The 142,374-nt window shown below is 41.3% G+C and overlaps 9 protein-coding genes across 35 annotated transcripts in view; 8 read left to right on the forward strand and 1 right to left on the reverse strand.

Annotated features, from left to right (window-relative positions):
- The window catches only part of susd5 (sushi domain containing 5), a 10,825-nt gene extending 6,302 nt beyond the window's left edge, over positions 1-4,523 (forward strand). Inside the window, 3 exon segments of the mRNA XM_029443281.1 lie at positions 845-1,033; positions 2,472-3,369; positions 3,371-4,523. Of these exon segments, the coding sequence (XP_029299141.1) occupies positions 845-1,033; positions 2,472-3,369; positions 3,371-4,523 (2,240 nt within the window).
- A 4,917-nt stretch (positions 4,524-9,440) lies between these two features.
- On the reverse strand, positions 9,441-15,156 carry crtap (cartilage associated protein). 2 transcript variants are annotated; one of them, XM_029442517.1, is made up of 8 exons: positions 14,988-15,156; positions 14,302-14,906; positions 13,113-13,262; positions 12,066-12,237; positions 11,734-11,862; positions 11,501-11,646; positions 10,377-10,460; positions 9,441-9,837 (listed from the first exon to the last, which is right to left on the reverse strand). In XM_029442517.1, exons 2-8 carry the CDS (start codon positions 14,761-14,763, stop codon positions 9,760-9,762), a joined length of 1,221 nt encoding a protein of 406 aa, XP_029298377.1. In that variant the 5' UTR covers positions 14,764-14,906; positions 14,988-15,156; the 3' UTR covers positions 9,441-9,759. The 2 variants fall into 2 exon arrangements, with proteins under 2 accessions (XP_029298377.1, XP_029298376.1); XM_029442516.1 differs by having other exon boundaries at positions 14,302-15,156.
- Positions 15,157-15,721: 565 nt separating this feature from the next.
- On the forward strand, positions 15,722-29,069 carry fkbp9 (FKBP prolyl isomerase 9). Its single transcript, XM_029442945.1, has 10 exons — positions 15,722-16,056; positions 17,203-17,348; positions 21,132-21,321; positions 21,413-21,558; positions 22,635-22,824; positions 23,388-23,533; positions 23,648-23,837; positions 26,815-26,960; positions 27,611-27,774; positions 27,891-29,069. Exons 1-10 carry the CDS (start codon positions 15,854-15,856, stop codon positions 28,068-28,070), a joined length of 1,701 nt encoding a protein of 566 aa, XP_029298805.1. The 5' UTR covers positions 15,722-15,853; the 3' UTR covers positions 28,071-29,069.
- Positions 29,070-43,933: 14,864 nt separating this feature from the next.
- LOC115016032 (uncharacterized) lies at positions 43,934-54,101 on the forward strand. Its single transcript, XM_029443700.1, has 23 exons — positions 43,934-43,984; positions 44,137-44,194; positions 44,545-44,601; positions 44,697-44,845; positions 45,273-45,374; positions 45,487-45,535; positions 45,625-45,705; positions 45,960-46,580; positions 46,671-46,718; positions 46,942-47,078; positions 47,405-47,506; positions 47,617-47,674; positions 47,812-47,960; positions 48,126-48,783; positions 49,000-49,128; positions 49,349-49,459; positions 49,694-49,999; positions 50,538-50,600; positions 50,704-50,837; positions 50,926-51,057; positions 51,233-51,290; positions 51,378-51,452; positions 52,274-54,101. The coding sequence occupies exons 1-23, from the start codon at positions 43,934-43,936 to the stop codon at positions 53,578-53,580; spliced, it is 4,635 nt and encodes a 1,544-aa protein (XP_029299560.1). The 3' UTR covers positions 53,581-54,101.
- Positions 54,102-58,837: 4,736 nt separating this feature from the next.
- Positions 58,838-66,426, forward strand: LOC115015315 (uncharacterized). 3 transcript variants are annotated; one of them, XM_029442490.1, is made up of 13 exons: positions 58,838-59,027; positions 61,177-61,223; positions 61,311-61,388; positions 61,672-61,814; positions 61,904-62,026; positions 62,111-62,168; positions 62,300-62,563; positions 62,849-62,985; positions 63,113-63,229; positions 63,385-63,442; positions 64,242-64,307; positions 64,433-64,548; positions 64,661-64,981. In XM_029442490.1, the coding sequence occupies exons 2-13, from the start codon at positions 61,199-61,201 to the stop codon at positions 64,829-64,831; spliced, it is 1,356 nt and encodes a 451-aa protein (XP_029298350.1). In that variant the 5' UTR covers positions 58,838-59,027; positions 61,177-61,198; the 3' UTR covers positions 64,832-64,981. The 3 variants fall into 3 exon arrangements, with proteins under 3 accessions (XP_029298350.1, XP_029298348.1, XP_029298349.1); XM_029442488.1 differs by having other exon boundaries at positions 58,843-59,027; positions 64,433-66,426; XM_029442489.1 differs by lacking the exon at positions 61,311-61,388 and having other exon boundaries at positions 58,843-59,027; positions 64,433-66,426.
- A 142-nt stretch (positions 66,427-66,568) lies between these two features.
- LOC115015316 (regulation of nuclear pre-mRNA domain-containing protein 1A-like) lies at positions 66,569-76,338 on the forward strand. Of its 3 annotated transcripts, none has more exons than XM_029442491.1 (7): positions 66,569-67,266; positions 69,440-69,590; positions 70,362-70,468; positions 71,401-71,495; positions 71,730-71,856; positions 73,024-73,199; positions 75,331-76,338. In XM_029442491.1, exons 1-7 carry the CDS (start codon positions 67,116-67,118, stop codon positions 75,427-75,429), a joined length of 906 nt encoding a protein of 301 aa, XP_029298351.1. In that variant the 5' UTR covers positions 66,569-67,115; the 3' UTR covers positions 75,430-76,338. The 3 variants fall into 3 exon arrangements, with proteins under 3 accessions (XP_029298351.1, XP_029298353.1, XP_029298352.1); XM_029442493.1 differs by having other exon boundaries at positions 69,440-69,569; positions 75,331-76,335; XM_029442492.1 differs by lacking the exon at positions 75,331-76,338 and adding an exon at positions 74,076-74,786.
- A 583-nt stretch (positions 76,339-76,921) lies between these two features.
- On the forward strand, positions 76,922-85,933 carry LOC115015314 (uncharacterized). Of its 2 annotated transcripts, XM_029442486.1 has the most exons (13): positions 76,922-77,173; positions 77,526-77,594; positions 79,453-79,477; positions 81,568-81,654; positions 81,737-81,879; positions 82,008-82,127; positions 82,246-82,282; positions 83,125-84,058; positions 84,180-84,288; positions 84,644-84,709; positions 84,816-84,917; positions 85,031-85,280; positions 85,556-85,933. In XM_029442486.1, exons 1-13 carry the CDS (start codon positions 77,120-77,122, stop codon positions 85,777-85,779), a joined length of 2,220 nt encoding a protein of 739 aa, XP_029298346.1. In that variant the 5' UTR covers positions 76,922-77,119; the 3' UTR covers positions 85,780-85,933. The 2 variants fall into 2 exon arrangements, with proteins under 2 accessions (XP_029298346.1, XP_029298347.1); XM_029442487.1 differs by lacking the exon at positions 79,453-79,477 and having other exon boundaries at positions 77,145-77,173.
- A 368-nt stretch (positions 85,934-86,301) lies between these two features.
- Positions 86,302-107,798, forward strand: nfyc (nuclear transcription factor Y, gamma). Of its 20 annotated transcripts, none has more exons than XM_029443008.1 (12): positions 86,302-86,439; positions 97,545-97,654; positions 97,827-97,898; positions 98,969-99,082; positions 101,062-101,157; positions 101,999-102,175; positions 103,481-103,522; positions 104,631-104,699; positions 105,150-105,302; positions 105,656-105,760; positions 105,865-105,921; positions 106,426-107,798. In XM_029443008.1, the coding sequence occupies exons 2-12, from the start codon at positions 97,556-97,558 to the stop codon at positions 106,543-106,545; spliced, it is 1,104 nt and encodes a 367-aa protein (XP_029298868.1). In that variant the 5' UTR covers positions 86,302-86,439; positions 97,545-97,555; the 3' UTR covers positions 106,546-107,798. The 20 variants fall into 20 exon arrangements, with proteins under 20 accessions (XP_029298868.1, XP_029298879.1, XP_029298888.1 ...); XM_029443019.1 differs by having other exon boundaries at positions 97,830-97,898; XM_029443009.1 differs by having other exon boundaries at positions 86,415-86,507.
- Positions 107,799-114,807: 7,009 nt separating this feature from the next.
- kcnq4 (potassium voltage-gated channel subfamily Q member 4) overlaps positions 114,808-142,374 on the forward strand; it is a 45,159-nt gene continuing 17,592 nt past the window's right edge. For both annotated transcript variants that reach the window (XM_029443416.1, XM_029443417.1), the window contains exons 1-4: positions 114,808-115,112; positions 140,203-140,293; positions 141,622-141,748; positions 141,937-142,112. In XM_029443416.1, the coding sequence (XP_029299276.1) occupies positions 114,808-115,112; positions 140,203-140,293; positions 141,622-141,748; positions 141,937-142,112 (699 nt within the window). The remainder of the gene's footprint in view (positions 115,113-140,202; positions 140,294-141,621; positions 141,749-141,936; positions 142,113-142,374) is intronic.

A 142,374-nucleotide genomic window follows, 5' to 3' on the forward strand; every position in this document is an offset into this window, starting at 1 on the left:
ATAATTCTGTTAACTATAAGTGCCTTATACTTTTCAGGCCTTACTCTACATGAACCTGCATAGTTTCTGTCAAAGCCCGACCCGAGCCTGAAACCACGGCATCAGTTTTGGGCCTGAGCCCCAAATTTAAACTGTTAAATAAAATAAATATAGATGTATTAAGATTTATTCAAGCTAAAGTCAACTCAAGTCTTTTCAATGCGGTCACAGACATTTGTGACCCAATCTGTGACATGTGCATTCTCCTACCAAATGCCCAGCCCAAAAGCTGTCATATCACAAACTATAAGGTCTCAATCATATCGCAAAAATATCTTTCCCAGTGGTCATGATATTCTACATTTACTTTAAAGATAATAAACAATAATGCATTATTACTATAACATAACAATTATAAACAGCTTTTATTTTGAAGAGTATATCAAAATAAAATAACTGAAAACTTAAAGAAGCAGCATTTTTGAGTCAATCAACATGTTATTATTTGTTGAATAAGCTGTGTTGCCTGTGTATAATTACCATAACAATTAGACCACAGTCAAGACAATACATAGCCTTTATCTCTTCCCGGTGGCATTGTTCGTGGTTTTGTTTGTCAAAATGACATCCACATTTCCCACAAAGCCCTTGCAGACTGTCCCTTGAGTCATTCTAATCTCTTTCTGTTTACAAATGGGATAGTAATGCTGTAAAGCTGGATAATAATAATGAGTCATGTCTCATTAACCACACCGTGTAAAACTGAATGGGGATTGCATCATAGCTATCTAATAGTTTGTTTAACTACTCAAAACATTTATATTCCACTTTGAATGTTTTTTATCTCTGTGTTTGTTGTTGACAGGTGTGCCATGCGGTGACCCTCCTTCCTTTCCGAACGCCCGTCTTCAGGAGCACTCTGGGTATGAGATGGGAGATGAGTTGCTGTACACGTGCATGCCAGGTTATGTAATGCCCAGTGGACACAGTGCCTTCAGCCTGCTGTGCGACAGCTGTGGAGAGTGGTATGGACTAGTGGAGATATGTGTCAAAGGTAAGAAGTTGTTTAAACTGTTTATGTTAGAGAAAGTGGACTTTTTTATTCGTCCTCTTCAAAGCTTTGAGCTTTGACACCGACGGGCAGGAGACCACTCTGAGTTGGACCTCCTCACTTCTTGCTTGTTAGCTCCCAATGTTATTAGGTGATATGGGCTTGATTCTCGGCTTTTTTGGAAAACAGAGTCTCAGTTGTGAGTAGGTAATGGCTGCTGTGGCACCTCAGTGTGACATGCCATAGTGTGTCCTGGTTCATAACAGAGGGAGAAGAGGGCAAGAGTTGGCTATGAAAGCAAAATGCCAGGCCTGTGTCCATGGTTAGCTAACAGAGTCGTTGTCATGTTTGTGCGCTACAGCTGTGGTTTTTGAGCTGTCCCAAGATAGTATTGTCACAATACTGGAATTTCTAACTTCAATACAATACCTTGAAAAATATTGATATTCGATACCATTTTCAATACCACGGGCAAAGATTGAAACAACATTGAGGGCATAACATAGACTTAAGCGTCTGAGTTTCTAGAAAAGCGCTATACAAATCTAATGTATTATTATTATTACATTTTCGATTTTTATTAAAAGGTAAATAAAACAAGGCTAGTAGCAGAGAACAGCAGAATTACTGTTGTAAACATAAACAATAATTACAACTTTTTTCATTAATAAAAACAATATTGTACTTGATGTGGTGCACATGTTCAAAAGTCTCTGAGATTGTCACACATTCAAAAGGCAATAACATGAACAAATGAGTTTTAAAAAATCCAATGGAGGTAATTGAATTCTTATATGCTATGTGGTCACTGCAGCGGTGTGTGGCTGCTGGCTGTAGATCCATAGTGATGTCAAACGATTCCTTTAAGCCAGGGGTTGGGAACCTATGGCTCGCGAGCCATATATAGCTCGCAGACAATTTTGAGCTCTTTTTCGAGAAGGGCGGGGCTTCTCTCCCGACACAAACACACGTGCACACACACCTACAGTCAGAGACAGAGCGGAGGAAAGGAGAGGAGTAAACAAAAGAAAATATCCACACCCGTCGCACGGACCTCGGACAGTATGGCTCACAAGGAAATACATTTACAAATATTTGGCTTTTATGGCTCTCCCAGTCAAAAAGGTTCCCGACCCCGTCAGTAAAAGTTTGGGAAACACTGCTTTAAATTACTTCCACATTGTCAAAATCCAAAGGTTGTCTTTTAATGCAAATGCTTCTTTGATGTTTGTCTAATCTAATCTAAATAATGATGAATTGGATGCAGGCACATCTGGCTGTAGATGTTTTGAATGTTTAAATTTCTTTTTTAATTCTGTAATTTGTTCTTTGTTTTCATTTTAAATTGATAAATTGTGTTATTTTTGCTGCTGACAGTCTTGGCCAGGACAGAAGCTTTGTCACCTGATCAAGTAAATGTGTTCTCATTGTGTTTCTGCAGATGAGACTGAAAGTCCCGTGGACTACGAGGACAAGTTTCCAGATTCCTATGGAGAGGCAGAGCACCACAACGAGAGACCCGAGGAGGCTCACGGTGAGGTGTACGAGGAGGTGCATGGAGCTGCTTACCCTGAGGGAGAAAGGCGTCAGGTGCAGCAAGAGACGAGCTTCAGTGTCGACATAAAGGAGGAGCATCAAGACCAACATGGAGGGCATGCAGTGGAAGGAGAGGTGATCAGTAAAACATTTGAAGGAGTTGTAGAAGGAGGCGAAAAAGAGGAGGAGTCGGCTGTTGAGGACTTCACAGTCCATCCGGGGTTGGAGCAGGAGAAGAGCGAGGTGGTCAGGACTGATGCAGCTGCAGCCACAGAAGGACCTGTCTCTCTTCTCTCCCAAAAACACCTCTTTTGGTTCCCCTCTGAAGCCTTCCAGGACGAGGGACATCCCGTCTCCACCAATCCAGTCGCACAGATTACACAGAGAGCCTCAGGCGCCCAATCAGAGGAGAGTAAAGAGCATGACAGCCAAGAAACGCATCACCACCAGCGTCCACTTGATGTTGATGACCGTAATCACGAGCAAGACAGCTACGATGATCGTGACACAGGTGATCACGATGACGGCAACCACGACGACCTGGATGCCCATGACGACAATGAGCAAGATAGCCGTGAGAGTCACCAGGACGAAGATGACCAAGATGATCATGTGAAGCATTACATTCCAGCACAGCATGATGATCTGGACAGACGGGACCGCCCCGAAAATCACGACAATCGCGATGACCATTATGACATGGGTGAACACGAAGAGGACCGAGATCACGTTCGCTATGGCAGCCAGGAGTATGACGATACTTACAATGAACATGAAAGCTATGAAGAACACGATGATGTGACCGGAAGATGAGCGAGAGAATCCTGATGGCTCTAAAGAACATCCTGACCGTGATGACCGTGAGGAGCATTATGACCTGGAGGAGGATAACAACCGTTACCACGATGATCACAAAGATGATGATCATAAAGACGATGATCATAAAGAAGAAGATCATAAAGACGATGATCATGAACACGATGGTCATGATCACGATGGTCATGACCACGAAGATCATGAACACGATGATCATGAACACAATGGTCATGAACACAAAGATCATGAACATGATGGTCATGAACACGAAGATCATGAACACGATGATCATGAACACGATGACCATGACAGCTATGATGATCATGATAGCCACAGGGATGACAATGACGATCATCAGCGTATAATCTTTTCTATAGCAATGGACAAACATCAGAACGTCACAGCAGAAGAAGAGGCCGCCACAGATGACACGTGGCTGGATGGCTACCCTGTTGTTCCAGAAGAAACAGAAAAAGGTGACTCCACAACAGAAAGGTCGAGACAGGAGGATACAGCAAAGGACACAGTGGTCAGGACAACAGACAGACCCAATGAGGTGGAAGTTCGTAGACCCGTCCCTTACACCAGCTTACCAGAGGTGCCTGAGTCTCCTACCACAGATCCGGCCTTAGCTCAAGGAGGAATGGAGGAGATGTGGCCGGGCTTTATCCCCACTGCTGCTCCGTCACAGCCCTCAGACTCGCCTTCATACTCCGACACCCTGGACTACGACACACAACAGGGAGCTCCCACTCACTCCTGGCAGGATGACCTCTCTGAGCAACCCTTCCTAGATCACGGCCCAGTTCCACCGATGCACGACGGCGACAACGGATTGACGGAAGAGCACACCGTACACAACCTGCCTGGTGAAACCGGCGAGAGGGGTGAGGTAGAGGGAGAGATGGGGGAGGCGATCTGCACAGGCGAGAACTGCCCTCCCCGTCCTCCGAGCTCCTCCAGCCGAGGTCCCACGGTGGCAGCCATAATCGTGGCAGTGTGTGTGGTCGCCGCGGCGGTCATCGTCGGGGTGTGGTATTACCGACGGCAACAGCAGAAGAGCTCAGTGTACGAGATGAACGGGAAGGGCCAAAGTCAGAGCAGACAGGCCCAACAGATAGAGATGCAGCAAAAAGTGTAAAAGTGAGGGATGACTGAGGGCAGAGACATTTGGGAGGGATGGGAAGATTCAGATGAATTTGAGAGGAAAACAGAGCCCCTCATCTTTCTAGAAACTACTGCGTAATTGAAGATTTTGGATAAGTTTTAACAGATGAGCCCTGTTTTTGAAGAGCAAAACGTCACCTATGTGTTAAATTGTGTAAAACAGTAAGAACTGATGTTTAACACAGTTAAACCTGAGTGAAGCAAGATGGTTTTGAAGGATTTTTACCCATCTTTGTTGTTCCTACACACTATTTCCAAAGCTCTGGCATCTACCTGGACAGGTGGGGGGGACTGGACTCAACTCCAGGAACTGAAAAAGGATATTATAAGGCAATAACCATGTAGGAAAACCACAAGAAGGCATGCCTGCCTGCCTGCCTGAATATATGAACTGAGACTTCAACCTCCAAAGCTCTTGGACATTGTGGTTAAAGATTCTCTGTGTTACCTTTTTGTTGACTTCATTGATGTTTATTGTTGATTTCGCTGCATTGTTTTGATTCCCAATCTTTTTCTGTTTGTCCGAGTATTGTGTTGGTAAAAAAATTGTATTCCACTTGTTACTCCACGACAAGGTCAGAACACGTCAGATCATCGCAGCAGATTTGGGCAGGTAGTCCCAAATGAGCAACCAGGCTTCTGTCAAACCAGCAAGAACAAAAAAAAAAAGGATGACGATGATGGTAAGACCAAATGAGAAGGTTGAATGAGTGGTATGGAAGATGAAACATTTTAAGATCTTCCTGCCTCTGTTGGTTTTGACAGTCGGCTGCTGAGAGATAAAGAGCGGGTGTCCACCCAGACTGCAGACTCAGCCCCCCCCCCCCTCTGTGTGTGTGTGTGTGTGTGTGTGGTGTGCGTGTGCGTGTGCGTGTGTGTGTCTCAGGTCCGTGCAATCCGCCGGTCAGCGGTACATCGTGTTTGCTGACGCCATTCAGACCAACCAGAGATCAAACATTGTGGTGCTGCCATGGCAACAGAGAGAAACTAAGATCACAACCCCCAAATGTTTTAGTTCAAGCATGCCTTAAGGACATAACAACTTGGATGTCTAGCAACTTTTTTATGTTAAACACAGACAAAACTGAAGTTATTATACTTGGCCCTAAACGCCTCCGAAACGCATTTTCTAATGACATAGAAGCTCTGGATGGCATTAACTTGGCCTCCAGTACCACTGTAAGGAATCTTGGCGTCATCTTTGATCAAGATCTGTCGTTTAACTCCCACATAAAACAAATCTCAAGGACTGCCTTCTTTCTACGTAACATTGCAAAAATAAGACACATCCTGTCTCAAAATGATGCCGAAAAACTAGTCCATGCATTTGTTACTTCAAAGCTGGATTACTGCAACTCATTGTTATCAGGTTGTCCCAAAAAGTTGCTTAAGACTCTTCAGTTGATCCAAAATGCAGCGGCACGTGTATTGACAAGAATAAGGAAACGGGATCATATTACTCCTGTATTAGCTGCACTGCACTGGCTCCCGGTAAAATACAGAATAGAATTCAAAATCCTTCTCCTGACTTACAAATCAATTAATGGTGAGGCTGCAGCATATCTTAAAGATCTCATAGTACCTTATAAACCAACTAGAGCATTACGCTCCCAGACTGCAGGGTTACTTGTGGTTCCTAGAGTCTCTAAGAGTACAATGGGAGCCAGAGCCTTCAGCTATCAAGCTCCTCTCCAGTGGAACCAGCTTCCAGTTTGTGTTCGGGAGGCAGACACACTCTCCACATTTAAGAGTAGGCTAAAGACTTTCCTTTTTGATAAAGCTTATAGTTAGGGCTGGCTCAGGTTTGCCCTGGATCAGCCCCTAGTTATGCTGCTATAGGCTTAGACTGCCGGGGGACACCTCCCTGCTCTCTTCCTTCTCTTCCTCTCTCCTCCCCTCCCTCTCTTCTTCTCCCTCTCTATCTGTATGCATTTATGTAAATGTTGTTACTAACTCACCACCCCGGAGTGTCTGTCTCTCATGTGGCAGGTTGCCACTGATAAAGTTTACGTCAGGATCATGAATCGTGACAGCGCCTGCTGACCTGGTCCTGCTGGACACCGGGAAGCCTTATTGACATTTTCCTGGATTCATCCATACTTTCTATTTCTTTTTTTCCAACACAACATCATTTCTGTCAAATGTTGTATTTGTACTATGTTGTTTATCCTGTACACACGACATCTATTGCACGTCTGTCCGTCCTGGGAGAGGGATCCCTCCTCAGTTGCTCTCCCTGAGGTTTCTTCCATTTTTCCCCCTTTAATTATGGGGTTTCTTTTAGGAAGTTTTTCCTTGTGCGATGCGAGGGTCTAAGGACAGAGGATGTCGTAACCTGTACAGTCTGTAAAGCACACTGAGACAAATGTATAATTTGTGATATTGGGCTATACAAATAAATTTGATTTGATTTGATTTGATTTTAACTTAAAGGACCAGTGTGTAGGATTTAGTGGCATCAAGCAGTGAGGTTGCAGATTGCAACCAACTGAATACCCCTCCGTTCACACCTCCCTTTCCAAGCGTGAGGCCCTCTCTAGAGCGTGTTTGGTTTGTCTGTTTTTTAGTACGAATTATACTTCCATACTTGTTTTCTGTTATCTTGGTCCTGATAAAATACAGAATGAAAGGTTTGAGAGGGTTATCTGGACTGTTTTTTTAACCCTAATTTAATTTTAAATATTGGGGAATTCAGCAAATTTTGCTTGTTTAGAAATGTACAATGTTTATAAATTTAGTTTATTGTCCAGTCCTAGTTTAAAAAGCATTTTACAGTGACTATACCTACATGATTTGGTGATATTTGTCATTGATGTTTTTTGTACTGTGCCAAATACTTGAGAGTAAAGGTCAATAGGTAAATTAGAAAAGCTAATAAAAAGGTGCAAATGTAAATACATTCAAATAGCCACAAGAGAGTTTAAACTCAGATGTTAAAGTTTGTAATTCTGTTGATGTATAAAGACTGCAAAGATGGTTTGTATGGCAATAACTTAAATAGAAAGGGTTTTACTTCTTTTTGCCTTGACAAGGCACTTTTGGTGTAATCAGTCATGAATGATCATTTAATTCGTTTTTGTCTGCAACTTCACATAGAGTGTTTTTATAATGGTGTTATTTAGTAACATCTTCAGTTAGAAAATGATTTGTTGGATTTGAACGGGTTAAGTGAATAATAAAAGTCTTTCACAAAACCTTTTCATTTCTGTATTGTGTCTGAAACTGAATTGATTGATTAATGTCCTAAAGTGGTGAGGGCACGGGGAATAAAGTACCTGCTGTCTGTATGTTTCTGTAAATATGAATCTCTTACTGTAATAACTCTCTACATGCAGCATTTGACTTATGTTTCTTCTCCAAGACACTTAAACACAGAAACAATTAGACATAATATCTTCCTGTCTTTCACTTTACTTAAAATCTTCTCTACTATAGAAGTTTTTATTGGACTTTAATAGTTGTAAACCACAGAAGACAATCCACAAATGTGTACCATGATCCTCAAATCTAAAAAAATAGTTTGTGGAAAGTGAAATGTTTGTGGATCATAGTACTCATTTGTGCATTTTCTTCTACTATTAAAGTCCAATAAAAACTTTCATACTCTACTGCCCCTTACCTCACAGAGATAAAGCTGTTCAAACACACGTACTGTACTCGCGATAGCATTAATAGTAGATTATCAGGCAATGAGCTGTCTGGTCACACACTTTGCCACATGATCCATGAAGACTGACTCTAGTCAACAAGAATGGTAATAAACAGAGATTAAATTTGGGTTCGGGATCACATGAGTTATGTGCAAAGTCATGAGGAATATGAAAGAACGCAACATTGGTGACTCATTCACATGATGCTCATATTTCTCCGTGTCTGTTTCTTCTTCATCTCAAACAGCCTGATGTGTGTGATGTCAGGATACAATGTGTACTGTATGTGTTCTCTAAGTCACAATAAACTCCTAAACATGTGGTTTTAACTATTGTTGTCTATTTTTTTAAAGGTCGTGGTGTATATTTAAAATTGCATGGTCCATTGTTTACCCTGCTTTTTGTACGCGTGTAAAAGTGACTGACTTTGTCATATTAACGTGTGACATTGACCTTTAACCTTCACTCCTGACAATCAGCCTTTTATCCTAACTTTTAACCAAGCCATCTCTACCCGCCATTACCGCCCATTTCTTTGTGATGTGTTCCAAAATTGTTTTCAAAAAAGCAGAGAGGTATGTTTAAAGAGAGAAGGACAGATGAAAGGTAATCATCGGCGAGGGAGAAGAAGAGGTAATAAACGAAACAGGCAAATACAGGCAGGAGAGGAATGAGAACGCAGAGTCAGAGGGAGATACAGTAATACAGCGAGAATGTTCCCCTGTGGGTTTTTAACATCATTGTGTGACAAACTGCACAGAGACTCAATGTTCAAACATTATTAAACAACTCAGTGTTTTCTCTGGATGCCTCTCTGCTCGGCAGAGCCCAGGGTTTCTTCGGAAGGACCCTCACAAACATCCTGCTGTGTTGGGGCTCCTGTCAAAAATCAATGGATTGAAACAGAGTGTAATTCAATAGATCAATTAATTAATAATTTGTCAAACAAAAATACAAAGAAATTCCTATTTCAGCTTCTCAGCTGTGATGATGTACTGCTTTCTTTTTCCTTGTGTGATAGTAAATTGGTCATTTTTGGGTTCTGGATGGTTGGTTGGACAGATAAAGCCTGAAGATATGAACTTGTGCTTTAGGAAATTGCGAGGAGTATATTTCACTATGTTCCTGACATTTCATAGACCAAACAATTAACGTATTAGTTGAAAAAGTGAGTTAAAGTTGCACCCTGAGACTAAAAGGATGTTATTCACAACAGGCCACATCCTCACAACAAGCAACAGTGGTGTTTGACAAGTTTTATTATCATTTCATTGTAAAAAATGACCATTTCTGACAGACAACATACATGATTCACAGTGGAGGAACGGATCCATAAAACAGCGATGGAACAGCGAAAATATTTCTATCTCGAAATTATCATCATTGTCTTTAAATCATGTAGCCACTGCGCTGTATGTCCATACCACTGAACTGGATGTTTAGTGCACAACATAAAATATTCAGGATGTGGATCTGCAGGTAAAAACACAGTGACCAATCAGAGCCTCTTGTAAAAAGAAAATAAATACAAACTGCGGGGTTGTTGTTTTATTTTGTGTTTCAGTCTTTTGGCGGAGTTTCCAATTTGGGTAATTCATCACCGTCCAGGAACTCATCTATAAACTCCAGCACCTCCCCCTGCAGACACACACACACACACACACACACACACACACACACACACACACACACACACACACTTAGGACACCTCAGGACGGTCTATTTAAAGAGCATTAGCATAAATCCTCCCACTCATACCTGGCATTACTAAAGAGATCACAGTGAAGGACTGAATGGTGTTCAACACACACAGCATGTAATCCTAGTTTATGTTTGGTTGTCCAAATGTCCTTGTGCTGCATCATAATAAACTTAAAGAAATGACAGTGTCATGCTGCCACCCCATGGCCGCCTGCCATACTGCAGCCTGATAAACAGGGTCCACATTGTACTGCAGGGCGTCATGTGACCAGACTGAAGAATCCAGGGTTTTTCCATAAATTACACAAGGACAGAGACTAATCCAGACTGTAACTGATTTCATGGGAATTACGCAGGTCTATTTGTAAAAGGGTAAACTGTAACTTGTGTTCCTTTCAGTTGACCAAAGATAACTTCCGGTCCTGATGTGATGCACTAACACACAAAAATATGCAGCTAAACAAAAGGCTCTCACCTCATCGTCGCTCATCAGGCGCTGTCTGGAGAACTCCAACATCTCTAGCTGCATGGTGGTCTGATTGTGGTACCGCAGTGCCTCCTGGAGCACACACACAGGAGCACAGCAGGGAAAATGTGTGTTATAGTGAACCAAAGACACAAAACAGAGAAAGACGGCAGAGAACGAGTGCTAAATTCATTTAATTTCATGGCCCACATAGACCCAATCAGCTGCTAAATGTGTTTTTATGGGCCTATAGTGGTCAAGATTTCTTTTTCTCTGAAGCAAGACTTGAAACGGATAAAAGGCTACCCTGGTTCTGGCCAAGAAGTAGGAACATAACCCCAGTAACACCACGACTTGTCGTTTTCACAGAGTTTTGTACAGATTAAACAAATACTTAGTGAGCTTTAGAGACACATTTTAACAGGCTTTACATTTACTAGTAAAAACATGAGCGTGGCTAAGAGAGTCTATAGGTTACCTTTTACTTGCTTTCTTGCCATGAGTTACTGTAAATAGGAAGACGGTTGATACAACTTACATGTCTGACCCTTGGATGTAAGGCTACAGCCAGCAGCAAGTCAACTTATCATAAAGACTGGGAACAACAAGCCTGACTATGTCCGAAAGTAACAAAATCTTCCTGCCAGCACCCAAAAGCCAAAAGAGATAATGAGACAATGGGCCCCGGGACCCAGACATGAAACTGGCCCCACCACCCTCTCCTACATAGGAGCAAGTCACACAGACTTTGTAGCCTCATTGTGTTGTATGTTTGAGTCTCTTTGTAGTCGTTACGCATCTCCCTGTGCTCCTTTTGTGCCACTTTATAATTGTTTTGGACATTTTATTGGACATCTTTGTGGTCTTTTGTGTCCCTTTGTAGTCGCTTTATGTTTCTATGTGGTCATTTTGAGCCTCTTCCTGGCTGGTTCATCTCTCTTTGAGTGACATTTTGTTGGTGAAGGCTCTTACACTATGGGGCCCGAGGCCTGTACCCGATAGGCCTCTTTAGTGATCCAATCATGCAGAAAACTCACTAATTAACATGTTGTATGTTGTTTGTTTGATCTGTATCCAACACACTAGGGACAGGAACTGGGTGCATAAGACTAGTAGCCAATCATATGTCTCACTGATCTGGGGATGAAGTCCTCTTCTGTTAGAGACCACTGGCTTTTGTGGTACTGGTAATATGCCACGTTATTCTTCATAACTTCATCTTTGGGGTCAAAGAGCACGTAGCTGGCTGCACATGGTACCGCATTCTTCAGGTCATTCACTGAAAACACAACAATTAAAAGAGCTTAATCCAGGGATTATGATCCAGTCATAACACATAGACCTTAGGAAACCACATGCTACTCACATTTGTAATAGGCGAATTGTAAGTAGTGGTACATGGTGGCCACAAAATTATCGACAACGAAACCCCCAACGACAGGAGTCAGGTCACTTTCACACCTCACTTTCCTGTCAAGCACCTCTATGTAGTGATCTGTAGAGGAAAGATTCAAAATAATGTGATGGGATTAAAAGATTAAATTTAGCCAAAACAGGAAACATGTTGGAAAAAGGGTTAATGAAGAAGAAGACAGCTGCAAAAGGGGACATTTATCTGGGAAACAAAAGAGAAATGCAGTGATAGATTGACAGGGCGGGAGGAACAGAGGCAGAACCAGGCTCTGCAGGTGAACTGACCAGCTATGGAGGGGAAGAAGTCTTTGAAGTCTTTGACGTCTCTGGGGCCCTCGGATGCAGCCACACACTCGTCGTAGACCTTGAAGAAGTCCCGCATAGCCAGCTCCATGTCTGACACCGAAGTACGGAAGTTTTCTCCATTATACGCCCGGACTGAACGCACAAACAGTGTCTGCAATAACACACACACACACACACACACACACACACACACACACACACACACACACACACACAGGAAATAAGGATTTTGGATTACTGAAGCATTCCACAAGGTTAAAAATAACTTTCTTATTAAAAATCAATTATATTTTTAATGGTATAAATGCATAAAATTATCTGTATGTCAATCGTGAGTAGAGCTGCAAAGACAAGAACAATTTAATTAAATCGCCAACAATTTTGATAATCGATTAATCGGTTTAAGTAATTTTTAAGACATGATTCTTTCTAGTTTATTTACTCTATGACAGTCAACTGGATATCTTTCACTTGTGGACAAAACAAGACATTTGAAGACGTCATCTCTGGCTTTGGGAAACACTGATCAACAATAAATCAAATAATCGAGAAACTAATCAACAGATTTATCAACAGTTTTGTTGTCCTTGTTATATTAGCTCTATTTCTGTGCAAGTATTCTGAGAGTAGCAAGTTCCTTTAATGTGCACACACCTACTTGGCTAATAAAGCTGATCCCGATTATGAAAATAATAATTGTGAGCAACAATAGGGGCAACATTCTACATTTAGGACTCCTTAAGAGATACATGTTGATTTTCATTTAGCAAACCCCCAAATAATTTACGCATTGATTTCATAATTACCAAATGTAACACGTTCTGGTTTATTTGTCATTCCTGCTGGGACCACTACAGCCCCGTCAACGACCACTCAAGGCCTGTGTGTGTGTGTGTGTGCGTATATGTATGGTGGTGACTATTTACATGCACACAGCCTTTCTATGTTTACTTCTCATTCTGATTATGTGTGTGTTTGACTGCACTTTCTCCATTAGGGCTCCCGTACTTGGGATTTGTATTATACCTCATAGGATTTCGACTCCAGGTCTTTGAGGTGCTCGTCGGCTCCCGGCAGACTCTTATAGTAGGCCATGTTCCTCTGCATCATCTCATCATCTGGGTGTTTCAGCAGGAAGGTGTGGGCAGCGGACACCGCCTTGGGCAGGTTGTCAGACTGGGAGAAATACAGACATTGTAAAACAGATATTTTTGCTGTGCTAATCAGTAGACGAAATACTAGATATGCAATGCTGACACTACACCGTGGTACAAAATGTAGAGCACGTTAGTAAGAGTAGTTAACAGGGACCTCATAACTTAATAAAATAGGCAATAAATAATTCCTGAATAACTTGTGAACTATATTTTAGTTCAATGTTAATTATCAGGTCAAATCAACTCATTTAAAAAGTATTCAGGTTTTAGGATAAGATAAAAAGTATTGATCCCACACCGGGGAAATTCACTTGTTACAGCAGATCAAGAGTCATAAAAGCAAAGGATAAATCTATAATACAAATGAAATGAAATACAAATAAAATATTATAGTTATAGACACTATATGCAACTTTCATCCTATATCACTTTTCCTTTTCATTTGTCCCTCCTTTGTTTATAATGTATGTGCAAATTACACACAAACCATCAAAACCTCATAAACCTTAACGTAATTTCCAACCTTTGACTGTAAATAAACTGTGATTTATAATCTAACCCTAAATCAAAACTAACTGGTATTTAGGTAGCATGTGGTATTTTAGCTTTTACCTTGTGTCCTATGTCTGTTGCCCTTGTATATTTTATTTGACTGTGAAGCACTTAGTGACCGGTGTCTGTTAAAGGTGCTTTATAAATAAACTTTGCTTGCTCGCTATCAAGTTCCCTTGCAGATGCGATGACCAGTAAAATGTATTTATTAGTGTTTATTTTACTTCTTAATAGGAAGGGCAAGAAAATACAGGCGTTCACAGGTAAAAGTTCGGGACCTCCCCCTCTTTCAGAGCAGACCCCCCTGTGTATCCGTGGCACGTAGGTGACGTCAGAACGCATTTCAGGGGAATAAAACACTGTCAGTGACGTTAAAATAGAAACTGTGCATGCACTGAAAACCACCATCACTTTATATTGAGTACCATCACATGGTAAACAAACATAACAACAAGTCCAGGGATTGGAGCCCCTTTGCCCCCAACATATTTAACATAGTTGCTTACTTTAAAGTAGGCGTACTGCAGGTATTTGTACGGCTCTCTCCTTTCAAATTCGTCTATGGTGTCCCGGCTGGGCATGGTCTGCCTGAATGCGGGTAACCCATGTTTGCAGCGCTTCAGGCACTGCGCCCTCTTCATAACGTTACCAAACGCCCGCAACTCTGGGAACTCCGCAAACTTCTGCTCGTCGTCCAGCCTGATGGAGCTGCAGTTGAGGTTGCAGAAGGCCTCGCTGTCTCGCAGCAGCCGGTACAGCCGCAGAGACACCTCTATGTACTCCACCGTCTCCTTCCACTTCTCTCCGGTGTACTGGTCCAGCGCGTATTTGTAAGCCGACTCCAGGGGCATCAGCTCGTGCCTGGGGAAACTCCTGAAGCTGTATTGTTCGTACTGAGAGTTCACCACAGAGGTGAAAAATGCGATTACAAGCGCCGAGAATAGTTGGGAAGAAGTGGAGGGTGCCATTTTTAAGTTTGGTAGCCTAAATGCTGGGCTAGGATGAACCTGGAGAGGGTGCGTGGGTCTCTAGGACCGCCTCAAGTTCCACCACGTATCCGGACAAAGCCTCCCCACCCCCGGGCGCAGGGCTGCTGGAGCTGCTCCTCCCACTAAAACACAAAAGTAAATCACTGCTGTTGTGTCCTTTTACATTACAAGTATAAACCTGGCAGAGAGTAGAACTTTTATACCATCGGGAGGGAGACATTCCTGTACTTTTCAGATAAAGTGCAACATGATTTCGCCATTAATTTTATATTTCATAACTGGAAAGGAACAATTCAATAAAATACAGCTCCTTGAAGTTTAAACTTGTTTCCTCTCGGTCACTAATTAAACCCCTGGTGAGAGTGGAGTGCCCCTCCCACTGCCACGTAGAGACATTCCTCTCTGCTCTGCCCCCATTTAAAGGCCTGAACCCACCAACACAACTAGATCAATGCAGGCTAACATCATCTAACGGCAAACTTTATGTTCTGTTCATTATTACAAATGTGACTGCAATTACAGAGGTGTGTCCAGATTTGTGCATTACTATGGATATGGGGGGATATGTCTGTGTGTGTAGAGACCCCTACGTTACCACGTTGACACATATCAGAAACTGCACTGCGCAAGAGCAATACGTGGTGCCCAAAAACTATCCCATTCAATCCCGAAATGCATCAAGTCAGCCAGAAAGAAGCAAGATGTGACAGGAAATATAGCAGTGCAATTACAAAGTAAAAGCACAATTGTCTGTCTAAATGTTGTTTGTATTTATTTGTGTCTCACACTGACACCTGTTTATATATTTTACAGCCCTTTAAACGTGTGTTTTATTAACAAAACATGGTTTTAAGGTCATCAGCCGATGTTTTACTTTTAAAGTTTAACCGGATGTTGAGCAGTCTTATCCGGCTTGACACGTGATGAATCCTGAGCTGGGACCGGGGGCAGGACTTCTGTCCAAATCGAAGTAGAGGAAGGCAAAGTACCGGGGAACACTGAGGCAGCACACGCACACAGGCCGTACCCGCAGTTATCTCCATCGTCTGAGAGTTCGTCAGCAGTAAAAATGATCCAGTGGGTGCAGGGCATGCTCTTTTTGTCGGTTCTGGTGGCGTTCGCCGCCTGCGACGCTCCTCCGGTACCGTTAGACGACATCTTCATTGAGAAAACTTTCGTGCCAGAGCAGTGTGGGCGCGCAGTCAAAGTAGGGGATTATGTCAGGTATCACTACAATGGCATGTTTCCGGACGGCAAAAAGTTCGACTCGAGGTGAGTATCAGACAAAGAATGAATGTATTCTCACTTTTAGCTTCACTGTGCAGAGCAGAGCGGGGTGCACTGTGCGAACAGCGTGCGCGATGCGTAAAAGTGCGCGTTGAGTGGTTCGCCCTGTGAGCCACGCAGGCAGGCTGGCTGAACTCTGGGTCCATGTATGATTAATCCAAGGACTCAAATTTTTTTTGTCAAATGGACAAGGATTACACTGAAGGCCCCAATTTGATGAGATGGAGAGTTTTTGCCACCAGATGAATATATTAATAGATCAATATTATCCTGCTTGATCACACTGGATCCATTGAAACCTGTGGATTAAGTGTTTATGTTTAATGTTGAACCTGTTTCACCTCTGAAGGTCCCTGGACTCCACTTTGGTAACCTCTGAGCTGGTCAACAGTAATAACAGTGTACCATGCAAAATGGTCAACTGACCAGGGTCCCTGGGCCCCTAAGGGCCCACAAAAGCTGCAGATCCAATTGTGTTTTGGTCTTTAACTTAATTGCACATTTCTTTTATAGCAGGGAACATGTACAAAAATACATTCATCTAAAAAAGAGAAAAAATATGCTTTGTGCCAGATGTAACTAACTAATTTCCACCTGTAGTGCCTGGGCAGGTGAAAGGAAACAATAAAACACAAAGTGCAATTAATGAGTTTGGATAACTAAAGTAGCCCTGCAATATCAGATAATTGTGTGGACTTGTCTTGTAGAGGGGCCCTGCACTCACATATTTTCCTAAATAGATTTAAACCTTACACATTATAATCCCCCCGTACACCTGTATGATATATCTCAGTATCACAGGATGGTGAAATTTAAATCTCACATCTTGAATAACTCAAGTCCAGGCACAAAATGACAAGTTGTAAGAGTTTTGCCTAAGTGAGTTTTCTTCCGAATGAGTTGTCAAATCAAGATGGATAATTTAGTTGTTCATCCCAAATACTTTTTCCACAACAAATGTCAACGTGGTCACTGGTAAAGAAACAAACAACCTTTAGCCAGGGCTCAGAGGGAACTGTGTTTGTTTTAGGATACAAGTTAGTTTGTAGTTGCAGGAAGGCACCGAATGAATGTATTGCAGTCATTAATGTTCTCACAGGTCTATTAACGTTATGTGTTTATGTGTTTCAGTTATGACCGTGGCAGCACCTACAACGTGTTTGTTGGAAAGAAGCAGCTGATCGCAGGGATGGATAAAGCACTGGTGGGGATGTGTGTCAACGAGAGAAGCCTGGTCAAGATACCACCTCACCTCGCATACGGCAAACAGGGATACGGTGTGTTTTAAACTTCCTGTCATATTAGCACATCCCTGTCCTGGCTGATTCATTGTGAATCAAGCAGGACAAAATATAAAATGTACTCCACCAAGTTTGAGGACGTGCCAGTTTATTCCTCTGGGGAGTTATTATAAATACACAAAAGTGAGAGCACAGCTGGCACTGCTCATCATAACAATGAGAGGATTCGGTCGGGCATTGGCAGAAGCATACGGGACAAAATTTACGGTCTTTGCAGAAATTAGCACACTTTGTTGTAGTCAGCCGAAGCAGAGAGGAAATGAGCTGATCCCGAGGCGTCCATGTTGAATGATGTCAGAGAGACATCACAAACCAGGAAGCAGGTCAGAGGAGGCTGCTTTGGGTCATGATCTTCAGCTGCTAGTAAATGATGCTAGAGCATCCGCAGCAGGCAGAAAAGCCTTCTATGTGTACATATATATATATATATATATATATATATATATATATATATATATATATATATATATATATATATATATATATACTGTATATATAATCATAAATAAATTGGGGCCATTGTGCACCGTAGTGTCACAAAAAGGTTGATCTATTTGCATGTGATTGTAGTGATGAAATGCTTTACATGTAGAGACGGGTACGTCAGTGTACGTATTTCTGTGTGTGCATGAAATAGTTAGATAATGGGAGACAGAGGGGGGCATGTGTGAACATGTAAAGGCTGCATCCTCTACAATGAGCCCCTATCAGAAGGAACATCTGAGTGAGAGAGAAGAACATTGAGGGGAGGTGAGACTTTGGGGGCGGTAGAGATAGATTTGAACTGGAAAAAAGCCTGCCAGCTCATTAGTAGTAAATATTTAATGGCTGCCTCCCGCCAGTGGTGGGTAGAGTAAACAAAAGCAATACTTAAGTAAAAGTATTGTTACTTTATAATGAACTAAATTAAATGAATAAAATTAAAATAAATAGTGAGTATGACAAATGTGCACGTTAAAGTGCCATATCCAACCAGAAAAATGACAAAATGTACATATATTTTATCACAAATGTACTCTTATAAGTACAAATTTAAGAAAAGGATTACTCGAGTACATCTAACAGTAAGTTTAACACGTTACTCCCCTCCATTGCCTCCCACACAGATCAATCTTTGCAGCTCTGCTTATTATGTACACGTGTTAGGTTTTCTAATATATTTTAGATAATCTTAAAATTGGACTGTTTTTAAGGCAAAACAACTAAAGGAAATAATGTCTTTTCAAATCAAATCAAATGTATTTGTATAGCAGCATAACTAGGGGCTGATCCAGGGCAAACCTGAGCCAGCCCTAACTATAAGCTTTATCAAAAAGGAAAGTCTTTAGCCTACTCTTAAATGTGGAGAGTGTGTCTGCCTCCCGAACACAAACTGGAAGCTGGTTCCACTGGAGAGGAGCTTGATAGCTGAAGGCTCTGGCTCCCATTGTACTCTTAGAGACTCTAGGAACCACAAGTAACCCTGCAGTCTGGGAGCGTAATGCTCTAGTTGGTTTATAAGGTACTATGAGATCTTTAAGATATGCTGCAGCCTGACCATTAATTGCTTTGTAAGTCAGGAGAAGGATTTTGAATTCTATTCTGTATTTTACCGGGAGCCAGTGCAGTGCAGCTAATACAGGAGTAATATGATCCCGTTTCCTTGTTCTTGTCAATACACGTGCCGCTGCATTTTGGATCAACTGAAGAATCCTAAGTGACTTTTTGGGACAAGCTGATAACAATGAGTTGCAGTAATCCAGCCTTGAAGTAACAAATGCATGGATTTTTCTGCATCATTTTGAGACAGGATGCGTCTTATTTGTGCAATGTTACGTAGATGAAAGAAGGCAGTCCTTGATATTTGTTTTATGTGGGAGTTAAAAGACAGATCCTGATCAAAGATGACGCCAAGATTCCTTACAGTGGTGCTGGAGGCCAAGTTAATGCCATCCAGAGCTTCTATGTCAGGCGTATTCAACTAAAATTCTAAGAGGTCCAGTTAGAGCAAAGGTCCGGAACATCATAATGTCTAACTTGCGTTTTGAATTAGTGTGATATATATTGAAGCAGCCTAGTAGCTGTATCAACGTCTGCACGTAATAAACAACTGACTGTCAAATCTAATAAAGAAAGTACAATTTAAAAACATTTAGAACAATATTTATTGTCACTTAACATTGAACTATACAGATATATATATATATATATATATATATATATATATATATATATATATATATATATATATATATATTACTGTAGATATGTATAATGTTCTTCTCGGGCTGCATTTAAAAATAAAATTGAGAATATAAATAAAATAGCTTTTGGAAAATTGTGCATCTTAAAATAAAATGCTTAATTTTAGAAAAATAAAAAAGTGTAGCAGCAGCTTGAGTTTCCCTTTTTCTTTAATGGTTTCACATCTTGATTTAACTCTCAACCAATGTTAAAATAAATCAGTCTCAACACATCTTAACAATTGAACAGTTTAACCCAGGCTAGCACATCCTGGGTTAAACTTTTCTCCGTGGCTGATGATGATAATATTGCCCAAAGGAAGCATATATAAGGTGAATAGAATCGGTCCAAGTACAGAACCCTGCGGGACTCCAAGACTGACTTTGGCTGTCATGGAGGATTTATCGTTAACACATACAAATTGAGATCGCTCAGATAAATAGGACTTGAACCAGCTTAGTGCGGTTCCTTTTATGCCAACACAATGTTCCAGTCTCTGTAGTAGAATGTCCTGATCAACAGTGTCGAAAGCAGCACTGAGGTCTAACAAGACAAGAACAGAGACAAGTCCTTTGTCCGATGCCAATAGAAGGTCATTGGTAACTTTCACCAGTGCCGTCTCTGGGCTATGATGAACTCTAAATCCAGATTGAAAAACCTCAAATAAACTATTATTATGTAAAAAGTCACACAACTGTTTTGCGACTGCGTTCTTAAGGATTTTAGCGAGAAAGGGAAGGTTAGATATCGGCCTATAGTTGGCTAAAACCTCTGGATCAAGACTAGGCTTTTTAAGAAGTGGTTTTATTACAGCTTCTTTAAAGGATTGTGGTACGTAGCCAGATAATAGAGACAGGTTGATCATATTTAATAACGAGGTGTTAATTAAGGGTAAAACTTCTTTAAACAGTTTAGTTGGAATTGGGTCTAAAAGACAGGTTGATGGTTTAGACGATGAGATTGTTGAAGTTAGTTGGTTAAGGTTGATTGGAGTAAAACAGTCTAGATATATTTCAGGAGTTACAGATGTTTTTGAAATAGAAACCTGGGGTTGTTATTACTTTCTTCTATTAAGGAAGAGTAATAAGCTGCTCTGGCATTACGGAGAGCCTTCTTATACGTTTTAAGATGATCTAACCAGACTAAACGAGATTCTTCCAATTTAGTGGAACGCCATTTACTTTCAAGATTTCTCGACTTTTGTTTTAGTTTGTGGATTTGTAAATTAAGCCATGGAGCTTTCTTTTTCTGTTTGTCATACCCAACACTATAATTAATCATTTGATTTGGACCATTTGGTTGAATTCAGTTTGATGAACATTTTTAAATAAAACCACAAGTGGTTTAGTAGTAAGCTCAGGTTAAAGTCACACAAATGTGCTAATTTTGTAGTATAACTTGCTAACTTTCAGAACTTGAAACTCTCCAAAAGTTAGTGCATTTGAGATGAGTTCTTTTTTTATTTTTTATTCTTATTTAAGTTCAAAATACTGTATATATGCCCACATTTCAAAATTGTTTTTCTCTCCTCCTCAGGTGAAACCATCCCTCCTGACTCCATCCTCCATTTTGACGTCCTGCTGCTCGACGTGTGGAACCCAGAGGACGGCGTCCAGAGCAACACCTACCACACGCCCTCCAACTGCTCCAGGAAGGTGGAGGTGTCTGACTACGTCCGCTACCACTACAATGGCACCCTCCTGGACGGGACGCTCTTTGATTCCAGGTTTGTTCTGTGAAATAATCCCTCCGTTCACATAGAAATGCACACACACACACATATATATGTAACTTCTCTCCTCCACCCTTCGCTGTAGCCACACCCGTATGCGCACCTATGACACTTACGTTGGGATTGGGTGGCTGATCGCCGGTATGGATCAAGGCCTTCTGGGAATGTGTGTTGGAGAGAAACGCATCATTACTATGCCACCGTCACTTGGATATGGAGAGAATGGAGATGGTGAGTATTGAGAATTTCTTTATTATTTTTTGTTTCTGTCTGATTTGTTTTCTGATTTTCCATGACACCATTGTATCATATAACCAAGGTAAATAGGAAACAAACAAACACAATAAAAGGATAAAACGACACAACGTCAATACAAATAAAAAAAAGAAGTTTACAAATATTATATAAAAAATAATAATAATTACTTTACATTCCTGTGAGTGACCTTTGAGAATATGAAGAGATTGATAATTACAGTGAAAATTAAAAAGTGCTGTAGTTGTACACGTGAAGCATAAGGTGGCAGTACATCAAACATCTCATCTTGTTTCTCGTCCTCAGTCAGAGATGCATAAATAAAATATACTTTTTTGTATTTTCCATCCAGATACACTTTCACTTTTTTTAATTTGAGTGAAAGGAAGTTTAATTCCTCAAGTCTAATTGCTTTAATGCTCAACTGCTAATAACAGCAATGAAATCAGAAAGTGGCTAGCTGTTTCCCTTTGTTTCCAGCCTTTGTGCTAAGCTAAGCTAACTGCTGCTGGCTGTAGCTTCATGTTTACAGACATAAGATTGAGATCCTCTCATCTGTCTCTCCCACAGAATGAGAATAAACGTCTCACAAAATATCAAAGTATTCCTTCCTTTTTTCTGTTCATTCTTTTTTCCTACAATATCTTTTATAAATATTTTCAAAATGACCTCCAACAATAAAGAAGGAAACAATAAAAAATCATAATTGAAAAAAAAAAGAGCAAAATATAATTACATCCAGTATGAGGGAGAGTATTAATTTAACCTACTTTAAAATTAAGCATTTTCTTTAATAGCAAATATAACAGTAACCATAAATAAACAGTATAAACAACATTTTCTTTGCTGCTTCTCAGAAGGTTCCCATACGTTCATGTCAACATCACATTTTCATTATTACTGAACCGACCCTGGGAATAAAAGTTTGAAAAAAACATAATTTAAAGATTAGAAGAAGAATGAGGAAGAATGTTTCTGTAGTTCCTCAATCCTGTTCCCATGCCTGCCTCCCTTGTTGTCTTAAACCTTTCTTCTTCTTCTTCTCTCTCCAGGTAGCGACATCCCAGGACAGGCGTCTCTGGTGTTTGACGTCATACTTCTGGACCTCCACAACCCCAGAGATGGGATCACAGTGACCAATCAGGTGGTGCCCGAGTCCTGCACAAGGAAGTCCGTCGCAGGAGACTTTGTACGCTACCACTACAATGGCAGCCTCCTCGATGGAACATTTTTTGATTCCAGGTATGTGTCAGTGTTTAATATCCATCATGTTAACCACACAGAAAGGCTCATTGTAAATCTTATTATACATAAAAAGGGATTGAATAATAACATAAAATAAAAAATGAATAAATACCAAATAAAATAAAAATAAAGGAGAAATAAATAGAAATATTAAAACCCACAAGTGATCACTTTCCTTAAGGCACTATTGCTTACATGCAAATTATTCATAAAGTAAATTGTAGAAGGGCCTCTCTCTGGAGCGAGAAGTTAATGTTTAATGTATGTTGTTCAAGTGGCCTCAAGGTGGCAGCATCTCTCTGTGCACTTATTAAGAGGTGAATCCATACTTAAAAACCCCTGTTTTGTATATATGTGAGACTCATTCTGTGTCCTGTAGTCACCTCGTTTAGGTGTTATTCAGTTGTGCGCTGCCTAAAACCTCTGTATACTTTATTTGATTAACTCATTATATACTGTGGGGGAAAAAACAACCGTATATTTAGTTCCCATATTGCCTGTGATTTCTCTCTCTATTGGGCAGTGCAATAATACTTTTGTTAATATTTTCTCTTCCACAGCTACTCTCGTAATCGTACATATGACACCTATGTGGGTCGCGGCTACGTGATTGCCGGCATGGACGAGGGTCTGATTGGAGTCTGTATTGGAGAGAAGCGCACCGTCATCATCCCCCCACATCTCGGCTATGGAGAGGAGGGTACAGGTGTGTGTGTAATGCTCTGATAGCTTTATCTGTGTCACAAACATGTTCCCTCACTATTTATACTCCTTTGAGTGCAGCTTTTGAGATTAGATTCCGTTGCCATGTCTCTCTCAGGCTCGAAGATCCCTGGTTCAGCTGTGCTGGTGTTTGACATTGACATCATCGACTTCCACAATCCGTCAGACAACGCTGTGATCATCACCATTCACAAACCAGAAGAGTGTGATAAGCAAACCAAGAAGGGAGACTTTGTCAAATATCACTACAACGCATCTCTGATGGACGGCACGTCCATCGACTCCACGTAAGTAAAACCTCTGTGAGACACTTTAAGGCCTCCTGGGAAAGCATGTAATCTTGTATCCATACCTAGTGGCAAGGCAGAGTCTGCGAGCATGCAACGAGAGGAGTATAGGAGCAGGTTTAAAGGCCCCGAGGATAAACGGTGTCAAAAGTGATAGATGTACCTGGCAAATTAAAAATGTCTAAAGTTTGAGGAGCCAGGCTCAAGAGAGCCAAGGGGGGCATTCATCGAAGGCACCACATTTAGTACGACACAAACTTCCGCTGTGGATTTTCAAAAATAAAATACAGTAACACTATGGTTGCAGGTCCAATTTTAACAGGGATTTAACAATAAACACAAGTTAATTATTAAATGTAGCATAAATTTACCTTACAAAACACAGCAGATTTGCCTCATTCCCGATATCAGTCGACTCGTCCAGTTGCAGTGTGAAAAACTGGCTTTGGCGTAAACGTGTGATCAGCTGATCTTTCACATTTTTAGCCATGGCTGTTATTCGCCGCTGGACAGTGTCATTGGAGAGGGGGACCCTGTTAATTTTGTCACTTGCTTTCTCCCCAAACAATAAATTAGTCATGATCTTGGCAGCTGGTTTGACTCAATTCTCACCTATCGAATGAGGTTTTCCTGTTAGATGAGAAGGGATACCCTGTATGATGCCTCTGTAGCCTTCGCAGTTTCCCCCAGTGAAAGAAACTGTGATGGCGCCTTCGTCATTTGTTTCTTGAGTTCATCACGTTTTCTCTCAAAACACTTAAAGGTTTCCCAATGTAATCTTTGTGTTCGCTCTCAAAATGTCGCTTGAGCCCGGCGGGTTTCATAGCCTCGTTCGCCAACGACTCGTAGCACAAAACACAGTGTGGATCTAAGATCTACACATAGCTGCGTAACTAGGCTACATCTATGCTACACTCTATACTAGTAATTTTTAAACAGTTTGAGAAACACTTTGAACTTATAATAAATTAATTTCAAACGTGACATTTTACCAATATACTCCGGGTTAGGGTTAGGGTTAGGGCTAACCCTAACCCTAACCCTAACCCGTGGACCACTCTTTGAGAAAGACTGCCATAAAGGGATCCTGGGGAACAGCTGGCCACAAGAGTAAGATCATATCTCATGTTTGTAATAAAGGGGGGCGATCTTCCCCATTTTTTCACATTACATTACAGTTCATTTAGCTGACGCTTTTGTCCAAAGCAACTTAAAATAAGTGCAAACAATCATGAGGACACAACTCCGAACAGCAGGACTCTTGCAAGTGCAATAGCTTCAAATAGGTGAAATCATTTAAGTGCAGAACAATAGCTTCAAATAAGCCAAACTAATTTAGTGCTACATACAGAAAAAAAGATTGAAAAATAAAGGTGTGAAGACTGATGACCTGATATCAATGGTGAGCTTGTTCCATCATTTTGGAGCCAGGATAGCAAACAGGCAGGTTTTATTTGAGGGGAATCTGGTGTGGTGGAAATTCTGTTAACAAAGATGATCAAATAATCAAAAGATACAAAGTTTGTCTTTGAGTATTTTATTTTAAAGAAGGCAGCACGAAGGTCTGTCCAGCAATGATACTGTGTGAAGAGTGTGGAAAAAACACTGTTGAGACGATAGTAAATCAGTCGAACACAGCCCCACCATCTCCTTACTAATTTACTGCTTCCCCATAAACACCTACCACATAAAACAAAGGGTCAAACCGTCACCCTGTACCATGTGTTAAAAGAGGACAGGGGAAAGACAAAAACAGTAAAGGAATTTAAGCAATGCAGCATTTTTCCATTACACCACTCGCAGTGAGGGAGTAGCGAGCCGCTTGACCGATGCAGGGCGTAGAGAGCGGGCTGTGGTGTGACCATGGCCTGGATGTAGGAGGGGAAGGATCCATTCACAGCATTGTAGGCGAGCACCAGAGTCTTGAAGCAGATTAGGGCAGCTACTGGTAGCCAGTGAAGGGAGCGGAGGAGCGGTGTAGTGCGGGAGAACTTGGATTAAAGACCTGTCAGGCTGCTGCATTTAGGATGATCTGTAGAGGTCGGATGGCACGTGGGGGGTTGCAATAGTCAAGGTGTGAGATGACAAGAGCCTGGACCAGAACCTGCATCGTCAGGATGGAGTGATTCTTGTAATAAAAGCGAGCACCAGACAATATTTCTTCAGTCTGTTCTCGAGGCAGACTCGGGTTTTGTTCTCTGTTTTTGAGGAATGAAACTCTATTGCATCGGACTGTTTGTCTCCCGTGAACTCTTTATTGGGCCCAGAATTGGACTTCTTCATCTCCGACAGGGTCCACTGGAACCAGCAGCTTCTATAGGAGTCAGTTTCTTACTGCTGTATACAATCTCTCCTATTTCAAGTCCAACCACACTGCATTTTTGCGTCTTTTAAAACAACTTATGCACTTTGTTAAACATCACAACGTCATTAGTGTAGTAACTATCTGCAGTGTGGTGAAGGGGTCTAACACTCTGGTATGTCTTGCAGTCCTGCACAGGGTGAGATAAGAGTGCTAAGAGATTTATGTTAATTTCTTCCTCATGTGCCCTCTACTCAGCTGTAAGTCTTTTACGCTTAACTGCACATTCACTTCCTCTGTAGGTGCACTCTGTCTTTATTATTAGCGCACCATACAGCTCTATCTGATTTGCATCACAATGTTGAGTTAAGTACACTGTATTGCCATTCCAACAAAAGTTGCTTGGAAATTGCAGAATACAATCATCATAGAAATTAAAACAAATTAAAATTCACAAACGGTCATGTCCTTGAAGCCAGATTCAAGCCAAGCTTTGGTTTCTAACCCACTGAAATGAAAATCTTCACTTCTTACATTTTCACACAGCAAACCTTAAAATTGAGTTAAAAAAAAAGGTGTAAGAGATTATATGATATGTGTGCGTGTTTAAGGATAATGACTAAAAATAGAGTTTTTTGTGTGTCTCTGTTTCATTCGGACTCAATTGTGTTTCAGGCATAATTATGGCAAGACGTACAACATCGTCCTGGGAGCCAACCAGGTAGTCCCAGGGATGGAGGACGGACTTATGGAGATGTGTGTGGGAGAGAAAAGGCACCTTGTTATTCCGCCTCACCTGGGCTACGGGGAGAGAGGAGTCAGTAAGTCACATACACACACACACACAACCACACCTTCAGTAATAACGGAGAATATATGCGTTGAAGTAAGGTTCAGATTTTCATGCATGTACCAAATGAGGCTAGCTGTTTCCAGTCTTTATGCTAAGCTAAGCCAAGAGAGTGGCGTTGATCTTCTCATCGAACTCTCAGTGAGTAAGCATATTTATAAAAGAAGCCAACTTTTCATTTAACAAACAACCCGTCACAGTTAATTGCAACGTCATAATTTGTGATGTCGTCATATTTTTACTCATTTAAGCGCTTTAAAAGGTTTTTGTTTTTACAAATTCTTGGATTCACATCTAGATTTGGATCTGCATGACTCAATCCTCGGCCCAAATTTCATTGGAATCTGTTAGCAAAATGTTGAGATATCATGCTTAACTAATTAACAAACAGGCCAGAAACCCTAACCTCTTTAGTGGAGGTAACAATTTAATATTCATAATATATGTGTATAGTTAAAGCACAAACAGCAGAGGTGTTGGTGATGAGTTTCTTCTGCTGGTGACTAGAACTAACTTATCCTTTCCTTCAGCCACACTGAGTCTAAGCTCCACCACTAATGTGTGTGTGTGTGTCTGTGTGTGTCTGTGTGTATGTGTGTGTGTGTGTGTGTGTGTGTGTAGCTGACGAAGTTCCAGGGAGCGCTGTGCTGGTGTTTGACATCGAGCTGGTAGAGATGGAGGAAGGACTTCCTGAAGGCTACATGTTCATCTGGAACGATGACGTGTCACCCGACCTCTTCACTGAGATGGACAAAGACAAGAACGCGGAGGTGGAGCCCTCTGAGGTATGTGATGATAACCTGCTGTTACTGTAATATTTAAAACATCTGAGACATTTTCCCCTTTTTACAGTCCGTGTCGCCTCAATTTACCCTCTTCGACCCCTCCCCTGTTTCCACAGTTCACTGACTACATCATGCAGCAGGTGAACGAGGGTAAAGGCCGCCTGGCTCCCGGCTTCGATCCTCATCGCATCATCGACAACATGTTCTCCAACCAGGACCGCGATGGAGACGGAAAGATCACAGAGGCAGAGTTTAAACTTAAAGCAGATGAAGCCGGTCCTCATGACGAGCTATGACGGGACTGAGAGTTAAAACTCAGACCAGGGTGTAGGCTGAAGGGTCAGACAGCGGGGTTGTAATCAATATGTGGGTGGTAGAGTAGAAAAAGATGGGGCTGTACGTGTAAAGTAAGCAAGTGTGAAGCGAGAAATGTGCTGAAAGAATTTTTTTATTTTGAAGATTTAGATGATGTTCAGTGCCAAATGAGTCTGAGAAGAAAGGGGAGCGTTTAGGAATGATAAGGAAACGCCTCACAGGTCCATGATGACAGTGAATTACTTTTTTTACCTCCTCTCCCATCAAGTTCTTGTCTTGTTTTATGTGACATTTATTTTTTTATTTTTGAAGGGTACAAAAGCACTTGTGTGTGTGAAAGAACAAACCAAGGCGTCCCTCCACGACATTGAACACTCCTTCGTGACTTTTATTATTGTTATTATTTTGTGGTTGTGAGTGCGTTTTTTTTTTATCAGCTTGTCTCTTAAAATATCTTGCTTATGTCTTCCAGGAGCAACGAGTCGGACATCACTCACTGTAATATACTGTGATGGAGGGAAGTTACAACTCATTTATTGATAAAAAAAAACAATAAGTGAGGATTTTAAATTAAAATAACATTTTATATACATGTTTACAGCTGACACCTTTCACTGTTTTACCTTTTAAATGTCGGTAAGCCTTCTGTTTTTTCTGCTGTTAAACTCAAAATAATACTGAAAGTTGCAAAATCAACTAAAGGTCAAATAGTTGATCCATCATCCAAATGTCAACACCTGGTTGCAATTTAAGTGTGTGTGTGTGTGTGTGTGTGTGTGTGTGTGTGTGTGTGTGTGTGTGTGTGTGTGTGTGTGTGTGTGTGTGTGTGTGTGTGAGAGAGAGAGAGAGAGAGAGAAATAGAGAGAAAAGTGTGTGAATATTGTTGTTGTTTTACTTTTTCATTCAGGAGAATACTGAGGCTTGTAGATGACAATGTCAACACAAAGTTTTATTTGATTAAATGACCTGACTTAAATATATACCTAGATTGTGTCTGTCCTTTTGTACTTTTTTTTTTTTAAACTTTACTTTTATTGCATCAACTTAACTACTCTACTGATTTAGCATTTCACTCCTATAACATTCTCACAAAGACTAACAACAGACAGTAAAATAAATAAAAGATAAACTAAAGGGGAAGGTGTTCTTTCTTTTGGAAACACTTTACAACCTCAACATTTACAAAAGCATGTCAATAGAGATGGAAACACATGTACACAAAACAGTATACACAGTGAAATGTGATATTATAATTGAGCTTGAAACTGCTCCTGATACCATTCTGTGTTATCTCTATCATAAAACAAGGTCATGTGAGGGGAGGTGATCCAGGGTTTCCAGAGCATGAAAGCAGACAGTATGCCTTTGTGTTCAATGTTCTCTGTGTTTAGCCGTCCCCAGTACACTTCCGCCTGTGGATCGCCTGCAGCTTTCAACAGGTACTGTCCGGTACTGCTGCTCTGTGAGCAAGGTAAGGTACATCCGTTTGGTAATGTGACGACCAGACCGTCTGGGCTACACAGAATTGTGGCGCCTAGTTTGATCAAAATGTCTCGGCCCAAAAGGTTCACAGGGACGGTTGAGGAATAGACGTACGAATGGGTTATGGTCTGATCACCCAATGACGTCTGTAAGGGCTTGGTGTATGGCAATGTTTGTTGTTCCCCAGAGAAACCCATAACTGTGGTGGTGCGTGGTGATAGTAAATCTGCCTTTACTTGGTTGAGTGTTGAGCAGGTAGCCCCTGTGTCAACCAGGAAAGGTAACGGTTCGTTGTTGACCTGCATTGAGAGCATCGGATCTGCCGTGATGATGCTGCCGGAGTCTCTCTGTGGGGTGTTTCATTGAGGACCCCAGGAGCTCCAGGGGTCTTCCTCCATCATGGGGAACTGCCCACTCGGTCCTCTGCCTGGGGCTGGTGGTCCCTGCGTGCGGTTGTGGAAACCCCTGCCTCTTCCCATTGGTGGTCGGGGTGCTGCCTGGGGGCAGAATCTAGCCCAATGACCGAGGGCTCCACACGTGAAACATCCTTCCCCGTCTGGCCTACCACGCCCTGTTCCCCCTCTAGCACCCCTTACTCGGAACCCCCCTCTTCCTCCATTCTGACCTCCCCCATAAGGACGATTTGGTTGAGGATGTGGCCATGGGCCGTCGTCATAGGGCCCTGGCCTGGGTGCAAATGGCGCTAGGATAGCAAATGGTGCTATGTGGTATAGATCGGGGCCGCCACCCCCTGCGGCCATCATTACCCTTGCAGCAGCTGGTTGTTTCTTTTTGTCAGTAGCCTTTTGTCGTGCCTCTCCTATTTGTAATTTCCTATTTCCAACCCGAGTTCTTTGGGATGCCTCAACTTCCCGGGCTTGCCTCTCCTGGCTCCGCTACCCCGTCGGGTAATGGTGGGGTCAGCCACGACCTAGGACACAATTTTCTGTCTTCACACACTTAAAAACCCTTCTAGTTTTTCTCTTTTCTCTTCACAAATTTAGTCAGATTTTTGCGCTTCCGTACACAGAGTTCAAAATTAATTTGGAGATACCCAATTGCAGAATTTAGTTTGTAATAGGTTTCTGCTGACCTCTGTTTTGTGAGTCGACTCTGATCACTTTGTTGTCCACGCTCCATCTGTTTGTTCAAATATGGAAGTCTTCTCGCATCCCGGACGAGCCCCCAAATTGTTGAAGTTAGATACTTAACTTCGCCGAGTAAGTTGATACGAGAATAATGACTGCTGAGAAGAGAATAGATTTATCAAGTACTTTATTAGCACAAAGATCTTTGGAGATCACACCACAGAGTATATCTGTTCAAGCCAAGCGCTGATGAGATCTGGGGTACACTTGTTCAGTCTCTGCTATTTAAGCTGCAGTTCAGGGGTGGACATTCAAGGCAAGGCAGGCTGTATCCTTTACTGTGGTTAAAAACTGTGGGTCTCGACGCCTACAGTTTTCCATGCCGTTAGGGTGTTCACCTGTGATTGTGTATATCTATCTATATCTCATCTTCCATATGGTTTGTTATTCTTCTGTCTGTGTCAGTTGATCTAGATGTCACAGCTTGCTTTCTCTTAAATGTCACACCTCGTTCAAGGTTCCACCTGCTTCCTCTTGAATGTCACACATAGTTCATGACAGCCTTTACCCTATTATGTACCGTTTATGTATTGTATAATTAAACCTACTCAATTTATAACAGCATCATTATTTCCACAGTTGTGATTAAACGACAGGTCACGAGTTTACACAATCGTTATTTTCCGAACAGGATGTGCCCATAGGCAGCAGCTTGCCACAGTCACAGGATATGCACATGCACTTTGCATCGCTGGCCTCAGATGCAGCAGAACATGAGTCAAGCATAAACCTGTTTCCTTCACAAGACATCTTTATTTTAAAACCATGAAATGGAAACTCTTAAAACAATGACATCTCAAAGGCTTAAAATTTATGGAGAAAGTATACAAGTTGCAAATAAAAACCCTTTTATTCACATTCCTTTCGATGCAATCCACTATGAGCGGTCTCTCTAGAACAAGTTGTCCTCCTTTCTTTAAGGTACTTCCACTCATACACTGTTTAATCAATCAGAAAAAATAATGCTTAAAATGCGACTATGAGTCCCAAAGCTATGAACTCTGATTAGGTTTAAACAAGTACATCTGTATATCAGCACTTCAGCAACAGGTTGATTAAGTTATTAACTTAAGTAATCAATATAAGTAACCCAAGTTGATTAACTTGTTGAAAACATAAGAATTTGAAATCAGTAACACCTGAGTAAAAATGTGTTGTGCACATAGAAGTGTATTTCATTCCATGTGAGTGACACACACAGTCTACGATAGTGTCGAAAAAAGTCCTTTCTCCGGGCCAGAAGTGAAGTCTGGACCTTTTCCTCGAACACTTTAAATCTAATAAGCTGTTGAAGTTCTGGTAGTCTTAAAGTTATAACAGATTCAAAATAAGTTCACTGGAGAAAAACAAAGTCAGCAGGCTGTTAAACACTAAATTCTAACGTTCTGTGCTTTCCTTTATATAATGTTGTCCAACCCTTTGTGACGGTACTGAGGCCAAAAGGTCATTCTTTTCCCACTGTCTTATTTCCCCCAGTCAACATTTTATAATACATCAAAGGACAGTTTTCCCCATTCCCTTTTGATCCAACACCCGTGTCCAAATGACATGATCCAGGCTTATCTAGCCTGTGTGAGGGGTACTCACAGGGTTACCTGCAAAGTCTAGTGTCATGTGCCCCCCTCTACAGCCGCAACACCCCTCCCTTATCTCCTCTTTGGTATTTGCTAAAGGACTCATAAATCAACATTTCTGGGTTAATTGGGGATCTTACTTTTTCCCTTTATTTGTCCCACGACGGGGAAATGTACGTTGTTACAGCAAAAGAGCAAGAGAGTAAAGTGGCGAGTACACAATTAAATAGAATAAAATACAGTAACAGTAATATAAGTACAGTCATTGATAAACATTTGTAAGAGTGAATATTGCACTTGACAGTGGTAATTGAACACAGTGTTGGAATAGTCTGTTCTTGGTGTGGTGGTCTACCAGGGGCCGTGGTGATGGTACAGTCTGACCGCTGCAGGAAGAAAGGACCTACGGTATCTCTGCGTGAGACACCGCGGGTGAAGCAGCCCATCACTGAAGGAGCTGCACACTGCGGACAAAGTGTCCTGGAGGGGGTGGGACATGTTGTCCAATAGAGAGGACAGCTTGGCAGTCATTCTCCTGTCTCCCACCACCTCCACAGTGTCCAGCACCGGCACCCCAGGACAGAGCTGGCCTTCTGAACCAGTCTGTTCGGTCGCTTCCTGTCAGCAGCCGAGATGCTGCCCCTTGCACTCCAAAAGACCTCAGTCTCCTTAGCAGATAAAGCTGCTCTGTCCCTTCTTGAACAGAGCAGCAGAATTATCTGACCAGTCCAGTTTATTGTTCAGGTGAACGCCCAGGTACTTATAAGATTTTACAATCTCAATGTGCGTTCCCAGGACGTTCACTGGTGTTGGGGGGGGGGGGGGGGGGGGGGTGATTGATGGTGCCTCCTGAAGTCCACCACCAGCTCCCTGGTCTTCCCTGCGTTGAGCAGGAGGTGGTTCCTCTGGCACCAGAGGGCAAAGTCCTGTGTCAGCGCTCTGTACTCCTCGTCATCCCCATCAGAGATATGAGGTCGACAATAGCAGAGTCATCAGAGAACTTCTGCAAGTGACACTTTGCTTTGTTGTGGGTGAAGTCTGCAGTGTTATGTATATGTGTGCATGTTCAGCACCTTCAAACCACAACTTGCTGTGCGGACATAAACCAGATTGAGTATTTTGAATATCACACTTTATTGATAATTACATATTATTGTCACATATGCTAGATACAAAGTACTTGATGGATGAATATTTACTATAACAATCATCATCCACTTCTCTCTAAAACACCCTCTCTTGCAATTTACTTAACCATTTGCAACCATTCAGTCACAACAAGTCGATGGTGGACCCAAGTGCAGCACACAGGAAACCAAGGATAATTGGTAATGACTTTTATTGGTAGTCAGGAGCAGGTTATAGCAGAGTAAACAGATCCATAGCGGGATGATAATAATCCACAAGGACAAACCAATAGGTAGCAGGCAAGGGGCAACTCGGGGCTGGCCAGAGGATCTGGAAACAGGCAAGGCAGGTTGAAGGAATCCGGTCTAGGTTGGGAAACAGGCGAGGCAGACAGGTCCAACACAGGTTTGGTCAGGAAACAGGCAAAGCAGGCAGGTCAGAGGCAGGTCAGAGGCAGGCAGGGTCGGCAACGTGAGATTTGTTTAGGGCAGAGCGCTGGAAAGACTTGCATGATGCGGAGTACAATCGGGCAGTGAAGTGAAGGCCAGAGCAGCCTTAAATACTAACTAGTCTTAATTGCTTGGAGCAGGGAGAGTCAGGTGAGCTGCAGAGGAGGTGTGGCTAGCAGGTGAGTGAGGTGAGTGGCACCCTACTAGGCAAGCAAGCCTTAAAGGAACGGAAACTGTGACACATTCGCCTTCCAACTTCAATCTCCACTATACTACCACTGCACACTTCATGACCTACATACATAATGTACAATATTCCACAAATAAAAATGTATTGTCCTAACGTAACCCATCCTAGAATTAGGAGCAGTGGGTAGGAGGGGCCCAGAAGGTGGACGAGTACCAGTCCACACTCCGTACTTGGTCCGTTCGGAGACTTGAACCTTTAAAGTCAAAGACATAGTAGCAAGAAATACTCTGTTACAAGTAAAAGTCAGGCATCCAAAAAGTACAAAAGTGTTAGCATCAAAATATACTTACGGTACAAAAAGTAAGTAAGTGTTGAGGAAATGCATCATGTAGTCTTCTCCTTATATTCTATATCTATGAAGTTGTTTGGCCTTACAGTCATTGTCAGACAATCAGCAGGGGGATGTTGTCAGTAATTAACATGTGTGATATCTCTAGGCCTTTTGTTCCCATTTGGTAGACAGAAATGTGTATTACCTGATCCTGCCCCTGCAATTCTATAAATGACTTGTGCTTCTACAAACTCAGGGTCAGAAACTTGTAGCACACCAGCTGCAGGTTAACTATCCTTACAGCTGAAATTGATTTAATTATGTTAAACACTTCTGACTCTTCATTAAATAACACCAACGCTCTAACTTCTATATTTGTTCATTTTTGAATTACCACCACATTAAGTACTCATTATGCAAAATGGCCCAGAATGTTTGTTGTACATCACACATAATTTATGAATTTAAATTGTTTTATATTCTGCAGGATATAGCTTGTGAATTTTCCCCTGAGGATCAATAAATTCTTATCTTAATTTATAATAATGCATCATCTTTTATTTGTTTGTCTGCAAAGTTAGAAGTACAATATGTATATCTGAAATGTAGTTGAGTAGAAGCTTAAAGTAGCATACAATGGGAAAACTCAAGTAAAATAGCAAAGTAAAATTGTGTTTAAGTACTTGGCTAGGATGAAGGATTACCGGGGTGACCCTAAAATGAGCCGGAAACACGAGTTGAGAGGAGTGATCGTTGGAGGGAGGGGTCACACGAACCACACAGCTGCAGTTTTCGGCTGCGTCCTCAACACGCTAAACACGAACACAGGGCATCAGAGACAAAGACAAACAAACACACTTTTCCCCCCCCCGTTTAATTCCATCATGGATTCAAGGTTGACAGCAATGTTGTACTTCTCCAAATAACAAACTTAATATTAATTCCCCCCCTGGAGAAAAGTGACATTAGTTTTGCTGTCGGTGGCTGTAACTTCTGATCATGGACCACACCAGATTCGGCTGCCAGGTAGGCTATGTGTTTATACGCCTCAGTCTTGTTTTGCGGCTGTAAGGGGACTAACTATAACAGTGATATCAGTGAGTTAGCAGCAACATGTCAAACTGTTCCTGTGTGTGTTGTGCAGGAGTGTAGCGTCGTCAATATATTAGTCATGTTAACCAGGTCCATGTTACCTGGCCTTAATCAATTCAACCCTCCCGTTTTTCTCCCGTTTAAATATTTCCCCGTAATTATCCCGTATTTTTAACCTTTAAAAAAAAAAAGCCTCTGATAGAGCAGATGGCAGTATTATACAGGATAAACAGGAACAATAACACAGAAGAAGACTAACTGTGCAAAAGTAACTGTTACATTTATAGCGGCTCAGAGAGGTACATAAAACCAGTGAGGCAGAGTACTGTCTGCCTCACTGGTTTTATGTCACATGTGTGTGTGGTCACAAAACTATTAAATCCCTTGGGGAGCTGCGTTAGCATAAATGATGGTTGTTTCTGTTAATATACCCTATTTAGCGCTGTCATTTACTCAAGCAATGTAACCAAGCAAATTAATTTGAACACAACAATACAGAGATAATTTCACTACTAATAACATGTACGAGTGCTTGGGTGATATTTACCTGAAAGAATAAATGGAATACTATTGGTTGGCTGGTCTTTAGTGGCGGTAGGCCAATAGAGTTTATTCTTCAAAAACAGAGACAAGCCGGTCCCAGGGCCAGACTAAAGACTGTTGTTTGCTTTTTATACCTAAAATAGTCCGTCCTTATTGGTGGAAAATGGGGTAGGACACCCCTTACAAAACTTTCTTGTTAGCATTTTATATATGCCACACGTGTGATATAATCTCATCCTCATTGCCAGGTTGTTGGGACATCAGCATCTTTGAAGTCTTTTTTTTATGTTAGGCCAGACCTGCTCACATCCCTGGCGCTTGGTCATGTAGTATTGCACTTCCTTAAAGTGATTTAAAAATATTCAGAACCAGAGCAGTAATGCCAAAAATAACACACCTCTACCCTTAAAGTGAGGACTAGAACAATTGTCCCTTTTTCCATTTCATGTTGCTGATTCAACTTTTTATTTGTTTTTTGTTCTTGTAGGTCTGCCTCGCCACATTTTACAAGGTGTACGATTTGAAGACGCATATGCAATCAACTGCACATCTACAGGTGGGTGTTAAACTTCATGTTCACTTAACCTGCTTATTCTCAGAAATAGCAATAGCTCTTATTTAGTGTTTGCATACTTTGGATTTGTTTACACAGACACAGAGGAGAAGCACTTCTCCAGACTTTACCCGTGTATGATAATACTTACCACGACTTCACCACATTCATTAGTTAGTTAGTGCGTTTAATGCCCGGCACAACCGATTCAGACGTACGTGTTGTCTAGATCGTTTCATTACGAAAAGGGCTTTACGTTATATTTCAATGCATTTTAAAGCTTACAAGCATGTGAGCATTTTATTATAATAATTTCACACTAGAAAGGGAAAAGAGTGCAAACCACCCGACTACAAAATGTAATGGTGCGCTGATGATTACTTCAAAGTGTTTATCTGTCTCATGAACAACAGATAAGACCTGTCCTGTGTTTGACTCAGGGTAGTTTAAGTAATCCTGCAGTCCCTATATTCCTGTTTTTATGCATTAATAATCCACCTCTGCATGTTTGTTTTGTTCTTTACCAACAGAAAACCAAAGACATCTTCAAGAAAGGTAATACTTACTTACTTACTTTTTTACTTTCATGGTACATTTCATTTCTGGTGTTGAGAACACTTGGTATTTCAACCAGATGGTTGCAGCTGTACAAGGAGTAAACATCTAGCTTTTATAGTATCTCTGTGAATCGATGATTACAAGTAATATAAAATGAATCAGTTTGAAGTTACAATAACGTGTGAGGTCTCCTGTAGGTTTAATCTTCTCGTGTCACCTGCTTGAGAAAACGTGTTTCTCAGATTTTGTGTCCAGTTGATTTAATCCTTCTTTTCTTACTTGTTTACTTCTTTTTAGATCTTTCCAAGGGTAATGGTAAGCTTGATTTTTTTCTCCTTTCTGTTTCTTTTGGCGCTTGTAAAGAAATTGTTAGCATCCTTGATGCCGAGCCGACATGTTAAATGAATTATTTTATTTCTTGGTTAATATTGAGACGTGCATTGTTTACATCCACATTAGCCCTATCGATGGGTTCCAGCTAAATAACTGGTTTTGTTAAGCTACAATGCTAACAATTCTCATACTGAACCTTTTATCTTTCTGTATTATATTTTATTGGCAAAGGGATTTTGAATTTAAATTGCTATCAAACCCCAACCATTGACTGGAAGAAAGTTTACCACAACACAGTTATTAAAACATTTGACTGTCATATTACCAATGTGCATGACTCTACCTGTTTATTTAAAGTTTTAAATGTAAGCATCCTGGGCTTCCCTGAGTGGTACAAGCGTAATCATCTTTTCTTCCTTTTGTTATCTATACTCTACAGGCATCTTTCCCCCCATTGAGTTGCTCAGTCCTCAAGCTAAACTGGAACTCAAACTACCCGTCCTAGGTTAGTAAAATGTATTTAAGTTGGTTATTAGTTTAACTTATTCTCTCCTGGTCTTTACTGTCACTAAGTTAGAATGATTGATGGCAATATGATGATTTATATGGCACATGATTGATATGGCAATAAAATGTCAGTTCAACATTGTTTTTAGTCTAACTCAATCTTGAGGTTTTTTTTTAATTAATGCAGAAACATGATTATATTGCATTCTACCGTAGAGCAATTTAACAAAACACTAGAAATCTATGCTGACACAGGATTGTATAGCTTATCATTATAGCTGAAGGAGAAAAAATGACATTATGATTGGTGTTTTATAAGTGTATAATTTGTAGCCTTAAGAATGGTGTCAGTCAGGCATCAGAGGGTCATGGACTCGTAGGATCGTTCTCATTAAAACAAATATGAACCTGTGACACGATGTGTAGTTCTGCTGAAGATGAACAGAGAGTGTTTTGAAGTAATTGTTCTATTTTTAAATGTGTTTTCTTCCAGCCTTGTCTCTGTGTTTCAGTCAAGAGTTAAAAGGATTGTTTTACCTGTGCCATGTCTGTGAGGAAAAGTGTCCATCACAAAGGATCCTATGGCACCTCTCTTCTACCGACCATGGCAAAAACTACTTTGTAAGTGCGGAATCATCATAAAAATGAACCAATGTTTAAAACTTGGAAGCACAACATTTATTTGTATTTTTTGTATTTTAGAACTACACAAACCCCAACTCGCTGAGTTTCTCCTGGATCCCCAGCAAGAATACAAGAGACCATTTGAGGCCTGAGGTCACAAAGAAAGCACAAGGAACCGGAGAACTACAGGTTTGTACCTGGAATCACAACATCAAATGTACATTGGAATGTTAAAGCAGCTTTATTCAATCATTTCCTGTCAACAATGGATCACATCAGGGGGGGATTTCTTGAGTGACTCGACTACTAAAAATGATCGATATAAGCTTAGTTTTGAATATTTGTGTTGGTTAGATGTTGTCGTGGATATTTATCGCTCACAACATGAAAGCATGAAACCGAGAGGAATCAATGAAACACAGATATAGTTGATTAATTATTATTTCGTTGCACAACAAACAACAATAATGGGAACACTACCTGCTTCCAAGCATACAATCGTGTAGAGTCCCTCAGACAAAGAGAATCTAAACATTATATAGGAGTCCTGAATGAACGCACAAACCTTGTAACATACATTGAACCACATTCCATTGCCCCAGAATCATGGCACAAAGGTAATCTATTCCAGATGTGAAGGTCACTTTCTCATTTTTCTTTGAGGGGTCTCCTTAACTCCCTTAGAGCATGGATCTCATGTCATGTCAAAACATCTCCTGTTATGCACATATGGTATGGATCATACATAGGGCCCCTAATGTGAACTTAATGAATAAGACATGGTTCATTATAGATTATTTTAACAATGTCAAGCCTTTTTTTAGCATGTTCATGTGTTTTCACCACATTTTCTCTTTGCAGCTGTTGGATTTACCTGGACATCTGTTGATAAAGTTGGACACATATACCTACTCTGAAGGTATATATGATTGTAAGATTTCTCTCTGTAATATTTCAGAATTTGATCCGATTGTATGTTAATGAAGTTCATCTGATCCCACTCCCCAGTGACTTGCGCTCTCGGTGAATATGACAAGCTTTCCAAGCTGCTCGAAGGTGTGTGCACATTCTTTCTCAAGACTCCATTAGCTGTTCTGGAGCTTGACATCAGATGATCCATGTTTCAGTGCAAATTTGAGCATCTAGAATTCAATGAAACCTGGACTAACTCTACCTGTTGATGAAAATCATGTGATATGATCCAAAGCTCCACAACAGCTACTAATGAACTAATGTGGCGAGACTCTCAATATACTGTATATCTGCATATGTTATATTTACTTCTATTATGCTTCATTGCTGCAATCTCTTCCCCCCCTCTAGTTGTCAAGCCAAAGAGGATGATGCTACAAACATACCAAAGGGACAGCAGCAGGGAACATCCACTTCTTGGTCAGCAAATGTCTCACAAAATACTTTGCAAAATTCTGCTGGTAATTTATTTAATGGAAGAAGACCGTTTCCATAAAGCTAGGGTATGCAGATAAAAAAACAAAAACAAACAGATAGAATTAAGATACAGCCCTCATCCTGCAGCTCTTGCCTCTCTGTCCTAAGCCCCTCCCACCAGACGTGCACAGGCTTATTCACACGCTTCAAACAGTAACCTGTACACATACTACTCATTTAATTTCTAACATAATCCCCATCGTGATTGTGATCGTTATATAGCCGCAATTCTATGAGAATTCCCGTCCTGTTTTCTTTGCAAACTTGTGGGCCTGTAAAGCCCTTTGAGATGACATACTGTCATCAAGGCTCTTGCTAGTTAAAACGTGTCAATATCGGCTCACCGTATCCATGAGCTCACAACTGCTGCTTCGCTGCCGCGGTTAGGAGAAGGCTCAACTATTAGCAATGTTTTCCCATCAGTTCTGAAAAGCTTTACCAATATTGTTTTATTGCGTTTATTATGAGACTCTCTTTTTGATGAGTCCGTCTTCTGTTTGCTTTGCGATGTAGGCCGTTTTTAACGATGCTGGAATAGCAACTTTCCTTGCAGGATATTCTGCTATTGAATCAGACTTTCACCATCTGATGGGAAGAGCACAGGCTTCTGCTTTCGTAGATAAGATACAAGTAACTGTCCTGTGAGCCACAGTATCCTGTCACAGAGTAGATTTTCCTTTTAAAACTTGAAAATGGAGCCAAAAGGAGGAGCGGAAGTCTAGTCTTCTCATACAACTTGAATTACAATTACACAAGTATGTAAAGCATGAATAAAACAAGACAAAAAGTGGAACACTTATTGGATTTGTTGAATGCATGTACCCTCGTCCCATCCGGCAGGCGTTACAGAAGCCTCCGCTCTCGCACCACCTGGCTCAGGAAGAGCTTCTTCCCTGAGGCAGTGACTCTGCTGAACTCTTCTTCATCATTCCATTAGCATCATTGCACACACACCTGCACTGTTATCTGCACAGACTGAACCTATTATACTGTTCAATTTAGTTACTTTACATATAACCAAATGTATATGCTGTTCATACCATTACTGTTTGCACATGCAACCTGCATTTGCACATATTACATATTTATAGTAGTTTATTGAACCACTCAATGCACTTTCTGTATATAACATAGCACATTTTTGCACTTCTGGTTGGATACTAACTGCATTTCATTTGGCTTGTACCTTTTGACCCCCCCCCCACCACCTTTTTGTTTTTGAACTTCTTCTCCTTTTCTGTCTTCTCTGATCATGGTCTTGTAGGCATGCAGCACCTCGTTGAATGCATTTGTGTCGGGCCGACAGAGAAGAGATACTACCTCTGCACGCTCTGCAAGCTAACTTTGGCTACCAACGCAATCATCCAACATGTCCTGAGCTTTGACCACATCTTTTGTTACTTTGTAAGTAGCTATGAAATTTAAAGAGAATACCCATGAAACAAATGTTGCCACACGACCCTGAGAAGTTGTCTAATCGGGCAAAGTGGCGTGACGAGCCATGTTTGTGCGGGGGCCATGAAACATTTATCATATTTAGAAGGATATTACAGGGAATATCTATAAGGGCAGGTTTCGCAAATAAGATTGTAAAGAGAGGGAAAGATGGAGCCTGTGTCATTTACTAGAAGCTGCTAGAAACTAGAACTGATGGGTAAGTGTTTGAAGTTTTGGATAAGTAAAGGTATGGTCTCTAACATATTGTATACAAGATATTTTTAACCCATCAGTGCTTTATGTGCTGAGTGTTTGCATGTCATTTCCACCTCACGCTCCAGGATATCGGAAACACTGAAGCAGATCAGCATTAGATTTAAACGGCTACACCGAAGCAGTTTGGTATTCGTGTAATTCACATCAGTTTTGATCTGTGCAGAGAGCGTGGCACCCGTCAACTCTGCTGTCGAAGGAATCCTACAGGTTTTACACCAAATCCTTTGCCTCCATGATGCTTGATTTTGCAAAGCAGGCAGAGGAAATCCACAGTACTGCAAACAATGACATGAAGGTAACGTAGTTAACAAAGCGGTGCAGGTTTCTCAAACTGATGCTTTTGTTCGTATTAATGTGTAACATTATGACTTTCTGTTGCAGCAAGTTAGTCTGGAGCCTGCCAAATTCACATCAGTGAATTTCACTTGTTATAGAGAAGGTTGGTATTTATATTTTTTCATCTTTCAGTGCCACCCTTAATGATGTTTTACTAACTGAGCCTGTGGTGGCTTGTAGCTTTTAAGGAACTGGAATCCATCAGGAAGGAAAACCAGGAGAGCAGCTTGATGACAATCGTCAAACAAGGGAACAAGCTGGGTATGTATTATGGGGATGATTTATTCATCACTTCTTTCACGACTACTATTGAAAGTGTTTTTAAAACACTCAATTATTTTGTTTTTCTTTGTAGGGGACGGTTCTTTATCCTACAAACTACACTGTCAAGTGAGAAAATATCACATTTATACATTTCATTACAATAGCCTGCATATTATTACTCTACCTAATACTAGTTATATTGTGGGGAACATTAAGAACAAAAGTTTGTTTAACCATTCTTTGGTTCCTCTCTTTTTGGCAGAACTGCAGTTGGAGCTCTGAGAACATGTTTCTGTATTGCACACATGTGTCGACGAGGAAACACAAACTGGTACGTTAACATTGTCCAAGCTTCCTACGGAAAGTCTTATGCTACGAAATATGACCGTACGTACTTTAATATCTGTCCCTAATGTTCTTCTCCAGATGGTGACGAAATTATTTGGTGGGTGTACCATTCACTTTTCTCTCATTTCTCATATTATTGTGTATTGTTAAACTCATTTTAAATAAGATATGCTTATTTCCTCCTTTCTTACAGGTGCTGATTGTAATGGCCTAACAGGTAACATTTCTATATTTAGATCTAAATCTGTCAGTAATTTAAATAATAATAATAAAAGTATATTATTTATTTTTCACACTGAGTTTTGCATCTGAACATGACTCATGAATTTAGCTTCAGCAAATTTTCCTTTTTTAAAATTTTTACAGTGACAATTTCCAAAAATTGGCGTCCATCTTGGAAAATCATTTAAAAAGAATTTCTGTGTTTTAGGCCACAAAGTTCTAGATAATGTTAACATTGGTGCTACTTTTAAATGATAAATGATTTTGATGTTTATTAAGCTTATTCTCTTAACCCTCTTTCCTTTTTTCAACATCAGATTGGAATCCCAATCTGGGTTTATACAGAGAACACAAAGAGAGCTTGCAGCGAAAGAAACTCCTTATTGGTGAGCGGTCCCACTTGTTAATATTGTGTTTTTGTGAGGTGTTAAAAATATATCATTTCTTATTTTGTTTTGTTTTGTTTAGGTGCTTCCCTGGTTGTGATGTTCGTCAGCAGTCACGTTCAGAACGAAGCTTTTTACATATGCTTTGCTTGTGAGGATTCTTTCTCCGAGTCGTCTCTCAGACAACACTTTGACTCCACAAAACATCTCGTACACACGTTGGTGAGCTTCAAGTTATTTACGTGGTTTGTGTTCATTATAGTGGCGCCAGTGCAGCTTGTGTGTGTGTGTGAAGCAGTACCACTTAAGTGTGTGAGGAATTCCAGATGCCACATGTATTTAAGCCTTAGCTATATTTGTTGTAGTTTTATAGTGAACCTCTTTCAAAATGTTTTTGTCATTGTTACATTATCATTGCACGGTAATGCTGTTCAGAACAGAGACATAATGAGTCTTGCAGGGCGCAGAAACCCAGGAATATACAGCAGGCTTCCCTAGGGATATACCTTGATTTATAATAACAAGCTTTTGTCTTAAATTCTTAGCTGTACCAGAATCCCTGGCGGCTTACTTTTGGGTGGGAGAATCGTCTTGATGTGAATGTTTTGAGATCAATGGCATTGGAAGAGGAGAAGGAAAGGAAATCCAATGAGAGGACGGTGAAGGTAAAACGCTAAGAACTTGTGTGCAAAACACAATTCTGTCTAAAAGGCAACAACTAACCACAGTAAAGCTTTGAAATGTAGTTGGTTTCCTGCAATCAACTAAATCATTTTCTTTAGTCATGACTAATTGAGAATTGTTTTTCTTCTCTCAGGTTCTTGATTTGCCAAACTGGATGTTTCAGAACCTCGTCCAACTTAGTTACCGAAAAGGTATGAATTGTCCTTATACATGAAACTGTTCAGAGAGAGCTTGGGAGACAAACTCACTTTGTCTTTCCTCTCTGCACCAAAGTCAAAATTGTGACCAGTGACGTGTGCTCTGTGAGATGGTTTGAACTGGTCATTTTTGCTCATGTCGACTCGAACAACATGAAGCAGTTTGAAATAGTTTGGTTGTCTCATTCTGGATTTTTGTCTGCAGTGATGGAGAACCTTGATCTACATCACACACTGTCTTAAAGCGTGGCGGTGAGTGATGCAATCCTTTTCTTAGCCTTAAATAAGATCAATTGAATTGATTTATTTTCATCCGACTCACGCTTGTTTGTCTGTCCTTGCAGTTCCAGAGCGTGAAACGTACAGCAAACTCAAACAAAATGAGAGATTTCCTCTGCTCGGTGAGTACCATCGGAGAGAGAGGGAAAAAAAGTCTTGCCAGAAATAAGAAACGCGATTTGGGTGTTTTTGACTTTTCTTTGCCTCGTCGTTGCAGGGAGTCGATTCCTGGTCATGCACAGCAAGTCTGACCGAAACACTAAGCACGTAGAAATGGGATTCCTGTGTTTGCTCTGTCAGAGGACGTTGTCGGGCGAAGAATGTCACGCTCATGTGTTCAGTCGGGAACATGTTGCAAGATTTCTGGTGAGCGTTTTTCTTGCACTGCGTTATATTTCTATTAATGCCGACTGTTATGCTCTCATCGTCGCTCGGTACTTCTTGTCATCATTTCGGGTGTTGTGCAAAGGCTGCTGTTAAAGCGGTTAACATCAACACAGTTGGTCATGTCAGATACTTGGTCATAAAAATACAGATACTGAGTGTTTAGTACAGCAGGGGACAGGAGTGTGAACTGCAGCTGAACTTATGGATCAATCAAAGAACATTCCTCAGTTGATTGATCAGCACTTCTGTCTTTACTGTTGCCCCCCATTTGTGTAAACAAAAGAAGGACTTACCTAAACTACCTCCTGACTTCCTGACTAAAACTTGGCTCCTTGCAAGAATACTAATTAAAACTCTTATTTAATTTGGATCCTGACTTCGTGTGTGTGTGTGTGTGTGTGTGTAGGACCGTTTCCACCCCGGCTCCCTGACTTCGAGCACTGATGCAGAGACTTTAATGGACTTGGCAAAACAGGCGGGGCGTGTTCACACCATATCACATATCCAGGTATTCTTTATCAGAAATTGAGTTTCTGTACCATCTTCATGTCTCATCTCTTCTAGTCAGGCATTTATTCTTTTGCATTCATGCAATTATTCCATATTTTCTGCCTTCAAAGGTAATAAAGTTAGACATGCCCATCTGGGAGCCATACTCCTACTCTACTGGTGAGCATTTCTAATGCAATAAATGTTCCACATTGTCATCTGTAATTGTGGATTGGTTTCTTGACTCATTTTATACTCTTTTGTTCCAGCAATAACCATCCTGACATCTGCAAAGTGGAGAGTTGGAAAAGCAGAGCTTGAACCCACAATTATTCCTAAACAAAAGCTGGGTAAGTCATGGCAATGTGCTATGTGCAATATGACCCCTGGTACTGGTACGGTTATGGAAACATACATTTCTGGAGTAATGAGGCTTGTGAGGTGGGAACCTATTATGAGAGTAAATTCTTATTCACACATTTCTACATGTATTTCTATATTCTTCATTTTTGACAGCTCATTTTTAGTTTTTGTATTATTGCTTGCATGTCGATGATTATAATTGAATGCTTTTTTTTTTTGTTGCGTCATGTGTGTTTATTAGTCCCCAGAGAAACTCTGAAAGATGTCAACAAGAACCATGTGAGAGACAACAGCCAGAAAAACGTCAGGGTGATGGAGGGCTGTGAGAACACGACGAGTCAAAAGACCACAGACACCAGTGAGACGAGCCCGAAAAGGATTTCTGAAGAAGTTGGTGCTAAAGTCACCGATACACGTTGTTTACAAAAGGGTGACGAGAAGGAAACTCCTACACCAAGTGAAAAAGGATTGGAGAAGAGAGGAGAGGTGTCTTCAAGAAGTTCAGAAGAGATGAAGAAAGCAGTTAGTGAGACATGCCAGGCAATAAAGATGAAGAAGATGGACGAGCCTGCAGCGAGTGAGATGCCACAAAGCTGCAAGAACACGGACAAAGAGGCTGGAACGCCGATTGGAAAAGAGAAGAGCAAAAGTGTCAAAGATGTCCTGAACCAGAAGAGGATAATCTCCTGTCCTGTTGAGGATGTAAAGCAAGAAATAAGCCATAAAATGGAGCCGCTCGCCTCCAGAGAAGACGCAGCTCGTGAAGAATCCCAAAACCTGCCAAGTAGCGGACAAAAGCAGGGGACCCCGACAGACGAGGGAGAAAGCGGCAAACCAATTCACGAGACGGAGAAGGGCAAAGGTATGTAAATACTATATTTTAGTGTTTCTATGAAAATACCTCAGTCTGTGGTTGTTACAGCATCTTCTAATGTGAACCGCCAACAAGCAGATCTGTTGTGGCAGTATCTCAAGAGGAAGACTCGAGAGCCCGTGGTTGGTCAGTGCCTTTTTTTTTACTATTTTTATCTCTAAACATGAAAGTATTAAATGTTGGATTATTAGTTTTAAAAAGGATGAATTGGCGTTTTAATTTAAAAAAATGCACTTTTAGTTAGCGTACTTTTGATTCCTCATAACATTACTGTCCACATTTACCTGAGCATTAAATAAGAGGGAAGGTTTCTAACACAATATTAAGAGTGAACAAATGTATCTTCTAGGCTTAAGTGCACTTCTTGAATGCCAATGTGATGAGCGTGACCCCGTCTACCTGTGCGAGTGCTGCTCCCTGAAGATCCCAGAGAAGGACGTCATCAGCCATGTTACCGGAGTTGAACACCAGAAGATATATCTGGGGGTGAGTACATGTTAAAGGATTGGTTTGAATTTCTTTAGACGTCTTGGTAGACTTCTCACGTGCCATTTGTGCTTTGATCCTTCCTCCTCTCCGTACTGGCCATGAAGAGATCACTTTGTAGCAGGGGTGTCAAACTCATTTTAGTTCAGGGGCCACATTCAGCACAATTTGATCGCAAGTGGGCCGGACCAGTAAAATTATAGCATAATCATAATATTTTTTTTCCTTTTCCTCTAGTTCGTATGTTCTACCACATGCTATACATAAACGACAGATGTCTGTTCTGTTGTAGAAATGCCTGCCCGTGTGTATGTTTCTGACATTAGGGGTTAAAGAAACTGCCACCTCTACCACTGATGCACCAGGAGAAGATGATCGGATATTTTGCTGCTATGTTTGAACAAGAAAATGGATATGGAGAAGCTCAGGTTTGGTCTTGGTCATTTTATTTGTGGACGGTTATATTTTCTTTAGTTCATTAAGTGAAAATTAGAACAATTTTCATTTGTACTAATTGTTGTTCACGTCTGGACTCCAGGTTGTTGATCTGGATGATGAAATGTACAATAGCCTCTCAAAACAAAGCTTTAAATCAGGTACATATACTTCATTTTATTTATTTTAATGTTTTTAGTAGTTTAGCTTGAAGCTCATTTGATTCAATCATCGGGTGAGTGGAAAAAGCCCAACTTTTTTACTGTACAATATTTCTATTTCCTTCATATACACGTAGCCATACAGACAGTGAAGGTGCTTCAGGATCAGCAGGACGGGGGGCCTGGACTCCCTTCAACCTCAGCTCTGTCTGGTGTTCAACCTGTAGACACATCAGTCGGTCTTCATGCTCAACCTGAGCTCTGTTCTGTAGAGGACGACTATGAGGTCAGTCGTTTTGGCACGGATCAGGTTTGTAACATCACTCAGACGTCAAACTGCATGCTGAGTTGGGAAATGCAGATTTTTCTCAGCTTGTTTTGTTGTGTAGCTCTTTGGCAGCTGAACAATGAGCAGTCTACAAATATGGTGTTTTTTATTTCCTTTGAAAAGGTGGTGGAGATGGAGATCGATGATGATCATGAAGAATCTGAGGCACAGCCACACTCGGAAACTACAGCCGCATATGTGATGACTGAAACCACGTGCAAAACAACCGGAGCCCCCCCTGAATCAAACGAAGGTGTCAAAATGACCCAAATCAAAGTTGAGTCAGCTGACAACACTCACACCTGCCGGACTGTTTCCAGAAGTAGTGAGGTTAAAGCTGAAATCATTATTAACACAAGTGTGGCACCAGTAAAAACCGCCTCCACCTCTCGTGCAGCCATCTCAAGTACTGTAGCCAAAGTTACAGCGACAACTTCATGTAAAGCCGCCACAGTCGCTAACAAAGAGTCCACAGTGGTGCGTGAAGCCGCCTGCAGAACTGCACCTGCGTCCAAAACGAAAAACACATCTAAACCTGAAGCCGCTGCTAATATGACTAAAATGTCAGTTAAATGGGATAAAACTGAAGTCTCTGTCACGGTCACGCAGCTGAAGAATTCAGTGGGGTCAACAGTCGGTGTTGCGCCGAACGTTCAAAAGAGTAAAGCACCTGCAGCTCCCAACCCCAACCCCAACCCGACCACGACCAAGAATCCGCCCACAGAGCCGTCCCATAACTTCACAAGTACGAAAAGGCCGAGTGAAAACCCTCCTGCAGTTGGTAAGTATTGTTCTTTTATATAGGGAAGATCACTCAGTAAATCTCTATGAATCGGCCTCTATTTGATTGTATTTAATGAAACATCATAAATGATCAGCTTTCCAGGAAGATGGCTCACAGTGGCGCTTTAAAAAAAATTCCATTGCTCTGGATCATTTTGTACGTACTGTATTGTCTCGGTCTTAATCATCTCTCTTTCTCTCTCTTTATTCGCAGCTGTAAAAAGACTGAAAGCAATTGTGAGACCCAGAGACGTGCGTGTCTCATCACCCTCCACAACCGATAGTACAGAGGTTTTGAGACCGCAAGTGACCTTCGCCAGTCCAGCTTCAAGCCCAGCTGACGGTAAATTCAAGAGTCCTTTCTCAGCACCATGTTTAAAATGTATCTGTATTTTAGAATTTCACACATTCCTGAGTGGATTGTTGTCGTCTTGAGACTTATGTATTGCCCTAGCTGAGATCTTTTCTTGAAACTCATGACGTGTCTTTATCAGAAGACCTGTGAATGAGCCACGGTAGTATAGAATTTTCAATATACCAATTACTTCAATTTTGTCTCTCAGGGATGTACGTGCCACATAACGAAGAACTTTCTCCGGATAACCAATCGGAGCAGGAGAACGAACATGGCCTCCAGACACTATTGACTAGCATTCTAGACGCAGGCGTTGCAGGTATGTCTGTTTTATGTCATGCACTTTGCCAAGTAGGTTGAGAATCAGCATTCCTACCCTGCCAGTCTACCATACGTATGAAGTTTCCAGAGTAAAAGATGTGAAGGCTATAACATGAGAAACTCAGTCAAGAAGCTGTGTGCTGCCTTAATAAAATAATGAATGGGCATTTGTCTCTTTGCATTATCACTCATGTACTCAAAGCCACAATCTCTTATTCCTTCCTTCCGGAAGTCAAAATGGGGAAACCACAGAGTTATGCGATTCCTCTCGCCACTGGCTCCGAAGGCAGGTTCGCCCAAACCCCTGGTACGTGCAGAGACGCCCCCGAGAAGAGACGACCGCAGGAGGGACGTGATCCAGAGCTACAGGACAAACAGGACAAAGGCTCTCGGGAAACGGCACCTGTAAAACTCTTCAACCCGGACCCGCTCTCTTCTGATGCTACAGGGAATAGAGAACGGCAGAACCAACCCAGATTCAGCCTGAAACCAGAACGTGTATCAAGTCACTCACAAGCAGTCGCAATCATTTCAATAGGTAGGTGTTAAAGGCCAGCTCCGTCTGCGTTATTTTCAGGCTTTTTCCAAATGGAAACGCCCACTCAGCCTTTAGCAAAAAGCAGTGACGTAGGTTACCAAAGCAATGTAATTGATAAGGTTATGCATATTGTGAACTACAGCGGATTACAACATTAGTTTGGAAATAACTGAAAGGGAAATTTTGGGGATTTTTTTTGAGTAACTTATCCATAGTCAGTTTCTTATGTATAGTAGATGGCGTTCGGCCACGCCCCCAAATTGGAGCAGCGTACAGGATTACCGGCACAGACGCTAAGCAATGTAACCAGCAGTGTGATTATAGTTTTGATTGACCATGGTGCATACTTTTTGCCTGGGCCATCACCCAAGAAACTTTGTTTTTTAGAAGGGCTTGGGAAAATAGCTATTTAAGACTGAAACGTACATAGACAAAAATGTATTACTGGGAAGAAACATCAAAAACGGATCAACTCTTTAGTCGGTGTTGTTTGCCATTTAATGTACTAATTGTAATAATTTTTTTATGGTTGTCACAGGGGAAAGCAGTCATTTGTCCAGGTACCTGAGGGTGACGGGACTTGACCGTGAACCAATCATAGGTGGGTGTGTCCATCCTCACACGGCAAACCCTTTTCACGTCTCATTATCTCATTTCATTTCACAAAAGCACACAACATGTTAAAGACAGTGTGTGGTCGCCAGGTCTGGGCTTTGTGTGGGAGTGTCGAGGGATGTCTGAGAGCCCATTCTTCCTGTGTGAGAGCTGCATGGAGATGATTTCCCACAATGACATCTGTGAACACATGATGAGATCCGCTCACAAGTTAAAATACATCGTGAGTAATGGACTAGAAATATCGAAAACGACAAAAGTATTTAACGGTTGCTCCCATGTTTTTAAATGATATTATGCGTGTGTTTCAGCAGATGTTGCACCATGACTTTCTGTTCTTCTGGCGTTTTGAGTTTCTTCTTAAAGAGATGAAACAGTACATTGTAGAGGGCATCGTCGGGAGGCTCTCGAAATGCGAGCGTCACAACAAGGTGGATGCGCAGGTAACCTCTTAAGTTCTTGAATCATGCGTGTTCTCTAAATGTCCATGGGGTAATCGGGTTAAGAGATGGTTAATGATGTATTCAAACATATTTGTTGTCTTTCTGATAAGCAATTTCAGTTTAAACAAGTTAATGTATGCTAATTGTTGCCCTTCTTGTGTCTCCTCTCACTTAGTGTATACTGCTGAGACCAGGGTTGTTTGAATATGTTAGGTCTCTTCCGTTCAGTGAAGGTAACATTATGTTTTAATTTGTCAATTCTACAGAGTATATGGTACATGGGAGTATACAGTATTTGATTTCAACTGTGCTTTTTGTAGCTTTAAAAATGGTTAAAGACATCAAGAAAGAACCTAAACTCCCCTGGCCTACCACCTGTACTCCAGAACAACAGGGTGAGTCCCGTGAGCCCAGTTTCTCATTCTTATACACAGTTTAACTAAAGTGACTAATAATCTAAATGTATGATGTATTTTACCAGCTAACCAGAAACTGGTATGACTTGCACCATACTTGTAAGTTTGTCTTGGTGATTATTGTTAGTCTCTTTTGTTATACATTTAAGTATGTATTCATCTTTTTAGTTACTTTTTTTTTTTTTTTTTACGGTTTGTAATATTTATAAATAAAAATATGACAAGTTGAACAGTTTAACTTGTCACAGTGTATTCATGTCTTGGAAATGTTAAGAATGGAAATTAAAAACTGGTCCTGAGCCTCAGCTGATGCAGGTGAAATCAGGGACGCTAATTTAGATTTTTTTCCCTGACAGACAGCCGATCCTCTTTACCGATCATTAACAGTTAAACGACAAGGTTAGTGCCTTACAGGAGTATTGTGTTTGAAGTGCCTAAAAATCCACCCAGCTGCAACGATAAACGATGCAAAAACAGGTTAAAGCCATCATTTACCGCAGGCAACCCGGTTCACCTGTCCGAGAGTTAGCAGCCTCAATGTTGCAAGCGTCACAACTGCATCAATTTTAGGTGTGTGTGTGTGTGTGTGTGTGTGTGTGTGTGTGTGTGTGTGTGTGTGTGTGTGTGGTTTATTTGTCGGTGAACAAATGATGCTCCAACTCCTCAAGAATCAAGGTTGGCTGACCTTTTAAGGTTACAAGGCGCTCCTCTGAGTTTTGCTCAGTTTAAAAATAAATGTATATATATATATATTTGTCTTTACCTGTGTTCTGTTATTCCTTCTCCACTGGCTCTCTTAGGAGCAGGGAAAAAAAAGGAGAAATATAATTCGGAAAAGACTGTTGGAGATCTGGATGGGGTCAAACCAAGAAGAGTCTTGAGTCCTGTAGATGTGGCCAGTGGGTCCTCAAATGCTGATGCTGTTGTCTCTCCAGACTCTAGTGCTGGCACATGTCTCAGTCCCCAAAAGCAGCCAGAAACCAGACCCCCAGACTCTCAGCATCAGAGGCCTGTCCCAGAATTGCAAGTGAAAAAGGAAGAGGTGCACTCAGAATACCCCTCTTCCTGTATTTTTGGTCCTACAACCAGTCAAACCCCGTCAGTGTCTCCCAGAGATGAATGCTCTCCAACCAAGAAAAGACCAGCTGCTGAATCTATTGAAACACAGGTCAGATCTGGCACAAATGACCCCCAACTCGAGGATCATTTGCCAGCTATATACAAACCGACATACAGTAAGCTGAGGCCTATCAGTCAGCCCAGCCCCGAATCAGCCTATGAGCCTACTTCTGTTGACCCTTCTGCAACCTCCACCCTCCTGTCTCCTGAGGACAAAGACGCAGGACCTGGATCTGACATATCCACTGTTGACAGGAGAAAGCTTGCTTGCTTAATTGCTCTGGTGAGAAAGAGGAAGTCTGAGTTAAACATTTACCATTGCACGTCAGCTCCAGATAACGGTGACACTGCTACCTCCTGCGCTTACTATACATCTAAAAGTGGTGTGGAAAGAACATGGGATCCAAAGTCTGTGCAGACTACATATAACATGGTTAATGTGACACACAATCCACCCTCCACTAACTCATTTAAGGAGATGTTTTCAACCGCAGCCGCTCCTGTGGTCTTGGGCCATGAGAACCAACTCGTTAGCCCTAACTCAATCTCTGCTAACTTTGCCAACAAATCCTCTCTGGAGGGCTCCACTTCAACGAGGGGCAACTTTTGGTTCGGAGCGACTGAAGCCAAAACAGTCGGTTCCATCTTTCCTTCTGCCAGCACCGGAGACTCCAGCGGCGCACAACACCAGAGAAGTGTCGAAGCTCAGAGCAACTTTGGAAATGCGAACCAGCCCAGTCCCATCTTCTGTGCAGTCACCAACGATAACCCACAGCCACGAGATAACACACAGACTGACAGCACTGGGGTTCCCATTAACACCATCGTAACTGCCAGGCCAAACCATGCTAACCACCAGTTTGTGGACGGCTATAATGTACAGGAACACGCTGAGGGGAACCAGGGAATTCAGGTCACGCACCCTGCATTCATTCACAATCCTACCGCAGCCAACATTGAAGTCCTATTCAAGGCATCTGCAAACTAGGGTTTTTTTTTACTCTCGCTCCCGATACGATGGATGACTCCATGAAAACTACCTGCTAAACCATTTGAATACCAAGTTATTTCTGCAGTACACCCATTAAATATGGCTCTGTATTGGTTTCTAGTGGACATAATTTAGTTTAGATATGTGGCTAACATATCACGTCTTTATCAGAAAGATGCCGTCCAGAATGTTGGGCTCTTCACACGGCTCTAAATTAAATTAGTTGTAAATTGTTCATTGCCATCTTATTTTTTTAATGCGTTTGTGTGTGTTCATATACACATTCATTTTTTTTTATGAAGTTGAGGATACTGGCTGTACATTTAATCATATTTGCTTTATATATGAAGGATAAGTTTGTAAACCTTTTCAAAAAGCAGATTAAGCTACTGTAGCACTTTTCAGTTTTTAACATTTCTAATGTAACATCTTGAGCGGTCACCTCCTTTTTTTTTTCTTGGTCGTTTTTATATAAATTCATGTTTTGTTCATTTTAATAAAATTCCCGTAAAAATGCAGATCTTCTGTTTGAATGTTTTGTATGGTCTTAATGATCTGTGGGAACACAGATTGCATCTAATGTCTCACTTGTCTCACCATGTACAGAGTACCATGCACACACACCATCTCTCCCATTCAAATTAGACCAGGTCACCAAAGCATCAGTAGAGGGAATGGGCATAATGAAAACTGTCGATCCAAAATCACTTTCCGCAGAATTAGGTTTAACTTCTGTATGTCAAATTTGGAGCCCAAGTCAATAACCCATCTATAGTTACAGATGCTTCTTCCCAGATTAAATACATGATGTAGTCTCACAAATTTGTCATTTCTTGAACGAACACTTTGAACAGTTTCAATTTTCTGCAGAAGGACTGTATTCATAGGGAGGTGCACGCATCTCGTCAGGCATGAGTTATGAATAACGGGAGATGCGCTGAAAAGGAACAGAATCTTCTCGACAGAGTGCGAAAGGAAATAGTTTAGGCAGTTGAGTGTGGGTGGATACCTGCAGCAGGCGCTAACTGTCTTACACACACTTCTGCAGCAGGTTACTCAAATCTAACACCCAGAATATATACAGATATCTCGAATGAGAGACATGACCCAAGAGTAACTTCAGCAATCAGTATTGTTCCATTACAGTGACTTCACACTTCCTCATTGGGCTCATTTCCTCATTCAACACAGTTCCTGAGAGTAATGGTGGGAGGGATAGAAAGGGAGGAGAACATTTCTGTGGCAAGTTTGGTTTCATGGTCAGGTTGTCAGGTTTTGACTATCTTCCTCTATGCGTGGTATTTGCTTGAGCTTTAAAGTGATACATGAAATGGTATCAAGGCCAGACCTCTGAGGGAGCTGCAGAGCAACTGGTGTGAGAGAAATTCTTCTTTCTGAAGGGGAGAACAAAGACTCAATATAGAGATGAGATACAAGAAGCAACATCTCTTCTCTGGTGACTGCAAGCTATTTACCCCACAGAAATAAGCACACTATGTTCTGTGGGAAAAGTACTTTTCATTCAGAGGTCTTGTTTCCCGCTCTGTGATTGTTCTACAGACGCATGTTGCAGCAGCATTATAGCAAATTAAGCAGAACATAGGTCCCTAACGCAAAGTTTACTTAAGTGTTACAGTCTTAATACAAATTAATATTATTTCCCCCACACTGGTTTCTAAAAAGCCATAGTCACAGGAACATTGTGATGAGTAAATTACTCACGTCGACACCAGTTCTTCAGTCTCAACAATTCAGCACTTTATTATTGCAATAAGGAGCGCACAAATGACATGCACATCTCAAGTGATGTCTCTGGTGCTGTATTTTTCCAACACGAATGCACTCGAATTGAGATGTTGATGAAGACATATGTCTACACTTCCACTCAGGACTATTTTAACTGTGTATGGGATAACTTGTGGTAACCAAATGATCACAATTACTGAATATATAGAATGGATTGTGGAGGTAGACTCATGTTTACAGAATAAGCCTGTAAAAGTGTCCAAATTGAGTGTGAACGTGGATGACAATGAGCAGGAGTGAATCGAGCGTGTCCTGACTTAAACTGGTCTAGATTTAATCCTGTGATGATTCAAGGAACACTGTTGAGAGACGATCATGTCTCCTAGAAGACCATACGCACACAAACTTTACATGTAACTGAGTGTGTGTAAGTATAAAGCTGATTATTTGTGAATTTATTGTTATTTTACATACATTGTAACACATTGTGTAATAATTTCTTATGGTTTGTTTCTTGTAGTTGGAGTGTCTGTTGTGGAGGATTATATCCGGTACCAGAAAACTTTCAATAGATGTCAATAAAAAATGTTTTTTCTTTTCTTTTAGTTTCTAAGAATTCTTTATTGCTAGCGAGCAAGAGTCACCCACTATGCTGACCGGTGTTTGTTATGTTGATGTTCTACACTTCCTTCTCTTGTTCTCGTCTGATTTCAGCTGTGAAAACAAGACGTAAAATGATCAGATAAAGCCAATAAAGCCAGTTCAAGCACAACATAGTTTGGCCTAATATTCACCAGATGATCAAAGGTGAGGAACCCAATCCTTAAGCTCCAATTTACGACATGCAGGCCTGCTTTCACAGACCAGCACCCATGTGATAAGGCCCAACACCCGCTCAAAACTCCTGCCTTGCTACCCTCATCAGGGACCCAGGGAACAAAGAAACTTGATTGTAATGCAAATGAATTGTATGCTCATTAATACATACTCAGCCACTCTTTGTTCTCCCGTGTTCACATAAAGTTAATCTATTTGGCCAAGATGTAATTTACTGCACATAAACCTGCCAACTGCAGCCATAAATCCTGAGAAACAGAAACAACAAGGACTAAACAAGAGGATGTCGCAATCCAGAGGATATTATCAGCACAGAAACTTTTCTGCTTAGCGGGTGCTGTGGGGCTCTGTTTCTTCTACGGTTTGTCCTTTTCATCTAAAACTCCCAAGTGACCATGGTAAACACAGCAGAACTTACTTTACTGTTTATGTAATCATAAATACAGTAAAATACAGAAATCCTCTATGTGACCTGTGTATTGGATTACATCGGTAGAATAGCTTCTCTTCATATAGGGCCATTACACCCTCCACACACACACACACACACACACACACACACACCTTACGGCCCTGATTTGGAGTCGCGTCTGGTGTGATCACTACGCAAGATAGTCTCTATTTTATTTGTTTTGATTAGTATGATCATTGTAGTACATGGTCTGGGATGGTAACTACCTGTTTTTAAAATAATGTAACTTGGCAAGTCCCAGACTTAATGGAGTCATGAGCAAATGTATGTTTTACTATGAAACCCTCAAATACTATAAATACATGTAAACTTTGAACGACCCTAAAGATATTGGCGTCAGAGCTAAATCTGACTAAGCCTGACCAGAGGAGGCGGGATCTTCTCTAGGACGTGACACCTTTATAAAAATGCTAAATAGACTGTCTGTAAAAACAATTAGGGGAGAGGGGTGCTTTTTTAGCTCCACTCCGCATTGTCGTAGAAGAAGTCTTTCCTCCGGGTCAGAGGTGAAGTCTGGTCTAGTCTTAAAGTTATAACTGAATCAAAAGAAGTTCACTGGAGAAGAACAAAGTTGGATACAATAGAGTATATTTGTGTACTCCGAGGACACAGCTGGCTAAGTTCTGAAAATCTCAATGACCTATCCTTCCCTCTTGTACATATTCCACATCTCTTGCAGTAAAAATGAGGCCTTAAGATCATCCGTTTCCCATCGTCTTATTTCTCCTAACAATAAATCAAGGGGCGCTATTTGTCTCACTCTCTTGATTTACCACCTGCATCCCCGGGCATAAGGCTTGTCAAGCACGTGCTGAGATAACGTGACGCTGGTTGGTGTAGTGAGGACTTTATTTTGTATCCTTTTTCACCAAACTTAGTATTACTTGCTTGCTCTTAGATTTACACTGCACTTTTATACCTTTATTAATTAACTATATGCATTGGTATGTATGTTGTTGCACCTTTATACCTTTATTAAATCAACTGTATGTATTACTATATTGAAAAGAGTGCTCACACACAGAGAGTTTCAAACTGTGGCTCACTGGGTGCAGGGAGCTAACTTTGTTTAGAATATAGCCAGATAAGGAATGCGTGAGAGAAAGATGCACCTTCACTATAAACAGAAGGTGTTGTTCTGACCGGTAGTAACCCAGGGCATGAGAAGACCCTGAGAGTTCCTCGAACTGAGAAGATGTTGTAGTAAAACTGTAACACCCTGTGCCAGGTCAAGACACCGACCAGAAATCTACTGTATAGCATGTATACATAATGTAGTCTAAGTTCCAAGAAAATGTAAACAGATACCAAATAAGGACACCAAGGATGAAACTGTGCCAAGAGGCGAGGACTCGCTTACCGCACCAACAAAGGCCATTGGACAATGACCTACACCGACCAATAAGAAGGACATCCCTACTACGCTTGTGTTTATGTACTCAATGTAAGAGCTCATCGGGGCCTTCTGTGGAACAGCGAGACAGCTAACTGCTTTACTGTGGTCTGTGTAGCCGTGAAGCCGATCGGCCCTCATGAGTATAATTTGATGTTTTGCTGCACTTTTGAATTGAATAAATAACTTGGGCTATGCACACACTGTAATAAGCGGTAAACTGTGAAACATGTACCAATAGACTGCAAGAGGTATGGCGAAGAGAGGAGAGAATTAATGTCAGAATCAGAATCAGAATCTTATTTATTGCCATGTAAGTTTCCTACAAGGAATTTGCTGTGGTATGTAGGTGCTAATCGTCAAATATATAAAAACGTAACAATATATACAAAATATAGACAGAAGGGACAAAATAAAGACTATAGACAAAGTGCAATATACAATATAAGCAGTACGTTAATGTAACATGTAGAGGGTGGGAGGGTGGGAGGGAGAGACAGTGTCAGTGGGGGTCTCTGGCCTTGTTGATGAGGCCGACTGTAGAGGGGAAGAAACTGTTTTTATGGCGAGAGGTTTTGGTCCTGATGGACGCAGCCTCCTGCCAGATGGAATGTCAGGGTTAACTGAAGAAAAACAATCTGCTAGGGAAGACATCAGAGAAAACACATAATCTTTGAATTAATTTCTTAAGACCAACCGGAATAATAGAGAGAATTTAGTTGTGTTTTTATTTTGTATTATTTGTATACCAATTTACTGCTCCACACTCCAGTCCAGTAGGTGGTGATAATGCACCAAATCGTTGGTTGGCAACCGTCAAAGAAGAAGAAGAAGAAGAAGAAGAAGAAGAAGTTTGACAACCAAGAGAACTTGTTACTCGCTCCGCTCTCTCAACGCGGAAACAGACAGTAGCTGTGATGCCCAACTGTATCCACAGATTTTAGATTTCGATCACCTCGACCGAGCAACAGAGAGACGGACAATAACTTTCTAACGGTAAATTCATCTACAGTAGGAAGTCAGTGTCTTTAACTGTACCTTGTTTAAAAATTAATTAACGGTAACATTGTTTCGATGGCACGTCGGACTCAAGCTTGTTAGTTTTGGTTGCTTAAATTAACAGAAAAGTTAGTAGATAAACTCCATTGGGTGAATTAATGTCCCTATTTGTGACACGTGTAGTCATTTGTGGCATAAAGCACATTTAAATATAGTTTAATACGATTTGTTACTAACGTTAATTAACTTTAACGTTACTAACGTTGGTTGCTAACGGCAGTTAACTTAGTATGATTACCGTTGGCTGTTCCATTGTAATGGTTAGACGACGTAGCACGTAACGTTAGCTAGTAGTTAAACGTTAGTGGTAACTCACTGATTTATAGAAGTGGGAATATTCGGCCTTTATACTAATGTACACTCTTCATTTATGAATTAGCCTGCCAAAACAGCCAGCTAACGCTTAATAATTTATCTTATCAGTTTAGCAAAGTGACAACAGAACAAGACGTACTGTGTGTAACGTTAACTGCTATGATTCACGTTAGAAGTTTTCTGTTTTCTGTCCCTATGAACAACAAACTGGGAACTTCTTGTGCTTCTTCTCGGTAATTGTTTGCGGAAAGCCTCAATAATTAAATCGTTAGATAACTACTTAATATTTTGGTTTTGAATGGTATTTTGGTCACCGTCCTGTCTGAACAGTGTGATGATATAGCGGCGCCATCTGGTGGTTAGTTTAATTTAAAGCCAACCGTTTGTTATTGTCCATGTAAGAATAATTTAATGTCCAGTTATAAGTTTACACAAAACTAAATGTATGCACAAATAAACATTTTAACATAACAATTGCAAAAGGCGAAGTGTTGCAAGTGTTACTTGCTTAAAAATGGCGGTGAGACAATTGCTAATGGATGTTTTGTTTTATCATTTAAAGTTGTAGTTTTATTTTGAACAAATGATGGAAGTCAGTAAACTTGCGGTAAACCTTCGTGAGCAATAGAGACGTTACATAATATAATGATTATCTGAAGTCAAATCACTATTGCTTCTTGTAATAGCAATTTAAATGTCTACTGTTTAAATAATGTCCAAATAACGTTACAAGTGATGATCTGCCTATTTCTCACTCTATGCATGATTGCACAACTTTACACGTTCCCCTATCAAGGGGTCAACTGCTGTTTCATCTTATATGGGGGTGTCATTTAGAAGACAGGACACAGACAGTCCTCATCCAATTAACATCCTGATTAACTGATTAACTCACCGAGTTGCCACTTCCTTTAGTGTTTACATAACTGTTATAAAAGAAACAAAGTCAGGATCCAAGTCAAATAAAAGGGTTTAATCTATATTATTGCAAGAAGGAGCATTGAGTTAATACATACAAATGATGTTCAAACTCCTACACACAGGTTGTAAGTCTGCTATGTTGCTCCGAGAAGCAAATGTCTCTGCATCTACATATATAGCCAAAGATCAAAGGATTGGGTTCTTCAGATTGGAGGGAATGACTTTACAAAAATCAAAAGGAACTAATCTAACAGAGAGATCGTCTTTGGTTTATTGCTTGTTTACAGTAAATAACAGATGTGCTGATCAATCACCTGTTGACTGTTGTTTTATTGTTCTATAGCTCATCAGCCGTTTGTCCCTTGTCCCCTGCTGTGTTTATCACTTAGTCACAAGAGTCAAGGGACCAAGTGTGTATAAAACCTCTGTGTATTCTCGTCCTCTTTGCACTCTCCTGCAGGACTACACGGTGTTCTGTATGACTTGTTTCTTTGAGGCCTCAAATAAATGTTCAAAGACAACTCTGTCTCTATCACCATTTATTTGACTTTATATACATCTCTCCAGAGTAAAGCAGGAAAACTTCCACAACATTCTACATGTAGAAGTGTATGAGTGTGTAGTATTATGATGATCATAATAGTGGTCAGAGGTCTGTCATGGCTGACCCTGATTCATGCTCTTTTCCTCTTACCTTTTTCATTATTTAAATGTTTCAGGAAGTTTTATTGATTTATGATTTCTTCTTTTTTTTCATGCTATTTAAGGGGACAACTAAAACGGTCATCTGGACACAAGCAGACTCAAATTGTAATTATTAACTGTAAGCTCCAACTTCAACTGTACGCAGGTGGTGATTCTACAACTGCAGGATGCAGCCGGTTGAAGCACAAACAGGTATGTCTTTTACTCTCTGCATGTGGGCTAGCATGCTTATGCCATTTTTCTGTAATTAAGGTTGTCTGATGTTTTCTCTGTTTGTAGGTGTTTCTCCCAAAAGCCAGCTGTTTGGTTCTCTGAAGGTGTATCTGAACAACAAGAACAGATTACAGCCCATTATTGGTCTGTAGTAGCAAATCCTTATGTTGTGTATATCCTGTGTGTAGGGCTGTACTGAATGCTATTTGTTTTTAAACATTCAAAGCGTTTATTGAGGTTTTGAATCACCCTAAAAAGAAAATCCTCAATTTCAATAAAGTGATCATTGATCATGATCTTTTTTAATTAAATCAACTTTCTTTAATGAATATAACTCGTCAGTTTCGTTAGATTACAGCGTGAGTCTCTATTCAGTACAGCCCTACCTGTGTGTATTGAAATAATCTATAATTTTATGTACATTCAGGCCTGGGCAGTATCATAGAATGTGTGAAGGCGGGTACACACAACAGAGAAGTATTATACCTATGTGAGGTATGTGTCTGTCGACTTAGTAAAGCTGACATGCGAAACCATATTATGGGAAGTCTCCACAGATACAACTACATTGTAAGTAGTACTGTAGAAGAGGTCATGATGGCAATGTTGTGTGCTGCCTTTGATTGTAGTTTATTCACAGGTGTTGTTTTGCTTGACAGAAAGCCTGGTACCCCCACTTATTGTCTGAATGGAAGGAGAAGTCAGACCTGTCTAAGCTGGCCTGGCCATTGATGGACATGGCCAAAATACTTGAGGGAAAAGAGGGACCGGGGGATATCCAGGTATATTTTTTTTTCCTGCGTATGACTTTGTTTGTGCATGTTTTGGATACGAGTACTCACATCTTTTTGCACCTTCAAATGAAGTGGTTAGATTTGGAAGACGCTGTCTACCAGACGATCGCAACACTCCGTGAGAATGACGGTTAGTTAACTTTACTTGTTCAGAACAGTGGATCTCAACACTTCTCCACTGCTTCAATCCCACCTCTTTTTATTTCCTGTGTCTTTTCTTTTTAAATGTAATCTGTGTCTTTTTTTTTCTTAACACCACAGCAGTAACCCTGATAACTATCTTCAGAGAGCTACAGGGTAAAGCTGAAAGCCATTCAGAGACCCCATCTGTGCAGCTGGAGCACCATTCCACCCAATCGCAGAGGGTTGTATTGCTGTCCGAGGACCAACAAAGACAGTCCAAAAACTCCCTCGAGACCTCAGCAGTGCCAGAGACTAAACAAACTGTAGCTTTTGTAGCAGAACACACTGTGCTATCCGAAAACAGTTGTCTTGATGGCTACACAGGATCCAATCCTCTTATTGGTGAGCACTGACTAAGAATATGAAAATATAAACAAAGGTCTGCACAATGTGCAATTTACACACCCACAAGCGACATTTCGAGCTAATGCTCTTCTTCAGACTTAGCTATACCAACAGAGACGTCATCTTCAAATACACACTGCTGTCTGTAGCTACTCATTTACCATTCAGTCCTGACAGGAGTAGTGATGTTTTATATCTCTTGGCAAGAAAGCAAATCAGTGTATTTCCGAAAATGTCAAAGTACTGCTTTTAAAAGAAGCTGTTTCTACGTGTTTGCAACAGGTCTTTTCCGCGTCGTTGAATGTAGAAGTGAAGATGGCCGCACATACTGTTTCTTATGTCACTGCTGCCGCATCAGAGCCAACGAAAAGGACATCATTGATCACCTAACCAGATCTTCCCATATCGTGAACTACTTGGTCAGTTTGTTGTGGATAAATTATTGAAATGTACTAGAGCACGACTACTTAATCATTACGCATCCAAAGGCTGTAGAGAACATGCTCGGTTTAACTTTTAAAGTTCACTGAAAACGTCTGTGTGTAGATGGAAACTCATCCTGAGCAGGTGGAGGTAATGATGGCAGATATTAATGACAACTATAAGCTTCTCCAATCACTGGCCAGGAAAGTGGAGCAAGAGGAGGGCAGAGGAGAGCTGAAGGTATCACATTTACTTCCACTGTATGCACAGATTATTCTGCCTTGATTATGCTAACCTAGGTGTAAAAAGACTCTTTAAGTATTGACCATAAAAGGTGTAGAGTTCACTTGTAATCATCTGTCCATCAAAAATGTTCAAACCTCTCATATTCCCAGGTGGTAAACGCACCAGAATCCCTCGGTATCCAACTGACTGGCAAAAGTTACCACTGGTGTAAGTACAGATGCATATCCCATCCACTATTTTGTCCCATAACCTCAGATTCATTTCTTGGATTACTTGATGCTGTGCATAAAAGTAATGCTCCACAAAGTCTCAAGTTTGGAGTACTCAACTCGCTCCAGGCTTAAAAGGTGACTGTAAAGAAATAGCAGGAGCTTGTACAAGGAGAACAGAGGATGAGCAAGACTAGTGAATACCAAGACGTAGTCGCAGCGTACGCCGCCATCAATTCTGGAGCACAGACTTTCTCTCAGGATATATTTAACCTTCACATGTTGACCTGAAGATGGATAACGTTGAAGACGACACATTCTGACAAGACAGCCGTAACATCTAATATCTGAGTCAAGCCACAGAGCTCCTAATCTCATCTACAGATGTTTACTCTGAGACTGCTCTGCTTCCATGGACCTTGCACAGACAAAGACTACTAGATTTCCCTTACATGGGGGACCGTCTGCTGTTTGAATATGCGTATGACTAAGAGGCAGGGATTTAATCAAATATAACTTCTAAGCATCTTTTTTTGTTTTTTTTTGAGAGCAGTTTATAATTTGGGACCTACAGGAGTTGAGTTAAATTTATATTTTATTATGTACTTTTGTATTATTGACAACTTTTTTCCTTTCCTTTGTTCTTCTCTTTACGCTCCTTAAGTCTTTTTATTTGACCTGTGTTGTTTATTTTCCAACATTCAAACAACTCTTAACATATTCTTTCGCCCAGTGCAACTGTAGTGCAAAGATGTGTATGTTTGTATACCTCCTGTATTGTTTTTCTTCTTTTCCAGGTGTAAAGATGCTTTGTAATGGATGGACATGTACTAACACCCAAAAGCAGAAAATAGCTGTCAAAGGTGTGTGTCTTGGGAAGCAACATTTCACTTGAAATTACAAGTTAAGGGGCCTTTTTTAAAAGTAATTTAACATTTTTAATTAAGTAATTTCCTCTGTGGCTCCAATTTACACTTTTTATTTTAAGGGCCAAATGTAAACAAGACCTCAGATCGAGGCATGCCGGAGAAATGTGCCGGGCTGCTGTCACAATGGCCAAAAAGGATGACGGCAAAGAGGAAAATGACCAATCCTGTGTTCAAGGTAAGCCTGCCTCTTTCCAAAGGTGCAATGCTGCTGGAGAGGAGCTCTTTCAGCGTGGACAGCATCCCTCTGTCATCTGCATACTCTCCTTCATCTGACTCCGATCTTCCAGAGTCTCCAGAGTTACAGTCAGAGGACTGTGAGTTGGACTATGACACTGGATCATTTGAAAATACCCGAGCTGAACAATCCTCACAACTTCAGCAAGATGTCTACAGTGGAGATGCAGAGGCCGATCAATACATGGAAGCAGAAGGACACGGCACAGTCACTCCGTATCTAGAGGTGGATGAATATTTCAATGACTATGAATACGTCAACCACTTGGAAGACATAACTGGAACAAAATACCAAAAGGTTTATGGGGGAAATTATTACAACGGACAACACGGTTCTCAAGTAAGATCTAGTAAGAGGTTGTACAAAGAGTAAATGAGGGCCCACAGACATAAAATGAGTGGCAGCCGCTGGCCGTGTCCCACACTCAGGACTGGTCATTTTTTGACTCAAAGTATGGACGTGAGGCGGGTTTCACTGAGCAGTGGTACAATCCCAGTAGTAAAGTTGGCACGGGAGTTTCAAGAAAAGAGAGACTGAACTAGATGAGCTCAGATGCTACTCAACAAAAAAGGCAATATCAGTACATGGCACAAGATCATCCAAGTCTCCAGACGGGCAGTGTGGGACAGCATTGTCTGTCTGGTTCATTCAGATGCTGCAAGGATCAACATGCATTCTCACTGAGGAGTTCCCCCTCGCTCACAGTGGCAGCTTTACTCCAGAGTTTCTTGAGATTGGACAGAGACATTCATGTCCAGACAGCTTCACAGAGGTGTAGGATACAACCTACGGCCCATCACGCCATCCAAGTAGGCCATGGGATGATGTCTAACTACAAGTGCAGTAATGGATCTTGGACAAATACTCACCAGCAATGTCCTCTTGCAGTCAGCGGTGGCGTTGGTCTTGATTTGTCCCAGTCAAGTGCTTTCATCCCACCTGGGCAAACTCTGTTTATTACGATCCTAATTTCAGAGCCGCTGGTTTGATTTTGAGAAGTTCAGAAAATTTAATTTAAACAAAATCTGTTTGCATATCCACATTTTAACTCCACATATTTTACTATACCTCACTAAGACCATATTTCTACTGAAGGGGACTTTCTCCCTCATTGAATGTAATCACACTCCGATGTTTCGGACTGGGTTGTATTATCGCGCCGTGCCATTTAAAAAATAAAATAAAAAATAAATAAATAAATGTTCTTCTAAAGTAAATGTTCCGTTTTACTTTCAACATTTATTTATGACAACATTTATTTTATATGAAACTGATGGTGATTTGTTTTATTTTCTTTCATCCAAATCTACAAGCAGATGTAATTGTGAACCATTACGCTGAACTAAGCCCAGATTGTGAAATATTTTCTTGGAGGTGCTTGGACATTTGTAGGTGTTATAAGTAAAAGTGTATCTGTTGCGTCATCTTGTTGCCTAAAAACAAAAGCTAATGTTTTTGGATTCAGAAGTAAGTATATTTATGATGGCCTGTGTTTTTGTTATCTGAGAATTATAAAAGTGACTCGAGTATTAGGGATAATGAGATAATTTAAGGGAAATGTAATGGCATTTATGTCTAGGTTTAACATACATCCTAACTAAGTGAGGGTGAGAAAACATGCTGGACTGGCAGTTTTTTAGTGTTTATAAATTGTATTAGATCAGACCAACAGATAAATTATTACCTACATTTTATGCCAATGTGACTGCATTTGTTATGTACAAGCTGTGTGAATAACGCCAAAGAAGAATTATTTTTTTAATTCATTAAATGTGATACCTACCTGCTTTAGGTTTGTGCTTAAATGTATTTACTCAACTTTTTTTGGATTACCTATTTTTGCTTTTTTGTGTGTGCACCACTGAAGATAATATTATTTAAGTTGAATATAGTGTATAATGGAATGATACTGATGTTGACAAATGTTTTCTATACACATAATTTGGGAAATGATACAAGTGATGAATCTATCACTCATTGAGTAAAGGCTTGGTAACATATTAATGTACTGTATGTATGTTGTATGTGTAAGTTAACAGCTGGTGTAACATAAATTGAATTCAAGAAATGTCCTCAGACATGAGAGGAAACTATAAACTAGTACACTCGGTGACTAAACACAAAAACACTGCAAAAACTGTTTCATTTTATTATTTCTTTGATCGCGTACAATTAACTCCTCGGATAAACCTGAACATTAATAGGATCGATTTCCGAAATATCTGATATATATCAGCCATAACATTATTATACCTGTAAATTCCATTTGATTTGAACGCAACACAGCTGCCATACAAAACGTGCGGAAGCAGCTCCTGCAGGCTGCTGTGGTTTGTCCCAAGCTAACCCGCAAGGCAGCCACCCCTACTCTAGAGGAAGGCGGTAGCTAGTTTGCATTAACAACCAGTATTTCAATACCATTCTTGTAGTGACTGGCTAACTTGCAGTAGATAAAACATCTGGGAGAAACCTTAAAGCTGCCTCGTACTCCCTGCGATCTCGTCAAGATGTCAGCTTTCTCTGAGGCGGCTTTAGAAAAGAAACTATCCGAGCTCAGCAACTCACAGCAAAGTGTGCAGACGTTGTCGTTGTGGCTCATTCATCATAGAAAACACTCAAGAACCATTGTCAGTGTTTGGATCAACGAACTGAAAAAAGGTAAGGTCGACAAGAGCTAGCTAGATCATCCTAATGAAGAGCGCTGACCTGCTTCTACAAGACGCAAACAAGTTAGCTGTTGGCTAAAGGAGCAGGCTAACAGCTAGCACTGCTTTAAGCGTTATTGTAAATGTCCAACTATCTCCGTTAACAAAGTTATTCGACAACTCGTAGCTGTTAGCATAGTAACTGCTAACGCCAGCCAAATAACGTTAAAAGTCTTAAACCACGTTAACGTTATTTATCTAACATAAGTCTGGGCTTGTGTTAGCCACATTAGGACCAATAAAGTTAACTTTACTATGTAAATTGAAGCAGTGGCTTTCTAAATCTGTGAGATTAATGATAGCCCTTGTAAACAACATAGAAGGTCGCCATACTATGTATCACGGTCCTTTAGTGCTTTCCAAGTTGACCCGCCCCCCATTCAGGTATTAAATGCGCATTACGCTAACCGCCATTAGCTCCTGGACATAGTGGAGCAACTGAAGAGAGATAGTTCCCTTAGGAGGTGGAGACCAAAACGGAGCATTCAAGTGTCCAGAATCACAACTCGAAATAAATGCTAATGTTGGTCCACATCTGTGGGAAGCAATGAACACTGATCATATGAAATATGTAGGTCATGTGGTATAGCCGATTGTTAATCAATAACTTAACCTCAAATGCAGTTTGCCAATGCTACTCATGCTAGTTAGATATTCTAGCTTCTGCTGTCTGTAGCTGCTGGGATGGGCCTGCGTTTCTTCTGGGATTTAAGAAAACTTTAGCTAGCAAACGTGATTTCTCAATCAGTATCTCTCTGAAGTGTCATTCTGTGTAATACTTATAGGTTTAGATGGCAGATACCACGAGAAAAAATAATAATACAAATAATAATTGTGTACTAAAGTTGTACTCTAATACTGTCACACAGTGTTTCATACATGTAGTTTTTTTTGTAAATACTCAACTCCATCAAGCAGTCAAGGCGGTACCATGCCCATTTTATTTTACTTTTTTGTTTTAGAGACACTGAATAATAATAAACATCTGTAATTTGCCATGTCCATTAATTTTTTTTGGCTCATTATCACCATAACAGGCTTTTAAACATCACATGTCACACTGTTTTTAAATAGTCTTTCAATTTAGGAAAAGAATACTGAATGTGTTGAACATTACTGTGCAATTTTATAGTTATTTTTTATTAATGTGCCGTTCAAGGCATTCAAAATGTAAGGTATAGTTCCTGCCATTTGCTTAATGTTAGAAAATGAACCCACATTGAATCACAAAAGTAACATTTTGTGGGTACTCTAAATGTGTAGATGAAGTTACAGTACAAGCACATAATTGAGTTCTTGTGAATGTTCTTTTGAATTACTTTTTTAAAAGCATGTTGTATTAGTGTCTGGTAATGCTGTAGTTGTAGCTAATACTGGCACACTTTTCCCTTGGGTGCTAGTCAACAACCTAATGATATCTCAAGAGGCTGCTGTATTTTAGGAGCTCGTCTGAGGACGGAAAGGAGTGTGCAAAGGGGACAGAGATCGCCCATTTCTCTGGAGCTTCATGCTCAGCTCAGTGTTGACTGTCACCTGTACATAACACAGAGATATGCACCATTACCATTAAGTAGACATGCAAGACAATACAAAACAAGCCATGTGATTTAGAGAGTAAAAAATAACTTGTGAAATTAAATTCTTAAAAACCTAACATACAGATGCAGTGCGGGGGTGGCCCGTGGACCATTTTTTTAATTTGCAATAAAAGTTAATTGATTCATAAATGGGCATTTTTCTTCTTCTTTTAATGTAAATAAGGTGCCAGTTACATATCCCTTCCCTAAACCTTGGGGCTTATATGTAGTTATAGTGAAGAATGTACTGTGTGACTAAATGGTTGTAACTGGATAGACTTTAGTTTAGTTGTGACTGATGTTTGTGAAGTGATTTGCTGTGTTTGATATATAGAAAAGAGTAAATATAATATATAATTGTCTGTCTTGATCGGGAAAAACATGGTGTTGCATTTACATTTTTTTTTTTTTTTTCTCGTTTAATTTCTCAGCTGAAGAATTGAATCAACAATGTGTTGTGACTTACTGCTCAGCTTAAAGTTCAGTGCAATAAATAATTACCAAATGCCTCACTGTAAAATGTGTTTGTGTACATTTGAATGCATGCAGCTCAGGTATCACGCAAGCTGACCTTCCTCTACTTGGCCAATGACATAATTCAGAACAGCAAGAAGAAAGGACCAGAGTTCACTCAGGACTTTGCTCCAGTCATCGTTGAAGCATTCAAACATGTGTACAGGTCAGATTTTACAAATCATCAGTAAGTCTACGTTGTCTAAATCTGTAACTGGCTCAGTAAAATGCATTGTTTACTTACCTTATTTAGCACTCTGTAGTGTGTTTGTTTATTCTTTGGTCTGTCATGCTTATATTGATGCATAACTTTGATTTCAAAATGAATATTACAAGAAATTGTAGTCAGATTGATGAGAGGAGGGATTTTGAAAACACTAGATAATTGCAGCTTAAAGGCACAATGAGAAGGATTAGTTGGTTGCTGATCAGAACTAACTTGTGAATGAACAAAAACAATGAACAGATTATTATTGAATCATATTATTTATTAATAACGGCAAGCAAATTAAACTATGCAATTCATTTACAGGTTGAAATGTAAATATGAACATACATTTGTGTAAAGGTTTTCATAAATGTGTTTTTGTTTCTGTGACGCCCCTACGATACCGAACCCTAGTTTTCTGAGAGGTTGACGGCCACGTCTCTAACACAACACAATAAAAAGTAATACACTCCGAGGGAAGAGACTCTGCAGATACAGACACCACACACCTTTAGTGCTTCATAAGTGACTATTGAGAGGAATTATCTTTTGTTTGAATCTATATTCCATTTAGAGTTTCTAGAGTTTAAAGTGTGATTTACATCACTTGCACTCCCTGATGGGACTTACCTAAACACATTGATATAAATACGCATTGAATAGATTTTTATCACATTGTGTTACTATATTTCCCAGCACTAACATCCGCTGCAATGTATGAAGCCGTTTAACGTGTGTCTCCCTGTCCAGAGATGGCGAGGAGGGCTGTAAGAAACAGCTGGGTCGGGTTTTGTCCATCTGGCAGGAGAGAGCTGTGTACGAGAACAACCTGCTGGATCAGCTCTCACAAGTCCTATGTAAGCTCACACAACACTAACACTACTTACCACAATAAGCTTATGTGACTGCTTGCTGTACAGAACAGTTCAAATCTTCATTCATAATGTGACATTTGAATGCTGTGCGGCTTTTTATTTTATTGTTTTGCATGTCTGTTGGGTTTGAACCCGGCATTACTTCACAGATAAAGATGAGGCTACACTAATATTTTTAGTTTTACACTATTTGTAGAATTGGATTCTAGTGGTGGCTGCGTAGGATAGTTCCTGACTTGTGTGATCCAAACAGTAAAGTCCAAATAAACAAAATATTCTTCTTCAATCCATATTTATTGGTCTTAAAACAATATTTTCACTGCGGTCAAAAAAAACAGTTTGCCGCACACAAAGGGAGACCTGCACTGATGCCTTTTATTTTGAAAGAAACTCATTTAATCGGATTAATGACTTTATTTACATTGAGGATTTTGTTTGAGGAATTATAAAACATTTTTAGGCTGATATGACAACTTGATAATAAATAAAATATTTGAAGAAAATCAAAAGAAGCTTCAAATGTAAAAAGAAAAAGACATTCGGTACAGCCCTACTGCTGATCCTGCCAATCTGCAGGTTTAAACCTCTCTTAGTCTTGTAAGACTTCCCTGCTGGCTTTTGCATTTTCAAACGGCACACAGCTCTTATTAATAACGTTTTAGGACAACATGAAATTTGACTTCTACATGTGAAGAAACTACTGCAGCTCCTCCACTTTTAATTTCAATTTAATTAAGATATACTGTACATATTTTTCATTACATTCTGTATTTGTACTTATTTTTAATTTCTCCTACTGTGTTTCTGTATGCACCATTACACACCAAAGAAAATTCCTTGTATGTGAAAATCTGCTTAGCAATAAACCAGATTCTGATACTGAAGTGTTCGTCGTCTGTTCTTGTAAATCCTAGATGGAGAAAAGAAAGCTAAGAAGAGGACGTATGAGGAGATCCGACCAGCTGATGAGGACTTTGCTTCCCAGAGCTCCCCAGCCGAGCCCCCCCAGGTGATTGCCTTCACAAACAGTGTAGCCATAAATACAGGGTGTAATGTAATGAAACATACTCCTAACCACATACAGCTGCCTCTGAGTGGACTTGTATCGTAATACTTCCTTTCTCCGCTGCCTCTCTAATATTGCTCATATTTGACACGTACATATATTACTCCTAATTTCACCATACACTCTTCCTTGACTTCTCTCCTTCCTTCCCCGCTCACCATCCTCCCTCTGCCTCAGACGGCAGAGTTAATCCGAGCTCTGCAGGAGCTGGAAAATGCAGCCTCTGGCGACTCAGTGCTGCGTCAGCGCATCTCCTCCCTTCCTGCTGAGGTGCAAGACACGTCACTACTACATAGGATCACAGGTAGGAGGCAGGACTCATCACACTGTTGTAAACTCCATGTACACACACAAGTCTGTTCCATGGCTCAGTAACATAGTACTTATTAGTGATATAAGTAATTAATGTCCTCATAAATAGCCGGGTGGGGCACTGAGTCGGGGGGGTTAATCACAAGTTTCATCACCATTCAATATATATCGAGTCTTCGGACAAAGATACGATATTTGCAGATATCACAAAGTCTGCCACGATCCGATTTTGAGTCGATTCGCCTTCGGGGCCTTTGATCGATATGAGACCTCATTTGTTCCCCAACTATTTTTTGATTGATTTTTATTTGATGATTTAAACACGCATATAACGTGTTGAATGTTGAAAATCACAGAGGATGAAAACAATAAAGTCTTATTTCCATTGTGGTCCTTTAGTACAACTCTTAACACACTACAAGATTAAAAAAAAGTGCAGACAATACAATCAACATATAAATAAATGGCAGGTGGCATCATGCTCTTATTATCTTGATTTTAAAAAAGGCCGTTTTAGACGTGCTCTGTGAAATACTCCGTTTCAGATTTATTGGCAGATTATTCCCATGAACTGTAGAGAAATGTTTTTTTTACCCATGGAATATTAAATCTCTTGTAAAGTAGCCATGATTTTCTTTTAGTAGTGAGAAATACTTTAGTACCATATTATTTTAACAATTTTGTCAACCAGTTAAGCTGTTTAAATGTGCAGGATCAAGATGTGTACATGCTCAAACTTTTAATGTAATCCTTATCAATTCATTTTGAGATTTGTGTTGTGTTAATTCCAGTACACCTGGGGATGGCAGTGTAATTAAAATGGCTTTGAACTGTGTGTGTGTGTGTGTGTGTGTGTGTGTGTGTGTGTGTGTGTGTGTGTGTGGAGCTCTCACTCAGCTTAACCTTTTATTTATTAACTTTGACATTCAAAGGCTACAAAGCATAGCACCTTTGCTTTAACAAACATTAGAAACAAACGGAAGTGCCCTTGTGCCAGGCGCTGAAACTACAAATAGGACACAATGATTGATTTTCCAGTGATTAAACATTAGCTATTTACTTTGCACCAGTATTGATGGATAACTGAATGACCTCCAGTTGAACCCTCTAGACTGGTTTAAGCATTGTGCCCTGTTCTCTGTGCTTTCTATGCTTTTAGATAAGGAATCAGGGGAGCGGCTTTCCCGGCTGGTGGAGGAGGCCTGCATGTTGCTAGCAGACTACAGCGGCCGATTGGCGGCAGAGATTGATGATAGGAGGCAGCTCACGCGCACACTAGTGGTCTTCCTGCAAAGCCAGAAGGACGGGCTCACCCAGAACGAGCAGAAACTTGAAGTGCGTAAATCACTTTATTTCTTTTTACGTTGTGTGTGTGTGTGTGTGCGTGTGCATGTCTTGTCTACCTAAGCTCAGAGTCCTGCACGGGTCCAGTTTTGCAAACCCCCACACGCAGAGCTCAGTACCCGAACCGACCAGTGACCCACTATTGTCAACAAGTCACATCTGGACCCGACCCGTTAATATAAGACCCGTGACTCGACCCGTGATTAAACACAGTCACTCACTTTATATTGTTTTATTTTTAACCCGGTCTAAGCTGCGTTCTCCATTTTCTTCAACCGAGGATGGCGAGTGCACGCCGCACAAACAGTACCAGGCTTTTACAATAATAAAAACATCCCGGCAGCTGATTATGCTTGATAACATAAGCACATTTAGATGTTAAAACTACTGCACAATCATTTTAATTTCTAATTTATTTTCGGGTGTCTAACCCGGTGCAGGACTCTGCCTCACTTTTGTGTTACATTATTGATCCATGGTGTTCATCTGTCTTTTGTAGCTGTTTGCTCAGACTTTTGAATTAACATTTCTTTTCATGTATTTCAGCATGTTGCATACTTCTGCAGAGTGCCTGTTATGTTGCTGAATCAGACGTTAGATTTTTAGACTAGATTTCTATTTGATTGTCAGACCTGATGGCGTTACAGAGGAAAGTTTCCTGATTTTAGAAACACTCTAAATATATGTAAGATGTTCCCTTCACTGGGAGAGGCTTGTTCTTTAAGCCTTTGTACTATAAGTCAGTTCAACCATAACTCGATGTATACTTACTTCCCACAAGGTAAGTATCGATACTACAGAGGTTCTTGTTTTCTCATAGCCATCCTTTTTTTGTGGTGACAATAACTGTCCAGCCTTTATCCACAGGATACCAAGAGGATGAAGTATTTGCTATTTGTATCTTCACCCAGTCAAGTCTTTGTAATAAATAAACCAACTGAAAATAAAAACTGATTTTGTGAGTGCTTTTATTTTTGCTGTGACACTTGCAGCTCTTGGTGCTACATGCATTGTACACATTTTCAAGTTCAAACATGGTCTATAATAATACTATTAATTTAGTTGTTGTAGTATTGACACAGTAAATGCTAGCTACACACTCGATGTTACATTTAGGTTGTAGATGTGCTCAAACAGAGGAAAACTCATACGCTTATTACAAGTCAAACCTAAACAAATAAGAGACGACAGGTTTTTATGAATTTTGGTACAAAGCAGGATAATTTAGCCTGTTTGTCAGTATTGATGACATGATGTGATATTAATTGAAGTTGGTGAGGAAATGTGTTTTTCTTGCACCACACACCTACATGCATCATTTGTTAGGAAAACGCACATTAAGCGTATGACGCAGAAATGACAGATTTGAGTGACACTACATGTTACTGTGCCTTTAAGGAGTACACATTGGTGCATATACGTTTTATATATACATGGTTTGCTGAATGAACTTCAGTTACAGTCAGAGCTAGTCTTTCTGTGAAATTATCTTTAGACTAATGGGCCACTAGGATCAAATCTAATAACATCTATGCATGTTGGTCGTCTTCAGTACAGAGTGTAAAATAAACCTAAATACTTGAACCCTATTTGCTGGAGGAAGAAAGTTAGATTTTTATTTTGATCTTTCGTGTGTTTCTTAGATGGAAGTGAAAGTAAACTTGTAGCAAGTTAGTCATGAAACTTTGGCAAAAATAGTGATACATTTCTTTTTTCCAAATCTCATTCATTTAATTGCTTGAAAGTTAAATGGGTTGCAAGCTTAACAGCCAAATAAATATTAATTAGTAGGCGTACGCAACCTTTTTTATATCTGTAGTTGTTTTTTAGATGAGACTTAACTGTGAGGGACAACGCAACATGTTCGATGGTAGTATTAGCCAGAAATCCAAACTTTAGTTAGACCTTTAACTAATGCGACATTTTGAAATGCACATTACACAATACAAAGTTATCATATTAATGACAATTTTTGGTCTTCATATCCTAAATGACCTGATTTCAATCCCTTACTTACACCTGCTACTTGCCACAAATTCTGTTCCCAAAATCACAATGTCACTCATTCACATTACAACATATTTGAGCTCTGATGGACCTTTTCTGCTGTGGACTTTTTCAGGAATACAAACGCAAACTGGCAAGGGTGACCCAGGTCCGGAAGGAGCTGCGTTCACGTCTGAACAATCTTCCAGGAGGACTCTACAACTCTTCAAACTGACTGAAGTTTCACCTCATGACCACATACTGGACCCTCCTGCTACGGAAACATCTCAACCTCTCTCTTTACCGTAGTTCTCTGTTCTTGGTTTTACAAAGTGTGGTGGTGACCTGTCGTTCTCATTCAGTCTAACAGATTATTTATCCACATGATTTTTATTACCATATTTTTCTCTGTGAGCTCATCTCTTTGTGCTGTATGTTATCAGCACATTGTAAATTAAGATGCATAATCATCATGCCTTGGCCCCTAAGTTTCACAGCTTTAAAGTGGCACGGGTGATGCTGGTGTGATATTTTTATATTTATAGGGATTTAAGATAATGCACCAGAGAATATCCCCTTAGTGTGATCATTTATAATAATTCAGTGTTTTAGATTTCTGTCATAACTTTCTTTGACTATATTTGTAAATGCATCTGTCTTACTCTTGGTAATAGATCAGTGTTTTTATGGAGTGTGAAAAGGCCTCTGAGGAGAACAGTAAACTTGTGGTAGTAGTAAGCCATGTCCCTGAAAGCAAACCAAAATGTGTAATTATCATTTACGTAAAGCGTGGGAGGGGCCAGTCATGGGTCAGTGTACATACTCACATTTGAATGTAAATATGATGGGAGTTATACCTGTAAGTTTCCTTACATCTTCATAGTTGCTCAGACCTCCACTGTACTGAAATATGGAGTCCGTTGTCTTGTTTACTGTATCCTACTGCTTCATAGATTTATCCTTAAGTCCACACTGAATGCTGTGAAGATGCCTGACACAGCTTGAGAGGTGCCCAAAGCCAGACTGAAGCTGTTTGTTTTTGTACATATGAAGCAGATTCTTCTTAGAACCAAATAAACAGAAAATGTACAAATCTATGCAGTCCTGTCTGCAGTTTATGCCATTTGATTAGATTGCATTTGTTTATCCTGGCCAACAGGGGGCGTGAACGGTCGTATATCAAGGTAGTCAGGCACAGTATATATATTTTTCAGTCTTTATAAAAAAAAATCTAATTACATTGAAGTTATGTGTACTCAATATACTGGTACAGAATAATATGAATTTAAATAATTAATAATAATTAGAATTGGGATAAATACACTTAATTAAATAATAGTAATACGATAAAATACTTTTGTTATTTTCTCTAAAGAGTTCCCCATTCAGTGTGAATTGTTTATTGTTGTTTATACATATGAGTCTTATTAGATTCTTTAAATTCACATAAATACCCAGTAAAACGGGTGGTAACATTTCATGTTGCGTTATGTAACGTAATGTAAAATGTATCATATATTATATATAATAGAAAGGTTTACAATAAATAACTCAATGTATACAATGTTAAAATAAATACGTGAACTATTCTGGTATATTAGTGTTTTTAATATCTAAGAATTTGGAGAAATATAGTATTTGTTGGATATATATTGTGTAACGTGTTGACGTGTGAGGCTCGGTACCAGCCAGCCCCGCTCATGTTTCCTACGGAGAAATATGACTGTGCACAAACACACCGGAAGTAACAGTTAGCCATCGTAGCATTTGTTTTCACTTCGTCAACAGAAGTAGTTGAAGTCCAGACAATATTTACAATATAAACCACACAAACGCTCATTCGTAAGTGTTAGCACGATAAGACTCCTCGTGTTGTCAGGTTTCTTGAGAAGGTAAAGGAAACACAAGTAATAACACATCCAACAATGGACAATCTCGAAACACCATACGAAGAGGAAGCTGCATTTATTGAATGCACGGTGAGATAGCTCACGTTAACGACATGCACTTCGTGGGTTTGGCGTCTGCGTGGTACAAGAAAGAGATGCAGCATGGCTTTCACATGTTTACACACCGAGCTAAACATAATGTAGCAGACCTGAAATCTCCCCCTTCTCTTTCAATGAGAGTAGTTTTCGTGGAGGCCGTAATTTGTGTTGCTGTTGACTGCTACTGCGTTTTACAAAGATGTTTCTAATATGTTTTCCACCTCATTTTATGAAGATAGACTAATGCCTGCTTTGGTTAAGCCATGTGTACTTAGTATAAAGGCAGCTGACCATCATATCCAGCTGTGATACTGATTGATTTATGTTTTCTCTTTGAATCCAGGTCTGTGATAAATCCATTCGGGGTGATACCTTGTTCAAGATACACCTGACTACACCAGGACATATAAAGGTACACAACACAACTAACTTGTGCAGAAAGCTATGCCGTTTGTGAAAGTTTTGTGGAATCAGTATGTAGCTAAAACACCCAGTGATAGACTTACAAGTCACTTTACTTTATTTACTTTGCCATGTCGTCTTTTTATTCAGTGACAGGTCGAATATAAAAACTCACGGCAGGAAACAAGGATCCTCCCAAAAAGATATTTCACTATCTTTCCAAGCCGTTAGCAACATCCGGGGACTTTTTTTCAAAGACCTCTCCAGTGTTTTATTTTGCATGTATTGCCTGCTTGTATATCCTCTGACCTTACTTGCTTCTGTCCTGCCAACCAAGCAACATGCATTTTGGTATGACAAAGTTAAACTAGAGACCGTCTTGTGATGGGATCAGTCACACAGCCGTGATGCCAAATCGGACCACAGGCATAAAGTTAGGGAGGTGGATGGCCCCTAACCCACTACTACCAGGCACTCTTGGTTGGACCCCACCCATCCTCGAACTCACTCTTTATTTTGATCTCAACTACACACCTGTAAAGGTTTGTGCGACCAAATCGGGCCAGGGGCGTTAAGTGAGGGAGGGGGTGCAATGACCCTTTTGTCCCCCTTTTCTCGGACCACAAACAACTACCTTCATTTTGAACTCCACTACATCAACTTTACGATCTGTAAAGCTCTGTGACAGTTGTGAGGCTGTCGCAGTCACACAATCTGTCCACAGACATAAACACCTGGTAAAGTTCTCAAAACCTCCTCTGTGGTCGTCCCCGCTACAGTAGGAGTCTCCAGGACTACAACTTGCCATGATGACATTCACTGCTGGTAATAATCTGGTGGTACCAGATCAGTGACACATTTCTTATACTATCATGAAGACTTATGTCCTGATCATTTTGAAGGAGTTCCGTTTCTTTGAAGAGTGCACCTTGCAGTAGGTTTATGGTACACAACGAAGCAACATATTAACACATTCACTCCGACTGATGTCTCCTTTTGATTCTAAAGCGGCCATTTGTTTTCTTGAGGACATCACCTCAAGGTCATCCTGCATTTTTCTTGGTCCACGTCAGTCAAGTATTGAGACTCAAGGCAACAACAACACAGCTTATAGCCATGGATCGTTTTCACACCACTGGAATGGTTGTTGATGGTTTTGTACATGACAACCATACATCCTGGATACTTGTACAAAAAGATTGGATTGTTTTTGAGCTGGATAACTATCTCCAATGGAGGTCACATGGAGGATGTCCTTGACCCTCTCTCTTGCATGCACTTTAATGTAAATATGTTTTGGCAATTTTCTGTGTCTGCCTAAACAATATATTTTCCAACTCCTTTCCGAAACTTGCCTGATCAGGACCTTGTAAGATTCCTGTAAATCTTCTGCTATGGCTTTGATTTGATCAAAAGGTGCAGTGCTCCCTGGCAAAGCGAGTCAATCACAGGGGAGTCTTGTCATCGTCATGTTTAAGAAAACTAGATATTACTCCTCTGTATACTGAGATCCATTTAAATTTCTTTGGGCATTTTATGCCTTCATTCGATAGTGTTAGTGTTAGTGTCATTTGCGTCCCATGTGGTGTGCTCTCAGGTCGCTCACCACAGATATCCTTTAATAATAAATCTGGTCTTAAACAGTGAATACAACCTTCTCCCAGGAAGGGGGCTTAATATATGCAGCTATGTTTATAAACAGGTGGGGACATGTTCCTTTACTGCATCTCAAGTGAGCAGTGGTCTTGGTCAACCATTGTGTGTTAAAAGAAATATGTTTCCATGATATAACCCTTTCTCTGTTTGTGGCAGTGTTTACCCGGCACTGATTGATTGAATTTGTATTGCTCTCCTTTCGTTCCTGGCAGAAAGAGGATGCTCTTGTTGCTTCGGGTAAGTAGACTTCATCTTCAGCCTTGTCATTTTGTCCTATTCTGGCCTTGAGTATATTTGCTGTCTATTCTGGCAGGTAATTCAGTCCACACACAAAGGTAAGCAAGGTCTGGTATTAATGGACAGCATTTTAGTCGACATCCATTAATGGCTGCTATCCTCTAAGAATCATTGTATACTCAAAGGATGATTGAAAATGTGTGCCAGCGCTAAATAGTCAGATATAAAACCTTGAAATTCTGGTCATGATCTTAGCAAAAAGTATGTCTACACACCTTTTGATGTGCTTTCTGTCTGGGGCTGTTTTCATGCTTTGGCTTAGGCCCCTTAGTTCCAGTTGAAGGGAATTTTGACCTGCAGTGAACCCTGACCTCACCCCACTGAAAACCTTTGAGAGGAATGGGAACGTCGACTACAAGCCAGGCCTTGTCGGGCCAAATTAGTGCCCAACTTCACTAATCCTCTTGTGGCTGAATTGGAGAAAAGTTCTGTCGCCAGGTTCCAAAATCTTGTAGAGGCATTCCCAGTGCAAGCTGCTATAGCAGCAGATTAATGCCAATGGTTTTGGAATAAGATGTTCAACAATTTCCAATAATGTTCGGTTGTCCATATACATGCCATATAATGTATGTTGGAAAGTTATTCAGCACAGTTAGTTAGTAGAAAGAAGAGTGTCCCAGGTAGCCAACGTGGCTGAACAGCTGTATAAATCCAGCACGTGTGATTGCCAGACTAATGCAAGTGTCGCGATAAATGACGTGCCAGAACTGGTGCATCATTCTGGGTTACTGAAACTGGCTGAAGCTAGCCAGAGTGCAGCTATCTGGAGCTGATTGTCAGTTGACATATGGACATGGATGGCCTGTTGTTAATGGTGGAGGACAGGCGTTCCACTCCGTCTTGAGCAGTGAGATGATTTCTCTCTGTAGTTGAGTCATGCTGGGGGGGAAGTGTCTCCAGGACACAGGGACGTGGTTAGCAGGTGAGCTGTGAGCTTGGCTGGGGAAGAGGCTTCCTCTGCTGGAGTCTGTGAGCAACACTGGTTGGCTCTGAGAGTGCTCCTCATTTTCTTAATGATGCAATCTCTTAAAGAAATATTAAGAGCCCTGTTTTATCTGTAAAGGGAGAGGCTTTGGACAGTTTTACATCTGCACAAGTCGGCTACGTTCATCACCGGCAGTCTTCTTCTGAGTTTAACTGGAGACCTGCTGTTGCCTGTTAGCTGCGAGTGTGCCCTCTTCTGGTGTCCTTTGAGTCAACAGAAATGTATTCACCCATTATTAAAATGGGTGGCACTGTCCAAAAATGAACTGTAGTCATTGTGATGCTGGATGATCAACGAGTGCACCAACAACACTGCGGTTTTTCCACAGAAGGTTGTTCTGGGTAACTGTAGGTCACAGAGGCTCCGATGCGCAGACAAAATGTCAACAACGTGTTGTGCAACCACGCACATAAAAACAAGCTGATTGTTCAATCCAACTTTCTGTTGGAAGGTGGGTTCAAAACGGAAAAAGTATGTTCATGCTCGTAGTGTACGCTCAAACACAGAAAGGTGGGCTTCTGTTTGTTTAATCTGAGCAAAGAGCCGTGGCATGCTCATACGCATGGACTTTTAGGATGGTGGGGGAAAATATTTTTCCTCTACTGTTGGCAATGTAGACAGCAGCTTTTGTCTTTAAGGTGTCACATGAAGCCCATGCTGTAAGCATGTGTTTATATATCATAAAATCATCTTAGTCAACATTTCCAGACCTGAAGACATTCGCACCAAAGATTTATGAGATGCAGAAGATTGCACTCCATGTTTGTTTCAAAGAGACAACCTCCCTGCTGATGTAAGTAGAGCAGAATGTGAAGACCAAAGTGGAGAATTCAACCTTTTATACCTGCAGCAACACCTAAAACAAACACATTTACAGGAGAGATAATGGAACTTTGTACTGTACTGTGATCTAACCAGCAAAGTGAAAACAACACCCAAAATGCATTACACTTAAGTTAGACCATGCGATGTACGTAGTACGTACATTATTAACTCTTTGTTGCAATGTTTTATTTTGCTAACTGCCACTGTTTGGGTTTCTCAGGGCTTGCTGTCAGACGTAAATACGTACCAGTATTTGAGGACATATTGCAATATCTGGATTACATAAAGCTTCATGAGCCCATCATTGGTGAATAACTTGATAACATTTGAACAATTCTCCATGTTAATTTGATCCCTATTTAACTTATTTTTCTGCTTTTATTTCTTAGGTTTGGACTATTTGGACACACTGCCCTGGGATGAATTACAAGTATGCCCCAGATACTCATGTAGGTTATGTAAACATCAGAATTCAAGCCTACTGGAAATGGTCCATCATGTGATTGGACGTAAACACAGGCAGAGATATATGGTAAAGTGTTGTGAACATTTTCAGAAATCTCCACTTTTCTTTTTGTTTTTGTGTTTTTCTTGTGCTTTTTCTTTAAATTAGGATGGCGAAACAAAGCGAGAATGCTTAACCGTTTGTGTTTAATGTAGGAATTGAAACGTCCAGACTTGGCGACCTGGAATAAACAATCAATAATGACCCACGGAGGAAAGATCATACGAGCCAGAGCGGAGATCATCGAGAGACAGGATGGACGAGGAACTCCAAAGGTGGGACAAAAACAGATTTCAGTAACCAGACTTGTTGAATATTATTAAGCAATATGTTCTTTTAAAATCATAATCATTTTGAGATTAACAAATGTGGTTTGTGTTTTTTGTCTTTCAGCCTTTGGGGATAGAGGGCAAATCAAACATCTCAAGAGGTACATTCATACTGTGAGTTCTGTGTAATAATAGATACCGGAGAAGATATTGGTCAAGTACAATATGTCCTATGCCTGTCATTGATGCGTAGACGTGTCGTTTCAACAAGTAAGTTTCACTAAATATTTTGAAGGATGATGATACCCTGACAACACTTGTTTTTTGAGATATTGCTAATCATGTATTGGTAATTTTGTACCTCATTTTTTAGTAGTATCCCTTTACTTTTTTTTTTAAGGTATTTTGACACTATATATGTACTGAGCTGGACATTTTACAGAATTTAACAGAAAACAAATATGTCCTTCATTGCTAAACTGTCTGACCTACTGTATGTGTTTGGGAGTTATTTTTCATTTAATTTATTCATCAGGACATTAATCAACATTTCTGTCAATGAGTCATGGTTAGCTAGCTGGCTCATTTTCAATGTTCACTAGATGTATGAAACCCTATACCACGAGAGATCATAAAGACAAGATGAGCCTTCTCAAGTCTCAAGCCATGCAAAGCAGCAGGAAATTAGTACGACAATATAACAATGCCCGCTATTCTAAGCAACTAAGCAATACTGGTTATAGCCATTTTTTGACACATGCGGTAAAGCAGAGGAGCAATAGGAAATAAATCAAATACAGCAATTATGACAGATCTTGATAAGAAATGTTACAAGATGCAGTTACAAGTTAGTAAAATGGTGATATAATTTATATACAATTTTTGTTGTGACATGTATTTAATACTACTTTAATAAAAGGAAATTAATTTCACACATCTAATTACAAAACTACCTCATACGAGCAATATTGTATGTACTATTTTGTTTATTCTTGTTCCCTAGGTCCCCCAAGGCAAGAGCAAAATAGGGGCCGAAACATCTCACACACCCCACGAGATGTGCCGTCACACCTACCAAAACTGAAGGACTTTCAGGATGAGTACTCTCACCCAGAGAGGTGTCCCCCAGGTTACCCAAATACACCCCCATTCCATCCAGAAGACCCTTACATATTGAACAGAGACAGACCGATATACCAGGAGGAAGACTCTCTCCGCCATGACCGCATGGAAGACGAGCTGTGGAGGGCAGATTACAGGCAAAGTGATATGCACAGACGAGAGTACATGGAGCCCGAGTACAAAGAGGAATTTGTGGAAGATCGACAAAGAAGAGCCGAGTCTGAGTCTGGTGGTGTTCCCATGTATGATTCATGGGAGCAAGCGCCCTATGGCCAGGCTGAGCATTACCCAGAAGAGGCTCCTCCTTACAGAAGGCCTCACCCTGAAAGAGATTCACTGAAAGAGTTCTACACTGAGGAAGTTAGGAGTAGGCAAGTCCGCCCTGCCGAGTACCCGCCCTCGCAGCCGGTGTACCCAGAAGGTGATGAGCACCGGTGGTCTCTGGAGAGGGACTCTGGTAGACATAACGGCGTGATTAGAGCAGGCTGGCAGGGATCGAGGGAACCAGAGGCCAAGAGGTGGAGCCGTCCCACACCTATGGAGAGTGACCGGTCACATGACCATTTGTTTAATACGATCATGGATTATTGTCATGAAATGGGAGAAGAGGACGCTGGTGCCAACCCCGGGACGAGCAGAACAGGACCGCCCACCTCCCAGAGGAGAGTGGAAGTTACCAGAGCCTTGTCTGAAATCCCAGAGCCATTCCGCCGTTTCCTGACAGGGGCTGCTAATGATGAGGGACATAGCAAAAGAAAAAGAAAGAGTCGCTTCTCTGATGCCACTGCAGAGGAGGTGGAAACGACAAAGGAGATGTGAGTGATACTGTACCTGCTCTCCCTGAAACTGGCAACGTTTTATAGTGTTTAACTGAAATGCTTTGTGTTTCCATCTTCTTGCATTATATTTCTGGACATGTTTGATTGCTGCTTTAAGGTTCAGTGATGAGTATGGACCTCCAAATCGAAAGTTTGGCGGTCATCCCAGACAAGCTAGACCTGAAATCCATGGACCACGTCATCCCGACAGCAACATGGAATCACAGGTAGGTCATCTAAAAATTAAGCTATTTGTTTTGATTATCCAGTAACCTGCAAATGTATCATATTTCTAACTAATCTAGAAAAATGACTCACTTATTTAGGGCTTTACCGAACAGCTTGAAGCTTCATCATAAATTTGACATTCGAATTCCAAATCAACATTTTATTTTGCATGTCTATTCATTCTGTTTTAAAGCTTGTATTTCTGCACAGTTGCAGATAAAGATTAGGCTACACTAATATTATTGTGAATTGTAGAATTAGATTCCAGCGGTGGCTGCGTAGGATTGTTTCTGTACTGCCCTACACTTGTAGAATAACTGTTGCAGTGATGTCAAACCTGTTTTTGTTTTTTAGAGCTTTCATCATTCTGAGAGCTACCAAAGAGGAGGCTCGGAGTCAAGCCGTGTCTTTGATATGCTGGTAAGATTGTGAATTTGTATTTGCAACACACAGCAGTGATGTGTTCACCGTGCAGCCATTCGTTAAAAAGGAGCATCTTAACAATGTTCTTTTCCCTTGTCACTAGGAAAACATTGAAATAAAAAATGCAGAAGAGGCTGACTTCCTGAAGAACAAACTCTGCAATCTCCTGAAAGAATTTAAGACCAAGAAATCTGCAAAAGCTGTGGTATGTGTTACCCCGCACAGGGTCCGTCTTTCCAACTGAATACGTAGTTTAATTCTCTGCCTCTCTGCAAAGCACTAGAAATTAATTAAAGAAACATGTTTTTGTTGCTATAGCAAAATAGCCAAGGTCGAGCAGCTGCCTACAACAGCTTAGACCCGGACCCAGAGCTGTCTCCAAGACACCAGTATGACACAACCCTCAGAGAAGATTCAGACCTGAGACGACCAGAAGACCTCTACTTTAAAGAAGATCACAGAGGAAGAGAGTGGCAGCAGCATGAGCATTTCCCCGACAAGCAGCTCCAAGAATACCACCATCCTGTACACGGGGAACCCAGACAGTCAAACAGAAGCCGTTATGAAGGTAAATTGTATAATATGTACCTTATACATACTATATATAATATATGCTTCTCTACACGCTGCTTAGAAGGCATCACTAGGTTAGTTCACATTCACCTCAGTCAGATTTGACAAAAATATTCTACATTCAAAGTATTGAATGGAAGAACTGTTATTTGTACCCTTTTCTGTTAGGCTAATAACTGATTATCAATAAGCTACAAATTTGTGTTCCCTCTGTCAAAAAGAATTTCACTTCCTTTCATTCAAGTTCTCTTCCCATTGTTTTTCTTTCAGAGGTTTTTGGATTGCCCGGGAAGTCCCGAAATTCACATGCTCCCCATCCAGAAGAGCAAGCACGTTATCCCCAAATGTTTCAAGAACCCATGCACCCTCATGACTACTCGCCTGCACCTCTGCTCCACATGGAACGAGGACCCAGGGTGGACAGGGGCCCTCGCTACTCCAACAACTTGGACAAAATCACCTCTACCCTCCTGGAACTTGTGGCAAGGAAATAATGTCCATAGAAGTTATGTAAATAAAACATCCATACGATTAACGGGATACTTTGGTTTAAAAGTGTGATGTAAATTTCTTTCTTCGTATTCGTTTTTTATTTATTAGGGTAATTTGTGTAATTTGTGAAAACATTAAAAACATTTGTCTACTGCAGCTGTCATGTCTTTCAATTCTTTAAATTACTGTTATCACAGCAGCAAGTAACAATATTGTTATTGCAATATTAGTTTTTAACTGTGCAGCAAAATTAAATTTAACTTAATTTGAATTAACCTTACTGATGTTTTGAGACTATTTACTGCAGACATTTTTGAATAATATGGTCTAATGTAGGAGTTTACATTTTTTTTTTAAATATATTTGGGTACTAACTACTGGATATTGCTGTATATATGATTCATTGTATTGTTTACTAGTTCAGTTATGCTTAACTGACAGATAATACTTTGGGAATTAATATATTAATATTTAAATTAAGTGAATCTAATAAAGAGTAGTAGCAGACTGACACCGTTAGTCTGGGAACGTATCTTCTACGTCATCACGTTTGTGCAGCCAACTATTTCCGGTTCGAGCAGCAGCCATCTTGTTTCCTCTTGCTAGCTAAATAAAATAAATAATACGCTGAGCCGGACTTCACTTCGAACCCGTAAAACAAAGTGAGTAAGAAATTAAAATTCGTTTGCGTGTGGAACGTCTACAACAAATGAGCATTTGCTGTGAGGAAGTATGAGCAATTACTTCGCTTATTTTCATTTGCTGTTCTTGACCAATAGACGATTGTTTTGGAAGATGAACATAGGCGCCATTTCCCTCCCCGCTCTCTGAGGCGCTTATTGGTGGCCCGCTGAAGGGATCACGGGCGGTCAGGAAACTGGTGTTTTGTGTCCACCATGTTGGCTCTTGTGTTAGTGATTGTCAGACGAACTGGCCATTTCTATTGGAGCCCGAATGGCGTCAGTTGCAGAACGAACTTAGCCCTAAAAACCTTGATTGGTGGAATCTAGTCCGAGGTTTGATTGGTCTGAAGGACAGATCCAAACGTTGTCTTTATTGGTTAGACTGCTTCTTCCTAGCTTTGGAAAGCTTTGCAAACTTTCACTTGATGGCAGGACACGTTGTCCCGTGGTGATTTAAAATGACACGCAGTGTAGACTTGTACAACAGTCACCAATGTGCATCTCCAACAAGCTAACATTAACTTCACTCACGTTAGCACGAAGTCACGGTCAACCGTAACTTAACGTTAGCTTATGCTAATTGTGTTTAGCAGTCGGTATGTCACCTTTTAGCACTACCGTGTATTTTGATATTCTAGATTATTTTAGCGACCTCAGTCTCACTGATACTGACTTCCGTCTGCTAGCGTTACCCGGGATGTGACATTGGTTTCAATGCCTTCTGCTAGCCGCTTTGTTCATCCAACTGGCTTATAATGTATACTGTAGCGACCTAGTTAAAATGCAACATCGTGTTAAAGGCTAACGGGGTAAAGAGCAAAGTTTTCCTACTCTCAGTGTAAGTGTATATGGCCTATATGTAAATATTAAGTGTGTCTTTGTTTCCTTACTCGGGTCAGTATAAGCAACCTGTTTAATAACTTAATGTACATACCTTTATTTCATATAGAGAATATCAAACGGAACAAAATCACACATGAAGGTGCACTTGTGTTTAGTTAGTGTGTCCTAAATGATTAGCAAATAAATGCTTTTCAGAAATTCGCTCATTATATAATAAAGATGTATCGGAAGAAATCTCTGCTTTATTACATTACATTACATGTCATTTTTTATTCCGATTCAATGTAGAAAATGCAAATGCACTTCACCAATTCCTATCCGTTGCTAGCAGTGGAGACAAATATTGTGTATAGTTTACGGTCTTGCCACTTTATTAATATAGAAGGGGTATGTTTGAGTTTTACTTCAATCAGATTTAAAAGGACTGGATGAGGGTCGGTCATACTTCAGGAAACTTAATCTTACTAACCCATGTGCAACTCAGTAACTCAGTCAGCTAATCCATTTGATTATGCAGGTGTGCGCTTGTGTTTTAGCACGTTTGTGGGTGAATGCATAGATTGGCCTGGCTACCCTGAGGTTGTTGTCTGTTTATGAAACCCACAGTGTGGCTAGTGTATGTTTATCTCTAAACAGCGTCAGTGAGAGCAAACATGTCCCTGCTATGGGTAGCACGGGTCATGAGAAGGTTTCATTTGTATGGTGACCTTGCCAGGTGTCGTTACTGATGCATTTTGGGTAGCCAGAATACATCTACAGAGAGAACTGCTGGAGAGATTCATCTTTGTGCTGCTCCACTCTAATCATTAACTGGGTGGCAGTAGTACCTGCTGTAGTCCCCATGCTCCTCACTAAAATAGAAAACGGAACATTTAGCTTTGTTTCTCTTGAGTCTATCTTTTTCTACCCCTCCCATCCTGTAACAACTCTCCTCTCTGTCCTTCTCCATCCTTCCGGTTCCCCTCCCCCTCTAGGTTTTTCATTGATGGGGCAGGTTTTCTCTTTTTCTCTCTCTCTAAGCTTGTTGTGTTCCTCACTACAGTCGGGATTTGCAGAAATATGCAGCAGTAAAGCTTCAGGTTATACCATCATCCTTTGCTCAAGTTATCAGTTAAAGGCTACTCTGGCCAAAATGTCTTTACCATCACACCTTCAACACTTCCCAACACTTTATTTGTTTGCATATTAGATTAGGATTACTGATGCCGTCGATGGTGCATTAAATAAATTGTGCACATAAGCAGTGTCATGCCTTGGTGCTCTTAAGTAAAGGTTACTGTGTAGAAAGTATGCCCATCAAACCAGTGGTGAGTTAACAAGAAGGGCATTGTATGACATTGCTGACGTGGTTATTTGATGACGTTTTAACTGTGAAAGTTGCTGTGAGCGTAGCTTTTTGGGGTCAAGACAACAATGTCTTTGTTTACAGACTTTGACCCGTATCTATTAAATCTTGTTTATCCACAAATAGGAGGAGTATCAAATTCACTCTTTTTTTATCCCCTCTTCCGTGGCTGCTCAGTCAGCTGATTCTTTTTTGCAGAAATTATTTGAGCTTCCTTAGATTTATGTTGTTTGGGTAAGTTGCATAACTAGTTGTTCCCATGAGTCATGATAATTTGTTAAATATAGTCAACTAATTAATATTCTAAGTAAATAATGAGTGACCATGCATCTAGACAATGTTGTCCTCTGCATAATATTAACAGTATAATGAATCTTATTATAACAAGTAGACTGGTTAGAGGCTAGATGTTTGCGGTGTGTCCCTGTGACTGTGAGCAAGGATGAATGATAAAGCAAGGACAAAGTGTGTGTGTGTGTGTGTGTGTGTGAATGTGCATGTATACCTGTGCACACATATGAGACAGCGAGTCTACCTAGTGTGCTTTTGTACTTTAAATCATGTGGATGCAACATGCGGCATCCATTCTGCCACTTGTTTCAGCCAGTGAGAGCCAGGGTGGCTGCCTGCATCACTGTGCTGTCAGCCTGTAGCAGCACAGAGGAGGCGGGGCAGAGAGAGACATTTAGTTTGACATTGTAAATAAGCAGAGAGCAGTTGTCAAGAGAGCAGCCCGTGGAACCTTTCTCATTCGTCCAGCAGCAAGAGAGGCAGGGACCGCCTAAGGAGAAACAATGCAGAGGCAAGCTACTACTAGCACACCCTCACACACTCCCTGAAGAGCTTTCCACAACTTTATTTACTCTTTTTCACCTATTTTCCTCTCTACTCTCTTCCTCTTTTCTTTTCCCTGACCCCTATCCTGCAGCTCAAGGTAACTTAGAGCAGGAAGTTGGTTGTCGGTAAAAGGGGGTTGGGCGCAGGAAAAGGGAGGAGCAGGGGATGTGTCATAGCTGATTGGTGTGTGCGACATCCAATGGCATAAGAGGACCTTGTCTTCTCATTGGTTGCACGTGTCGGAGCGAGGCGGAAGCCGGGGGTGAGGCGGGGTTTGAGTATCATGTAGCATGCTAGATTGATTACTTTTGAATGTTAAAGGGGAAGGAGGCTAGAGATTCTTGTCTGTGAGTCAGGAGTGCCGCTGTACTGTTTGCCTGCTGTTGCCTGCTGCTGTGCTGGCTTTCTATTCCCTCTCGCCCTCTTCTCTGCGCCAGGCCAGGGGTCAGCTCAAAGACAAATGCACGGGTCACTGGTTAGAGAGAGGGAGGGGGGTGAGAGAGTTAAAAGGATAGAGAAAGAGAGAAGGTCAGTGAGTTGAAGGGACTTGGTCAGAAGAGAAACAGGATAGACGGGCATGTTTAGGCAGGAGGAGGACATTGGTGTGCTGCTGAAGGAGACGGGGCAATGTGTAAAGAGAGAGTGGAAGAGAGAAGGGGGAGGGGTAGAAGAAGGGGGGCTTGCTCTTCCCTGTCCAGGCTGAGAGCCTTTTTAGAGCCGTTCAGTGGAGCCAGAGTGCCTTTTTGTCTGTTGATACGATCAGGGGACTGGAGGAAGTGAAGGAGCTTGAGAGTTTTTCTGTCAACCTCTGTGCCTCTTCTTCCTGCTGCCGCTGCTGCTGCTCCCAAGGAGATTTGAACAGGGCTGTTTCCCTCTATTCTGCTGTGCTCCAGCAGGGCAGTCCATTCAACATGAAGGGCACAGGGGTAAGTCTGACCGCTGAAAATACACACATCGAGAGAAGACCTGTCAAGTTGGTTAAGCTTTGAGTTTCTGAATAAATTGTTCACTTTCTGATGTCTCTCTCTCCATCATGCTCTGCAATGATGAGACAGTCTCTGTCCTTTACAGTCGTCCTCAATCCCCCTCCCTTTCGTGTCCTGTAGTACTCTCCTTGGAAGAATGGAGTTGTGCGTTTTGTGTGTGTCTATCATCCATGTCCTTAAGTTGTCACTTCAGTACAGCACTGATGCTTTTTTACAGAATGGACTTTACAGAAAAAAAAAATATTTTGATTGTTGTTCATGTTGCTTGTTTGTTTATTTTTTTTTTAAATCCTCAAAGTAACAGTATAATCTGTCTGCTTTTTGGCTGTCACTTGTTTTCACTTTGGACCACCGCGTGCCCGTCAAAACAAATACCCTCTTATCCTGCATGTAAGTGCATGGCTGCTAGACTCTGTGCTCCGATGCTCTTCACTGTCTTGGTGTTGTTGATGCACTGGGGGCCTGTGGCTGCAGTCCCTCCTGGTGCAGGTCCGGACCCCATTTTCCCCCTCTGACGTCCGTGTTTACACGCTAGCGCTAGACAGTGACGCAGAGCCGAGAGGCAGAGATGGTATATCTGCTGAAAGGAGATTTGTTGTTCATATTGAGGACTCTGAGAGCATATCTCTTAGTGTTGCTGTTGGTGTCATGGGTCCCCAGGGGTGGAGGTGCAGCTGGTCGGAGTGACCTCAGGACCCCCCCAGGCCCCCTCCCCGACAGTGCCAGACGCCCAGATGGGACAGACTGTCAGCCTGTCAGCTTCATGGACAGAGGAGGCTAATAGTTTGATCTGATCTCTTCTGATGGAATCTTTTGGAGGTCGCCTCTTCTCTCACTTGCCTCTGACTGCCTTTCTCTCCCCTCCCTTGCTTAATTGAAAGTTTCCATTGGTGCCTTTGACAAAACAAAGTCCCGATGGGGAAAAAGAGAGAGAGATAGTGTGCGAGAGATTGAGAGAGGGAGACTAAAAATAACTCTTAAGTTGAAGCCCTTGCTGCCAAATCCCAGGGTTGGCTGCTGCCTGCATGAGATTTCAAATATAATTTGTGCCGTACTGTACCATAGGCACCCAGGGGGAAGGAAAAAGTAAACGCAAATCACTTGGACATAGCTGAGCCTTTCAGCTTATCACTAAGGTGACCACTACCGCTGTGCAGTCATTCTTTTGCCCTTGCCCCCCTGTGTTTTTTTAATTTTTTATATACATGTGTACACTGTCACTAAAGACAGTGTGAGCAGCCAGGGGAGTCAGCCACGCTCCAGCGTGTAATATGCAGGTAGCTTTAGCCCTGCCTACTTTGACGCCAGAGACTGGGCCTAGCATTGGATGAAGGTCACAGGAATGTGAGATATGCTCCTGCAGTCTCTCAGTCAGCAATGAGAAGGAAACATGTACAGGGAGAGGAGAGGAAGCAAAACCCAAAAGGGAGATACAGAACATAGATTATATGTGTGCAGTATGTGATGTTTTTATTAAGCTTCTTAGAAAGTACATAGCCCGAACCACTGGGGTCACTTAAGTGCTGCAGTGAAAGTTGAAAAACCTGCCCCCCCCCTCCCCTTATCTCTTTCATCTCTCTCTCTCTCCCTCTCCCTCTCCCCCCCCCTCTCTCTCTCTCCCTCTCCCTCTCTCTCTTCTCCTCTCCTCTGTTGAATGACCTTGGGATATCAGTGACTAGCACTTCCTGGAGTTGGCTTGAAGCAGAACCAAGGGCAAAGTTTGCAGGGCTGTTCTGTTGGCTCCGTCCAGCCATGCCAAAGGGATGTTACACTGCAGGTCACAGTGTGCACGTCTGTCATTATAACCCTGTATCTGCACTTTTTTAATCACAACACATTTGCACCAACATCTGTGAAAATGTTGTGCGTGTCCCAATAGTTAATCTGTAATTACTGCCTGGGAACTTCTTGTTTTTTTTGTTTTGTCTGAGTAGATCATTTACCCGGCATGCTGTAACCATGCCAGTTTATTTCTGTGTGTTATTTGTGATTGGGTTCATCAAGGTGAACGCTGTAATAGTTCAAGATTTGTAAATACACACCCCCTCTGATTTATGGCTGTCTTGTACAATTTATGTTTCTCAGTATGACATTTGCAACCTAGGCTGGGTGTTCATCTATTCAGGTATAGTAAATCAGAATAAAACTGACACACTGAACGTTAAACATAGGGTTAAGATATATTCTGATTTATAAACGTATGTTGTGTTTTATTTGTTTTTCTGCTTAGGAGTCCAGTTTAAACCTAGCAGACTTTAACCTTTAGTGACCTTCCTTCAGAACTGCCCATTCTGCATCAATGACAGTTTCACACAGCAGCATGTGGAAAATTGACCTCTTGCTAGACATGTCAGCAGATAGAAGGCGGCGCTAAATAACAATTCAGTACACCAACAAATAAAGTTCCTCTGTGACTGAGGTTCAAAAACTCACACTTATAGCAGTTTATAACACTTGTCACACATTCATTTGGTACAATTTATGCTCCTTTTATTTCTGTGTGGGTCAGGTCTTCGTAGTGCACACATGCTTTAATGTGACGTGTCAAACTCTGCTTCAGGGAAAGATCTGGGATGAGATGAGTTTTTCTTCAGCGCAATGACAACGTGATGGTGAAACACCTCAGGGAAAAATTCAATCTTCTGCATCAAATAGGCCTTCATTTTGTCCTAAACTGCCTTGCCTCATTATCCATCAACTACACTGAGCAAAATTAAGCTCAATTTACACCAACAGCCAGGTCATAAGGGGGCAATTAACTGCAGAACATTTAATCTTAAGGCCTAATTTATTAATTTGCTCAACTGTGCTGTCTTTTTACAACAATTCTTACGTTTGAAAACTTTCCCTTGTTCTTTCACTAATCTTAAAGAGCAAATGATTAGGCATAAAGCGAAGTTATACTATCTTGATGTTTTTTCCAGTCTTCTGCTTACACGGCTATCAGGTTTTCTTTTGGACAGGAATTGAAGTCTCGTGTAAAGTGGTGTGATGTCAGAGTTGGAGCGAGTCGCTGATGCTGCTGTGAGTGGCCACTTGATGTGACGTGCCAGTTAGCGAGCGAGAGAAGGAGGGAGGGAGGGATGAGAGAGATGCAGGACTTGGCTGGCAGAACAACATTAGCGCTGATTCAGCTGCTGCAAGCAGGAGCAGCATTGACTTTCCCAGAGAAGTTGGAAGAACGGGGATGAGGTGAAATTAAGAAAGACAGAGCAAGAGAGAAACGCACACCCACGAGTGACAGGGAGAGATGTAGAGCCACTGAAGGAGGAAGAGCAAGTTGCTGTGTTGGACAATGTCGACAAAGCACAGACATCACATTTGTCCTCAAAGACGAACACACACACAGCAGAGTTGGTAGGAAACCTAATACCGCCATCTCTCTGTCTCAATGACCTGATGAAGGACAACAGAGCCGCAGGGGAGAGGAGAGATGCACAGCGCAAAACAACACAATGTACCCTAATATAGCAGACAGTAGCAGCTTAGAACAACACAGCAGAGATGAGCCTGTCAGCTTCATTAGAACAGAATGATAGAGTATCATCCAGAATAACAAGCTTGCATCAATGTACAAAACGCTTACCACATTTCTAGACACTTTATTTGGAGTGACTTACAATTCTAATAAATATTAAGCAGTGAACTGAACAAACAAGCTTTAACAAATTCTTTGAGTACAGATTTCCATTTAAGGAGTTCTTCAAAGCTTACTATAGATTTAGAGACCTGAAATCTTGACACTGGCTTCTTCGAGTTGTCCGCATCACCCTCCAGACCATTTACAACTTTTATAACGTTGACATTTATTAGCTTTTGGGGATTTTCAAAATGGATTTTCTTTGTGCAGTGGATAGCCCCACTCGGAGTGTTTGTTTGACTAGACTAGACTAAGACCATAGAAGGTGTTGCAGAAGACATTATGTTCTTGTGTGTCAGACATCAGCGGACCAGGCTCCCACGCAAACTTTCCATTGATGCAAAGCCTTGGGAAATATGGTAATGTTGGTGTACTGTAGGTAGAGCGCACGAGCTAGCTGGAGGAGCAATGTTTAAGGCAGGTTGGCACTCTTCTTACTTGCGTATGTTGTTGAGTTTCTTTTTTCCCCCTCTCACGCTTCAGCCCAACTCCCGTCACTCTTGCTTTCTCATTTCTTCCCACATATTGACTACCCCTCTGCCCCCACCCCCCCTCGTCCTGCTGCTGTAGTTAATGCGTGTGTGTATTTAGATTGAAGGTCACAGGGTCAGAGAGAGGGGGTTGGGGTGTTTGTGTGATTTAATTTAATAATCTCTCTCACTCTCATTCTCTCTCTCTCTCACTCTCACTCAGTTTAAGAGAAGTTGGTTATGCGTGAGAGCAGAAGGTGCTTGGGTGGCCTATGTGTTTTCACTTTTTTTTTATCAATTTAATAATTTCCTATTTTAATTCCTGTGTTTCCTCTGGGCCGCTGCGTTGTTACCATAATTAGCCTGATTGTTGTCCATAATGCTGTTAAGTGAATTGTGTAATTATTTTTTCTTATCAGGCTACCAGTTGGAGAGAACCCATACAAGCTGGCAGACACACAGATACACAAGGTTGTCTTGTTCAAACTTATCACAAGATCAAGTGCTGATCTTCTACGATCTTTTACGACTAGTAAAATGCTGTTCAGCTGCTCTTATGATTTTTCACCCTATTTGCATGGTCATGGTGCTGGAAAGTACACAAGAGGCCTGGCAGAGGTCATTTTACCGATCAGGCAAAGTAGAAAAACTACAATTCCCATCAGTCATTCTTGACCCATGGAATGCTGGGATTGTTCTAGTGACTGCAGGATTTCAATCAACCTTGAAATGCAACTGGACACTGGAGCGTCAGACAGAGACATTGTCAAGGTCAATCACTAGCCTGGCATGCCATAGCTACAAGCTGCCTGATTGATTTATATAAAGCTACACACACACACACACACACACACACGCACACACGCTGCCATTCTGTCTCATTGATTTAGGCTACTCTGTCGAAAAACTGAATGACAGAACAAGATGCAGCAGTGCTACTCCTATATTATTCAGTAACTACCACAACTCGCATGGGACGATATGAAAATTTCATGTCATAATAATCCTGGCCGAAATGATTGCGTTTCATGATATTATCCTGATAATCATCAAAATATGCTTAAAGCTCTCAAAATGGCACTACAATACACTGGAATCACTTTACCCTACATTCTGCTTATAAACAAATATTTGTATTGCATCACAGATCGGCCACATATTGTGTAGTGAACATCCTTTTTTTTAGTAAATAACAAACAATCTTAAATATGTAATCCTAAAATAATAATCATGTTAGCAATATTCACTATTATCCCGATAACGGAAATAGACCACCACGACAATTTATTGTGAGCGATAAAATCCTATATCGTCCCATCCCTACCCACACCTGCTAGAGAAGCAATCTTTACTGTCAAAAGTCAATCATGGATCTAGAAAAATGTAATATTTACATATACGCTTCAATGGTCCCTAATAAAGGAGCTGGTGTGGACCCAGTCAAATCCCCTACCAACAACGCTGCTGTAACGGGGGAGACTTGAAAGGCTGTCTTTTGTTTTGTATTGGTCTGTCAGCTGGACCAGAGCTGGAGCCATTCATGCTTGTTGGCCCAGAGTGAGAAAAGAAAGAGAAGATAAAGAGGAGACCCCCCTTCTCCTAACACTCTTTTTCTTTGTTCTGTCATGTCTCTCTCTTTTCTGTCTGTGCCGTCTCCCTCTTTCTGTCCTGTTTGACCCACATAGCTAGTTTGCACAGCAGTCTGACTGCGGCCCTGTTTGTCTTTTACCTCCCCCTGTTAAAGCCTTTGGCACTTTGTCTTAGTGCTGGATTAATGCTGAACTGGACAAGGCACTACCCCACCCCTCAGCAACACACAAACACAACCCGTCTCTCTTGAGTAGCTCCACACACTCAACTCTTGTTCTGCCCCCCCCCCATGTTTTTTTCTTTTCCCTTCTGGCAAATCTTTTCACTGAGGTAGGGAGAAAAGGGAGAGAGTGAAAGAGTGCGATCCAGACACTCCAAGCTCTGCATGCTCAGACAGGCAGGCCAATATTCCCCCAGCAGATTCCTGGCATGCCATAGTAACCTACTGGATCCTCTTTCAAACCGTCAGACCTCTTGTAGAAGCTCTGGCTTTTATTTATACTTGCATATGTGTGGAACAGTTGGTTTAATTCACTTTACAGGTCACGGTTAGTTTGCAAGCAACATGTGTATTCACAATGTGCATCCATTAAACGAAACTGGAATGCAGTTGTCCGGAGATTGTTTCTGTATGACTCAAACATGAATGCGTTTCCTAGAGATCTGGGGCTTCAGCATTGTCCTCATTGCGTGGGGTCACCAGCAGTGGTCGACTTGCACGTGACCTGCTTGTGTTTGCAGAGGAGATGCAGCTATGTGCCAAAGGTGAACCATTCATAATCAGGGAGTGTGCAGCCACCATGGTTGTGGGTTCTTGAGCATGTCAACACCACGCACAAGGACAAGAATAGAAGCTTGTCGGTGCTCTATTTTAGATTTCACTGCATTATAATTATAGGCCATGATAGGACATGTGGTTCTGACACAAAGGGAGCGCTCGGGGCAGCACAGGCCTGGCTTGGACTGACACTGTATGTTGGTGTCTTCTGTCCTTAGAGAATTACCTTTTTTAAGTGTCTGAATCATCACGTCACATGTTTGTTTTTTTGCTTTCTAATAATTAATCGATCGACAGAAAAAGAATCCCCAGCTATCAGCCTCTGAATAATGGAGATTTCCAGCTTTTCTCTGTTTTATATCATATTAAATTGAATGTCTTTGGGTTTTGGACTAACATAACAAGACATTTAAAGACATCCCGTTGTAGTTTGACATTTTTCACTATTTTCTGACATTTAATACCAAAAAATTAATCTGTTAATCTAGAAAATATTCTGCGGATAAATCGATCATGAATTTCTTTTTTTATTTGAAGCCCTAAAAATTAACCGTTCGCTTCCACCTCTCTCCTCCCCTGTCATTCCTTGATGCAGCAGACTAGAAGATGTCCGCAGATGCGTTCGGAGCCGGGGGCAGCGATGCCCAGCAGACCCTTCAGTCCTTCTGGCCTCGAGTCATGGAGGAGATCAGGAACCTGACTGTGGTACGCTGTCCAATGGAACTAGCAAACACACACACATAATACAACAGCCAAATTAACACTTAAGTTGCAATGGTTTTATATGGTTTCAAACGTACACAGATACAAATACCAAAGCACAACTCTTGTGCTCTATTCTGTGTCTCTAACTGACCACCCATCCATTTTTTTCCAGAAGGATTTCCGTGTGCAGGAGTTGCCTCTGGCTCGAATCAAAAAAATCATGAAGCTGGATGAGGATGTCAAGGTAAGAGACCAGCTTAAAATAATTAACCATTTTGAGTAAATAATGATTTAGTTTGATTATTTTAATGCCTTAAAGCGTGACTGATAACATTCTCTAATGTGGGGCCTGTATTTGATCACATTCTTGTTTTGTGGCCCGTTAGACCACTCTGTGACTGGGCTGTTGGACTTATTTTATAATGGAAAAATATTATCAGCTCTTGTGCATTCAGCAGCGTCTGTTGATAAGAAGTCCATTATTTATATCAAATGGATTTACATCAAAGTATATTAACTGGGTAAACAGCATGTAGCAAGTAGCTGTTAGTACCCCTTTGTGAAGCACTGGCATTGTGTTCACAAGAAGTGGCTTTAATGCAGCTGATTTTAGTTTTATATTATGGCTCTTCAGCCACTAGTTGATTTAAAAAAAACAAAACACCTTTTTGATACCAACACCGATCTCTCAGGTCGGCTAAAGATGTAGCGCAGTTTTAGGGGCCTGTGTCCACAAGCTTTATTTAAAGGACCCATCTCACATTTGTCCGCTGCATTGAAGTTGACAGTTAAGGCACAAGGAGTGATTATTTGACCCCCGTCACACCAGATTATCAGCCAAGTTTGTCCATAGTCTCTAAAGAGAAATCCTTGGCATCATCCTGTTAGTTAAGCTGTAGCTTAAAGTGCTAAGGAGATCTGTAACATATCTGAAGAATGGACCCTTATGTCAGCCCTGACACGGCAGCTTTCACTGCATGTGTACATGTGAGTGGCGTGGTGTCATTACAGTCCCATCTTGTACATTTAAGATTCACATTTATGTTCATGTACTTAACCAATTACCGTGTGGCTTTGTCTGCGAGGTAAATGCTACTCAATTTGAAGAAATGGAGTGTGAAGCTAAGTAATTTGCCACTAGAGGCCTGCAGACTTTTACAACTGTTGGGGACAAACAAAGGGATTAAAGGAATGAAAAGGATTTGAAATGTTTGGTGAATAATGATGACATTCTCTTGATAATTAATGTTATAGCCGATATGTGATTGATGTTAAATATATTTAAGCAGTTGTAACTCCATCTCCTCTGTACAGATGATCAGTGCAGAGGCTCCTGTCCTGTTTGCTAAGGCAGCACAGATCTTCATCACAGAGCTCACCCTCAGAGCGTGGATCCACACCGAGGACAACAAGAGACGCACGCTACAGGTCAGATACACTCGTAGAGACCTATGACACGTGGTTTACCTTGATCAGATCATGCTTCAGCTGAGGACACCAGCTGACCTGTGCCTTTTTTGACTTCTTCCTGTCTTCCTACTCTCTTTCTGCCCTATTTGTTGGGATTGTTACATCCATATATTGTAATTACATTACCTCTTTCTTCCCTCCCCACACCCTTCCATCATTTGTCTTGTTTTCTATTCACTGAATGCCTGCCTGTGTCTGGGTGTGTATACAAGCAGAGGCCCCATACCAGCAGCCCCTTGAGAACCTCTGTTCAGTTCTTTCTCCTTCCATTGACTTTGAAAGCATAGACACGTGGGTGCCTGTGACCCACTTTTCCCTCTGGTGCCATTTTGCATGCTCTGCTGTCCCAAAGTGGAATAAGATGGAAGCAGAGAATGTGAGAGCGCTTATGGGAACAGTTTGGAAAAATCAGACAAGAGTCTCACCTGGATGTCAAGAGGGGAGAACTGTGGGGCAGAACATGAAAGCCCTTAAGTCCACTTTATCCATTCACATACCTCTGAGAGATTAGCAGCCCATGGATGTGTGTGTGTGTGTGTGTGTGTGTGTGTGTGTGTGTGTATGCCAACGCAGGTAGAAAAAGAGACTGGAAAAAAAGACAGTGTAATTGCTCTTTTCGTAGTTAGTCTTGGAGGAGTCTTAAATTGAAGACCTACTTTGGAAGCAAGTTCACTTTGCTGTTGTCTTGGCTTATCCGAGCAATTGTTTTAGCATGAAACTCTCAGGTGTACGAACTCCACACGGCACGCTTTAAATAGAAACTTCACTTAATGTGCGGGTTTACATATTAATTACATTCTAAACCACAGATGATTCATTACGTACGTGTGACGGTTGATGTCATTGATTTGTGATTATCTTGTGTGTGGGGAAAAGAGGCTTTTCCACATGTTTGCACACACACACACACACACACACACACACACACACACACACACACACACACACACACACACACACACACACACACACACACACACACACACACACACACACACACAGAGCCCGAGTCCTATTGTGGAGAGGGCACGCCAATTAAGGTCACCATAGCAACACTCATCAATAGAACAAGTGTAGATGTGACCTGGTGTTACTAGATATTAATCAAGCTACTATAAATAGCCTCTAGTGCAGGGAGGGCCACAATGGGGGGTCCTGACAGCCAATATCCTGTGGAAAATTCCACAGAGACAGCACACTGCTGTGGATATAGGAAGGCGTGTAGCAGCAGGGTCTTTGCTCATGAGGGCTGGAAAGCGTCATTCCTGTTCATCACACATACCCAGGTTTATTTTTGTGATGCTAGGGGGATTGTTTTTTTTATTCATCAGTATTTTCCTTTACTGACTTGTGGTTAAAAGAAAAGTTGTTCCGCAGGTTGAAGAAGAAAGGTCCAAGGCACTCATCTAGCAAACGGTTGAAAAGCCTTTTAATCAGATGGCTATTTTATGTTAAAATCCTTGAAACATAGACGATGCTGGCGATGCATGTTAAAGTAGAGCAGGGTCACAGCCCACACATAGCGGCACAAACCGTTTCTTTGTGTTTATTGCCAGAAGAGTGCCTCTATTACACTTGTTTGAAGTTTCAATAAAGCTTTTATATATATATATTTCTTTTTTACAAATCCTCACACTTGATAAACTGGAACAAGCAAATGATTGGCTTTTTCTTTTGTGAAAGTGACTCAAATAATTAATGGATTATTAAAATACTCAGTCGATTCAGCGCTGAACTTATCCTCTCTTCCTTTGAGCTCAGTTATCAAAGCTAATACTACTGGGAACTTTATTTAAATTCCACAGTAGCCTCTTGTGTGGCTATTTTGGGTGTTGACCTTAGGCCTTGAGGCATGTTTATATATAGTTTGCTGCATATATTGAATGAGCATAAGGCTGACCTCATCACTTGACCTTCTGTGTCTGTTATGTTTACAGAGGAATGACATTGCCATGGCAATAACAAAGTTTGACCAGTTTGACTTCCTGATTGACATTGTGCCCCGGGACGACCTGAAGCCGCCTAAACGACAGGTAGGAAAAACAACACGCTGCACACCGACAGGGCAAATGGTAGATGTCTCAAAGTGTTAAGAGATTTTGGAAAATAATTTGCATACACATTAAAGTTAGCACAGGGAGAGTCTTCATCTCCGGCTTTTTTTCCCATTGTTGGCAACCTGGAGGTGCTGTAAACATCCTTGACTGGAAGCTGGGGTTTGGACAGCGAGGGCTTTCAGTCGGATGTTTGCAGCATCTTATTGCCTCTGACGGCCAACAGTTACCCCAGCGATGACATTAGCTTTTACAATTAGTAAGAGAAAAGCACAACTCCGAACAATACGGGTAAATTCAACTGCCTTCATTGAAGGCATCACATTGCAGTTCTTTTTGTGCATGAGATGCATGTAGGGGTTACAAATGTAGGATACCAGATGGAAGAACGAGACATTTAAATCTGTCAAGTAGACCGTCTCCAGACATGTAAACATCCTACACTCTCAGCTGTGTTGTCATGGAGCTGGGAGAAGGTTGTTTACGCTTCTGGTGATGGAGAAACCTCATCAAGATGAAGCCCTGCTCATTAGTCAGTTGGGATGCAGAATGACACAGGTCAGTTTTACTGATCATTTAATTTGTGATAATTGTTAGACCTGGGTTCAAGCCCCCATGCCAGCAAGCATCTAACCTGCATGAACTGTGCTGAGTAAGCAGTCTATGGTATTGACCAGGATCTTATGTCCAGATTACATTTCTCTTCTCCAGCCACATCCCATCAGTTATTTATCAGACCTACCCTCCTCTACCGTTACACCTGCAAAAATAATTCATGGAGATGTAATGGACTGATAGTGTGTGTGTGTGTGACTTTCAGGAGGAGATGCGTCAGTCGGTAGCTCCAGCAGAGCCGGTGCAGTACTACTTCACTTTGGCCCAGCAGCCTGGAGCTGTACAGGTGCAAAGCACACAACAGGGCCAGCAGGCCGGCGCACAAACAGCCACGACCATCCAGCCTGGACAGATCATCATCGCTCAGCCACAGCAAGGACAGGTATTACTTACACCTTGTTAGAAGAGCTTATAACAGCACTTGCCAAAAAGAACACACACACAAAGATTTTAAAGAAGCAACAACTAAATGAAACCACAGCTGGATATGAGAATTATAGGCAATAATAAGTGCAATGTGGAGAAGCACACCGACTACAGCTCAGAGGCGTAACTGCCCCTGACGGAAACACTAATTACCAGTTAATGAAGCCTGCACTGAACTTCAAGAAAAATAGATTGCGTTTTTGTGTGTCTTTGTAACACCAGAAGGACTAAGTCTCACAAGTAGTTTAAGAAGCACATTCTAAACTCCACCCTGTCCTGGGTATCATGCTGCAAAGTCCTTGTTACTCGGGTCAGCACACCTGGCTTTATTGATATTAGTCTTAGCTCACATTCAGTAGCTGAGCACTCTTCCACCAGCAGGAATAACTGAACCTCAGAACACACCCAGGGCACGTAACATGCACACATGCACACCCTCCCTTTGAAACCCTGCAGAGGACACATCCCTCAATGTTATTTACGTGTATGAATTGCAATGGAAATGAAATGTTTATAAATACAAAAAGAAAAACATTCTGTACCTGTTTTGATTGAAATGTCATTCTCTGTCTATTTTTGCCATATCATAGATGCCAAAGTGTACACATATCATGCACACAGTGTGTGAGTCATAGTAAGCAGTGCACGTTTTGCCTTAAGATCAAAACACAGCAAAAACTAAAAGAAGAAGAAATAACTTAATTTGGGCTGCAATTAACCATTCTTTTAACTGTCTATTAAAATCAATTATTTAATCGATTTTAGTTTGGTTAAAGAAAATGTTGATTAGTGTAACCCATAGCCCAAGATGAAATCAATAAATGTCTTGTTTTGTCCACAAATAAAAGCTATTCAGTTTACTCTCACAGAGGACTAAAGAAACTAGAACATTTTCACATTTAAGAAGTCAAACCGATTTAATCCATTATCAAATATTTGGCCATTTTAATTAAATAGTTGACAACTAATCAACTAATCTTTGCAGCTCTAAACTTGATCATTCAAAAAATCATTATCAAAAGCTAGTCAAAATGTTCATGTATGTTTAAAAAGAAAGAAAATGTTTCTCATCCTCCCTAGTGCTGCTTGTGTCAGTTACAGAGAAATGAGCTGAAAGAAACAACCAATAGCTGTTTCTTAATGGTCCCTAGCACCAGATGCAAAAACACACGCTCACTAACAAAGACACAGAGTATTGGGGAGGCTGCATTTCTTCCACATCTGGATCACATTTTCTCATTCTATTTTGTCGGGCCATCAGATGCTGCAGGGTGCCACCATGCAGCAGTTGCAGCAAGTGCAGGTGCAGTCACAGGGCACACTCAGGGACACCTTTCAACTGTCACTCTTTCTAAGTTTCTCACTCCTACTTCTCTTGCTGTCTAGCCTAGCGCTCTCTCTTTCCAGCTTGGTTTCTGCATGTCGTACTCCTGGTCTGCTGTGGTGCTTCATGCCGCTTCAGCAGACTGCCTTTAGCTGAGCTGTCATACTCGTTTAGACCTGGCCTGATTCACTAGCACTGCTACTGCTGCAGTCCCAGTTTAGTGGGGAGGTCACAGTTTGACACGCACCTTACGTAGACAATTTACAACGTAGTACTTTAAAAGGTAGGCCTTTTAAGGGAGTAAGAGAAAGTTTTAAATTTGACTCCCCATAAAGGATATCTAGTTTGATTTATTTTAATAGATTAAATAGAACTCTACAGCTTCATCTCAATTCCTCTGTCATAGTTTATTTGAATTTATTTCCCCAGCTTTGCATTAAAAGCGAAGGGAATGTGTTTTATAGTCTACCAGCTCAATTGCACATAATATCTCTAGACTGTCACAACACAAGTGTTTGTCACTAGTGTAAATCAGAGATGGTTAGCCGTATCAGGCACATGCCATGTTTGGTACAACAGATTTGGTCTATGGAGTAAAATATAAGGAGGAAATACTTTAGAATGAAGAAAGCAGACACAGAAAGGATGATGGGCAGAGATCTCCATTCATACCCTTTATTTATTAATCTGTGTGTCTGTGCAGAGCTTTCAGTGTCACTAGTTGTCACTGTTGTACCAATTCTCTTTTCTCAGGTCACAAACTCTCTTATAAGTACTTATGAAGCCACAGTTGACATTACTTAAGCTGCTGTAAATGTCACTGTGATGTACATGCATTTTCCAAAACTGTCCAAACTCCACCATGATTTCTTCTTTTACCTATTTCTGACATTTCACCTCTGCTTCTTTAACATTCATATACACATCATTAAATGTAATTTGCCTCGTATATGTCACTGTTTGCTGCTCTTAACATTTAAGCTTTCTACACACACACTCCACACATGCTTACAATCACGTGTTAAGTTGTAATCGCTGCTTTCTCACTTGTGTATCTTTTTCTCATTCTATTTTGTCGGGCCATCAGATGCTGCAAGGGGCCACCATGCAGCAGTTACAGCAGGTGCAGGTGCAGTCACAGGGCACACCCATCACGGTAAACACACATGTGCATTTATGTTTTTACACACACACACACACACACACACACACACACACACACACACACACACACACACAGGCCACAGCCCTGTAGGTGACTGCTGCCTACAAGCTCAGGTGACTGAGGCCTGTAGGGGTGACCGCAGAGATCAGATGGCTTCTCCTAGATAGTGTGACAGACGGAAGACAAAGGGAGGTCTGGAAACCTGCGTTGTCACCTCATGTCCCCACATCGTTTGTGCCTGCCCGATGATCTTTTAACAGACTTTTACAATTTAAGAAAACATATCTTTCCTGGTGCTGGTTAAAATCTTATTCCAGGGAAGTTAGTGATTATCTGGTTATTTGCGTTGTGTCAATCATAAACTGCATTCTTGTACCAAGTTGTTCAACAACTCATATTGTGTTACTTCTGTCTGTCTCTTTCTTCTTTTCCCTTCATTAGAGTGCACCTGTGACCATGCAGGTGGGTGAGGGCCAACAGGTACAGATTGTCCAAGCTACAGCAGGTCAAGGTCAGACAGCTCAAGCCCAAGGCCAGACCATGCAGGTCATGCAGCAGATCATCACCAACACGGGAGAGATCCAGCAAATTCCAGTAAGAAATACCGTCAAGCTGGGGGGGGGGGAAAAGAAGCGATGGGAATCAGGGGTGGGATTGTTGGCGGAGAAAAGAAGATGAAAGAAAATAAAATGACTTGTGTTTGCTGCATATTTGACATGGCTTTGATATTGTAGCACTGCACAGACATGGGCTTCTAGTGAATTACCCACCTTTCACTGCTTGATAGGAATCATCAAACATTCATTTTTACAAAGTTAACAATTCGCCAGAGGAAAGAGATTGATTCTCGTTGCTGTCCAGAGTAGGAAAATGGCTGTGACCTCTGAGTTTGAATGACCTTTGCTCCAAACCAAAGTGTGTCTCCCCCTTGTGTTGGTTGAGTGTAGGTGCAACTAAACACGGGCCAGCTACAATACATCCGTCTAGCCCAGCCTGTGTCCGGAGCGCAAGTGGTCCAAGGACAGATTCAGACTCTCGCCAACGCCCAGCAGGTAATCACCATAGCAACAACAATAGCGTTCATAAAACAAATGATCTGATATCTCAGCATGCCATTCTTTATTTGTTTCTTTAATTGATCTTGTTTTGCTTTCAGATCACACAGGCAGATGTACAAGGACAACAGCAATTCAACCAGTTTACTGATGGACAGGTAACAAATGCAATGAATTTAATGAGTCAAACATTAAAAACATCTTTTTCAATTCAAATGACTTTATTTTCCTGAAGTGGACAAATAATACATATCAAATAAATATAATAAATATTTTAAAAAGCTAAGGATAATAACATGAAACCAAGTCAATTGACTAGACGGACACTATTCAACCTGTCTCCACTACATCACCAGATCACATTTAATCAGTTCACACAACAGCTGTGGACCAGCTGGCATGTTTCTATTTATTGAGATAAACAAATAAGTATTTAACAGTCCTGGCCAAAAAAGGCAGCAATCAGTTACAGACAAATAACATCAGACAGAAACCACAAAATATCACAAACAATTAGAAGAATTAGACGGAAGTCGATTTATAAAACCATGAATAGAGTTTCTAATACAGACGCGTAGAATATTTTATTTTCGAAAAGGCTTGTACCAACCTTGTAGTCGCACAGACCTTCAGCCTCTCTCTCGCCTCTCTCTGTTTTACAGCAGTTGTATCAGATTCAGCAGGTGACGATGCCCGCAGGACAGGAGCTGAGCCAACCGATGTTCATTCAGTCCACCAACCAGACAGTTGAGGCGCAGGTCACGCAGGTCAACACCGAATGAGCCCGACCAGGAACCTTTTTCTCCACACACACAACACGCATACCAGCCCGTGTGATGCCGCCAGATGCCACCAACTTTCGACACAGGACGCTTGATCAACTTGATTTTAAGCACTTCTCATGTAGACGAGGGTCCTGAAATCTTGTAACCCCTCCTTTTTTTTTGTAATGCATTTAGGATAAAAAAAACAAAAACAAAGGGACACTGATTGACTCTCTCAAAAGTACTCATTAAGTTGCATCGATGCTTAGACACTGTTGACTTTTTGTACTTTCACCCACATCTTTAAAGAAAATATGCATCCACTGCCACAGACCCCGACTCCAGTCTCTCCACAGATCAACTCTACTATTCTTCCTCTCATCTCATGTCCAAACTACAAAGAATCTTTTAACATAAAAAAGTGTGCTTTATTCCTGGCACCTTCCTTTTCACTCTTTATTTGGAAATGAATTGGGAAAGTGTCCATCTGTCATACATGACCTGCTCCTGGCATTACTAGGGGATTCTTCACCTGCTTCCCTTCTGGGGGAAACTAATCATACTTAATTGTTTTCCATGTAGGTGATGGATAAAATGAAGCCATATACCTCAGATATCACTTTTTACAGCAAGTCAATCTAAGGGATCTCGAGAAGAGATTATAAGGTTCAATGATTAATTCATGTAGTTTCTCTTTTGTGTTTTTTTCTCCACATTGACGATGAAGCATGACTTTTATGGTTTAAGGGCTTCAAAATTGTATAGATTAACTGTATGTGTGTGTGTGTTTCAAGCAGCCTCACCACTGTCATCTTTACTCTTCCATGTTTCATCCACTCTTTCTTCCCCCCTCTGGCTTTAGAGCAGGGAATCTCTTCTCTGCCTCTATGCAGTTTCACACATCCCTCTCTACCCCGGTGGTTTTGGAGTCTTGTGCCCTGGTTTAAGTCTCATGTACAAACACATGACTCCGTCTGGAGAAGAGGAAAAAAAAAAACACACTTTTTTATAGAACTCCCTTTTTTCCATTACAATTGTTTTTCTTTTGGTTTTGAGATGATGTTTGGCCTCGTATCTTCCCCATCGTGTTTTGTACAGTAATGATTATTATGAATGTTTTATGATTGTTTTTTGTTTTTTTGCATGTAGTTGAAACTGCCAGCATGACATGCAATAGATAGGTACAATTTTATTTTTGACGTTCCTTTTTGTAAGCAAACTTTGTTTGTGAGAAAAATAAATACAAACCATAACTTGTCTAAGAGTTTCGAGTTGGTGTCATGAAGTACTAATCCTTGTTTTCATTGTTTCATTAGGGGAATTAAGCACCTTACTGTAGACAGGGAGACAGGAGAGAAATGCAACAGCACACCAAGAGATAAGACTGGAACCAACACCAGTCAGCATCCTACTGTATATCCAGGTAGACACAACCCACCACCAGAGCCCAAAATATTGATTTGTTGCTTTTGTAGTGACATGTATCTAATAATTAAACGTTCAACACCTATAATTATGGTCAATATTGGTGGTTTAAACCAGCGGCCCCCCAACCTTTTTTGCGCCACGGACCGGTTTCATGTAAGACGATATTTTCACGGACCGGCCTTCAAAGTGTTAAAATGACGAAATAAAATGATCCAACCGGCATAAAAACAAATATAAAGTGCATAAAAAACTCACCATTACGCTGAATTAGAGGGAGCCCTGAGCTTGTGTCTCTGCAACGACCTAGGGGTATAAATTCTTCCCCAATAGTAAAAGGTTTCTTCGCCTTAGTCACTAAGTATGACGCTCTCAGTGCACTCGCATTTGTTGATGTGGTGGCCATCAGTAATTGCTTCTGTCCTTCTTGTTCATATTTTCTCTTTCAAAAAAACTCCAAGGGCTTGTCTTTTAATTCAGGGTGCTTGGTCTCCAGGTGCCGAAGCAGTTTCGAAGGCTTCGTTGCCTCCTGTGTATTATGCAGAGCGGCGCATGAGAAGCACCTGTAGCGATAAACGTGTATTGGAAGTAGGACTCCTGATATTGTCTTTTAAATGCAGCTTTCTTTTTCTTGGAAGTCGTAGGCTCTTCTTCTGTCTCCTCATTGGGTCTTTTCCCCTTTCCAAAAGATGTTTTCCTCTCTTCTCTGCTAGCTTGTGAGCTTAATTTTTGAATTAAAGTATCACGTGACTGAGACGAGCGTCGTGACCTATGGTCTTGACATGTCAAGAGACACAGACGAACAGACTGATAATCAATAAAACATTTTTGTATTCATTCTTTCTGTGCAGCCCGGTACCAAATGAGGCCTGTGGGTCATTGGTTGGGGACCACTGGTTTAAACCATGTTAGTGTGAGGCCTGTCATTTTCCTAAATGGCCACTGGAGGGCAGCACTGATCTAACAAACTGTAAATGCCACTGATGTCCTGTATTTGGGCTCCTGATTTATTGCTGTACACGGGGTTAACATTTTTCACCAGGAGCATTGTTTAAGAAGCGCAGACACTGACAAAAAATTGCAATTAATTTGTGCCCATGTTGCAGCCAAACCACACTATATGAACACCACTAATCGTATTTGTGCTGCCCTCCTCGAGTGCTGGAAAAGCTGCATGTGCTCCAAAGGGCAAGCGGTTAACAATAGAGTCACAAGGTTTTTTTTTTTTTTTGCTGGAGACTGCTCAGCTCCTGCGAGATCAGACTGCATTCCTTATTCGACCTAAATCTTAATCGGAAGAGAAGTACTTACGGTGGAACAGCAAATTAGGTAAGCAGAGCGATGCAGGGCACTCACAACATCCTACTTTACACCAAGGGACAGGTCTCAAAAGTGCCAAGTATCAGTTTGAAGTGTTTTTCATAGTGAGAGCTAACTACGCAATTGTCAGTTTAAGCCCACAGTAGTCAGAGCCACATGAAACGTAGACAAACCCGAGGGCCCTTTCTTAATCGACTTAATCACTGTACAATAACAGTGTTAATGAGTGCAGACTCATGCCCGGCTCTTTGTAATAAGAGCAGCGAGGATTGTGAGAATGTAGGGGCTTAAATCCTGCATGAAAAGGATTGTCTGGCGGTATTTTTCTTGGCCTGCTCGTCTGGTCAGATCAAGGCAACCTCGGCCAGATGAATTGGGGCCCGAGTGCTTTGGCTGCAGTCAGGACCTTGTGATTGGACCACAACACCAGTTGGTCTCACCAAGTTACGGACGAACCCATAACGAGAGCGGACATCCACCTTGTGTTTGATCCTCTTCTCTCTCTTGCTGAGGTGTCGGGAGAGTTTCTTTCAATCACCATCAAACCACAACGCATGCTTTTCCCAGGTCCTGGCATTTCAGTGTTGTGTAAGAATAATGTGTCAGTTCAATGATCCGTGAAGTGGAATTCTCTCATCACTGTAGGAGCAGCAGCAGAACAGTGAAATAGATTCACAAACAGTGAAATCAAGGCCTTAAATGTTATTAAAATCCTCAAAGTTTGGACTGGAGACTGATGTTTTCACCCTGTCGACCGTCACATTACTGCTATTTCAAAATGTTACAAAAAGAGCCCACGTCCCACCCATGGAAACCCTGCAGCACCTTCAAGTGCTCCTGTCCCCTCCACCTCAGACCACCCCAGCGACGCGGCATCAGGTTCTCCTGTCTCTTGTTTCTTTAATACTGTTTTTATTGTCTCTATAATAAAACAATCTCAAAGACATAAAGATGCAGTTTCTTGTTTGAGTGTATGAACGCACGATTAGTGGTGGAATTGGCTGCGGTGCCAGTTACAATCTTACCTCGGGCACCAAATTGGTTCATGAGAGAAAATGTCTTGGAGAAATGGAAAATTTCCGACAAGAACACCCGACATCACAAAAACAGATCATTAAATAAGCACACGGGCAAACAACCAGCTAATAAATCACAAGCCTTCCACTCTGTTAAGAGCTTCATACATTCAACGCATACATCTTCAAAACACACACTTTAGTGCATGAATTACACACTACCAAACACGTTTACATGTTTAAGGTCATCTGACCGCTGTATGTTTGAAATAAGCCCTGGTCGTAACACTTTTTATTACTGCTACTTATGTGCGTTCGCTCAATCTTTTTATAGCTCATGGTTGTATGGGTTAGGGTTGTTTTTGCCTGACGGTAGTGAGGTAGTGTCTACACCTCCACCCCTCTTAATGGTTGTTAGTAACATGTGCATACTCCTAGTCACTGCTGTAGAAGAACTAAGTGATCGTAAGTTACAAAGGATCCTTTGACTGGCCATGAATGGGCCACTGAGTGAACTAGTGTAATTAACTGACTCACTGGATGTAGTGGCTCACACTTACATACTCATATTGCAGACGGGCAGATTGATTAACACAGGAAAACTGCCTCACGTCAGTTGACATTTTTACAGCGTCTATGGAGTGTGTTGTTCGGCGGTGTGGGGTTCATGCTCCAAACACAGCACTGTTTGTCACAATGTCATTTCACGTCTCCAGAGACTATAACCAGATGTATCACAACACTATATAAACAGTTCAGCCTTCCTCTCTCCTCTATTAGTCCCCCTGATGTTTTACATTTAGAGAAATCTGTTTGAAGGGGAGAAAACAGATACAAAAGAGAAAAAGAGATTAAATAAAAGCAAACAAGAGTGCGGTCTGGGAAAGCCATTAAGTGTTGTAAGTAAATGTCCAAGTGCGCAGCGGAAATAAAAGGTTGATGGGGGTCGGACGAAGCAAGTTCGCACTGTACTATGTGTAGAGCACAATTGCTGATGTGAGTATTTTTAAGTTCCCATAGATTCCCTGAGTGGCTGTCGACTCCCCGAGCTCAGCGGGCTCTTTGGGGCGTGAGTGAATGCTTAAGAGTGAGGAGTGCAGTGGAAAAACAACAGCGAGGGGGAGAGGTGGGCGTGAAGGGAGCACAACAGCCGCCTCCTAACACTGGGCCCCTGTAGTCCGCTCCGGGTCACCCCCCGACTGTAAATCCACCCTGACCGCCTCCAACACTGTGCATATGAATGGTACAAGTGCTCTTGGTTGTATACGTTTGTATAATTCAACCACACGATTCACATTTTACAGTGTTGACTTTGCTCAGCTGTTGTGTGTTGTCACGGGGCTGCCTTTTATCCCAGGGGCCACGTTGGATACCCTGCCCAGCTCTAAGTGTTGATTACTGGGTGAACGTAACACTGGAGCAGGGCTGGTGCTGTAATAGAAGGAGGGGGTACATGGTGAAACTTTGATGTAAATCCCTGAGGGTACAGGAAGGGCCGGCCTGTCCTTCGACACTTTCTGCCCCCCCCCCCCCGGCCTGGACCGCTCAGAGGAGGAGAGGAGACCAGGCTGACAGAGAGAGAGTCGTGTTGATGTTTAGATAGAACCTCCTCCTTTCATCATGGAGTGGTTAGGCTCCACAAGACTCTACTATTAGATGACCTTCTCCCCAAATTAGATCCGCTGTCCCTTATCTTTCTCATTTACATCTACATTACTATTCTGAGAGGGGAGAAATAAACACCTTTGCTTAAAGGCCCAGTCCTTCTTTTTTGTACTATATAAATTGCACTTATAAATGACATTTATAAGTGCAATATCAGCAGTTTATGTGCTTCTCAACTCATCGTAATCCAAAATGTAAAGACGATTTCACTCCTGGATTTAATTGTTGTAATTGATGTGGGCGGCAATTTGAAGGTGTGTTACCATGACAGGGGTTGTTAACCTTTATATCATGGATTGTGCCTATAAAATTGGTTATTTATGCAATTGGCACTCAGGACTCAAACATACTCTGCTTCCTGAAAGAGTTATTAAATCCAATAAACTGCAACAATGATTTGATTCATCGATTTGTTACCATTTTCACAAACAACACTGAAGATTAGCTGTAGCATTGGCTGCTTTTCTCTGTTTTATATCATAGTTAATTTACCATCTTTGTATTTTGGACTGTTGGTCCAACTAAACAAGACATTTGAAGATGTCAACTAGAACTCTGGGAAATGTTCTCATGTGAGATCAATAACGTTTATCTCATCTTATCGACTAAATGAATAGCCAGTTAATTAAAACAATCTATGTAATGAAAATAAATATTAGTTGCAGCTGAAGTCTATTCAAATGTCGCACATTCAATGCAAAAAAACACATTGCAGACTGTATTGTCGTGTTTAACAGTCCCCAGTCTGTATTACATTCCTGTAAGTAGTTCAGCTTTCAACAGTTGATCCCATGTTATAGCCACCAGTGAGTCCATCAGTCGCTCTGTGTAAAGAGTTAAAGATTAGTGATGTAAAGTTATGTAATGGGAGCGGACCCTGGGAATATTGTCTAGATATGTGACTTGCGAGAGACTCCTGCCGCGTTCCCACACGTCATTCCACAGAACTGCATGATCCATAAACTGCAACAGCCACAATGGACAGGAACGCACATAATTAGCATGAGTGACCTGCCTCTGCTGTTGTTCACGATGCTGAACGCATGTCTGTCGTAGATGGTCAGTTTCTCTGTTTGATGCAGGCAATAAGGCCGATATTAGATTTTCCCTACACGTTTCACAGAGTAGAGAGACAAAGCGAGAATGTAAGAAATGGAAATGATTTAAGAAGCACTGGATTATTCACAAGATATGTGTATTATTAACATGATATCAATACTTCACGGTAAATCGCAACACCCTTAACAGGCAATAATGTGTATTCTTATTCAGGAATAACTTCACATCACAATAGTGTTATTGAATAAGGATTCAAGTGGGGACCAGAGATGTTCCTCCAAACTCCTCATTTCATTTCCTTCTCAGAAATGTACCTCCGGGTTTACATTTCACACAGTGCTTCTGTTAGATCTGAATAGAGATGTTAACTCAGTGACACACATCATTGTAAATAATCTTGGCATTAGCTGGCGACACTTTCGGCAGTCAGATGATATGCTGAGGCCAGCCGGAGTTTGGGGACCACCTCAATAATGAATTACTCGGGGGCCCTCTGACAGGTGATCTCTCTACAGGGCACTATGATCCATAACTCTAGTATTTGTGTCATAACCACAAGCCTCTGCATGTGTCACAGTCATAGATTTAGAAAGCTCTGTCCACTGAGGTGCTGTCACTGTCCCCCCCCCTGCACCTGTCTCAGCTGTCCCAGACGCCTGTAGACATGACTTCAAGCCCCCTCCCACAATAAACATTTTCATTTCAGAGGACAAAAAGGAAACTTTTGTTGCTTCAAACCCCTGACTAAAATATATATGTTTTGGACAGCTTTAATAAGACACTTTAATCCATATAAACTCCTCTCTGTATAATTGACAACAGTTACACATCATTTAGGTGCATATGCACAAACAGCATTTCTTATCACAAGTTATCAACTCTCCCAGAAACATCATTCTTCCGGGAAAGCTTCATAAATTAGAAAATCACTGTGCGGGCATCCTCTCCCCGTCACTGCGTGCATCCCACGCGCATACCCATCCTGTCCTTGCCTCTCGCGCTCCTCTTTCTGAACGCCAACTCACCAGAGAAAGGAGTTTTCATCTTTGCACGCGTTTACCAACAACATGCAAACATCGGCACGCGTGTATTCGGCTTATTCTACAGAGTTTTAGAGTTGGTCGTCTGCGATTCTTTGACATCATACTGATGGTCTTCACTTCTGCGCGCTCTACCCCGCCTGCCAAGAGCACTGGACCAGTGAGACGCACAAGAGAGGGGAGAGCAGGCTGATGTTAGCGGCTGTGTCGAGCCTCACTCTGCCAATTCAAAGCGCTTAGACGAACTGAATGAAAGTCTGTCATTGGATGTAGTTTGGTTTGGAGGACAGAGACCCGCTGCATGAGTATTGCGCTCGCTTGCCTTGTTTCATTTGATTCACTTGATTGAGGTCAGTTTGAGCTGTTTCTGCAAAAGTGGCGGCAGGTCTTTCAGTGTGTTCTTGGAGTTAGTGCATGTGTAATTACTTCTCTGCACCCCGCTGATTACTTCTCACATCTGACTCTTAACAATGATCGCTGAAGGTCAGGTTTCAGTGCGACACACTTGTCCCAGTATAGTGCATCTGTTCTTTTGCGACGGGGACTTGATTTACAGATAACTTTTAAATCTCAAGTAGCCTAATCAAACCAAGTCTGACAAACAAGCAGGGATATTTACTCATGGGTTTTGACCGGTAGACTAGTTTTAGTCCACTTTATAGACTATGACTTGGTCAAAACTTTGCTGTGCGCTCATGCAGACGATCCAGTGAAAAGTGTCAAATCATATGTAGTTCAGTCGTGCTAGCCTGAAGATGTTAGGAAGTCCGTCAAACAACGGCGGCATCAGAATGCTGGTGCCTCCGGATCCGGACGACGACAGGCGGGTAGAGTTTGTGGCTCTCACCGCTGTCCACACGGAGAGAAGCGAACCGTCCAGCCCGGAGCGCGGACACCCGTCTCACCGCACAGGTCTGCTCGGCACCCCACTGCCCGGGCGGCCCGGACCCCGGGGCCACTCTACCGCCGCTTCAAACAAACGCTACAGAAAGTTGCAAAACTGCATGTACAACGTGCTGGAAAGACCAAGAGGATGGGCATTCATCTACCATGCCTTCATGTAAGTGTACCATCATCGTTACCATTGTTTTTATTGGCAAGTGACCAACATTTAAAACATTTTTTAATTTTTTTATAACAACTTCTCATAAAGTAAGTGAGCAAAGCCACATGCTGCGAGTTAGGCGAGTTAGACTTGTTTCCAATCCTGTGTTTTGATCAGTATATGCCTGCAGTCATTTGATGAATTTTCCAATTAACAAAGTAGAGTTGCTTATGCGGCAATTAGCTGGGCTATATGCCATACATCATCACAACATGGGGTGTTCTGTTCAATTCCCCCAATTGTCTCTGTGTGATTAAATCATCAGGAGGACCCTGGATGAATTGAATTAGTCAGAATCCACAAGGGGTAATTGGCATAATCCTCTTGTAAACATTGTTTAATCACTTTGCAGTATGTTTCTCTTTTTCTGCACGTTGTGTTTTTCTGTAAGTGTGTGTCTGTGTGTGTGTGTGTGTGTGTGTGTGTGTGTGTGTGTGTGTGTGTGTGTGTGTGTGTGTGGGTGGGGGGTTAATTGAGACTGGACTTGTTTGCTGCATTATTTTTCTGACAGGTGAAGTTAATAATGCAGTAAAAAGAAAAGTCTTGAACCCATTCTGAACCCATTACCCATTTTTAAATACATGAAGATTAATCTCACCAATTAAACACATGCACTAAACATAGAGCTCAAACTGAAGCGACTCCCCCCCATCCTTACTGTAAAAAGTATTCTGTCAGGGCTTTAAAGTACCCGCGTGCCATATGCTCTTTAATGTATACAACATGTAAACACTGGGAAAGTATGAGCTCACTGGTGGCAATGGCTGTTCCCAACAGCCCGGGACTAATACGTGAAACATGCAGCGCTCACTTGTGTGCACCGGTTTTACATTTAAATTGAACCTCTTTGATAACTTCATCGCAATGTGTGGTGTGGTAGCCTGAGTGTCGATTAAAAGTCAAAGTTCACTAGGTGAATGTTTACGCTTTTCTAAGTGTGTCAGTAACTGTCTTTTTAAGTGAAGCCCAGGACAGTTGTGCCCCAGCAGCTGTCCTCCAGCTGCGTCTGGCAAATAGTGGACACATTATGTGTGGGAGCTCCTTGTACCGGGCCGTGCTTTCCATGTCGTTGTTTAGAGAAGTGCAGCAGTCTCCCTGCCAATGCCATCATGTGTTTATAACAGAGGGAAATCCCACTGCAGAGCTTCTCATATGTGTTCTCATCATATACCGTCGGCGTCGTAGTGAGTGCGGATCAGCAAGTCTCACTTTGTCCTTCAGCTCTCTCACTTCCCTCTATTTGTTTCGGCCTTTTTCCGTTCCCATGGGACTGCAAACATGTCTTGGCAGTACACAGAACTAACATGTTGTCTACCACCTCCACCCTGTGTGTTTCTTATTAACAGCGATGGCCTTTGCACAGTAGTTGCGGGTGACATTCTCCCTGACATTACTGGGTTTCGTAGTGGATGGTAGCTCTGCAATTGTTGTTATTTCTCTGTCAGAGAGGCAGGCTGTCAGAGGCTGTCAGAGAGGCAGGCCCTCTGAGGTGCCCAGATCATGTTTCAGAGGCCACAGCCTCAAAGACCAAGCTGGACTGACTTTAAAAGTGAGCCGCCTCTATGATGGCCTGTTTTATGTCGCTGTCTTAAAGGAATACTTCGCCCACAAATCAATTACTCGCCCTGTGTTACCTTGAATTATGTAAGATAATCTTATTTTTATTGCTGGCGTCCACGGTGAACGAAGAATCAAAACACGGAGAAAAGTCTTGATGAATTGAAGTAAATGGAGGCTCGTGCAGTATAATCCAAGTCTCATGTATTCAGTTGTACGCTCACTACGTCCCAAACACATGCATTCTTTGCTAAAACCTTACTGTTTAAAACACTTCGGACTGGTCGGGAATCGCATTGACAAAATGGGGATTTTGTGGGTGAAGTATTCCTTGTACACAATGTACCTGCGTCTAAAATCTACCTATGCTTTTCAAAAATCCTTGACATGATCTATGTTGAGTGCACATAGCTGAGTACATCATTCCCATGATACTGCATCACCCTGATCCGTGCATTTGTTTTGATTAATTACACGAGACGCCTCGCTCACCATGCTGAGAGCTGCGCCATGTGTGAGGACAATTCACTGTCCTATGAAGCTCAATAAAGGTGGCGTTGATCTATTGTAATTAAATTGAGCCAAACACTGCTGTGTTGGGCGCTGTGCTAACTTCCCTTGATCCTTTAATTAGTCCTGCATTGTAATGGGGGACTCTGAAACAGATGCGTTGCTTCTAGAGAGCCTCTCGTCACAGGTGTTGGAGCGTGGTTGGGAAAGGGGTGATGTAGCTCACCGCTGTAATGTCTCTCCACGGGCCCCCACTTAAGTCCTACCGCACTCCTCCCCTCTCCTTGTTGCTGTCACAGCTGTACATTACATGCATCCTCATAGTAACAGATTAACTACATAAAGGTCTTGAGTAACTTTAAAATCCTGCCTTCTAAACAGTTTACATTACTTTATTGTAAACTGTTTTACATCTTTATTTCGACTGTCTCCTGTTGACGGGACACTTCTTTAAACACTCGCTCCTGAAAGTGTAACAGCTGGATGCTAATTCAGAGCTGGCACTGAGATCTTCCTCTCCTCTCCTCTCCTCTCCTCTCCTCTCCTCTCCTCTCCTCTCTCTCTCTCCGCGCCGAGCCTCTCTCGACTCGCCTCAGAGGCTCCGCTCAGCAGAAGGAGCCTCGCCTCCTCGCCGTCGCCCAGCCTCCGGACCTCAGCCATTTCCTCCCCCCTCCACCCTCTCCTCTCCTCCTCTCCTCTCCGTCTTCTTCCTCTCCGTCCTCAACTCTCCTCTCCTCTCCTCTCCTCTCCTCTCCTCTTCTCATCCTCTCCCTCCTCTTCACTCCTTCATCTTCACTCCTTCCTCTCCTCTCCTCTCCTCTCCTCTCCTCTCCTCTCCTCTCCTCTTCCTCTCCTCTCCTCTCTCACTCTCCTCTCCTCTCCTCTCCTCTCCTCTCCTCTCCTCTCCTCTCCTGTCCTTTCCCTTTCCTCTCCTCCTTGTTTTCTACACTACCCAGAACAAGGAGGGATTGAGTCGTAAGGAATCAGAAACTTGTAAAAGAGACAATAGTGTTCCCGTTAAACTTCTGTGGATCTGTAAAAAAACGAATTCCTCTGCTCACCAACTCGATGAGGTTTTGTTCCTTCACCCAATCAAAGAAAAGCTCAAGACTTCTTTGTCACACATGCTGTTGAACTACAATGCCAGCAGGAGGGTCAGTCTACTTGTCTGAGCTGGTTAAGTCTGTTAAAGTTTGTTTCTGTATAGTTCAGACACATACTCATTGTATTGTACTTTATGTGTAAAGAATATCTGGGTGTATTTTTTAGCAGCTATTTATAAGGACTGCAACCAATAATTATATTTCATTCACTAAAGTCTGCTGATATGCGCTGCAGATCAACACCAACATGAACAGAACGGGACTTTCTTTTCTTGACTTTGTGAGAGCAATCCAAACCAGTTTGAAAATTGAAATGATTCAGGAACCGGACCTACAGTGAGTCTACGATGATTTCGTTCACTACTGTTGCTCCTGCCATCTGTAAACCTTTCCTATGAGCTCGGTAGATGAGCGACAACATTCAGAGGGATCGGTTTCCCTGTTTACCCTCACCTTTGAACGCTCACCCGTTTCAACTATAGGCAGCGCCACATATAGACCATCACTTCGAGGCCGCCTGTTTTTGCCCATAGTAATTCACCCCAGCAAAAGGTCCTTTGGGGCCGTTGAACTCCGGGCTAAAATCAGGCTGCCAGTCCCGACTTATACCAGTACTGTGGAAACCCAACGAGCCATGTCATGTCATGATCTTGTCTTTGGCTGCCATATATCTTAGTTTCTGGCTCGGTACAGAATCTCACTGGACCCCCGGCCTGAATATACAGTAATAGTATGTGGGTAGACAGGAAAGCAGTCAAGGCCCAGCTCTGACCAGCCCGTGATTGATTGCTTCTAAGGAGGATGAAAAATATACCAGTCATGTATTATTGATGCTTCTCAAAGGAGGAGCAGAGATGTGGAGTGAAATTATACCATGAAGTTTTTAGACTTGAGGTCGAGCAGTTTCATCACTATTAGTGGATTAAAGAGGAATGTCTTTACACGTGGTTGTTTTATTATGAGGAGCTCTATGTCTCCCGACGTTTTCTATCTATATTATCATGTAGCTGTCTGTTCATTGGCTCTGCTCACGTTAAAAGGGAACTCCATGAATCACATCACAAAATCATTTTGTTAGTCGTGGTTAGTCCCACCCTACGGCCTGTGAAAACGGTTGTATAATGTCTTCTGTGGCTCGGGGCGAGCTTTGTCAAGCCTGGCGACGACATTATTTCTCTGTTCCTTCCAAAACCGTTAAAATTGAGATGTTTTGGTAACCCCGACCTCCTCCCTACGCAGACTTTGTCGCTCTATAATAACACTACCTGACCTTCTCCTTTGCTCGCGTCACAATTGCTATGACCACTTGAGGGCTTTGTCACTTGGACACAAACACAACGTTTTAGGGGACTTACTGAAACGACTGATCATGTTGTTTTTCTTGTGAGGTTCCCAGAAAGTCTGAGTTATAAACTGAAGTAGCAGAGTTTACCGGGGACAAAAAGACCTGACCTAGTTGCATTATAAAAAGTGCAAGATCAAGTGCTCATGGAGCTTTACCCATACCAGGGACTTAAAGTGAGAATATTTGGCCTCTGCTGCTTCGATTTTGGCCATTCTGCTTTAAATTTGCCTCTTGTGAGTCGTCTTGTGAGATGTCTTTCTGGATATGAACTTAAACAAATGCATTCTTCAGTAATTAAATGTATGAGAGAACACTGCAGTGCTTGCAAATCTGTTGCAGCTTTTAATAATTCATGTTTATATGCCTGTAGAAATGATCATAAGTCGGACAGCGACTACTTTATTTCTCCCGGTCTTTGATCTGAAACATTTGCTTCTCACATTTCCAAAGTAAACTTCTCATGTTGGATAAATCTTTGCCAGATAAAGCCTTCAGTCTCCATGGCATGTGGGAATCCCTTCACTTTAACCTTTATGGCACAAGTGTATGAAAGCTTGAGCCTAAAGCCACATTATTTATAGATGCGGAGGGAGATACCCATAACAGGACACGCAGCCTAATGCGCTCCATAACCTCTACACGGACGGTTTGGTCAAAGTGGCTTTGAAATATCGACTGTATGTGTGGTTATTGTTCATTCTTTGGTGCTAACAGTGCTGCATACAGAATGCAGCGTGCAAGCTTTTCATTAAGGGGGAATTGCCTTTCTGACATTATTAAACTCATTTAGCGCCGACAGCTTGTTGATTGAATGTGTTCCCTCTATCCTTGCAGTTTTCCCCCCTCCCTCTGAACCCGCTCTGAGCCAGCTAATCTACTTTCTCACCTGGGTCATGGAAACAGTGTGGTCTGCTTTTCCAGGTTTTCAACCACGCGACACAAAATCTGAAATCCCCCCCTCCGCCCTTTGGCATCCTCCAAAAACCACTGACGCATTTGGTGTTGGACCCTTTTTTAATTTTTTATTATTGATGGACTAAGTAGCCTCAGAAAAGAGCTTTTTGTTTTGTTGTTTGCTTGTTTCGTCAGCGCATGAATGTGTTTTTATTGATGACTAAGTAAGAGAGAAAGAAGGCTGGAGTGGCACCATAAAAGGTGAAGGGAGAAAGCCACTCTGCACTTTGTGTGGGGTTTTTAACCTGCTCAGGACTGAAGATTGGATGCTTGTTGTTCATTTACCGCCGCTGTTTTTTTTTTTATCTGTTCACCTCAGCAGGTTGTGTAAATTCTGCTCCATTAAGAATCCTTTATGGCCCAAATGCCTTTTCTCTCCCGTCACTCTCTCTCTCTCTCTCTCCTCCATCATTCCTTCCTTCCCTTTCTTCCTGAGTGGGAATATCATTTCTCATTTGCTATACTGCCTATACTGCCCTGTCTAATTGACTTCCCCTCCATCACTGCCATTCTCTTCCTCTCGGTTAGCAAATCGAATGATCGATCGGTCGAACTATTTTGATAACTAATTAATCGTTTCAGTCAGTTTTCAAGCAAAAATTACAAACATGCAAAAATGATTTGTTCTTTGTCATATAGAGTAGTACATTAAATGTCTTTGGGATTTGGCCTGGCTCCAATAGATAATAGAAATTCTTCACAATCTTCTGACATTTTATATGTATTATCAGTATAATAAGCATCATTTTTGGAGACCTTGAATAAACCCATGCCACCTAATGTTTAGGAGTCGGGATTACTTAAACAATCACTGGATTGGTGTGAATGTGTTCCTTAAAAGCTCTGACATTTCCTCAATCTTTGTCCTTTCCTTTGCTTTGAGTGATGGAGGAAGCAACGTCCATTTGAGCTGCTAATGAGATTAAGTCAACAGTGACTGGATTGAGCTGGTTTGAGCTCTTGAGATAAAACTAATTGAGATAACTGTTGTCGCTTCCTTTACTATATTACACTAATCACACTGCATGTATTTGCCTTTATTTTACCCTGGTGTTGTTTTATTACCTTTTAAAAGTCGTGTGGTCTTTCCCCCACTCTTACACCTGCCCCGTGTGAGTCTCACAGTCCACCCGAAGGTCTCATGTCATGCGTCCTGACGTCTCTTCCGGTGGCCTGTCACATTCTGCAGCAGCTGCTTTAACCTCCTTGCCTGCCCCGCTGTGGCTTTATTTCTCCGAAGAGTGGCTTTGGTGTTAACCTGTAGCAAAGGTTAACACCAAAGTGTGACCCAGAGGACACGCAGAAGAAGGAGGAAGGAGTAAGAGGGAGCTGGATTTTGGTTGCTCAGGATGAATGATAATAATGATAATGCGATACTCTATCGATCCCTGTAGGAAAACTCTCTTTCCGCTACCGCAGCCGTGGAGCTGGAAGGGATCCAGTGTCTTGCTCAAGGGCAATGCAGCAGCAGCTGATGCTTGATATTGGGGATTAAAGGCTAGTTTCTTTAAAGCCAACAGGGAGATACAAAGGTTGGGGGAAATGTCAAGAGCATACAGCATGTCAAGAAACAAAATGTAAAGAAAACATCCGTTTCTGGAGGTGTTGTTAGCCTTGTCCTTCAAAGGAGGGGAAGGGATGTAACAGAACAAGTGATTTCTGTGTGCATGGAGGGGAAGGTAAGGAGAGGAAATTGGAGTGAGATGGAGAGTCAAAGTTAGATGGTGTATTCATTTCTCCTTTCGGGGCAAAACGTCCCCCCTCCCCCCTGGGGATGGGACTGTCTGTCCTGGGATGGCCAACCAGGAATCAGGTTCCCCCTCCCCCCCCCCCACACACACACACACACCCACACACACAAACAAACTTATAACATAACGTATACATGCTAAAACACACACGCTCAGCAGAGACCTTGAGCCACAGACAATAGTCCTGTTTTATTCTCCTGCACTGGGGTGATTAGGAGGGGTGTGGACACCTGCTAATCTGCAATAATCTGTGTTTATGTTATTGTGGCTGAGGCAGGCCAGGAATACTGTGACATTTGGTCGGGTGGGTCAAAGGGAAATGACAAGAGTTTATTTTGACTAGTCAAGACCCTCTAAACACTCCAGATCTGCTTTCACAGCCAGGAAAATCCAGAGGCGGTCTCCTAGCTCCCTTCCATTGTATATCTTATTATTACATCTCTCTGTCTCTCTGCAATATACAGCATCTGCGATTTCTGCAGAGGTGGCGAGTCTGCTCAAGGAGACGCACGACAGGGGCTGCAAATACTGACAAATTGTTGTTTCATGTTCTTGTAGCAGTCATTCATCTAAAAAAGATACTGTCGGTGGGGTAGCTGCTGACACATTTCCGTGTATACAGTGATGCTGAGGACGTGGATAACTTCACTTTGAGGATACAAACGAACATCTAATACAAACATTTGTGCTGCCGTATTTTGTATTTGCTTGTTTTGTTTTGTGTAACAGAAATGTTAAACGTGTGCAACACAATTTAATTTAGTAATGTTCTTTTGAAATGAAGATGGTTGATTTGCAAACAGAGGATACACAAACTATGCAAAGAAACATCACTTTTTCCATTCATAATAATAATGTTTAAACATGTAGCGAGCTGCCCCAACAGCTCAAAACAAAAGACAGACTAAACCCAAACTCACTTGGCAGAAAGAAGTTCATTTGTCACTTCTAATGTCATATGCTCACTCATTTGCTCATTTAAAGAGAAAGTGTGTTCCTTTCTGTCCACACGGCAACATTCCACCCAACACCTCTCTGTCTAGCTGTTCTGGGAACTTTCTCTTTAAACACTTTACTGTGCTGCCACCGCGTTGATTCTCACACTGCCCTGCTTTAAATCAACGTGACACTTGACTGGCAAAACCCTGCAACCCAGCTGTTAGGCAAAACAGGACAATTAGGACGGCCTGTGGCGGTGAAGTCTGACTGTCTTTTGACTGGAAAGCTATTGTGTCACGAGCAAAGGGAAGGCTGCTCTCTGTACGTCACACTCTGTAAATGTTGCACGGTTGCCTAGCCATTAAATACGCCTCTATAATAATAAATCTTGTTTGTATACAAAACAGAGATCTGCCCTCCGCTTGGGCACACTGTCACCTTCTGTTCAGTAACCAGCCTCGGCAGCACCCACACAAAGTTAGGATGGTGGATTGTACTTATACCTACGAAAAAGTAACGCATCCTAATAAATCAATAGCTTTAGGCTTTAGGCATTATCTCTCAGCAGCACATTGAAGGCCTGACCCTAATTAGATGCAGTTATTAGATGCCGAATAATGTGGAAGCTAACTGTAGCTCAGCGCTGATAAGGAATTAACATGTTAGTTTATACAGATGTGGGAAAGCTCGCTCCTTCCCACATCTTTCACTGGTCTACATGACAACGACTCCGACGCATTAGAAATTATGAATTGAAAGATGACGTGTTTAGCTACTGATGTAGCACGCAGATAGAAATCTAAATATAATCAAAAGCCACAGGATATGATGTTTTTTAAGAAGGCTCCAGAGACAATATCAGTTTCAAGGAAGTGGTAATGTAACAAAATGTTTGTCAAGAAGGAGTGATGGGCTCCTCTACCAGGATGTATGTTATTTCATATCTTCAGATTGATATACAATATACTGTGTGTTATTGTAAACTTTATGGAAAATCAATTGAGAAATTGTCCGTCCGTCTGAAATCATAAAAATAGTAGACAAGTGAATCTCATGCATGCGTTGAAAGCTATGCAAAAGTTGAAATTGAACTTAATCTACGTGTCATGTGTCTCTCATGCTCGTTCTTCTTCTGCTGTTAGATTTTATTCTCGGCCCACGTGTTCGCGTACGTGAGGAGGCCGCATGACTGTGCAGGTGTACCTGCTGTGTGTGTGTGTGTGTGTGTGTGTGCGTTGTTAAAGAGGCACACACAAACTACTACCGCTAAAACATCCTCAGGTTTATTCAGTATACTTTTGTCAAGAGCTGCTTTACATCTTACTTTCCGTTTGGAGCATGTTCTTTCTTTCTCTCTCCCTGTCTTCCTCCTGCTCGTTCTGCTTGTTGTCTGTCTCTTGTCTGTCTGGATCCTGGGATAGCCCAGATCTCTGTGTCTTTCTGCAAGGCCCATCTTAAGTGTTGTTAAGATCATTTTAATTTATAACGGCAGTCACTATAAACATGTGAGGAAGCAGCACCATGGAGACGGAGCTCAAACAAAATCACAATGTGGGACCGTATTTATAAGGTCTGCCTGGCCTGCAGAAAGCGTGTGTGTGTGTGTGTATATATACGTATGTGTGTGTTTGTGTCATTGCACATGTGGCTGAGTGTGCATGCTGTCAGGAAAAGGTCTTGATTGGCGTGCGCACAGTTGCAAAATGTGTGTGTATTCATGCATGTGTAGGTTTATGGAGATTGTGTGTGTGTGTGTGTGTGTGTGTAAATGCCTGGCCAATTGCATTGTGGGCAAAGCATGACAATAATCAAATGCTAACGACGGAGCCATAATTACGCAGGCTGCCTGCCACTCTCGTGAGATTGTTTTTGTATGTGTTCTGTCCCCTCCTGCTCTAAATGTCTTATTGCTTCACTTGAACGCAGTGTCATTTCCTCTATTCCTGGGCGACGGTAAATTTTTCAATTCCTTTTAATTTGCTTCTCCGCTCTCTTTCCTCTATCTATTTACAACATAACTATACACTTTTCTCCTTCTCTTTTTCTTTCTATTTCTCCTCTATACCTTCATTCGTTGTCTTTATACTTATTGTTCTCTCTCTACCTTGATGGCTCACTACATAAGGTCAACAGGCTTCACTACAAACCGAGGAGGAGGCGGATAAACTTTGTCCAAAGGTCATCCTGTCAATATCTCCCAAGTGCTGCGGCTTCTGTTGCTGCTCTGGCCTCACATCACACTAATTCACCCCCTTTTTACAACACAGATATAATATAATGAAGGGTTATTGATGATTAAAAGGTTTCAGTCAATGTCAAAACATGTTTTCTTGTAGAAAGTACAGGAATGTATTATCGCCAAGTGTGAAATACAAACATAAATATAAACCTGCCACATCAAACTGTCCTCGTTTTGCACCCTGACTACTTTTGAATTTCTTTTGCAAGACTCCCTTTGCAAAAATAACTGCTGCTCAGGCTGCTCCACACACACACACACACACACACACACACACACACACACACACACACACACACACACACACACACACACACACACACACACACACACAGAGTAAATCTGTCCTTACATACCAGCATCTATATTCACCCTGCAACAGTGCGTGTGCGTGTGCGTTTGCGTGCGTGTGTTTGTGTGTGTGTGTCAGTGGGCCCTCTCTTCTTCTCTTGGCCCTGAGATTAAAGCGATGTCAGCAAGTGTGTGATGAGACCTCACAGACGATACCTCATCTCTCTCTCTTTTCCATTCTGGCTCTCCTCGTCTCACTGTCCCTTCGTCTGTCCAATACATTATTCAACCACCTCTTTCTGTCTCTTGTCCACCATTTTTCTCATTATCTATGTCTATGTCTCACTCCTTGCGGTTGTTGCTACTTTTCCCATTATCCCCCTTCCTCCTATTTCTATCTATTACTGTACTATATCTATTATTTTTCTTGCGCCGTCTCTTCTTAGTTCACTCTTTCCCTATTTCTCTCTCTCTCTCTCTCTCTCTCTTCTCTCTCTCTCTTCTCTCTCTCTCTCTCTCTCCTCTCTCTCTCTCTCTCTCTCTCTCTCTCTCTCTCTCTCTCTCTCCTCTCTCTCTCTCTCGCTCTCTCTCTCTCTCTCTCTCTCTCTCTCTCTCTCTCTCTCTCTCTCTCTCTCTCTCTCCCTCTCTCTCTTTGCTACTTATGAGCACTAAATAAATCATTTTGGCCCCCGGCTGCCAGACCTTGTGATGTCCTGTGATGTCAGAGCAACGTCCTGTGCGAGTGTGCTTCAGACAAGGCCAATATTAATGAAGTAAGTAGTAAGGAAGACATACTTGTACTGTAACTGTACAACCAAGCACGACTAGCCCGAAGACTGAACCAAGTCCGAAGTAGCTACTTACGAGTGAAAACAATGCATGTTTACAGCATCCTACAGTTTCTGTAGCTTACTGTAACTGTCTAACAAACATGCCCACCTCATGCATCGGCAATGTTTATGGACATGAGATGTCTGTCCAAGAAAGATGTTTACTGAGTTATTAAACCAAGTGCAACACCTTTGGCTTTTCTACCCGCCTTAGAATGTGACCATTAGAAAAACCCGAACCCTTTTAAACGCACTATATACAAACTAGTTTGTTTCAAGCATACCCTGGACTTTAGAGGGGACATAGTCTGAGAAAAGGTCAAATGAAAGACTGGATGGACAGTAGAGAGGGACTAGGATCAAGAAGAAGATGTAAGAGGTCTGGGCATGGGGTGGAGGTAGGGTGAGATTCAGTGTAGGGATGAATAATTCAGAAGAGTATTATCTCTGCTTCCCCTCCGTGGCCGGTCACCTAATTGGTTGTAATGAGTTAAAGAGGGGAGAGGGTCCCACAAGTGGTCCAGTCTGATCCTGCTCTGCTTCAGCTACACTAAAGAGGAGGAGGAGGAGGAAACAAAACATGGTTTGAAGCAGTGTTCATTTTGTTAACCAAATACTGTGACTAAATATGTTCGTCTATGACAATGACAAAACTGCACCGACGTCATTAAACACTAAGTGTGACGATCAACTAAAGGGTACATAGGTACATCAGTTTTGTTTCTTTAACTAAGATGAAACTAAAATTCCCAGACCTTCAGTCACCTTCAACTTCTATGATAAAAAACTACAGTTTGTTGTGATACTAATATCCTGAAAGCAAATGTTGACGTCTGCCATCTCGTGTGGGAGGCACTGACTTACATAAGTATCCAGACCAGCGACATGAAGGAGGGGCTTAGTATGAGGACGGAAAATGTAACCTTAATGAATGCTCTTTATCCTGCTTCATGTTTTTGTTTGCCCGTAAGGGGATGTGTGTCAAAGGGAAAAACAACAACACTACACTGCACATAGAGGAGATATTTATGATGAAGTAGGCAAACAGAAGGCCACGTCCAAGCCTTGACAACATACTTCCTGTACTATATTCAGTAAGAAAACAAGGGTCAATAAAAACATTGTTACGTATAACGGATGCAGCAGAACATGAGCAGTCCCCTTTATCATGCAAAACATGTTCGCCGTGCTCTTTTGCCCCGTCTTAGATTAGATATTCTGCTGTGTACAAGTAATAAAAGCAATTAGCTGCCCAACCTTACATTTTCAGTATTGGCCAACACGTTTTGTTTGTGGTTACAGGTGCATAGTCTCTGCGCGCGTGTGGGATGTTTAGCTGGAAGGTGGTAGTGTTTGCAGGGCTTCACTGGAAAATGACGTTAGCCTTTGTCACGTGGCTCTGGACTCTGTCTTAAAGTGAAACCTAACATAAAGACAATGACAGTTACAGAAAGACACGCGGAGACAGACACTCAAACATTTAGTCTGACAGGGAGGGTTAGCAGCGCTGACACTGGACTGAGGAGTAACACAGTGCAGCCCCTTCATGTGACCTGGGTACCAGTGTTTGACTTTAATCACGGCGGAGATAACGCTAACGGACAGATAGCAAGTCAGACTCCGGGTCCTCAGCACAGAAGTCTCCACCCCTATAGTTACTTTAAAGAAGGAACTGCAGCTTCAGGGTCACGGGGTCGACTGTTCTCAGTCCAAAGGGTCTGACACGATGCAACCCACCCGACCCGTTTTGAAACGCGGACCCCGACCCGTTTACCATGCTTTGTGGATGTGACACCATTCATATCTATACAACCAATGAGTTTATGATTAAATAGTTTAGTAGAGCACAAAGTTCTTCCTAGATCCAGCCTCCTTGTGTTGCTCTCAAAGTCCACCAGATGTTCTTTCTAAATGCATGTTTCCAAAGTCAATGAGTAATTATGTTCATTAATTGTGATCTTAATATTGACGATTATGATTTCTGCCACTATGTAGTGCACTATATCTACCCTCCACAACTTTATTTAAATGTCTGAATTTTGGGTGTGAAATGTGTTCATTATATTGTTAACTCTTTTACCCTCTTCAATGTTACATGAAGCCAAAAAAACTAACTGAATAAAATGTAAGCTGTCCTCCTCTGGGACAAATTAAAACTCATTTAGCCTGTATGTGCATTGATGGGGGCCATCAACAAAACATATACGAGCCATCTAAAAATAAATCAATATCAGCTGAAGCGTACGCTATATTTAGAATATGTTCACTGCTTTGCCGTGCCGTCAGACAGCTCTCTCCGACCGGGAACTGAAGCCGTTATCTAGGCTCTCTTCAAAGCCGCCAGACTCCTTTGACAAAAACGATCATTTTAACTTGCAGAACACGGGAGTTGCTGCCTTCCTCAGTTAGTTTGTTTGGGTTATTGTGTGACTTTTGTTTGTTGGATTTACTAAAGGAAAATGTTGACTCATTGATAAACAGCGTCGTCGCAACATACAGATGGGATCATAGATCGCTTTCACACAATGCCCTCAAACCTCTGTGTTAGTAACGGTGGCCTTAACAGCACTCTGTAAATCCTGTCAGCTCCTCCTGGAGATCCGCTGACCACCGGGGTCGTGTGTGAGCCCGCCTCACTCTCTTACACCCCCGCGCCTCAAACTGCTCATCCCAAACCCATTAGTTTGAGTTCAAACGTTACAGTCTCTGCTTTCTTTTTGTTGTTTCTCAATCCTCGAGAGATGACCCCAACCTTCTGTAATCCATCACTGGAGATCCCCGCTGCCATGGTAACAAGATTAGACCTATCACAGAGTAATGATGATTGTCCTGAAGTTCAGGCGTCGCCCCAGTCAAGGAGTGGCGTAACGGAGTGTAGGGTGTACGTGTGTTTTGGGTCATGGGGGGGTTTCACTGGTTGGGCTTGTATGTCTTCAATTAGTGCAAACATACTTTGATACAGATACAAAAATGTTTTCAGAAGTGCCAAGAATTCTCTCTGCTTCTGTTTCGGTCTCAACAAAAGACCCTTCCCCAACCTTCAGCCCCGCTAATCCAAGCTGTGTGAAGGTTGAGCTCACTCACTGGTTCAATGGTGAAATGTCAGCGCTATACAAGCACACTGGTGTGTGAAGTGGTGGCCAATACACCTACTAAAGGCTCTGTAGACTCTGTGATAATTGGCTAGCCGGTGCTGACAATACCACAGCTAAATGTCAGAGCTCTCTCAGCACCCCGGTCGCACCTCCAAGCTCCGTACGATTCACTGACAAGAGGTCCATATGTAGCAAAGAGCAGGGAATAAAAAAAGCATCAAAAGCAATGGAGCGCTTCTGGTTAGGCGTGTGTGTGTGTGTGTGTCTGTGTGTGTGTGTGTGTGTGTGTGTGTGTGTGTGTGTGTGTGTGTGTGTGGGTGGGTGTGTGTGTGTGTGTGTGTGTTACGCCTGATTATAAACTCATTCAGGTCTTTACGATGGTCACCATTTCTTCCAGCTTAGTGAACAACTGATGTCAATATTGTGCATATAAATCCCACGGCTTCATTTCGCCAGCCTCTCTTTCCTATAATCACACACATTTTCTATAATTAATGTGGACAATTTCACACTGAATTGTCCTGATGTAATGAACTGCACCCATCTGATATTCTCACCAGCTCAAATCACCAAGAACTTGTGTGTAATAACTATGAATCCAGTTCTCAACCTTTCCTCACGGCGTGGATTTATCCCTCCTTTGTGGCTCTACTTTCATTTCGCTCCATTTGCTGGTTTGATATGTGATATGTGATATGTGACCGCACTGGACACATTTACTCTACACTGGTTGTCTCTAACCATCTGAACCACATAGGCACAGAAAACCACCTTCAAGTATACTTCTTCTTACAATAAGTATGCTTCGTGAATCTATAAATGTGTGTGTGTGTGTGTGTGTGTGTGTGTGTGTGTGTGTGTGTGTGTGTGTGTGTGTGTGTGTGTGTGTGTGTAAGCAGCATCTGCACATTATGATGCATAAATTAGTTTGTTTAATCAATCACTGTAGATGATGATAAGAGGACTTTATATTACTCATGATGGAGATATTAAAGAATAATATTCAGAGGAGACACAATAACACCTGCAACAACAAGCCAAAGCAATCCTTGCAATGTCTGAGGCTGTAGTTTGTGGTGTAGCTTTTGTAGTAGATGACGTTGCACGTATATTGCACCGTTGGTATTATTGTGCACACATTCACAAATGATGCTCCTCTACCCTACAAATGCACATTCACAACTCCTGCCGTGTTAAGTTGAGCCTCTACGTCCTTTATTTATCAAAACTAGTGAAAGATCTCTAGTTTGCGGAGTACGTCAGCTTTTCTTGCAACATTTCTTAATGCTTGTGGACCCGATGTGCTGCATTCCCAGATAATTGTTGCTTGTTTCAAGAAGTAAAACCGCTGTCAGAGCTGTAACTGCCACGGAGGATGCCAAGGCCACGTTCTCCGCATTGTATCTGTGCACTCTCTAGAGTACAGCCTGACCCTGACTGTATTTTTTTTATCAATGTTTCGGATTAAAAAAAAAACACATACACACTGATTGTTTTTGTAACCAGGATACATATTGCACAAACTATGTGAAGGAGTGTCTAAATGACATCAAGCCTTATTTGGCATTCCTGTTCTGCAATTTCAACATTTACACCAGTACTAAAATATCCTTAAGTTAATATCAGATAATATCAGCATTGTATTTTTTTGTATTTTTATCAAAAGCTTTCCTGAAAATGATCTAATCTGGCTACCGTCTCTCTGAACTTTCTCCAAGAGTTGTGTGGCTTTCGCATGTCTTTGCAGTCACAATGGGGATATGGGTGCACACTTTCATTCATGGTGTCAAACAGTGAGGACAGTCATTGTGTGAAGAATTAAAAAAAAGAGCCTGAGCGAGAAATGGAAATCCACGTCATGGTTCGCTTTCAGAAAGTTGTTGGACTTTGTTGTTGGTTATTATTATAGTTAATAACAATTGCCTGTTAATTTGGATATTGTAAACAGTGTAACCAAGAGAAGGACATTTATAAAGTGATAAAGTGTTTTCTGTCTGGCTTGTGGACTAATTAATCCAAAAGGATTGTGTGTGAAATAACGTCTTGAAGCTATAAAATGCTTGAAACAATTTAATCCCGAAGAAACCCACTAAATTATCGTTATTGGAAATGTTGCTTGGAATTCATGGATTTTCTTTTTGCCTAATTATTCTCTGGAAAGAAAACCCTGAACAGTTTCTTTGTATTGTTTGAAGGCACTGATAAATGACTGAAATCCTCACAGCTGGTGAAAAGACTCTGGGAACTTTGTTTTGCAGCGCTGCAGCCTTAATCCATTGTGTGTGATTCTTCAACATCACAGTGAGCTCGGGTTCACGGACGAACACTCAGTGATAGGAAGAAGCCTTCAGTGTACCTAGTGTTTTGTACAACTGCAGGATTAGTTTCAATGAATCAAAAGTGGCGAACAAAGTGCTCAATTATGAAGTGATGTAACATTGGCTGAGTGGGAGTGCAGGCATTGTGTGTGTGTGTGTGTGTGTGTGTGTGTGTGTGTGTGTGTGTGTGTGTGTGTGTGTGTGTGTGTGTGTGTGTGTCTGTGTGGGTCTGGATGGTAGATACTTCCATGGCTGCTGTGACTGGTAGTGACATTCTCCAGCAAGGAAAATGTATCAGTCTAATTGGCACTCTGTTTGAAATGCGTCATCTGTAGACAGACAGTGAAAGAGCATGTGGCTCTTTGGTGAGTGTGTGAATGTGTGCGTGCGTGCGTGCGTGCGCGTGCGTGTATGTGTATGTGTTTATGAGATCGTCTAGCTCAACAGTAGTAGTGTGTCTGCGATGGAGGAGAGCGTGTGGCACTTTTGTGGCGTGTGAACAGTCTGTGTGCAATAAATGAAGTGTCCGCTAGTGCTGTTTGTGATGCAAACTGCCAAGGCTGCACCTTTGTGACACAACGCTGTTTCTCTCAGTTATGTAAATAATTGATCTAGTCATGTAATATTCCAGCGTTGTGGCATTCAGAGGAAAACAAACACATTCCTCTCATTTTTACACAACTCTCTTATATCAGGGTTCCCCCCCCCCCTCTCCCCCTCCACCTTCCCTTTCTCTCTTCCTGGGGCATGGTCCAGTACTAGAGCCTCTGAAACGCTCACTCAGCTTCTTTACTTGTTAAAAAAAAAGCTCTTTTCATCGCTTATTTGTTTGTGTGTTGGGGGTTTTGTACCTGCTTTGAAAAAGTTTGCTGTCCCAGAACAAGAAAGAGGAGGAGGGGGTAACTAACGGGCAAGGAGCATGTTCGGAGCTGTGCTGCGATGTGCTCTGCAGCCTACCTGCGCACATTTTACCTGCAGTTGCTATTTAAGGATTGGGAAATGCTATTAATATCTTTCTACCGTTTCCACCTTTCTCCTCTCTTTCTCCTCTCCCTCCCTTCTCTTTCTCTGCTCACGACACTCTACTCCTCTCCGGACAGAGCTCAATAGTTCCTCTCTTTATTGTTTGTTTGTTAGCTGCTGTTAGCATTGTGTAGGTGTGTGTGTGTGTGTTGCACTTTTGTAAACACAGGTGTGAAGTGCTGTATTTCCAAGGTGACATTTGACATAGTTTATGTCTTTCAGCCTCTGCTATAAATAATGTTCTAATTGAGGTGAGTTTGTTTAAGCGGGTCTATTTGTTTTGTATGTCCTTGTGAAAGGTCTCACTGCAAGTGTGTGTTCAATAATTCGACTGTGTCTCTTTTTCTTGCGTGTTTGTGCAACTGCAGCGTGTGCACAGAGTGCGGGTCAATTCCTGAAAGCCGCCGTCAAAGCCTCATTGATCAGGACTGGCGCCACACACATACATATACATACACATACGCATCCGACGTACACATGCACTCAATCAAGTAAAGCGACATGACCCCAGGGCCCCTTTCACTTTATGTCTAACTCCATCCCTCACCTGCTCTTTCTTTTTTTCATGCCAAAACCATTTCTTTCTCCTTTGAATCGTCAACCATCTGTCTTCACATGTTTCATCTGTTTCTCTGCATCTCCCCTTTCAGTCTTCTTCATCACCCTCTCCTCTCCCTCCGCCTCCTCTGTTGTGTGCAACTGATAGCTGCTTTATCATCCAGTGGTGATTGAATCAAAGGTGCACTCTCCCACAGCCCTGCTCTGCTTCCCTCCGCCAGGCACGATGACCGGCGTGGAGCGGAGAGTGCTAACCTGATAAACACACACTGTGTAATGCACCAAATACACAATGGAATATATGTTTATTAGCACAGGTTATGCCTATTTATCTCACTAAAATATTTTCACAGTCCAGTCAAAGTAATGTGAGATTTCCCTTTTCACTTATGTATGCTTACAGGAAAACAGCAGTAAAAGCACCCAGCCTATCTTCCATTAAAAGCAATCTGGTCGCCCTGTGTAGGCTGCTGTACATGTATTCGTTGCCGCCTGATGGCCCTCTGGAGTACCTTTTACATACAGAGGCGTGTGGTGTGATACTGGTTAGAGTTTTAGGGGGAGAGATACTGTACCTGGGATGTGAATGAATAACAATTGTAAAGTTGAAGAGATACTTTTTCTTTCTTTCTTTCTTTCTTTCTTTCTTTCTATGTCTCACTGTGCTTGCACTTTTCCTGACTTCCACAGTGTCCACGAGACAAATTACACTGCCGGCTTTTGGAGGAAAGTCAGATATTGTGTGTATATAGCAGAGCATGCATTATTCTTTCTAAAAGTTCTGGAGCAATTACTAATGCCAGACAGCCTTACAGTAAACCTCTTGAGTGGCTGACTTCCGTGAATTATTTTATTCATTATATCATGACAGACTTTTTGATTTGCTACACAAGTACCTCTCTACATTAACATGACCATTTATAATACGTGTAATGAGAAAGGCTTTTACTTCACTTTATCTTCCCGTCACACCAGGTTGCTTCACACGATCAGGCCAGTCGTCGCTGTTGAGACTGTGTTGACTATGCGGAGCTGAGGAGTAGTTATCCATACCAGATATCAGTGATTTCTTTATTGTCTTCACCATGAGAGCAATATTCATGCTGATATTTACCTTCTCTTGTCTCTTAATTCCAGAAAGCACTCATGGCTGAGCAGATTTGTTTCCCGACGTGCCCATGATACCAAGCCTTGCTGATTTGGTGCTTTGCTTTTAATTGACATTTCCCTGAAAGGAGGGAGGGTTTGTGCGACTGTGGTGAAAGTGTGCCCTCAGCAGAAAAGTGACTCCCTCTCCACATGCATCACTCATCAGTTTAATTTATATGTATGTATTTATTTATTAATGTATTTGTTTATTTGTACGTCGTCTTGGCGGGCGTTCCCAGGTCACTTCACTCAATTCAGTATGAACACTTAAGATAAGGGGATCAAAGAGGACTACATTTGTGGATTTTCATTCATGAATGATGTAGAGGTCACTCTAAATGACTGCTTGAAACAGGAATTTATATAAACTCAAATCTGGTGCTTGGAAGATTGTTTTAGAAAGCGTAAGTAGCAACCAATGTGCTTGGGGCTGAGAGCCACAGACAGAGCAGGGAAGTTTGATTGTTGGTTTTGATCTGATGATTTCAAGTAACACCATAGATAGACTGTATGTAAGAAGTGGACGTAGTCACCGTGACGTCACCCTTTGGTTTGTGGACTAGAGTTTGGCATTTTGATCACCATCTTGTTTTTTTGGAACCAGTGGCAAGAGAGGGTGGAGCACATTGTTAGGCTACCAAACTTAAAACACAATGTCAAAAGGTTAAAAGGTTAAAAGACAAAAAAACGAAACCGAAACCGGAAAACACCTCGGTAGCGTCCTGGCAATCACAAGTTAGCCACGCCCTAAAGCATACCCTGCCTTATCGTCTATTTTACTCTAAAAGGGATCCTAATTTACAAAATTAACATCATGCTGTGTTGAAGAAAACTGTAAAGTAACCACTGAGATCAAGAACTCATTAGAAAAATGTTTACTGAAGGTAATAAATCAAGTGAGAAGTTGGGTCATTTTCTCATAGACTTCTATACAATCGGATTTTGCAACCAGTGGAGTCGAAAGTTCGAAAGAATGCCCTTCTTTGCACTTCTGGTTTCACTTTTCAGACCTGGATGCACTACTTGAGTAACAATAATAAATACTATGATCAGCCTTATTCCAAAGGTGCTAGAAATACCATAATTCTCATCATCAGTCATCTTTGGTATACTCTCAGTGTCACTTTAAACAACACGGGACACTCTCATGTGCTTGGTTTGAGGGCTTCAATATAGGTGATGTAAATGGTATTAGGCAGACATATGGGAGTTTGGCAGTTATTGTGATTTGAGGCCTGCCTGTGGCTTGTGGCCTGAATAAGATGAGGTTTGAGCGGTTTGCCTCACAACGCCTAGCATAATTCTACATAAGTAACTCAGAGCAGTGTTTTGGAGTTGCTGTATGTAAGAGATAGTATTACATTCAGGTAAATGCAGAGTTGCTTTCATAACTTATTTTTTACGGGAATGTTGCATCTGCATTTTGTAAAAAGCCAAGCTGTTGATCCGGCACTCTGTGCTGTGACTTGTTTCCTGTCATAATGCACAAGTCAATAAAAGAAGCCACCTGAGATGCTGCGAATCTCCTCCTTATGGAAATACACTCAGCGCTTTGGGTTAATTGAGGGGAAAAAGACAGACAGTTTAGTCAGCACATTACTCAGTTGATGAACGACCAAAATGCATTGTTTGCAGAGAGTGAGTGCGTTCTCTCAAACTAACTCTCGTCCTGGCCTGCGTCACTGGGCTGTGAAATATACGGTAGTAATTTGGGGGTGTCTGTATATTCACGCTTGGTGTACGCTGTCTTTCTTGCCGTCTAAGATCTACTTTAACTTTTTATTCGTAGTGTCGCACCATCTGGACTGCTGCGTTCGGCCAGGTAGACGAAACAAGAAGAAGTTTCTCACTCGCTGACAATTGAATTAGTCAATGTTGAGGTTGGATTTGATCAAGTTTGAATTTCTTCTTCTACCACCTGAAGTTGCAAATGCTAATTATTTCCATCGTCTATCCAATTAGTGTACTCACCTTTAATGATGCACACTTTTAATCGCATTTTATTTTTAACCCTTTAGCTAACTTTAATTTAATTTAAAGCATTACTTCTAGCCAACGTATTTCAACTGTTTATCCATTTATTCTAGACAATTATTTCAGTATATAACTTCTTACCTTTTTTGACTTCTCTGCTAACTTCTCAGTCAGTGGCAACACGTGGATTTTAAGTTTAATAGGTGTTACGACTGTCTCAGGTTTGTGGGCGATGTGTACTGTGCAGCCGAATGTGGCTGGCAGCTCACTGGTAATTGTGACAATACATTTACAAAAGATCTTTTCAAATTGTTTAAGCGTCTCCATAATCTTTCTACATACACCTTGGTTTCTGCAGAAGCACGCCCTGTGTATCCCTGCCTTACAACATGCAAAGCTTACTGGTGTGTTTAACGGTCTTTCATTGAAATATGTTGGTTCTTCCACACAAATCAGTCAGGACAAAATCTCTTGACACCTCTCTTATCCTTTCTTCCTGTTTTCCTCTTATCATTTCCGATGTAAGGCTGATGCAAAACTATCAAACGTCTTCGCTCTTTGTCTCAACTGAGTCGACCCTCAGGACTTTAGTTTGAGAGGAAATGGGTCTTTCTTATCGTTTCCTCTCCTGCTGAATGACCGCTGATAAATGTATTGTGTGAGTTGCAAGTTTCACTTCTTATTCGTCTGTCTATTTTAGATGTATTCCTTTTAGAATAAGGATCCAGTATTTGTTTGTTTCTCAGCAGCAGCTGTCCACCGCAGCTCTGTTGACTGACTTGAACCCATTTTTTTTAAGCAGCTTTTTAATGTGAGTGCTTGAAATGCACACAGAGAAAGGGCACCATTGTGTGAGAATTGGTTTAGTGTCAAACAAATGTTCTCTAACTTTGGGCTCTGACATCTAGACCAGCTGGACCAGCAGCTGCCACCTGCCTAATCCTGCCTCACTGTTATTCACATGGCACAGAGGACGGAAGCTGCTGCTGTGTGTTTGTGTGCGACTCACTTCTCTCTCTAAGCTCTTACTCTTTTTACCTAACATGTGTTGTCATACAATAATACTCTGGGCACAGTTGTTGATCAGGTGCTCTGATTCTTGTCACTGCCACTGTGATCAGCTCGATTCTGACTCACCTAAATACTCATTTAAATTAAAGCTTATTGATGTAATTTATGGATAAAGAAAGTCTTCTAATTTTGTTTTTACATCACAAAAGAGGTTTTGTAGATACAAATATAGCGCCATGATACAACATACAGGAAATACACAACTGTATATGAGCGGCTGCATTATTAATCTACAGTATTGGACATTTTAAAGCTTTATTATGGGATGTTTTACACAACTCTTGTTTTTAATAGTTGTCTGTGTCATGATGTCCTTGCTGACTTTTTATTGTTTCTTGAATGCTGGTTGTTTTGTGTTCTCAGGTATCTCTTGATCTTAATGAGACCTCCTGATTAAATACAGTTACTGTGACGTTTACAGTAATATTAAGAAACATATTGATTTAATTTGTTCCCCAATTATCCCTATTATCATTATTATTATTATTATCATTATTATTATTATCATTATCATTATCATTATTATTATTATTATTATTATTATTATTATTATTATTATTATTATTATTATTATTATAATCATTATTATTATTATCATTATAATATAATAATAATTATAATAATAATAATAATAATAATTATCATCATCATTATTATTATTTTTATTTTTATTATTATTATTATTATTATTATTAGCATTATCATTATTATTATTATTATTATTATTATTATTATTATTATCATTATTATTATAATTATCATTATTATTATTATCATTATTATTATTATTATTATTATTATTATTATTATTATTATTATTATTATTATTATTATTATTATTATTATTTATTTCAACATGCAATGTTTGACAGATAACGAAGACACTACACGGGTGTTATATCCTAAGCTTATCTGAAATCAAATTCCACTTGTCTGCTGTCTGCTGGTAATACTGTACGTCCTTTTAATCTCGCTGTCGACAGTTCCTCTGAAACTCTAACAATAACTTTTTCCACTGGTTAAGTGGGACAGAGTGTGGCGGTTGGTACATAAGTGCCGACATTTTTCTTGTCAGCGGCACACTATTTCAAACATAAACGTTTTTACTTTGAGGTTAAACTTAATGTATCATCTTTAGTTTATTGGAGGTGGTTTGTAACTCTCGGGTCTTTCATGTTTCTTCTAAAAGAGCAATTCACATCGTGGATATCTGTGTGGGATAATTGCACTATGAACTAGAAAAGTATGTGATAATAATTTTGCCAATTTAAAGAGATGTTGGACAGAAGTGTAAATGATGTGCTCGTCTCTCTTTCTTGTCTCTCTGACCAGTGGAGACTTCTCCTGTGTGGTGGAAGTGTTTATACTAGCATGAGAGCATCTCCAACATAGGACACAATTGACCAGAATTTACTGTTGTGTTTTATTTACGAGTAGTTCTCAAACTGAAGTGGCCATTACTTGTGCGGGGTTAGTAATGTCTGTCCCTGTAGAGATGCAGTATCCCAGTCTCACTGTGAAAGAAGTGGTACAATACAGTGGTGTCTATCATCCAGTTATGTGTATTAAAGATGTCTTTTGTGCAGTATAACACAGATAAAAATACAAGTGGCCACATGCTCCACATATTGAACTGTTTACAACCTCTTCTCACAACCTCTCCGCTCTGCGTCGTGTAAACAGCCTGCAGTTCATACAAAGTTTCACTGACTTCTTTTTCACGTGACCGTTGGTCTCAGCCAAGTCAATCGTGGCTTACCATTTGTGCTGAGAAGCGCAGAATTTAATTTATCAACGTATACATCTTTTTGAAATGTCACTATTTGAAGCTTAGATTTGGTCACTTATCCTGATGGAAGCATTCGGCACACATGATTTGTTCAAGGACTTGTGGAAATTTGAAAAGTGCAGTATTCATTTATTTGTTATCAGTTTCTAGCTCGTAGAAATGGTGTAAATTTGGAAATAAATAAAACATGTTTTTTAAACCGAGGGTTATGGGGTTTAGAGGTTTAAAGCACTGAAATGCAGTTTGCATTAAATCAAACACAGTAAATGTTCAGTTACAACTACTATATATTAGCACTGTTATTTCTTATATACTGTACATAAAACAACTAAACTTGCTGTGTTACGTTATGGATCAACAATTCTCTTCCTGCTTATGCACAGTTATGTTTCTCTGTGTTGGTTAACCACGCAGAGACTGAACAAAGCATATTTGAATGAGTTGTATTTAGTCCATTTATTTTCCCTCTTAAGGTATTACAGTGTTCTCATTTCTGATGTGTGCATTTAGAAATGTTTTAACTGACATTTGTGTGATTCTGTGTTTTAGTTTTCTGCTGGTGTTCAGCTGCTTGGTGCTTTCTGTGTTCTCCACTATCCCCGATCACCAGAAGTTCGCCAACCAAGGCCTCTTCATCCTGGTAGGACTTCTCCCCTGTCTCACCACATATGACTACTTCAGCATCCATTTTCACACACGCCAGCTCACTTACTGCGGTGAATTCGTATTTGCTTGCATACGTGTTGCTTTGTTTGCCGCTGGAGGCACAGACAGTCATGTAAGCAGGTGGGCGGATTCAGGTGTTGTTGACTGTGCAGGAAATCACAGACATGATCCACTAATCCTAATAGCTATCCCATAATCCCCCATTTTCCTCTGTGCTCCAGCTGCTTTAGTAAAAGGTAATGGTCACTCGCTTTCTCCTTCTTAACCTGTCTCCCCTCTCTCTTCCCACGTTGCTCATCTTTACATGTTATTTAATGGTCGGACTCTTGACTTTTACATTCCCTCTGTTCACTCTTTCGATCAATCACCTGGCCATTAGCAGGCAATCAACCATTAGTGGTCTTTTACTTACAGGAACATTGGTTCAGTGCAACTTAAACTGCCCGTACAGTCCAGAAACCTGAAAGTAAGAAAGACAAAAAGATACAGAGTGGATTGTTAATAGGATATAACTATACATAGATATATATACATTTGTGTTAAACCTACAGTTCTAGCTTTGTAACCTTTCAGGACATTTAAATCATGTGAAGAATATCAGCTTTCAGTGTCGACAGGTGTGTTCATGTGCTATTGTAAAGATTGGAAAATTGACTTCCCAACTTCGATGTTCACCACACATGACGTGTCATCAATATGATGCTTTGAATACAATCATTGACTTTGATGAATTGTTTAGGGCAGAAGTTGTCAAAGGTTTTTCAGCCAAGGACCCTTTACGAGATAGAGAATATAAAGGAGACCCCTTCATGTATGTCCCTTGGAATCAGTTGAAGTAGTCCATTTTGTACACTTCTATTGGTTTAGTTATGTAAAAGAACACAAGAGAAATGTATTCGAATATATTAGATGTGTACATATTTGTACCATCCAAAAAGAAAAGCAATAAAACAATGCATTTTAAATAATATAGAATTAGTTAGATAAGAACGTGATCTATAAACAAATGTATTTAAGTTATTATAATTATTATTATAAAATAAAATAAACTATGAAGGCTTTTGTAAAATGTTATATCACGATAACTTAAATGAATGAATCTTAATAATGTCACAGACCTGATACACATGCTGAACAACTGATACACACATACATTAAAAAATGTTCTGGGTGTGTGGGGGCACATTTGTTTGGCTTGACTCTTGACTGCTGCATGACACTGACCTGTGTGTGTGTGTGTGTGTGTGTGTGTGTGTGTGTGTGTGTGTGTGTGTGTGTGTGTGTGTGTGTGAGTGTGTGTAGGAGTTCGTGATGATCGTGGTGTTTGGGTTGGAGTACTTCGTCAGGGTCTGGGCAGCTGGCTGTTGCTGCAGATACCGTGGATGGCAGGGACGGCTGAGATTTGCCAGGAAGCCTTTCTGTGTCATAGGTTAGTGTGTGTGTGTGTGTGTGTGTGTGTGGGGGGAGGGGGTTAGTGTGTATGAACAGTACACAAACCCACGTTAAAGTCCTGTGTGTGTGTGTACAGTGTTCATGAGAAAAATTGTGAAATCTTATCACCTCATAATGACTTGTCTTCACCTTCTCTCTGTGTTTTCTTAATGAACATCTTCCCAGACTTCATAGTATTTGTGGCATCGTTGGCGGTGATAGCAGCTGGGACGCAGGGCAACATCTTCGCCACGTCAGCCCTGCGCAGCATGCGCTTCCTGCAGATCTTGCGTATGGTCCGCATAGACCGACGGGGAGGCACTTGGAAACTACTGGGCTCAGTGGTTTACGCTCACAGCAAGGTGGGAACGACCTGCTAAATATAGTCCTGCTTCTACACATGCTCTACTACAAAAACACTTTCTCTGCTTTATATGAATGGCCGATATTTATAGGCACTGGTTAGTTGTCGGGATGCACCGATCCCATACTAAATATGGATATCGGGCTGATACTGACTCAAATAGCTGGATCGGGGGTTAGTGGCAATGAGGCCGATCTATTCAATTAGAAGGTATCTTTACGTCTGATTACACACGCACGTACTACGTCACGCGTCAGCAG

This window comes from Cottoperca gobio, chromosome 11 (assembly GCF_900634415.1).
Source record: "Cottoperca gobio chromosome 11, fCotGob3.1, whole genome shotgun sequence".
In the NCBI taxonomy this organism is placed as follows: domain Eukaryota; kingdom Metazoa; phylum Chordata; class Actinopteri; order Perciformes; family Bovichtidae; genus Cottoperca; species Cottoperca gobio.

What these genes read in the sequence shown, in the direction of transcription:
- LOC115015315 (XM_029442488.1), top strand. Translation starts at nt 61,199, where the DNA reads ATGCAGCCGGTTGAAGCACAAACAG. An exon ending in TGGCAAAAGTTACCACTGGT is followed by an intron (nt 63,443 to 64,241) that starts GTAAGTACAGAT and finishes CTTCTTTTCCAG; the next exon opens with GTGTAAAGATGCTTTGTAAT. An exon ending in GCAGAAAATAGCTGTCAAAG is followed by an intron (nt 64,308 to 64,432) that starts GTGTGTGTCTTG and finishes TTTTATTTTAAG; the next exon opens with GGCCAAATGTAAACAAGACC.
- LOC115015316 (XM_029442491.1), top strand. Translation starts at nt 67,116, where the DNA reads ATGTCAGCTTTCTCTGAGGCGGCTTTAGAAAAGAAACTATCCGAGCTC. An exon ending in GATCAACGAACTGAAAAAAG is followed by an intron (nt 67,267 to 69,439) that starts GTAAGGTCGACA and finishes GAATGCATGCAG; the next exon opens with CTCAGGTATCACGCAAGCTG. An exon ending in TCAGCTCTCACAAGTCCTAT is followed by an intron (nt 70,469 to 71,400) that starts GTAAGCTCACAC and finishes TGTAAATCCTAG; the next exon opens with ATGGAGAAAAGAAAGCTAAG.
- LOC115015314 (XM_029442486.1), top strand. Translation starts at nt 77,120, where the DNA reads ATGGACAATCTCGAAACACCATACGAAGAGGAAGCTGCATTTATTGAA. An exon ending in CTACACCAGGACATATAAAG is followed by an intron (nt 77,595 to 79,452) that starts GTACACAACACA and finishes CGTTCCTGGCAG; the next exon opens with AAAGAGGATGCTCTTGTTGC. An exon ending in GCTTCATGAGCCCATCATTG is followed by an intron (nt 81,655 to 81,736) that starts GTGAATAACTTG and finishes TTTATTTCTTAG; the next exon opens with GTTTGGACTATTTGGACACA.
- fkbp9 (XM_029442945.1), top strand. Translation starts at nt 15,854, where the DNA reads ATGATCCAGTGGGTGCAGGGCATGCTCTTTTTGTCGGTTCTGGTGGCG. An exon ending in GGCACGTCCATCGACTCCAC is followed by an intron (nt 23,838 to 26,814) that starts GTAAGTAAAACC and finishes ATTGTGTTTCAG; the next exon opens with GCATAATTATGGCAAGACGT. An exon ending in CTACGGGGAGAGAGGAGTCA is followed by an intron (nt 26,961 to 27,610) that starts GTAAGTCACATA and finishes GTGTGTGTGTAG; the next exon opens with CTGACGAAGTTCCAGGGAGC.
- nfyc (XM_029443008.1), top strand. Translation starts at nt 97,556, where the DNA reads ATGTCCGCAGATGCGTTCGGAGCCGGGGGCAGCGATGCCCAGCAGACC. An exon ending in AGCAGTTGCAGCAAGTGCAG is followed by an intron (nt 103,523 to 104,630) that starts GTGCAGTCACAG and finishes TCGGGCCATCAG; the next exon opens with ATGCTGCAAGGGGCCACCAT. An exon ending in ACCAGTTTACTGATGGACAG is followed by an intron (nt 105,922 to 106,425) that starts GTAACAAATGCA and finishes TCTGTTTTACAG; the next exon opens with CAGTTGTATCAGATTCAGCA.
- LOC115016032 (XM_029443700.1), top strand. Translation starts at nt 43,934, where the DNA reads ATGGCATTGGAAGAGGAGAAGGAAAGGAAATCCAATGAGAGGACGGTG. An exon ending in CCAACTTAGTTACCGAAAAG is followed by an intron (nt 44,195 to 44,544) that starts GTATGAATTGTC and finishes CTGTCCTTGCAG; the next exon opens with TTCCAGAGCGTGAAACGTAC. An exon ending in AACATGTTGCAAGATTTCTG is followed by an intron (nt 44,846 to 45,272) that starts GTGAGCGTTTTT and finishes GTGTGTGTGTAG; the next exon opens with GACCGTTTCCACCCCGGCTC.
- crtap (XM_029442517.1), bottom strand. Translation starts at nt 14,763, where the DNA reads ATGGCACCCTCCACTTCTTCCCAACTATTCTCGGCGCTTGTAATCGCA. An exon ending in TGCAGTACGCCTACTTTAAA is followed by an intron (nt 13,263 to 14,301) that starts GTAAGCAACTAT and finishes TATTTCTCCCAG; the next exon opens with TCTGACAACCTGCCCAAGGC. An exon ending in ACAATTCGCCTATTACAAAT is followed by an intron (nt 11,647 to 11,733) that starts GTGAGTAGCATG and finishes TTGTGTTTTCAG; the next exon opens with TGAATGACCTGAAGAATGCG.